The 127,624-nt window shown below is 45.4% G+C and overlaps 4 protein-coding genes and 1 long non-coding RNA gene across 8 annotated transcripts; 2 read left to right on the top strand and 3 right to left on the bottom strand.

The window, feature by feature from the left end:
- The first annotated feature begins 2,979 nt into the window (after positions 1-2,979).
- Positions 2,980-5,551, top strand: LOC141949566 (uncharacterized). Its single transcript, XR_012630807.1, has 3 exons — positions 2,980-3,117; positions 3,945-4,010; positions 4,758-5,551. It is a non-coding gene; the product is annotated as an uncharacterized LOC141949566 (long non-coding RNA).
- A 2,154-nt stretch (positions 5,552-7,705) lies between these two features.
- On the top strand, positions 7,706-59,411 carry MGAT4B (alpha-1,3-mannosyl-glycoprotein 4-beta-N-acetylglucosaminyltransferase B). Its single transcript, XM_074883327.1, has 15 exons — positions 7,706-7,944; positions 43,016-43,195; positions 43,888-44,028; positions 44,862-44,995; positions 47,819-47,865; positions 49,984-50,097; positions 50,534-50,609; positions 50,987-51,101; positions 51,833-51,963; positions 54,938-55,045; positions 55,991-56,184; positions 56,565-56,643; positions 57,086-57,173; positions 58,167-58,279; positions 58,389-59,411. The coding sequence occupies exons 1-15, from the start codon at positions 7,848-7,850 to the stop codon at positions 58,410-58,412; spliced, it is 1,641 nt and encodes a 546-aa protein (XP_074739428.1). The 5' UTR covers positions 7,706-7,847; the 3' UTR covers positions 58,413-59,411.
- Positions 59,412-59,480: 69 nt separating this feature from the next.
- Positions 59,481-68,785, bottom strand: LOC141949565 (leukotriene C4 synthase-like). 2 transcript variants are annotated; one of them, XM_074883329.1, is made up of 5 exons: positions 68,004-68,785; positions 63,624-63,723; positions 61,713-61,783; positions 60,899-60,980; positions 59,481-60,641 (listed from the first exon to the last, which is right to left on the bottom strand). In XM_074883329.1, the coding sequence occupies exons 1-5, from the start codon at positions 68,281-68,283 to the stop codon at positions 60,494-60,496; spliced, it is 681 nt and encodes a 226-aa protein (XP_074739430.1). In that variant the 5' UTR covers positions 68,284-68,785; the 3' UTR covers positions 59,481-60,493. The 2 variants fall into 2 exon arrangements, with proteins under 2 accessions (XP_074739430.1, XP_074739429.1); XM_074883328.1 differs by lacking the exon at positions 59,481-60,641 and having other exon boundaries at positions 60,861-61,783.
- Positions 68,786-71,165: 2,380 nt separating this feature from the next.
- MAML1 (mastermind like transcriptional coactivator 1) lies at positions 71,166-96,774 on the bottom strand. 2 transcript variants are annotated; one of them, XM_074883350.1, is made up of 5 exons: positions 96,233-96,774; positions 85,148-86,557; positions 81,573-81,842; positions 77,707-77,821; positions 71,166-75,598 (listed from the first exon to the last, which is right to left on the bottom strand). In XM_074883350.1, the coding sequence occupies exons 1-5, from the start codon at positions 96,599-96,601 to the stop codon at positions 74,607-74,609; spliced, it is 3,156 nt and encodes a 1,051-aa protein (XP_074739451.1). In that variant the 5' UTR covers positions 96,602-96,774; the 3' UTR covers positions 71,166-74,606. The 2 variants fall into 2 exon arrangements, with proteins under 2 accessions (XP_074739451.1, XP_074739450.1); XM_074883349.1 differs by having other exon boundaries at positions 85,148-86,560.
- A 2,327-nt stretch (positions 96,775-99,101) lies between these two features.
- CANX (calnexin) lies at positions 99,102-118,654 on the bottom strand. 2 transcript variants are annotated; one of them, XM_074884205.1, is made up of 15 exons: positions 118,580-118,654; positions 110,312-110,500; positions 109,767-109,840; positions 109,186-109,244; positions 108,701-108,842; positions 107,320-107,401; positions 105,685-105,877; positions 104,599-104,788; positions 103,745-103,858; positions 103,094-103,250; positions 102,555-102,770; positions 102,028-102,147; positions 101,783-101,918; positions 101,543-101,634; positions 99,102-100,930 (listed from the first exon to the last, which is right to left on the bottom strand). In XM_074884205.1, exons 2-15 carry the CDS (start codon positions 110,495-110,497, stop codon positions 100,877-100,879), a joined length of 1,815 nt encoding a protein of 604 aa, XP_074740306.1. In that variant the 5' UTR covers positions 110,498-110,500; positions 118,580-118,654; the 3' UTR covers positions 99,102-100,876. The 2 variants fall into 2 exon arrangements, with proteins under 2 accessions (XP_074740306.1, XP_074740305.1); XM_074884204.1 differs by lacking the exon at positions 118,580-118,654 and adding an exon at positions 117,606-117,783.
- Between the last annotated feature and the right edge of the window lie 8,970 nt (positions 118,655-127,624).

Below are 127,624 nucleotides of genomic sequence, written 5' to 3' on the forward strand. Positions count from 1 at the left end.
GGGCAGCCCCCCGCTGAGCTGGGCCCATCGCCGCCTGGCAGTAGCCACCAGCATTAGCCGGGCACGTGCTAACACAGCCCTTGGCCACCCCGGTCCTGCTCGTCACCTCCTTCAGGGTGAGCACGGCCAACCCGGCCAGGTGACGGAGGTGGGGAGCCATGTCCCTGCCCCGCTCCCGCCAGCGTGGCAGTTCCCATCGGAGAGGTTTGTGCGCTCAGCATGACAGGAGTAAATAACTCCTCAGCTAATGCCCTTCCCTGAACCCAATGTTTCGGAAGGGGGGGCCTAAAAATAAAGATACTGGTATAAACACAACTGACATTGAGGAGGATGTTCTGGGGGCTTTCCAAGTTGGCTGCCAGCGGTATTTTTTTACAGATCTGATACAGTTGACAGGCCTCTTAATCTGGCCACAGGAGTGTCCAGCTGGCAGAACACGCTGTCTGTGCCATCCAAGTGTAATTAAATAAAGATGGATCAATGATTATTAGGTTCCTCGTTGGTGTTAATTTCCTCTCACCCAAGGGCCTGACCACGCTGACTCTTAGTGATGTATTTCTTGGTTTAAGATAATAAAAACTTAGGAGAAACTGTCATGATTTATCATCTTCTGCAATCAAGAGAAGGGTAAGTTTTAATTTCCATGATAAGGAGGTAGTTTATTTCTTGACCTGTATGTATGTTAAAACACTTGGCCTTCACTTGACATATGTGTGGCAATTTTGAAATCGTGACACTTTTCTGGAAAACAATATTTACAGTGGAAAGGGTTGCCATTTTTAACTTCAAAAAGTTTTCTAAGAATTTTGATTTCTAGGTATGACACAGCCAATATTCCACCGAGTGTTGAGTTAAAGTTTAAACATAAGCAGATTGAGGTTTAAACACAAATGATGCTGTGCAGGGAATGATTCACCAGCTTTTACAGCACGAGATATTGAAAGGTTTGGGCATGCACTCACCTGCTCTTTTGCCTCTGTGTGTATCCTTATTTCTGAAAATGTCAGTGAAAGTTGCTGGATTGACATCATTGAATTTATTTTTTTTCCATAAAATCAGAATTGGGACCAGCAGTAGCAGGGCATGCAGTACAGGACACTCTGCCAGTGTTGCACCCGCCTTGCCAAGCATCACCTCCAGCATGTCCATCTTGTGTCCTATTTCTGAGGACCCCAATGGCCACTTTTGATCTCATTTATAGAGCCAAAGACTTGTATTTTTTGGAATCAACCCCAGCACATTCATTCCTTGGGCAGCGAGTTGCTGCCATCCCAAGCAGGACCGATTCCTTATTGCCCTCTCCATCACTGCCTGGGTGTTTGAGGCACAGGGGGTTGTTCTCAAGTTGCTGTCTCTTTTCAAGCCATTTGTGTCTCCAGATTAATTAATGCATTTATAATTATCAGGCGATGCACCAAATTAAAACCAGAAATCTAAGTCTTCCTCTGTGTGAACTTTAATCCAGTTGGCAAATATGGAAGGGGCTAAAAGCCAGAGGGAATTTCCCTTCTCCTGGTGGGGCATGCTGAGTCACGCGCAGATTTCTGGTCGTGACATCATGCCCTTTTACAAAACATAAGGAAAACAAGGCTTTCACCAGCCTGCTCTTAGCTTAGCTCACCGATCACGGGACAGGGGTGACTCAGTGAGTTGTCCCCACCTCCTCCTCCTCCTCCTCCTCCTCCTCCTCCTCCTCCTCCTCCTCCTCGAGGTCGGGGATTTCCTTCCAGCGAGCCCTTCTCCAGCGCAGACCTTGGACCTCGCTCTCACAGCATTTCCTATTGCCCCCAGCCCTGGGTTGTGCCTCCGGGCGGTTTCTCAGCCCCCTGGAGAGGCCGTGTGAGAAGCTGTGCTGTATTCCCACATATATTAACTTCAGATGTTTTTCCCTCTGTTTGCTGGAGGATCTGGGTTTTGGTGTTCTCAGCGTGCAGCACTGGCTGCGTGGATGTTTTCTTATAGTTGTTCAGGAATCCCATAGCATCACAGAAACCCCTGACCAAAAAGTGGTTTGTCAGCCCTAACTGCTGAGCACCCAGCTTCACAGATGGATGTAGCAAAGGGGATGGGAAAAAAAGCTGTTCGAGTTTAAAATTTCAAAGTTACAGAGGAAAGGCTCAAAAAGGAGCAATTAACATCTCTGCAGCACTCTGCTTTCTCTCTACACCCACTTTCTGCTGGGAAGTGTTTAAAAATATTTAGTGAGATTCTTGCTCTGAGGGCACCATCACCAGAAATACTCATTATGTCCAAACTTTTCATGTTCACAGTGAAGTCCGGGTGGGATGAAGGGGAGGAGGGTGTCTCCAGTCTTTTCCTTGCCTGCAAACCACAACAGAGGCTGGTAATGATTTTCCAGAGGGAATTCTTCCCCAAATCATCCCTCCAGCCTGAGGCTCCCATCACTGCCCCAGCACTCCCAGTGAAGGGGAGGAAGGTTTGGCCCCCGTGCACCCCCCCGGCTCTGGCAGGGTGGTCTGCGGTGATGGAGGGACGGTGCAGAGCCGCAGCGGGCGGGTTCTCACCGGGCTGGACCAGGTGCCACCGTCCACACGCCACCGCAGTGCCACACGCTCCTTCCAGAGGCTTCTGGAGAGATGCAGGATCCTCCGGACACGTCAGGTCAGACGCTGGTGACTCAGCCAGGTCCTGTGACAGCTTCCTTCCTCCGCCAGCCCAGTGAAAACACTGCTCGCCGCCTCCGAAGCAGAAACCCTCCTTCTTCAGCAGGGCAGGCAGAAAGTCGAGCGTTTGGGTTTTTTTGCTGTCTCATTTTTGGTGTTGAGTTCTCCTGAGGGTTATCTCTGCCACGTCAGGTGTTTACACAGGCTCAGCACCATTGCCCATTGGTGTGACATGAAACTTTTAAGGGCAGAAAACTCAGGGACAGTGTTTTCATTGAGACAGAGGAGCAGATAGGGAAAATGGGTGGAGAGCAGGCACAAAGTACAGGCACACTACGGGTGTCTGTGTGTCTTGCAAATAGGTATTTTGTGTTCCCAAGGCGAGAAGAAACTTTTTGCAAGGTAAACAACTTGCTCAGGGGTGTGTTGCTCTGAGAACCTGACTTGTAGCTTTTGCCCTGAGTTAAAGCAGCAACGTGTCAACACATCGAAGGTAAGCACCCTGTTGGGATCTTCATCTCTGGTGGCTAAGGAGAATTTGCAAACATTTGTACTGCAGTGAAACAAGCCCTGGTGATGTTTGAACACAGCAACCTGAAAACACAGAGTAAATGAAGTTACTTTGTTTTATGAGAAAAGCAGCAAGTGCTCTTTGCTTAAAGCAGCCTGGGAAGGACGGAGCCTGACCTGCTCACAGATGGGCCAAACTCCAGAGCCAAACTCTTTTAGAGAGCTAGATAAAATCAGCTATAAATCTGGATTACATTTTATATCTAGACCTAATAAATGTTTTCTCTAATTTTTGTAATGGCCTCAGGACCTGTGGATTGCTGTCGGAGTGCTTTCCGTGAAGGCCCTCATTTCTGCAGCATGCTCGGTATTGCCAACATCAACTGTTCAAAGATCATGAGATGACCTTAAAAAAAAAATCTCTGTTTATTTGCTGCTGGGGTTTTGAGTCTCTGCAGTTCATATTTTAAACTTTGCTCTGCAAAAGGACCAAGGCTCAAAACCTGCTTGTTAAAAACAGAGCAAAAGCCAAAACTGGGATAAGAGGGAGGGACTACAAGAATAAAAGGGAACTTTGTAGGTCTGATATAAAAATCACAAGTGCTGGCAGTTTTGCTTACTCCCTCATTTTTTCCAAGAGAGCCCAAGGTTTTTGTCATGCGAGGGTGGTATAAAGCTTATTCATTTCCTCAGACTGTTATGAAGACAAAGTATAACAGCAGAAATTAGATTAAGCTTTATCCTTGGGAAAGAGTCTAATTAATTGTCTTAGAGAAATTATTAATGTTACTTTGTTCTCTTCTGCTGCAGACACACCACATATCCTGAGCAGTAGGAGCGTTTTGCACATCTGAAAATAAACAGCCAGTATCTAAGGTACTAAAACGTGTCATGTTATTTCTCTAAACTCTTTAACGGCAGTAGGATTTCACACGCCTTTCCCACAAGCAGCTCTTACTTGTCTGCCACCTCTGGAGGACTTTTGCCATTAATTCCTGTGAACCCTCTGTTGGCTCCCGGGTTTAACACATAGGTTTAAGGTGAGAAAGCACGCAGGCTGGGTGGGACAGAGCTTCTGGGGCTTGTTTTCTTTGGTCTAGTGGTGAAAATGCTATTGCTGGTGTGGCTGAAGCTTCATCTGCAGCCGGGGAGCGAGTTACGGGTGGGTGTGCTGGGTTGGGGGTCTGAGCCTGGGGACGTGGCTGCTCTCCATGGAGCCGATCAAGCACCCAAGGTGGGACCCAGGACATGCTGCTGACTGCAGGTGACAGTCATTTGGGCAGTGCCTTGCAAAATCCAGGCGAGGAAGCACAGCTTCATCCTCCCTCGTTTTTTTTCAGTATTCCCGAGAGTGATGTTCAGTGCATTTCCTTACTCAGGGATGTGCCCGGTGTGAGCAACGCTCTTCGCTGGTGCCCTGGCAGCAAAGGCATAAACTTCTGGTGCTGTCCAAAGGGCTCCCTCTGCCGATTTCCTTCCTGGATTTTCTAATCACTGGGAGAGGCCATTTCAAGATTTGAAAAATGTGGTTTATTTTATAAACTAGAGAAGAGACTAAGGACACAGGTAGGCAAGACCATCTCCTGCAGAAATGGGCCATCTGTGCTTTTCCTCATATACCAGGATGGCTCCCAACGAGGCACATGTATCCCCAGAGCACCTCGAGGCAGCCCCTGCACCTGGGTGCTGAGCTCCCTTCACCCCTCACCATTCCAGAAGGAAACAGAGCGGAGGCCCAAGGACCCGTTTGCTGGATTTCCCCGTTTCAGAAGGATTCCCGTGCCGGCTGGAGCGCTGCCGGGAGGAGACATGCCCGCGGAGCCCAGCTGGCTCCCAGCGCATCGCTGCCTGCTTCCCCGGGCCGGCTGTGAGGCTGCGGCCGAGCATCGCCAAGCGCCTGCGTCGCCGCTCCTGCCTCTGGCACGGGGCACGCTTCGCTTTACAGCACTCTCTAATTGATCCAAACATTTCAAAGAACAGACTTGGATCGCTGGAAGCCAGTCCTACAATATTTACACGTCTGAGAAATATTTACTCACTAAAAGAGCTCCGGGGAATGGAAGATGACAACTTTAGCTGGAGGAATTATGTACCCACGTACGGGGCACACGAGCTGCCGCCTCCTGTTTGACCTCACCAACACCCGCAGAAGCAAGTTCAGGCGATGGAGGCGTGTAAACTCAGCGTTCCAAACCCGGCCTCGCTGCGCAGCTCCTCCCGGTCTATAATGAAATAAAGCTGGACCCATTAACAGAAGAAAACACGAGCAAAATAATTTTTAAATGTGATTTCTTCTGTCCTTCGTCCAGGCAAACAGCTTGAGGCCGTAACCCCTGAATGCCAGGCCCTGTGGAAGAGCGATGACGTCCCTCCAGGCGGCAGCTTCCATTTGTGATTTTCATCTGGCATTGATTTTCTCCCAATAAACATTAGATGCTGTTTCCTTAACCAAGATGAAACGCTTCTGCGGAAATGGCAGCGAATACGCACGGCACAGCTACGGGGGCTGCTGGCCCCGACCTCGTCCTGCCCACCCCCCCAAGCTGTGCACAGCCCTGTCTGCGGGGCCACGGGGACACCCCTGTCCATAGGGGCTGAGCACACACCCGCCTCCATAGGCACCCCCGGGGGCTGACAGTCATTTCCATACACCTGGTGCACAGAGATGCAAACGCGTGGGTCCCTGCGCACACCCCGTGCGAGGGTCCCTGCACACCCCCCCGTGCCGAGGTGCGAGCTCCCCGTGCATATATACAGGTGTGTGCGCTCACACCCACCCAGACGTATGGACCCGGGCACACACACACGCACAGAGACGTATGGACACACACAGGCACAGACACACACACACAGACTTCTTCACACACACACACACACACACACACACACACACACACACACGCTTATTTACACACACACACACGCACAGAGACGTACAGACCCAGACTCCCCCCACACACATATGGACCCAGACACACCCCCACATACACATACACACACACAGAGACATATGGACGCACACACACACAAACATATGGACCCAGACACACATGTGGACCCAGGTGTGCACACACATGTGCATACACAGACATATGGACCCAGACACACACACAGAGACATATAGACACACAGAGAGACATATAGATCCCCCCCCCACACACACAGACAGACATATGGACACACACACAGAGACATATAGATCACACACACACACAGACAGACAGACATATGGACACACACACACACACAAGCATACGGATCCAGACACACACACATGTGGACCCAGGGGTGCAACACACATACATACACAGACATATGGACCCAGACACACAGACACAAACAGACAGAATATGGGGACACACACACACACATACAGACCCAGACACACACATATAAGGACCCAGGTGTGCACACACACACACATACACAGACATATGGACCCCCCCCCACACACACAACCAGACAGACATATGGACACACACACACACACAAACATATGGATACACACACACACACACATGGACCCAGCATGTGTGTGCACACACATGTGCATAGACCCACGCAGCCACCCTTAGAGATACATGTATGTGTGGGGACATACGTGTGTGCTCAAGTATGAACATATACATCTGTAGGAACAAGGCAAGTATAGGGGTGTGTACATTTAGATGTGTAACCCATGAGCGTGCACCTGTGCGCATGTGTCCACATGTGCACACACATGAAGATGTGTGTACACACACACTCACATACACACACATACTCACACACACAGTCACATGCATACACATTCACATACACACACACACAGACGTGATGTCCACACACTCACATGCTCACACACACACTCACACACTCTCACACACTCACACACTCACACTCACACTCACACACACACTCACACTCACACTCACATTCACACACATTCACATACACACACACACAGACGTGATGTCCACACACTCACATGCTCACACACACACTCACACACTCTCACACACTCACTCACACTCACACTCTCATTCACACACTCTCACACACACACACACACTCACACACTCTCACACACTCACTCACACTCACACTCTCATTCACACACTCACACACACACACTCACACACTCTCACACTCATTCACACACACATTCACACACACACACACACTCACACTCTCACACTCTCATTCACACACACTCTCACACACAGACTCACGCTCACATTCACACACACACTCTTACACTCACACACTCTCACTCTCACACTCTCACACTCTCACACTCTCATTCACACACACATTCACACACACACACACTCACAACTGTCATTCACACACACGCACACTCACACTCACACACACACTCACACACACACCCACACTCTCACTCACACTCACACTCACACCCCCCGCCCCTGTCTCTCCCCCCCGCCCGCGGCGGCCCCGCACTCCCCCGCACGGGGGCGCCCTCCGCCTGCTGCCGCCCCGCCCCTCGGCCCCGCCTATTGGCCCCGCCCCCTGTCCCGCCCCCTTGTCCCGCCCCCCGGCCCCGCCCGGCCCCGCCCCGCCCGCCCGGCCCGGCGCGGCCCGGCGCGGGCGCTGCGTGCGGGCGTTCCGCCCCGCTCCGCTCCGCTCCGCGCTCGCCGGGGCCCCCGGGGCCGCCGAGGCCGCGCCGCGCCCCGCCCGGGACATGCGGCCGCCCCCGCCGGCGAGGAGGCGATGAGGCTCCGCAGCGGCACGGCGCTCACGCTGCTGCTCGGCTGCCTGTGCGCGCTGCTCTCGCTCTCCTGGTACGGCGCCTTCGGCGGGCACAAAGGTAAGGGGGCTCGGCCGGGGCAGCGGGGGGCCCCGCCGCCGGCGTGGAGGCGGGGGACGGCGGGGGGTGTGCTCGGAGCGCCGGGCCCGGCTGGACCCCGGGGGTCCGGAAGGATGCGGAGCCGGGGCGGGGGGGGATCCTGCAGCACCTGGGGGGTCCTGACGGGCAGGATCCTGCTGGAGCCTCCGGGGTCCGGGCCCGGCGGGGTCCTGTGCGCCTCTGGCCCCGCGGCCCCCCCCCCGCGGGACCGTGACCCATGGGACCCCCGGGCGGACGTGTCCGTGCCCAGCAGGGCGGGAGATGGCGGGGCCGGGGGTCCCTGCCCATCCCCGGGGTGCGCTGCGGCCTGGGGCACCCCCAGAGGTCGGGGGGCTGCGGGGTGACGGGCGGGCTGCCGTGCTGGTCGGTCAGCGCTTCGGCGATGCCCCGCTTTGCACCCCCGCCGTTATGGCGAACACCGGCGTGGGCGATGGGAACCCCACGGGTCGAATCCTCGTGGAGAGGTGGGGATGCCAGCAAGTGGGGGACCTTCGGATGCTGGGGGGGGGGATGTCTCTGGGCAAACTGGAGGCGAGGGGAGATCTGAGCAGCCCTGCCCTCGCCACACCACACACGGCTCTTGCGGCTCGATGCTGAGTCCCGTAACTTAAGCGCACGTGGGACGGGTGCGAGGGCTGCCGGCCCCAGCGCTCGCCCGTCGGTGCTGGCTTTGCACCGAGTAGGTGGCTGCGGAGCTGGGGTGCAGGGCCCCGTCCCGTCGAGGCTGCGGGGGAATCCTGCGCAGGTATCGCAGAGGTGCTTGCTGCTGGTTTTTCCTGACAACGTAATAGCTGCTTTTCCCTGTCTTGTCGCTCACTGAAGCAGTGAACTGGATTTATCCTGTCCTGGAGGACAATTCTGGTAGTTGCTTCTGAATTGTGTGTCTGTCTCGTATATGGGTGTACAACCCCTCACGCCCGTGCTAGTCACTCAGCTCTTCCAGTTCCTGCAATTTTAGAGGTCATTAAAGGTGGGTGGTCTGGCCGTCCAGCCCTTGACTCTCTCTTCCCACTCACCGTATAAGCATCTCTCCCCGCTACAGGTGAGAAGCATAAGATGTGACTTGATGGCTTTGCAATCCCCCTGCACACCACGCACAATCGCAAGATGCAGCTCGTGCGTGGTGCAAGGCCAGGGTCAGGGTTGAGGCAGCACTGGGGGACCATTTTTTGGCCCCGATGGGCAGGATGACACGAGCTCGTGTAGGTGCCCACCCAGCCCAGCCCCTTCCCTGGAAGCAGGGCAGGAGTGCCTGGGATGTGCCATCTTCTGGCAGCTGTGGCTGCTTGGGCTCCTCTGCCTCGTTCATCAGCTGAAGGGCTCTCCTGTCGTGCTGCTAACGTGGTTTAAATCCCACCAGGGCTGCCTCCCCGCAGAGGTTTGGGTGATGGGTGTTTGTAACGCAGGGGTACTGCCGGTGGATCAGTTAGCTTCTGCTGGTGGGATTTTTAGCTGAACAAAATGTTTGCACAACCAGGTGTTGTATGTGCTTTCAGCCAGAAATGCTAGACCGTGGTAAGTTGTGGAGGGGCAGAGGAGCGCTCTGACAGCTGCTTTCTTGTGGTTACCGCTGAGCAGTTGCTTTACTTGCAGCTCCCTCCCATAAATGAAGTGAAACCAGCGTGTGGTGCTGCACGGGCTGCGAGCAGTCACTCCTGGTTTCTGAGGCAGGGTGGCCAACCCCACTAGGTAGTCTGGGCTCTCTGAACTGTGTTGTTCTTTGACTCACTTTTATTTTTTTAACAAGTAGCTTTTCCCCGTTGCTCATTCAAGTGCCAAGATAACAACCTTGGGTACCTCTGTCCCTGTCCTTCTTGGTAGGACCCTCCCTGGGATACACATTTTCCTCTGACAGCAACAGATTGTCGCTTGCAAACAGCAATCACCACAACAGGTCACAAATAACGTGGGTCAGGCTGTGTCAGCACAGCAGGTTTCCGGCTATTATGGTCATTTACGTATCAGGCTGTTACTCGGTGCAGAGCTGGAGAAGACCTTGAGAGGTCACTCAGTCCATCTCCTGCCCCTCCGCAGGATCAGTGATAACCAGCCCCTTCCTGGCAGATGTTTATCATATTCATTCTTAAAAACCTCCGATGACGGTGGTGCCTAAGCTCCCCGGACAATCTGTTTGACATTTAGCAGCCCTGCCATTAGATTTTTCTTCTGATTGGAACAGAAATGTCTTTTCCTTCAGTTTGGTTTTGTGATTGCTCTTCTTTTCCCTTTTATTGAGCACAGGCAGAAAATTTCCTTCCTTCTTTCTTTGCAGGAGCCTGTTAGATATTTGGAAGTTGCTAACGTGTCTCCCCTTAGTCCCTGCTAATATAGATTAAACCACGCTGGTTTCTTTGATCATTTTTTGCTTATGTATTCTTGGTCTGCAGTTGCTCTTGTTACTCTTTTCTGGACCATCATCCATTGCGAAGAGTGATGCTTAACCTGTGATACAGGACTGAAGTCGCTGCCTTATTTTTGCTCAGAAGAATACAGGATTACCTCAGGTCTTTTACATACAATGATCCTGTTTATACATCCCAGTGTGTTTGCTTTTTACTTTTGCCACAGATGACTTGTATTTAATTTTTTTTATCCCATTGACCCTTCAGCCACTCTTCTCCAGAACTATTCCTGCTTTTCATTCCTCATCTTGTATTTGCCTGGCTAATTATTCTTACCAAATTACATTACCTCACGCTTGTCCTTGCTGAACTGCATCCTTTTTTTTTCAGACTGCTTCTTCTAAAGTGTCAGGATTGTTTTGAATTCTGATCTTGTCCTCCTGCCTGCTTGCAGTCCTGCTCAGCTTGGTGTAGCCTTCAGAGGCAATCAGCATGTTTTCTCTGCCATCGGCCGAGCTGTGGATGAAAACACCACACGATATCAGATCTGGGATGGGTTCTGCTGGAACCTGCTTCGGTAAGGTCCTCCCAGTCTGTGCTCAGAGACCAATGACCAGTTCACCGGTGGTCTCCTCAGCTGTGGTGACCCAGTCCAGCCCTTGCGTCCCTAGCTGTGTTACAGGGTTGTTCCGTGAGACACTGTCAGACATGTCTCTGAAATCTTTGTTTCTCCTCCCTTTCCTACAAGCCCTGGCACCCTGTTGCAGAAAGAAATATGACAGATTTGATGTGCTTAGTTCTTGATAAACAGAGGTTAGCTCTCGCTCAAGTTCACCTTGTGTTCTAAGCACTTTGACTGAAGTTAAGGTGATTATTCTATAATTTCCTGCATCCTCCTTATCCCCATCCCCTTATTTTTCAAAGTCAGGCTTCACATTTGCCAGTCCATCAGCCATCCTCTGTGAGTGGCTGGACACAATTCCCAGTGATCCTGAGCTGCTCATGTTGTTGCGTTCTCAGGAAGGCTGGCAAGGTATCTGCATTGCCTTCGATGAGGAATAAAATTGTATTAAAAGACATGTAAAGCATCGCAGAGCCTGCTTGTCTTCCCACTCTGTGTTGGGAGGACAAAACAATTAGTCGAAAGAAAATAAACCAGGTCAAAACAGCTCTAGAGCTGCTTTTCTGTGACTGATGCAGGGTTTGTTTACCCACTAATGGTGCTTTGCAGTGCTGTGGTTATTAGTGAAGTTTTGACCTCATGGTCTGCAAAAAACAGATGCTGTCTCTTTCCAATTATAAACAAGGTTTGAAATAGTCTGCAGGAGTAGGAAGAGAAGGGCAGCCTCAAATAGCACAACCAGTCACCCAGGCGGCCAACGTCCAGCATCATGGAGTGGTTTGGAGGTGGACCATGTGCTGTGAATCATGGTGGTGGGTGTCTTGGCCAAATTTTAATGTTCTCTCTTTGCAGATTTTAGGTTTAAGTATGGTTAAACTTGCAAAAAACAACAGCTGCCTTGGAAGAAGCTCTTCTGTAACCTGTTGGCATCAGGTGGACTGCAGGGTTTAACTGTGGAGGGTGACCTGCAGTCAGAGGCTCGAGCCTTTGGGAAGGCACAGGCTGGCTTGGGCATTAGTGTGCCCGACTGGGGGATTACAGGGGGTGTTTTACTGAGGACTCAGTAAAACTAAGAAGCTTTCATGATTTTAGATAAGTCACAGGTGCAGATGGGACAAAGGTGAACAAATTTAACCTACCTGCAGTTAAATTGTTGTGAATTTTTTTCTTTCAATGATGAAAACTTCAGTTCTCATCCATAATGTTTGTTCTTACCTTGACTGACCAACCAGCCACGTACTGTCTTTCCAGCTCTTCTCTTTGTCCCTTGCAGCTTATTCCAGAGCCATAAATGCTGCAGTTCTTAAGTGTTTGTTGTTTTGGTTGTTTTTTTTTTTTTTTTAATTGAATAGGAAATTCTAAACATTGTGTGAACCTTTTAGGAGACTCCGACGTGCTGCCCCTTGGAAATGCTGTGTTTTGAGGTTGGGATTGCACCTCCAGGGTATGGCTGCATAGCTCAGGGTGGACTCTCTACCCATGCTGCCTGTGCAGGCTTCCCCCAGCAGGTTTTTTCCCCTTCAAATTTTAATAATTTATAGTTACCCAGTACCAGCCAGCTCCGGGTTTCCATTGTAAAACCACAACTGCAGGCACCTCCGATCCTGTAGATTTGCCTGCAAAGTGGGGTTGCTCTTTGAATAGATGCTTCACACCCCTAAGATGAGTGTTGATTGTGCGGTGTTTTGGATGCTGTGGGAACTGTTCCTCCCACGGGCGTTTTGAAAACCCTTCAGAACAGGTGTGCACAGCTCCTTGAAGGACTCGCCACTCGCATCCCGGGTGGGTGTCTTGGTGCAGGTCTGAGCACGGGGTCTCTCTCTTGACTTTGACATGGGGAGCGGGATGCTGGGGTGTGGGTGGTTGCAGGGCACTGCCTGCAGCATGGATGTTGCTCCAGTGCCTGTTGCAACGGGGCAGGCTCAGGCAGCGTGTCCGTAAAGAAATATTGCTTGTTCTGTGCCGCACATGGCGGGATGCTCTGCTCGCTCGGGGTGTCCTTTGTGGGAAGCAGACTTTGTCCCGGAGGGCTGTTCCTCTGAGCATGTTTACAAAGTCTTCTTATATAATGCATAAAAGCCGTGAACGCTAATCCGCTCTAGAAGCGGCAGAGTCAAAGCTTGCGATGCTGCTAAATACAAGCTGTATCTTGAGGCATGCGGGGTTTCCCACTGCTTTTTCATTTCTGTTACCTGCACCAGCTTGACTTCAGGTTTTTGTAGTTTCTTTGAGGTCTTGGGCACAGGCTGCAGCCGGATGAGTGTGAGTGAAAGCTCTGGTCTGAGCTGGGCTTATTTCACTGCAACCCTTGGAAGCATTTACCAGGAGGAGAGATGCCAGCAGCAGACCCAGCGTGTGCTTCTGATGGCTGAGGAGGTGCAGGCAGGGACCTGGTTGAGGAACCCTCGTGTCTAGCAGTCTATCATTACATGGCATGGTGAATAAAAAGATGTGCGGGAGCATTTCTGAGAGCCTTTACTTGGCCTGTGTGGTGCTCAGCAAATGTTGTGTGGAATTGGTGGCTGGAATGCAGCTGCATTTGTAAAGTTGTCCTGCATATGATTTGACCAAATTCATCCCAAGTGCGAGGGACACCATACAATCTGTTGATACACATTTACCAAAATAAATCTTTCGTTGTCTGGAGTCACCTGTATTTCTGTTTTTATTTCTTTGCTGGTTTTGTTAGGTCTTTAGGCTGGGCTCTTGACTTATACTGCATGTAGACTTGTCCATGTCCCATTGCTGCTCCAGTGATAAGAGTTGCAGGTGTTTGATGGAATTGAAGTTACTGGAAGTAGAGACTTGGTTTCAGGTCCCTGCCATGCCATATCCCACCCAGTCTTGGGAAAGTCAGTCGGCTGGTTCCATGCCTCAGTTCCCATCTGCTCTCTGGGGATGGTGATACCTCTTGTCACGGGTTTGGAGGACACAGTCACGCTTCTGTGACAGCAGGGTCTGTGTCAGTGCGTAGGAGAGGAACAGGCAGAGGAGGTTAACATGCACAAACCCAAATACATCAAGTACTTCTCTTGGTTTACTTCTACTTGGTTTTTAATTTGTGATTCCCTTTGATTCCCTTTGATTCATCCAAAACAAATCATTGATTTGTGCTTATATCCTGAATGTTCATTGATTATTCACTTAGTGTTTAATGTAAAACACATCTGTAGCTGGCTAGTTTAAGTGAAGCTGCCAGTCATCTCCAGAAAGCTTTGAAGCTTGCTAAGTGGTGGAGAAATTGCTTTAGTGATAGATTGGGCAAGGCTGCTAGCAGGCTACTGCAGGTAGCCTTGGCTTATCTGCAGTTCTCCCTGTTCACGAAACCCAAACCAGTTCCAAAAGTACCAATTTCTCAGTTCATGCTATAAAGAAACACAAATACCTATCCTGGGGTGCCTGGCTCGGCACGGGCATCCACAGCCACCCGGCTCTTTGCAGGAAACCTTTGCAGAGGTGGGGCTGAGCCACCTGCCTAAAAGTATTTGGAGACAAAGCTTTTGTGTTTCACATGAAGATTTTCCATATCATTATCGTGCCAATTCCAGTGTTGATGTTTTGTTTTTCACGAGACAAAGCCCAAGAGATCAGCTGGGCTTGGTGGGTGAAGAGGGCTGCTGTGGCGGCAGAAGTCACTGGTCAAATTAAAGGATTATGGAAACTATTAAAATAAACAAAGGGCTTCAGCAGGGGCTGGCAGGTTAATGCTGTTGGGAGGAGAGGCTTTTCGGGGAGTGCTGATCAAGCATCTGCTTAACAGCTTCCTGATTCAGGGAGAGGATTGTTGTCTTTGATGGAGGGAAATGCATTTTTTCTGCCTTTTTTATTTGAACTGAAGTGGGGGGGCTTTTTATTCAGCGATGCCCTTGGGTTTGTTTTTGAGCTCACATCAGGCTTCTCTTGCAAAGCAAGAAAATCTGGGAGGGGCAGATTTCTGGTTTAAATCATCTCTTTCAGTGTTAATTGTGGCACTGGCTGCTGCTTCTTCTGTTTCTGTCCCGGTGTCAAGTCACATTCGAGTCTCCAGGATCCGTGCATTAGCATGGACGTGTCTCTGATGCACAGAGACAGCTCTGTAACTCCATCGTCACTCCTGCCTCCCCTGCCTTGGAGTGACTCCCCTAATATTTAAATATTCCTGCTGTCTTGTGCTACGTACAGATAAATATTTACCAAAGGGTTAATCTGTATTTTGAAGTGACTAGACACAAGTTTGTGCAAGATGTTTTCGTTTCTGCTTGTATTAAAGTGGACAGCAGTAGTATTAAAATGTAAATAGGCTTTAAAGAAGATTATGTGCAAAAATTAATCTCTACCTGTCTTTTATTTTCATTATGAGTTTTGTTGAGTTGCAGTGTCCCTTTACTTGTAAAAATATCATTGTCACACTGGTGGTTTAGGACTTGTTGTTAGTGGGGTGAATGCTGAACTGGGGGAAAAGCACGGCGTTGGCTTGTGTCAGTGCTGCTACCTGGTCCGCACCTATTCCTCAGTGAGTTTTTAGACCATCCTGATCACATTTTCAAGACTGTTTTAGAGCACATAGGTTTTTCTTCTTTCCCCTTGATGGCAAGAACGTTCTGGAAATAAGGTTTAACCTGGAGACCCTTTTTTGTCACTCAGTGCATGTACATGGGCTGCAATAAATCCTCTATGTATTGTCACTGCTCCAAGGAATTTCATGGCTTAGATAGGAGGCCTGTGCTACCAAAAAAGTTGTGTAGCCTTCAAAAGCCCTTGTAAATAATCAAAGAAACACTTCCAATACTGAGATATGAGCTACTTAAGATACGTGTAATAGCACTGCATGTTTGTATAGCCTGTTCTATTGAAAACATGGTAGCAGCACTAACCCTGCCAGTACGAACAAATTCACACAGAAGAAGCTGGAGAAGTTTTCTGAGTGAGGACTAAATTGCTGTATTCCGCCTCAAAAGATGGACAGTTAGGGGAGCGGGACTGCTGTGTGGTGTCTCCGTTGTGGATGTGAAGAACAAGAACAATATTTGACCGCATGGGTTGCCTGGTGGATGGATGGACCTGGACGGTGTTGGACTCTCTCAGACTCAACCACTGCCATAGACAAGTACCTGTCAAATGAATTATTCAGTTAATGCTGGCAAAAGCAGTATGGCAGTCTCCCCTCCCTCCTCGCTGTCCCCAGACTGTGATCTTTTGCTTTTGTTTGATCTTGCCTTTCGTGTTTTAACTATTCTTTTTTTGTGCCATGTCTCATTGTGCTCTCTCCAGAGCTGGCTTTGATATCTTTTCTCTTTGTCTTCCATTTCCCTCAGTTTCCTCCCTTCCTTTGATGTTGCAGAAAATGACCAGGATGGACATCTTCCCACACCTCTCTCCCTCTCTTAATCTTGTCCAGTTCAAGTTACCCACCAGTTGAGAAACTTTACCAGATGCTTACCTAATAATGGGGCTTCGTTAACTCCAAGCAATGAGTTTGGGTAGAAGCTGGTAAAGGTTGAGCTGCCCGGGGAGGAGGTGGTACCGGTCCTTGCACCGCGTGTCAGGGGTTGATGAACCACGTGCTGGGTCCCAGCAGTGATGGCGAGGCAGGACGCAGACCCCGGGACAAACCCGCCCAGTTCCAGAGCGGGGACGTGCCGTGGGGACGCTTGCACGGGCATCGCACGTGGGCGACTGGCGCTGCTCATCCCCCGCCTCGCGGATGGAGCTTAAACTAAATTAAAGGCAAAGCAAGAATCGTGTTTAAAAGCAGATTAATTTGCTGACTTCGAGGAGCGAGAGGTATTTAGAAAAAAAATTGGAAATGCAAATTCCAGCTGAGCACAAACTTTGTCACTCGGTGGGTGAAATTCTCTGCTGTGTTGTGCCAGTGAATCTGCATGAAACATGTATTTTGTCTGAGCTAAGGAGCTGACCTGGGTGGGGGAGGAAAGTACCCAGAATGGTGGATGAGCATAATTAGGGCATGGATTGTGGGTTGGCTCTGTATAGATCAGTTTGTGTTTCGTTAATGTCTGGTTCCACCCTGTCTGTCTGTTTTATTAGATTAATTTATTACTTTCTGAAAGTGCCTCTCCAGTGAGCTAAAATATCTATTTACTGGAAGTATTTGGTTACCATGAAAAAGTGTATTTGGCTTGTTTAGCAAATATTAACTACTTTCTTCTGTTTCCTTTGTGATTTATTTGTCTACTTATCTTGGGTATTGATTGCTGAAGCCCTTAGTAATTATTTGTTGATTTTGGAAATAGTGATTTTAAAGACTTGGATTACTTTTGTAATATTAATCATTACCTTGGATGGGACCTCTCCGATGGCTCCAGTTGCAATGTGAACATTTACTGTCTGAAACTATGCCGCTGTCTTAAAATAACAAAATCGTTACTGGCATTTTGTTCCTGAAACTAAGCAGATATTTGCAGACACACAAACCTGGCTGTCACAATTAGCTCACAAATTTGCTGTGGCTGTTGGTGGGAGGAGTGGCCGGATTCTGGAGTCAAATAGAAAGATAATTTTATATACTTTCTGCTGTTTCACTCTTTCCAAATTAATTTCATGCCCTATTGGTCTCAACTCCGGTGCAGGGTTGGAGGGGAAGTGGGCTCCCCTCTCCAGTGGCGGCACAGCAGCAATGCAGCTTTGCTTTGTGGGAGAGAAGCAATGCTCTGAGAGGGTCTTACACTTCCAAGTAAGTGTGCTGCTGTACAGCGGCACATCTTGCTTTGGGGGAAGGTGAGAAATTGGAAAGTCTCTGCTGGGAGCTGAGTAATTGGCACCTGCTATTATTGTGTCCCTCCTCCCCCTTTTAATAACTTGTTTATAAAGATAACTCTCCTACAGATCTCATTACACAGCAGTAAAGCATGCTTTTTTTAAAAATACACTCATTCCTATTCCTGTCAGGTCTGAATACCTACCTCCTTATGTTTCTGAAAGGAGGAGAGAGAGTTTTTGTGTCGTCCAGGCATCTCTACTTGCTGCTGGGCAGACTCGCAGATGCCCATGGGGAGACGAGCTGTGTCCTCACCATACCTGGAAGGAGATGTAATTCTTTCATTAATACAAAACCTGGCAAGTGGTTAGAGCGGCTGGGAGGGGAATTTTGTCTTCTTGTTGTTTTAGGCCTTGAAGCAAGGGATTGTGTTGGCTGTTTGACTGATGTTGGCTTTATCTCCATCGGAGCTTGCATAGTGACATATATTACTAGAGAGCACGAAACACGACATTTAGCATACGCCCCTGGGATCTCTAGCGCCGTGAATCCCACTTCTTTCTCTTGCATCAAACGATTTGTTTAATTGCTTTTAACAGTTTCATCCTTGTTCTTTTGTTAGTGGAGCATGGCGCAGAAGGAAGCTGGGAGCATTTCTGGATCCTGTCCTGGGTAATTTGATGACTAAGTCTCGTTGAGCTTCATCTCTGTGCAGGTGCAGTGGTGCATCTCCTGCAGGGGATGCGGTGGGAAGAGCATCTCCTCCTCCTCCTCCCAAATACACACGTGGGGAGGAAGAGGAGGAGAGGGCAAAATCATGTCCGTGACAATTGTTCTCTGATTCTTTTCATCACCTTTATAGAATGAAAATCGTAAAAGGAGCCTCAGAAAAGAGGGCATTGCAGCAAGCCCTGACAGGGATGTAATCTCTTTTCTTCGTACCAAGGTATAAAGATAATTCCAGTCGGGATTGAAACAGCGGATGGCAAATAATTCTTGAACAATCCGCTTATGGTGTTCCAGGATGCGAATGAAAACCGCTAATGGGATAAAGAAGGATCTAGATAATTATCTCGGCTGCATTAAATCCTGTCCTTTCAGGAGTGTACTCTTGTGTGGACACTAATTTCATGCGTATGAAATGCTGAAGCTGACTAGACATTTTCAGAAGTTAGCTGATTCCAAAATAGCCATCATTGCTGGGTGTTCATCTATCTTTTATCTACCTGGTTGGTCCTAATAAATCTAATTTCTGGTCTCTGCTATCCTGTTTCCTTTTTTTCCTCCTCCCTGCAGCAGGTTAAAGCTGCGACACACATTCTCTCCAGGGCGGATTTGAAACCTCCTTCATCCTTTTCTTTTTTCATTTGGTCTGCTGTTTTGGGAGACTTCCTGGGGTTTTTTTCCGTTTTACAGCTGGCAATGCTGTTGTTTTAAGTCTGACGGAAGCGCTGTTTGCAGTATTAAGGTATGCAAGATATTTTTTAATTTGATCCATTTTTTTCCCTCAGCAAGAGCTCTGCCTTGCAGTGCGGAGGACGGCACTGTGCTCCAAAACAAACCCAGTTGTACAGTCAGTTAATGAGGCTCTTGTTGTAGGCTCTTTGCTGCCTTTGTGTTTGAACCTAATGGATGCCCTGTGGATGAAGTGGAGGATGGCAGGAAGAGAAAGGAACAGTTTTGTATTGACAGCAACCGTGACATTTGGATGGGGTCGGATCAGTTAACAGCATTCAGAGATCTGTGTTACGGGATCTCTGTTCTCTATAACCCCGTGGTCAGAGGAAATCTGCTGTTTGGAGGTATGGGCAACAGAAATGCACTTCTAAGAAGCGGCTGGTTCTTCGTTATCCCCCATCAGCTGCAGGCAGCTGCGTTTGCCAGCTGTCAGAGAGTCGTTTCTCTCCAGCCTCACGCTAAGCCAACTGAGGCATGCCTGAACTGGCTGCTGCATCCTTCGGTGAGCCAGGCTGTGCATCAGACAATGGGAGCCAGGTCTGGGGACTTCAGCTGAGACGGCTGCCCCTGAGCCATCCTCCAGCTGGGAGAGGTGGATGGGCAGTCAGCGTCATCCCTTTACACACTGGAGGACAGATGATGTACATGGCTGTCTTGCTGGGGAAAGATTCCATCGTGCACCACATGGAGAGTGCCCAAATGTAGTTTCTTAGTGGTAGACCCTCTTGAATCAACAAGGTTCCCATCTTTTCTTGCTGGCATGGCAGTGTAGTTAAGGTTCAGATGTGTTTTGGAAGTACAGAAGGGCTTCCTTGCTTTTAATGAGAAGTCAGACAAGAAATGCTGTCCTGTCCAAGGTGGACTTGCGTTTCCAATCTCCTTCATGTGGCACAGAGAGGTTACAAAGGCTGATCTTGTGCTGAAATCCAAGGAGTTGGTATGTCTGTTTTTGCTGTGGACTAGAAATTGCTCTTGACACCAGGTTCGCCGTTCACGCCAACATGAGCTGTCACTTGCCTGTCCCAACTAGAGGATGACCTCAGAGGCATATGAAGCACAGCCTTCCTATACCAGGCTTGGATTTGGGACAGGTAGCCTGCAGGAGGGTCTGATATGCAATTAGGCACATCCAGAGAAGGCACTTGCCTAGTAGTGTAAAGAGGGTATGTGGGATCCTTGCTGACTCTGGAAGGCTCTTTTAAGAAATGAATTACATTTAAGAAATGTGGTCACCTTTCGTCTTGGTGACATGCTTCTTGAACAGCAGCTCTTAAACTGAATTGCTCACGTAGAAGAGTCAGTATCAAGGTTTCTTTGCCTCCTGCTCACAGTTACTAGCCCTGTGGCTCAAGGAGCATAGCTGAACTTTAACAGTGGTGCCTGGTGCAGGCTTTTGCCCTAAAACTGCTGACATTCTGCAAGAGGAGTCTGGTGAGATCTGGCAGTTGACCCCTAAAACTCAATCGATTGCTGTGTAAGGCAAGATATCCATTTTATCTCTGAGAACACCAGTCCTCCTACATGCTCTTGACTTCCACAGAGATCTTAATGGGGATTTTTACTTGGTTCTTGATATCACTGCATGCCCTTTGAATGAACTGCTTGCTAAGAAATCTCATTACTTGCTCCTCATTAAAGGTGTCTGGTTAGCTGAGTTGCTAGTTGAAGTCTCCTTTCCTCAACACTGTGCTGTGATGAAGTGGTACCTGGAGCTGTTGTGCCAAGTGTTACCTCCATAGAGCACAATAAACTACCTCCTGCTTGGGTGACTTGTACCCAGAGAGAAACTGTGTTTTTTTCTGGATGTCTGCAGAGCTCTCTGTGTGTGCATCGTTCAAGTTGCTCATCCATTGTTTCAGAGTGCTGGTCAATTATTCTTAAAGCCTGCAAACCAAAGGTGGCCATTTCTGCAGCTACCCCTGATGGTGACCCCATGGTGCTCAGAAGCCCCAGCTGAGAGCAGGATCCTCTGGTGTGCCCTGAATGTGCCGGGTGCACGGCGAAGCCTTCCACATAGCTTCAACATGAAAGGCTGGGCCAGGAGAAGTGGGTCTGTGTAGGTGACAGATGGTAGAATTGGCCATTTAAAATCCACATCTACTCATCAGCATCATTTAGCCACCAGCATTGCTGCAGTGCCGGGGACAAGCATGGGGGTTGTTTGCATCAGCTTATGGATTCGGCAGAGAGGAGGAAGATGTTGGCCAGAAAATGCTCATAGGTGGGTAAAATTTGGGTTGCCAAACATTGCAGAAAAAGTCAAGAACTTATTTTGTCTGGTGGTGTGTGGCGTAAGGCATAGGTGAGAAGGTGTGGATTTATTTGTGTGCGCACTCATGTTTAGTTTGGCTTCTAGGAGAAGTCCTTATCTCTTCTCCTGCTGCTAGCTTCCTCTCAGTTGCCCTCTTTCCCTCTGCTCTGCCTACGTTTCTTGCTGTGATTTCAATTATTTATAGTATTTCTTTTCCGCTTACACTACTCGGCTGCATGTGCGCTATTTCAGCAGCTGTCGCTTCCCAAGCCCATTCTGCTGATAGGTGAAGAGGCAATCCCTGTGCATACAACTCGTTAAGAGCATTTCAGGGCTCTTCAGTATGAGCATCTATGCGAATGTAAAATTGCAATTGGATCTTCTGTTATGGAAGGTTTTGATTGCGGCTGGTGGAATAATGATCTGCTTATTAATGTAGAGAAACAGGAGGAAGCTGCTGAGGGTAACAAGGGGAGAGGAGGAAAAGTTTTGCAGAGGAGCATGCCCCCTTTTTTTGGTGACACTTAACCAGTCTAAAACAAGAGGCATATTCTCCTCTCGGTTACATCAGTGTGCATTCGGAAGAACCTCGTTAGAATAATTTAATTTCTTTTCGACACAGGCTGGTGTCACAGAGAGGGCAGTCCTGGGTGAAGCGCAGGCTTACTGCGCTGGTCTGAATTTGGAGCCGAGGCTGGGACAGGCAAGTTTAGCTGTTCAATTTAGTACTCCCTCATTTTTACCTCTGCAGTATTAAGCTTGGAGAATAAGCAGAAAATGTTTAAATCCCTTTCTTCATTGCTGCCATGTTCAAACTGAATTAACTCTCATCCAAAGGAAGCCTGTGCTATAGGAAACATCTGCCGTGGTCCAAATTGTGTTTGAGGTCAGAATTAAAATGTATGTAACTGTTCAGTGGTGAGCAGTGAATATACAAATCCTGCTCTTTGCCAACAGTTGTTTTGTGAGACATGATTTGTACGCTTCCCTTGTACCTGTGTGGTTACACGAATGTGTTATTGGAATATGAACCAGCACAACGTGTCTCAGGAAATAATGATTATAAGGTGAAGCGGCTTGCTAGAATGTCAAATAATTTCTTATTTCAAGCTTACTTTTATTTATTTGCCTTCTACAAACTATGTTACTGGAGTGTACTAGTAATTGATATGAGGATGTAATTGTGTTCACAATGTGCAATGGTTGCTCTGTGAAATATTTGTTCTCCTCTTGGCTCCTTCATCGAATGAGTTGATATAAGCTGTCAGGGAAAGTATGAACAATTTTTAGAGCTGTTCTAGATTCCGTCCTTACAGATTTTTTGATTGTGTAACCAAAAAGAGCTTTTGAAAAGATAGAATAAGTCTCAAGTATAGTCTGGCCAGGGAGAGGCTGGTGCTTTGCTGTATTTGATGAGTTTTCAGTCTGCTGAATTAAGAAAAACTAAAGCTCCCATTTTATGGAGTATTATCTGAGGACTGGGAGTCTTGGGGTGTATTTGAGTGCCTAGGCTTCCTTCTGGCTTCTTCTGGGTAAAGACTGTTCAAGTTTGAAAAAAGTTGTTCAAGTTCTTTAAATTGTGTCCTGACTTTCAGCGGGAATTGCAGAGATAATTACAAAAACTGAGGAGTGACTGACAAAAATGAGTAAGGCAGAAGTTTGAGCAGGAGTCGGTGGTGTGTGCTAATGCCATATTTCTGGTGCACAGTGGCAAATGTTGGTACCATATGTATTTCAGAGGTTAGTTACATGATAGCACCAAATTCCCGATGGGTTAATGAACGTTTTGGTTCAGACTGACAGCTCCTGAGGCCCCAGAGCAGCAGGGTGAGGGTGGTGGCACCAGGCTCCTAGTCACGGAATTGGACTGATGAAAAGAAAAGCCCTCTACAAAGTTGGCTGGGTACCATTCAGCCCATTTCACGGGTGGGAAATCCCTTTGAAACCTCCCTCTGACTGTCCCTCCTGCAGCCCCTCAAACATAGAAGCCATGTCTGCAGAAGGATGGGTTTGCATTTCTGTTGCTGACATGTTTGCTAGCAGAGGAATGGCGTTTATTGGGTCGCTCCAGGACGTCTATGCTTGTACTGGGCTGGAAAGTCTGCGGGGCTCAGGGCAGGGACCTCGAGTGCTGCGGTAGCTGCTGCGAGGACAGCTGGAGAAAACATCCACGCTGCAGCATCTCACCCTGCTCAGCTCTATGTTCTATAGCAAGACGCCAGTGCTAGACAAAATACATGTGTGAGGAGGAGATGGTGCCAAAGCAGCTCCAGGAAAGCAGCAGTTGGCCATTAATTTGCTCAGAGGTTGGGCGGGTGGATTGGTTCTGCTGCTGTGGAAACCCAGGCGGATGAAGGGGCAGGAGGACAGGGGTGGTAGGTCACACCAGAGTCTGCTGTCGGCGCAGAAGAAAGAGGGAGATTTTTATGTTTTGTGGCGCCTGTTTTCCTACTTTGGAAAAAGCTTCCTTTTTATGTGCCTGTGTAAATGCTTTATAGCCTGAGTACTGAGACTTTGAGTAGTTCCTTGAAAATTGATGGTGAATTTTGACCACGTACAGCTGGTGTCTTCAAGTTCATGAGGATTCTGCTCTGTTTGTGATGTGGGGTTTTTTTTGCATTTAAATGACTGATTTTATATAACTTCTGAGTAATGACAGACTTACCATCATTTTCTCCTCCCCCCACCCCCCCACCTTTTTTCTGTTTAAGCTTGGTTTTTCTAAGGGATTGAAGCTATGTCCTCCTTCCCAACAGGTTTCAAACTACTAGTCCCACTTTAGCCCAGCTGGGCTATGGTATGGAAATCCCACAGGTGATCTAAGATCCTCCAGGTTCTTTTGAAGGTAGTCAGAAGGGCAGAAGAGAGAAGGTCTGTTGGTGGCTCTGCTGGAGGATAGTATGAATTCCTCCGTCAGGCGTGGATGAATCCCTACAGAAAGCATTATTTTCGTAAAGACCCAACCACAAGAAATGCTTTAATCAAAACTTTTGATTGAGTACAGGACCCCCAGATGTTGGGTTCTCCCCTGGGGTGGGGTGCGCTGGGGTGGCCATGGCCAACACCGTTCTCTGTGGCTGGTCAGCAGCTCAGCCGATCCAGCATAAAGTCCTGCCAAGTGCTGAAAATAAACAAGACCAAGTTGTGTTTTTTTTTTTTTTCCTTCTTACACCTCTAGCAAGGGTTAGAAGTAACCACAGAAAGAAAATAATCTTTTTTTTTTTTTTTTTCTGGTAATGGGACCATCCATTTCGGTATTCCTACCTATGGCCAATGCCTCATTCTCTAATTTTTGTTGTTCTGACTGCTTTGTTTTTTCTTCATTGCAATCAAGATAATGCAGTACAATATTGCACTGAGAATTTCAGCTATTCAATTACCTTTCAGAAGTTGGCTTAATTGGCTCTTTAAGTGATAGCTCTCTATTGTGTGCAATCAGCACGACTCAAGGAGGGAGCAGGAAGAGGATAAGGACTTTGTTTCTAATCAATAAATAAAGGTCTTTGAAATAATACTGCTTGCAATTTGTATCACCGGTTAAATTACGCCGAAGATGATAGTCTGCGTGTTCCTTGTGGAGCACAGCTATAACAGAGTAATAAGGCTTTACTATCAGCAAGCATGCAGACTATTTTACTCGGTGTTTCCAACAAATCCAATATTCTCTCCCCTTGGATTTTTTCCCCCCAAGTATTAGAGGAAAACCAAAACAAAACTGCTGCAGTCTGGCACAGATGGTTTGGGAAAGCCTAATATGTAACGACTAATCATTTGGTTTGCACCTCATGAAGTATGCAAATGAATGTGATACCTGATGATAAATAATTCAAAATGGAGACGCAAGGCAAGGGGAGATTATAGATGGAATAAATATAGGGTAAAGAAACTTTAAAAAGATAAGCAATCCCAAAAGCCTAAGCTCTTCTTCCAAGCTACGATCCATAGATACGGCTGCTCCTTGGTGCAGGTTTGCCTCCAGTGCTTGAATCCAAGGGACTTTTGGCGAGCAGGATTTCTAGAGTTTGCGGTCAGGGTTTGGTCAAAGCTACAAATCTCAGGATCTGCTGCCCTTGCGCAGCTCTCTTGCACCTCAGGTCATCACTGAGCTTCTTCCTGCCTTGGTTTAGGCATCAGGAAAGCTTTGCCAAGCACACCAGGTTTCTTTTAGGTTCCCCCTCAGTGGGATAAAAGTGATTGGCTGCTTCATACTTTTTTTTTAAAGCTAAAGTTACTAATCGTAAAAAGATGCTTCTTCCTTTGCTCCCTGCCCCATCCTGGTAAGAGGTGGATGATCAGTGCGATGCCCTGGCTCTTCCCCCCCGTTTTTGCTGTGGGAGGGAAGACAGTGGTGATCCAGATTTATAATCCTGCTCCGAAGGTCAGCTTTAAGACCATTCCACTTGTCAGCTTTTAGGAGTTTTCACAAAACTGTGGAGGTAAATTGAGCTTGCGCTTTTATCAGCTAGAAGTGGTGATGCTACGGTGTCCTGGTGCAGCTCAGCATTAAGCATGCCCTTAAATTGCCAGCAATCTTCTCCTGGCAGCCGCTGGCTGGTGTCAGGCGCCTTCGTGCCCAGACGCCCCGACAAGGCTGTGTTTGTTAGCGGCGGGTTGGTACGGTCTTCTCTCGGGGGAGAAGTGGAACTGAATGGTCATTTTGTGATGACAGTAATTGCAGCATCCATGTAGTTTCACCGTCCAAGTGTTTTACTGATGATCCCAAGTGCTGGGTTGCTTCCATATTGACTTTGCAGAGCACCACGGTGCTGGGTGTGTAGCATCTATTTATAAGATGCAGTAACTGCTGATTTGCTAGTAATTTTGTCTGTATTGGGTTAAGCAATATAGGGGAAGAAGGGCACAAGAAACAACTTTTTTTGTGTAGATTTACTGTGTGGCTTATTTTGGTCCTAGGAGGAGCTGTTATAATAAAGTCAGATATATTTTCACATCTGCCTATGAAGAATGTAGGATTTATCTTTCAAATGAAATTTGCTTTGCACTGCCAGCAGGTTTTTTTGAGTAGCTATTTTTATGAAATATAACCTGAGAATTTGTATTGGCTTAACACTTAAAATGTAGCCAGAGGAAGATGGAATATTCATCTTTATTGTATTTGTTTCTCCTGTAATGAGACATTACTGTCTGTCGTAAAGGAAGCGTTCCCCAAGCCCAGGGAGCATGCCTAGTTATTTTCTGCTTGCTCCATTAGCTCATGTGCAGACCTCTTGATTTTTTTATGTGCATGTGCTTTTCTACTTGTTTAATCCTGCCAACTGCTCTTCTGGTTGGAAATCCATTTCTATAATGCTGGGTATTACACAAATTTGTGGATGCTCTCAATGCAGATAACGTGGGGGTGAGACTGGTTTGCACAATCAGGCTGTGCCAACTTTCTGCTTTCCATCAGCCACACAGAGAGCTTTACATTGCAGCTCACTGAGGGCATAAAATGCATGCAGTAAAGAAAAATAAAGTTTAAGGAACAACTGGAGGGCTGTAAACATCGCTTCGATTTTGATTTACAAAGTCCAAGCACAGCACAAATTGTATGGCTCACTGTGCCCTGTGGAAATCTCTCTTTGTATTCCTTTTTTGAAAAATTTCCATAACTAGTAATCATGGGATCGTAGCAGAGAGCTCTTCTGTAAATAGCTTTTTGGTCACCACTGCTGTTTACTATTACTCTATACAGCATGGTAACTGAAGCTCCTCATTCATGGGAATATTCGTAATGAATCGCAGCACGGAGGCAGGCGGTGGAGCTTTGCAGCCCTGGATTTTGGGGGTTTGCTGTGTGCATGGTGCTTTGGGGACCAGAGCTGGGGTGAGTGAGAAGCATCTTCTCTCTTGGAGTGCTGCGTGTGATTTGCAGTGTTTGTGTAGCTGTTTCCAGCAGAACTGAGCACATCCCTGCCTGTTGTACTGTTCTGGTTGTTTTAATCTGTTGAATTTATCCATGGCACTTTGCCTGGTGGAGAGCAGTGGGAATGTTGTCAGCAGTGGCAGAGAAGAATGCCAGGCTGCTTTTTTTTTAATTATTTGTAGTGAAGCCATACGAAGTCCATCCAGTGCCTCATGGCAAGGGTTTAAGTAGCTCTCAAGCATGCTTTGTTTAAGCAATGGAGCAGGCAACCTGCTCAACGTTTATATACTTGTGTTAACTTCTGACTTAACTATTCAGTTTTATTAAAAATAAAAGGAACAAAGTCATTCTGGCATACTTTGATATCTACAGCATTTGGAAGCTCTTCAGCTTCTCTTCTCTTTCCTGATTTCTTCCCAAGAATAGTTGCAACACTTCTCTTTTTTAGGACTTTGCCCTAATAATTACATCTGTGAAGATCCGCCGGGGTGGGTTATCCCACAGGCAGGATTATGTCCTTAAATGGAAAATAAGCTGCTGCAACAGCCAAAGTTTGGGAAAAAATATTATTGTGGGAAAACGAACTTGCTGGATGTATTATTCCATGTTGTAGAGCTGCATGGTCAGGAAATGCTTGTTAGTGTGGAGAGGAAATGCTTGGGTCTTCTAAATGCTTGTTGCATTCTCTTTATGTTGTTAAAATAGGAAAACATACTTCTAGTAAAATACCAGCTAACACACCCTCTGTAAAATGAACAGGAGGCGTGAGAAAACATTTGAGGGAGATGGGGAGGCCAGTCTTGTTTTATGAACTCTTTAATTTATTTGCTGGCTCATGCTTCCTCCCTTTCCCCCGCAAGTCGGTGGTGGTGCAGGTCCTCTCCAGGCTGCCCAGCTGATTCCCTGGCCCTGCTGCTTCTTGGCCAACGATTTGGGCTAAATAATCCAATTAAGCTTTGCAGCTTATATAACTCTCTTGGCTTGAGGCAGCAGCCGGACTGACAGGGATACAAAACACATCTGGAAATAGTGTACTAAGCATACTACTGCGGCCAGAGCCAAAACGATTTGGACAAATTTACTCATACGCACAAGATGTCCTTTGAGCAGCAAGACGTGTGCGTGCACTCTCCTCGCTGAAGAAGTCGAAGTTAGAAAATGCTCCTATCCATAAACTGTTGCCCTGGCTGGGACTTCACTGGCTTCTCCTCTCCCTTTGCTTCTGGAGGATCATCTGGCTCTTACTCTTCAGCTCCGGAGGATCAGCCAGTCCCCGTAGTACGCTGATCATAAATACGGCGTATGTTTATGTATTTCGAAGATGGGAAGGACCTCCAGCATCATTTTAGGCTGACTTCTTATCTGATACCCATCACAGGAGTTGCTTTTTATTTAAACTGAAATATAACTTTGGGTATAACTGGATCATAGCTCCAAAGAACCAATGGAGGTTTCTTTCTGAGAATTCATTATAACCTTGGTAATTTATGCTAACAGTTAATCACACTTACTATTAAAACGTGGGCATTTTACATCAGCTTGAGGGTTGGGGAGAAAGAAGAACTCAGCGATTCTGTATTTCAAGTAGCGTGCCCAGCACAAGCGTAGAAAAAAACCAGTGCACGTTTTAGCCCTCTCAGATGTCTGTTCTCCTGTTGATATCCATTACTCTCAGTAGGGAAGTTATGGGCATTAGCAGCAGAATGAATTTCCTTTCATGTGCAGTGATATGCTCTTATAGCTTCATTTTATAGTCTACTGTCTGATGTTAAAGTAAAAAATTTATTTGTCTTTGCAGGTGTGAGAGGCTGGTTTAGCACTTGCGTCCTGCCCGTTCCTGGGTGCTTGCACGGCTGCCTGCCTGACACCTTCCAAATCTGTGCTGGGGAAGGGGTGTAGAAATGCCATCCCCTGAAATCTGATATGCCACACACACACAGAGCTGCCAGGCTTGTCCTTGGGAAAACGTATACAGGGAATTAGCTACAGTCAGCGTGCACTGGCTGGGCTGCAAATGAGCAGTGCCAGAGCTGCAGGGGTGCCAGAGGTGGTTTGGCAGAGGGTGCGTTTTGATCCCAAGAGGGGACGTCGCTGGGGCACAGCAATACTGAAGCAGCACTCTGTGGCATCCTGACCCCACTTTGGCTTTTGAAGTGGATGGTGCCCAAGGATATGCACCCGGGCAAAGCCCACAGTGCTGGAGAGGTGGTGCAGCTCTGCTTGGGGCAGCTTTGGCCTGCACCAATGTAGGGCTAATAAATGCTCGCCCCACACTGACAGCATCCAGGATCTCTTTAGTATCTTTGCACTGGCAGGGGGCTGCCTCTGGTTTGTTACAGAAAACTTAAGATAGTTCTTCCAATGTACTGTTTTAAAAGACTGTCAGAATGGCCTTGCTCTCACCATGCTTTGGACATGGCCATGGGAGTCTTCTAGGAGTATCTTCGTAGTCATAAATACCTACATACAAAGTTATGATCTTACAGTTTATACACTTCATTTTTTTTCCATGGTCATAAAACTAAGTAATGAGTTCCCCAAAATGAGCTGTGTATTTTGAACCTCCCAGCCCATGACAGCGTTGGAGCTCACCCATCTGCATGGCTCTTCTTCAGACACGGGTTTGCTGGATATGATGACACAGCTCTGCCTCCACTTCTTCCACATTGCTACTATGTCTGACAGGCTGACTACCCTCTTTTGATGTTTTATCCCTAAAGAAGAAGAAAATTGGATTAGATTTTTCGCAGCAACACACAGCGGTGATCCCGGGTAACAAAGCTGATCTATGTACGGGAAGCTCTGGGAAGCTCGGTACGAGGGTAAGTTATTAACAGGAGACTCACCCAGGGTGATTTGCTATATGGACATCTCATATAAAGGCACTCCAAAGGATGAACAGATCGCTAGACATTTCTTCATGTGCTCAAATGACAGCTTTTAGTACTCGAAGAGGTGCTGAGCAGCCTGGGTGGCCGGTGAGAGACCACTTCCAAAGTGATGTTTGGATGCATCGGAGTACCTAAAGCACCCGAGTACAGAAATGGGCTCCCCAGGCACTGCAGTCCAGCAGTAAACCTCTTTGTACAGAGGGAACAGGGGCTTGAATTGAGCTTTAAATACTTGTGCTGTGAGTTTTAAGGGCAGTTTCCACTGGATTGGGTCACACTGCTTGTTTTCCCCATGCTGTGCTGAGCCTCGCTCCCCTGCAGTGGGATTTTCCCTGGGTTTTGACCTCCTGGCACCCCTGGGACAGCCGGACTGCATGGAGGGAGGTCAGGCCCTGCACTCTGTCACTCCCACTGGTGTAGTTTGCAGTGATTTTGTGCAGTTTAACTCCTTCAGCACGAGCTGTGGCTTTGCTCAGCTGTGCTTGGGGTTTGGCTTGTGCAAAAGCCCTCTCCCTCCTGTGCCTTTGTCGAGCAGCCGTGGCCCCTCCGGAGCTCTGTGCTCTCCCTTGTCTTCCCCTCACGCCTTCCCAAGTTTAAAAATGTTTGAGCATCTCAGCAAATCCTCCTGACCCAGTATAAAACTGACTGATTGATTGATTTCACCCCAAGGAGCGGATGGGGACGGCGGGGCGCTGCTGGGGGAGCCGTGGCTGGGTGCTGCACCGCTTTGCTCTCTGGACAGCCCAGTTCAACATTGTCCTGCACATGCCCCTGTGCTGATGCTTTCTGGGCTGCATAAGACACAGCTGTTTAGTCGTGGAAAACTCCCTCCATAGGCTCTAACACTGTTTGCTGGGTGCAGCTCATGGGTTCCCACGGGAGATGGAGGTTCTTCTTTCAGCAGACAGCCCGTCCATCTTGCATTCTTGCAGCACCTAAACACATCAAATTGAATCCCTTTGGGTGGAAAGTCTGGAAAACTGAGCCACAGCAGCCCACGTAGCAATTAGCGTTACCTTATATATGCCACTGGTAAAGGTAACGGTGTGTGAAATACTGAAAACCCAAATGCATTTAAATAGACACGTTGGAAGGAAATGAGAAGTGTGAACTGTGCGTCTCCGCTTACAGGGAGCATGAGGTGTCCTCTGCCAGGGCTAAACAGCACTTTAGGAATAGTCGTGAAATTAAGCATAGATACCATGGTCTTGTGGTCCCAGGCTGCATACCTATTTTTGGAGGTGGTAAGCAGCATACTGTAAGGCTCAGTGCATTGCCTTTAAGCCATTAGGTAAACCTGACATTGCAAGAAAGCAAAACCTCGAGGGATGTTGTTTCACAAACCGTTTAAACTGCTCTTCATTTGGGCTGTTGTCCGGAAGGGCATCCTAGTTCCCATGTGCTTCCTTTGCACAGCTTGGTCAGTGGGATGATCTGGTTGAAAATTAAACCTGCAATGAGGATGCTTAATTTTCCAGCTGGATCAGCCCATGGATGCAGTGGACCATGGGGCTGCACGGGTGTTGGTGCCGTCTGAAGAGGCACAGCACAGGGAGCACCCTGCTCATTTCGGCTTGAGATCGCCAAAAGCCACTCGTGACACCCTCCCCGGAGCTCAGCACGGGGGAGTGGGAGCTGCCAGTAACATTTAGGAGCAGCAGCTTGTTGAGAAGCTTTCGGGCATCATTTAATAAGCAACCAAAGGTCTTAGCAGTAGGACACCCATGTAGTCAGCATCTCCTCCTCCCCCAGCTGTTTATTTTCTACCCTTGAAATGTCCTGCAACCCCCACCTTGTGCTGTGCCATCGCCAGCATCTGTGTTGCCTCGCAGCAGAGCCGATCTGCTGGAATAATGTTGTTGCTGCTGCTGGCATGGGGCTGGCAGGCAGCTCTGCAGCTGAACTGTTGCGGGATGTAGAACCAAGGCCTCCTAGCTCTGGGTTAGTCCCTGCATTTTTGAATAGGGAAAAGTTAAATTACTGCAGGTTGCTGTTGCTGGCGAGTTGGGAACTCCATCTTGTTTGTACTTCCAGTGATGTGTTTTCTGCAAAGGGAAGAAATAAGGGGTTTTTTTGCACTCTAAAACAGGCTGGTGTGGTTTTATGGGGAGGGGGTGTCAGCATTATTTGATAACCCTTTCTCATGTTTTCTTGGCTGCTGAATGAGAAAAGGGAGAAGTGGGTCTTCCGACTCTCTTAGCAGTATGTTTGTCTTCCCAGGAATTATCTTAGTATATAAAATGAAACAAGAGCCTCAGATAGCATCAACACTTATAGTTGGTCTAAGTGTGCTATTTAATGGCAATGTCTTGTTTTTTCTCTGGAGAGAAGAAAATGTACCCCATTAAGTGCTCATGTTACAAGCCTGCACCCTGGGGGATAAATATTTCAAATACTAATGCTGAGTAATTTTTAAAAGGTTTGGTATGCATTTTATTTTAAGCATTCTGCAAATTATTTAAGACTACTAAACCAAAATGCAATTCAGATCAGCTCATCCCATAATCAGTATGTGGTGATTTAAAAATCTGCTTCTACCCACCAGCACAGTCGTGCATCCGATCGGGCACTGGTACAATAGGGAAATTGTAATCTGTTTGCTGCTGCGGATCTGTAGGTAGACAAGATGTACGATTTACATAGACAGGGGAGTGAAGGGAACACTCTAAATATCCTTTCACTCTAATAGAGTCGCATGCATTGCAAATGAGTTACTCTTTTGGAAAAAGAAGTCAAACCTGACTTGCATTGAAGTTCTCAGCTATTAACATCAGCGGAGCCAGGGACGCCAGCCAGAACTTCTGTGATTTCCTTGATATCCCTCTGACTTAGTACATCACTCTAACTTTTCCATATGTGTTCTCTGATTTATAACACGGCAATACTTTATTTTACTGTTGTAAAATACTTTCATACACTTAGCTGTGCCAAAAGCTTCATATGTTATTGATTAAACAAATTCCCTCTGTTCCAGGATTTTGACTGTTCAGAGTCTGGTTGTAACTTAAGTGGAATGATGAGTGCGATGGTCGATCGTACAAGGAGGTGCGGAAATACAATGTCCTGGCACTTATTGCTGCTAATCAATAAACTATCCTTCAATTTGCAAAGTGGAACTGCTTTTTTCACCCGCCCCTGCCGCATCTCTCCCGAGAGGGGTTGAGCTCCTCCATCAGCTGCAAAGTGCCACTGGTTCGTGGTCATTTGTGGGGGGGATGATGATGATGTTGGACTTTAGTAATGTTGGGAGGAGGATTAACAAGCATTTGATTTCGACTCCTTCACAGGCAATTAGTGACAGCTGCTGCTAGAGAAAGGGCGTGATGATTAACACAGTGACCTTTGCAAAGATCGGCTTCCCTCCTTGGAGGGATTCCTTTCCGATGGACTTGCGAGCCATTAGCGCTAGGCACAGAGTGGGATGCATGGGTGCTTTGGGGTTTGGTGGAATGAGGTCTGTTTCACTATTAACATAATTAGGCTGTAATAAAAAGGGGGTTCCTGTTAGATTGTGAGGTATTTGCTCTGCTTCAGGATTTTCTGATTCTTTAAAGCTCAGAGTTGGGCCTTGCCAGCACCCACAGGAACGTGGTCCTGCACGCCTCAGACATCAGCTGTTTCTTTGGGGTTGTTTTGCTTCATGAGATTTTATTCACTAGCTTTGGTACTCGGTGTGAGAACAAGGCGAAAGGGAAAGAAATCCAGTCTGGATCTTTGCAAGTGGTGAGAGCCAAGCAAATCTGATTTGGGTTTCTACTGCATGTGATGGTTTGCAATCCAGCATGAAGCTGATGGCCACAAGTGACAAGTAAAACAACCCGTGGCACAGCCAGCGCCGAGACTGATATGCCTGGACCTCGATAACACGCAGACAAGGGTGCTGCAGGTTCCTGCAAGTGCATTTTCAATACAGGAGAGCAACGTGCTTTCCACTGTGAGTCTGTTCCCACTGCCCTGAGGTGCATCCGAAAGCATTTTCCCTGCCTGTGCCGTGGAAGGACAGTGCATTAGGCAAATGCATCTTCTTTTAAACCATGCCCAGGTTTGCTTGGTCAGGACTGACCATGTGTGCAAGCTCCCAGCCTTTCCCGTTCCCCTTTCTCCCCCTTTCTTTCCACCCCTCACCCAGGTTTGCCTGTGTGATGTCCTCACTAAAAATCCCGTAGAGCTGCAATTATTTCGAGGTTTAATGACCCATGATTTCTGTAATGCTTTATTTTGTTCACTTTCAGCATGTTTTTATTCCCCAATCAAATAAAGAGTATTAAAAAACCCACCAAGAACAAAGTCTTCGCTTTCCATTTGAGAGAAAAATGCTTCGAAAGCTGTATTCATGCTACACAGGTAAATAATTAGATTGCTAATGAATTAGCTTCGCTTTGAAGACAAAAGCTGCAGTGTTCCTAATTAAGTTGTGAGGAGAGACACTGAAATTTGGGGTCTTTCTCCCAAGAAACAGGAGAAAAGGGGACTGCCAACCCAGATGAGGCTAGGGACCACTGGCAGGGCAGTGATTTACCCACCTTGGTCTCAGCCTCATCTCGTAGTGCCTCTGCACCTTCCAGCTCTTCGATGTTGTTTGAATTCCTCTTTTCAGTGTTTTTCCATGGCAGTGAATTCAGAGAAATAATATACTTTGTCTGTGCAACACATTTCCTTTTATCAGTTTCAAATTAATATTTGATTTGAATGGTTACTTACTCCTGTATTTTGAGACAAGGCAAACGGAAGTCTGTGATATATTTTCATTATATCACTCTATTTTATATGCTTTTCATCATGAACCCTATTATTATGCCCATCCTAAAATGAATAATCTCTTTTTTTTTTTTTTCCTTTCCTCATAGGGCAGGGGTTTTTTTTCAGGCCTTTGATCATTCTTATCACCCTCTTCTAAAGCCCATTTTAAGTCTGTAATAATACTTTTCAGATGAGGTGAAAACTATTCTGGGATTAGGCAGCATCATTTTAATAATGTTATAATCTTCATACTATTATTCCCCATCCCGTTTGCTAAACAGACTAACATCTTGTTTGCCTCCCTCTCCATCCCCCAGGTTTTTTTTTCCTGGATTGCTGCTGCTTGCAGAGCAGCATCAAGACACCCCGATGCTCTGGTCTCCTTCCTAGTTAACATTGTTAATTGAGAACCATGTGAAAAATACCTTGATTCCCCTCCGATTAATTTGCATCTATCAGCTTTGTTGCTAATTTGCCATTCTGTTGCCTTTTCTCCTGGTTCTCTGTATCACTGGTCATTTGCTTCTTTTCTGGCTTTGACAAACTTATCTCTGTGTCAGCTCTGTATTTGGCTACTTCACAAATTCATCTCCTTCTCCAGATCCTCACTAAATCTATTAGATGGGGGTTTAATACCAATCCGTATGGCTTCCTCTTGATAGTTAACCTTTTGCTATGATGAAAATTCACTGTTTAATTCTGTCTTCTTTCTCTTTAGATCAATGACAGTATTTGCCCTCTTCCCTTCTCCTCCTTAGCTGTTTTGCAGCAAAATGAATTGCCATCTGATTTCTCCATCTCATTAAATCGCTTGGAGTTGATAAAACTCCAGGAAAAATCAGGACTAGTTCCTTTTGTTGAAGCTGATGGTGCTTTATACCTACCAGGGATTTCCCCACCCACCAGTGCTTTTGTTTGCAGCACAGTAAAACCCAGGGGATTCTCAGTGATCTTGGAGCTCTTTGTATCGTTCCTCGTGATTCACCCATGGAGCTGGGCTGCAGAAAGAGATCTCAAACCTGCTCTGCAGGTATCTGAGAGTGGTCTGACAGCTTCTGCTGCCTCCTCTGCCCTGATCCAAGGCATTTTTGGTATAGGTGATGGGCATCACGGTTTGTTTTCCTAATTTCTGAGTTTTTACATCCTTGCTTTGGAGCCTGCATCCCTCCTGCAGCTCCCTGGGGAGCTTTTTGGGTCTGGGTGCAGGCACCCCTGCGACTTGCTCACTTCTTGGAAGGGGAATTACAATGTTCAAGATCTGTGTTGTGGTTCACCACCCCCTTAATGGGAAATCCACTCAATCCCTGAAAATTTACTACTTGGGACTTTAAAAGCAAAAAAAAAAAAAAGCTTATTTTTGGAAGGATCTGTGTGAATGATGTCTGAACTGGATCTCAAATGCAAACAGTTGCTCCGACTTTGGAATAATAAGACGCAGGGGTATGTATTTTCCTCTCTCCCTCTGAGGACGTATGTGCTGAGACAATATTAAATTCCAGCGAGGAGATGTGAAACAGGAATATGATCAAAACCTACTGCTGCAAAAAGAAGAAATGGTGATTTAAGGGTGCCCATGTTCCCTGGGTAGAGATGGTCAGGGGAGAGATGCATTGCATTTCTATCTCATTACGTGGAGCTGTCGAAGGTTGAAATGCTGTTAAATATACCACAGGCTCTTATTAAATGGCTATATTAAAAAACACACACACACCAGATTGCAGCCAGTAGAAGTACTTTCTTTACTTGAGGATCATTTTTTCAGACAGGCTGACTTTTAATAAGCCTCTTGTGCCAGCTGATGTGTTAGCTCAGCATGATGGTGGTGTAGTGGGATGCTCAAACCCACCAGCTGACCCGGGGCCAGCGCGAGAGCCGCCGGCGCTGGGCTGAGCGACTGGGTGGGCGCTGGCTGCCGTCACCCACCGGGGCAGACGGTGCCTTTTACTGGGTATGGAGGTGGGTTACTAGCTTTTGTAACATGCCATAGACCCCGATGCTGCAGAATGGTGCTGTGTCCCCTCAGGATGCAGCTTGAGCACAGGCTCTAAGTTGAGGCTTAGCGATGGCACCGAGATGTGCGTTGGGGTGGTGGTGGCTTCGAAATACATTATTCAGCCCTGATTCAGGATAGCACATGCTGTAGGTAGTGACTGAACTGAAGCAAAATGTAGATAAAGGGCAGTGTAGAATTTAAGGAACTAAACCATAGCTGCTATTTTTGATGGCTGCTTTGGCTGCCTGTGGCTGTAATGGTGACTCTGGGGGTTGTCCTATCAGTGCCAGCACCATCATAACACAGCCCCTTTGCTTTTAGGTGGGAAACCCACGTGCTGCCCCCTTCCTTCCCTGTTCCCTGCCCTGCCTCCACACCTACAGCTCTTTTCCCAATAATAATGAGCTTTCCAGTGATAGTAAAGACTCTACTTTCCATGTTACTTTCTCTCTTGGTGCTAACCACAAATTACAACATAATATAATAAAGAAACTTGAGAAGTTTCTTTAAATAAAACCTTTTTTTCTTTAAAAAAAGTTTAAAGAAACTTATAATGAAGAAACTCAAAGTGTATTTTTTATAAGCAGAGTCTAGAAAATATCTGTTTTGATTCAGTATCCGTGGGTTTGGGACGCAGTGGAGCTGTAAATGTCACATAATGTTTACTGAATAAAGCATCTGTGTTTGCTGGTGATGGCACTGCTGAAATGCTCTTTCTTTCTGTGGGGATGAATCAGCCCCCAGCAGGGTCATTGCAACCGCTGGAGCCTTTTGGGAGGTCCACCCTGCCAGATAACAAATGCTGCCTGAAATCTGGCCTTGACTCTGTTTGATTTGTTGCTCGGCATGTCTTGGTGCTCAGTTCCTTAAGGCAAACCAAGGTCTCCCTGGCTTCATATATCCTAAGCTGCCAAAATAGTTATGATTTTAAAAGATAAGTCTAACACTGGGAACAATGGTCTGCTGGCTCATGGAAAAGGAGATGATGTATCTCACCTCTTGCTCATCTTACAGGAGCTTAGTTAGTGTTTCTTTAGATTTGAAGGAAAAGACCTGCTGAATCTTCATCCTGGCAAGGGCAGTGACTTTTGAGGGGTATTTTGGATGCTGAACTATCCTCTCTTTTCTTTCTGCTACTTAAGACAGTACTTTTACTGTCACAACTTACCTGTAGCTCCACATACCCCAGCAGAGTCACTTCCCTGTTAGTTTTTGGGGGGTGCTTTGGGGTTTTGTTTATCGTGAGTCTCTAAAGCTGGTCTCTTCCTTCTACAGCCAAGTAAGCAAAGGGCAGTATTTTGCTTGTAATGGTATAAAATGTTTATTGTAGAGTTACTGCCGATTCCTGTGTACCTGTGTGTAGTGCCTAACATCTGTGTGCTACACTAGCCATCAGATTTCCAAGTAAAGCAGAACTAACCTTTTTTGCATCTCAGGAGCTGAATTTAATTCACTGATATGGCATGGTAACTCCTTACATCCATTTTAATGGTCTGGTGAAATTCTGTTAGCAAAATACTTAATGAATGTTGCGATTCAATCAGGGCAATCTAGAGTGTAATGTGTGGAGTGGTGCCAGCGTTATATAAATCATTAGACATCAAAACATTAAAAAAAAAAATCCTTGGTCATCATCTAACTCCAAGAGCTCCTGTAAATGGCTGGGGACAAAGCCAGGCGTGGGCAGTGCAGGCGCCTGGCTGGGATGGGGACGGTGGCGAGCTGGGGTGGGATGGCTCGCCAGCCTGGCTCCCCGTGCTTCACTGGTTGCATTTTTGGATAACATAGATGCTGTAGCGTGGGGAGGGGGTTGTTTGTGTGCTCAGGAGTCCCCCCAGGCCCTTGCAAATCCTGGAGGGAGAACGGTTATTTATTAAAGGGATGCTTTAAATAAAACAAAGGAGAATAGTCATCACAGAGAAATTTTCTATAGGCAGTTTAGTGTTCTGGTCCAACTCCATTTGTGTGGTGAACTGGGGACTGCACTTTTTTTCAGCTCTTTTGGCACTGGAAACTCTTGCAGCAGATGGGTCAAAAGGTGCAGTTGTGCTCTTGAAGCCAAGATTTTATAAAGATAAATGGTTTAGAGGTTTGGGGTTTTTTTTTTTTTAGTTTTTAAACAAAGTCTCTTGAAAGTCTTCCTAATGAGAAGCAAATCCAGCTAGCAAAGACTTTGCATTCGCTTTTGAAAAGATTGAATTGGAGGGAAATCTCTGGCTTTGGCCATGGGTCCACTCTGCTGGGAGAGGTTATCTGCGGAGAACAAAACCAAAAGTAATTGGTCCTGAAATACGGACATGTTTAAAATGCACCACAGGCTCCCTGGGAGGTTGGATTGTGATTTGAAAGACTGATGCAGAATAGAGAATTACAACATTCCTGACTGTATATGTAGAGATATATATATATGGATGACTGTGTGAGATTTCAGAGTGGGGGTTGTATTGGTACTGGTCTGATTTTGCGCCCATCTGCTGGTTTAGGATCAGATTAGGTATTTTGCTTTCACTCAAAAACTGAAAATGGATAAACAGTGGACACAGATGTCCCAGCCCTCACCTCTGCTAGCAAGCATGGTTTGCACTTAATAGTCACTTAAATAAGAATGAAGCCACAGAATTCTCCATCACAGAGAAATACTTTTTATTAAACGGATGCTGTCTTGGGTGGAGGAAGGCCTTTGGGAAGGCTGCAAGAGATGAACTGGGCAGACCCCACATGAGGCTCGTGGGGAGCAGCCTGTGAGCCCCACCAGCGAGTGCCCGTCCTCTGTGCACCACTGCATCCCAGCTGCCGGGAGGGGAGCCCGGTCAAGCCGTCCCTGCCTGCTGCTTCACCACCAGTTTGTGTCGTTACTCACCCAGCCCAGTGCAGGGATCTCAGCTGGAGGCCCCAGCTAAAAAAACAAAGCTGGGCAGCTGCAGCCGGACACAGCCAGGGCGAGAGAAGGGAGCAGAGAGGGGAGTTGTCGGTCGGTGAACAATGCTCAGCCAGATGCTTCCTACAGCCATTGTCCCTCCGCCGCAGGCTGCTCCCCTCTCCAGGGATGCACCCCCAGATCTGCTCCGGTGAGCGCCGGGGTGGACAGATGGCGGCCGGTGCACAGCTGTGCCCAGCGCTGCCTTCTCGGGGCTGCAGAGAGCCGGCGTGTGCGAGGCTGCTCCATGCACGCTTGGAGCCTTACAGCCAGCTGGTTTCCAAAGACGACTTGGGAAGGACGGTGGAGTGCAAAGATGAGGCAAGGCAAGGTGTGAAACGTGCTATTTGCAGGGCACTGGGTATGCACAATGTGTGCTGCGAATACTGCAAGTCCCCGTTCAAGCGGGTTTTTGGTCTCCCAGGTCTGTCCTGCAGACTGTCATCTAACACTGACTTTCTTTCTTTATTAAACCAGTGTATTTTAAGCCTGAAGCAATGTGTTATCTCTCAAGAAAAAGTAAGCTGAGGTTTTTTTAATATAGCTAGGAGTTTTTGTCCTGCAGTGCTTGAGTCTGGGGATATTTTAAGAGCTCTGCTGTCTTGTGCTGGGAGGAAAGACAATAAATATGTAGATAGGGAGTGCTGCTGCTTTGAAAGGTAAGTAAAGGATCTGTGCTGAACTGACACTAGCTGAAAAATTTGTTCAGCCTAATTAGCAGCAATTCACTTCTGTGTCCAACCTTGCTTTTAGAGAGGGGAGCCATTTCCCCCCCCGCCTTATCTCCTGCTGCCCTTCATGGCTTTCCAGAGCCCTCCCTGGCTGAGCAGCTGAGGGTTTTTGTGAGGATGGCAGATCTGCATCCATGTGTCATTGCAGACCGACGAGTGCAAAATGGCATTACTGGAAATTCATGGGAAACTGTACGCCCATCTTGGGCTTTGTCTCAGACTGTTCAAGCTGTCACCAGAACTGGTCACGATCGATCAGCTTTTAAATTTCATGAAATTTTAATTAAAGAATGGAAAGCCTACGAAGACATCATAGGACAAGAGCCATGGAAACAAATACAATTTCACTTCCAACCATTAGCCAGAAAAGCAGCAAATGGTTGACTGCACATCACCATTGCAGTCTAATGAAAAGTACAGCTCTTGGCTTTGGCGGGCGGGTCATTAGTGACTGAATAATCAGTGACATTTCCCTTCTAAATCTGACACAAATGAAGTGCAGTGCTCTGGAAAAAGCCATTAAGTGCAAAGCCTTGCCTTTACTCTGCTCCAGGTATTGCAGAACAAGATCTAATGGCAGCCTTTAGCTGTGATTTGGCTTTGTTAGCCTTCATGGGATAGTAACCTCCTGGTATGCCGAGAGCCAAATGCTTCCAGCCTTGCACAAGCACAGTTCCTGCCATCATGTCATGCAAAACCAGAAAGTGAGACTTGTTCCTTGCTGGTATTCACAGATTCAGCTCATAAAATGTACAGGTAGGAAAACTTATAATCTAGAGTACTGGGAAGCTGGAAGGTTTATTCTTGTGTCTGAGAGGTACCGGCAGGTAGAGGTCTAGCTCATGGTGGTGTCAGTTTAAAGCCTGACATCCTCCTGTGAATTCCCATGGCAGCTCCCAAAGCTGGGTGTTAACCTGTTTTTCTGCTAGTTTTAAAATGTTTTCTCGATGGGAGTGGAAAGCAAGCGGCACTGCACAGGAAAAAGGAAGGACTGGTCTTGTTTATGTCTATCCCTCAACTTTCTCTGAATAACGTGTTGTCAGATGGATGGAGTAATCAAATGGGTGTAACTTCCTCTGCTCCCTCCACATGTGCCAGTGGCTTTGAAAATAGTGCTGAAAGGTTAATAGGAGCCAGACTGCCTTGGGGAGGTCCCTCGTGTTGAAGCAGTGAGTCTTTAAGAATGTTTTCTTGGGAGAAGAGACCCCATGGGGAAAACTTTTCCTCAGCAAAATCAGTCCTGGGAGCTGGACTGGGAAGCACTGTTGTCTTGGAAACTCTGTGCTTTGGAGCTGGGTATGTCTGATCTTCAAAATTCCTTTTTCTTTATGGACCCTAAAATAGAAGTTGTCGAGGCAGTCAGTGCATCTATGTTAGGAAGTTCCAGTTCAGTATTTTTGGTCACTGACTCTCCTGGTCGTGTTTGGGCTAAGGGTCTACTATTCAGTGGATAAATCTGGTTTGGGTGTAGTCCTGTGAGTTATAGCCTTAACTGAAAACACATGAGTGATCACAGATAAAAGTGTATTTTTAATGAGTAGTTTCATTAATAATGCGATAAAAAACAGCCTGGGAAAGTTCGTTAATGGCTAACCAATTCCACTCCCAGCTATTGTATAGTTAGTTCTGACTGAAGGCTCTCAATAGTTTTATTGCTTAAAAAGGGCATGGTGATGTTATTTCAAAATAAAAAGCTTTATTACCTTATCAAAAGTTTCTTTTTTATATATTGCATTTCTAATGCATCCTTAAGGTGTGTATCCAAACACTTGCATTTATATAAGCATCCACGCAGCTATTTGCATGTGATATTCTTTATCCTGTCGTCTTTTGGAGAGGTTAGATTCCCCAAATCCCTTTTGGCCGTTAGAATTTGGGAGACTCTTCCAGGAGAAGGCCTTGGAGATGCTGTCTGGGGTTTCTCCGAAATTACCCACTTGAACACCCTTTGACATGTGCTCTTAAAACTCTTTCCTTTGTGTGCCACAAGGAAACAAAGCAAGGAGCAAGGCGATTCAAAATGTTGATATTCCTTGGGTTTGTCATGGCTTTAACAGGCCATCAGCACCAGAGCTTTCTGTTCTTTTTCACTTGACTCCGGTTCCCTGCTGCTCACTCCGGTGATCACCATCACACACCTAAACTTCTGGAGCTAGAGGGAGATGCGGAATATTGCTTGTAAAATTAATGCCAGCAGCTGACTCTCCTTTTCCAAGTCTATAGTGAAGAAGATCTGCCATGCAACTTATTTTTTGCTGTGTGCTTTGGTCACAGAGAACCAGGTCATATTTCTGCATGACCTGGAAACCCAAATTAAAGAGAAAAATGGGAGTAGCTTTTTTATTGTAGTTCTGCAACTTAAGCTCCAGCCCTCTCACCGATGGGTGCGGGCTGGACCACAGCTCCCTAAATCCATGTTTTAAGGATTGTGGAGGTAAGAGAGGTATGCATGATGGGCATTGCTTTTGCGACTTGAAACCCTTCATTGCGCAGAGGAGAAAGCTTCTTTCTCTTCCATCTGCAGGTGACGTTGTGGACATCTACCAGCGGGAGTTTCTTGCCCTCCGGGACCGACTGCACGCAGCCGAGCAGGAGAGCCTGAAGCGCTCGAAGGAGCTCAACCTGGTCCTGGAGGAGATCAAGAGAGCGATCTCGGAGAAGCAGGCCCTGCGGGATATAAACCGGACCTGGAGCAGCTTATCTGGTGAATAAACAGAGAAGTTGAGGATCTCGGGCTGTTTTGAAGCAGTTGCTAATGAGGAGGTAGAGAGGTGTGCGTGTGTGTGCGTGTGTGCAGGGCTGCGGACAGGACGTGCTCTTCTCTCCCCCGGCGCAAGCAAATTGTAGAGTTCAGAGGGACTTGGGAACTCTTAAACTCCTGTTTAATTAGAGGTGCATCTGCATCATTAAACATTGAGATTTGCCTCTGCCGAGGCTATTTGCCAATTTGCTTGCTTACAAGTTTGGGTTTTTTTCTTGCAAGTCGTACATGCCTTTTCCTATGGCTATATTGAATCCATATGGAAAATGGGTATCTGAAGAGAGGGGGGAGGAAGGAGTTAGGCTGGCTGAGCACCCCCTGCCAATTTATTTGTTCTTTTTTTTTTTTTTAAGTTTCTCAGTTGAAGAAAATTGGATCTCTGCAAAAAGATCCGATTTGACCTTCATTTGATCTTCATTCTCCCTGCTCCTTCCCAAATATTTTGGGACTTCTTTAAGGCCCTCATGGCTCCTGCTGAACTTTAATTGGGTTTGTCGTAGCATGTTAAAGGTTGGCCTGATTTTTTATAACCCAGCAGTAGTCTCGGGTGGCCAGGCTGCTCTAAAAAGGCTTTTCGCCTTGCAGTCTCTTCGTATCTACCATGCCTTCCAATTGATTCCCTTTTCCTTTTTAAGACGAAACCAAGTTAAAACTCTGGAATATCACCAACAAGAATGTGCTGCACCTTCCCACCATCTTCCATCATTTGCCACATTTGCTGTCAAAGGAGAACAGTCTGCAGCCAGCCGTGCATGTGGGACAGGGGCGCACTGGAGGTAAATGGGAATTAGTGCTGCTTCTGGTGCTCTTCCTCACCTTGGTGCCTGTCCCTCCCCTTTCCTCCGGGCCTGGCTGTGGTATGCATATGAACAGGACTGGAGGAACGGCTGCATGCCTCATGCAAGCTTCCTTGGTGTTGTGACACGTGGGGTGGGTAAGCCATGTCACGTCTGCAAGTCTATGGGGGACTGCTGTCTGTGCTCTTGACTGGCACTAAAATGTTCTTGATGCTTCTGCCAGATGTTTTTTGCTGCTTTCCATCTCCAGAGTGCTCTAGACTTTGCCTGGAAGGTGGTCAGATGAAAGCAGGGCACTTCATGGAGACTCTAACCCATCTTAGGAGACAAATCTCATCTGGAATAAGACTTTGGTTACTAGACGATTCCCCCCCTGCTCCCAAATCCCAACCCAAAGCCAAAGACCTGACCTGACCCTCCTAAACTGAGATGTTTTAGGCCATTGGAAGGGTTTGGAGAACAATTGTGGTCTTGAAGTTGCTGTTCACAGGCTGAAAAGGCCCTTAGGAGAAGGAGAGGGTTTGGGTGTTTCCTTAGACATCAGTCTTTCAGGGAGAAAAGAAAGAGCCTATCTGACTGCCATGGGTGCCCTGCCAGCCTAGTGCACTGGGGTGCTGCTGGTTGGTACTGGGCTGGGGGACAGGAGTATGGGAACCCTATGTAGCCCAGGAACCCGCCAACCAGCTGATCACTTCTGGTTTTTAATGATGGAGTGTGGCACCGAGCAGGTGAACCATGAGGTGGTCGTGGGAGTGAAGTGACTTGTCCCAGCACACCCCCCCTCTCTAAAATCTCTCCGTGGCCCTGGGCAGTGTCCGTCGTGATGGGAATCCCCAGCGTGAAGCGGGAGGTGCATTCCTACCTCACCGACACCCTCAACTCCCTCATCTCAGAGCTTACTCAGCAGGAGAAGGAGGACTCCGTCATCGTCGTCCTCATCGCTGAGGTAAGACAGAGCTTTGCCTGTTTACACCATTCCCCTGGCCCCCATCCCATCCCGCTCTCTGCCAAAGTTGGTGCCACAGGACAGCTGTTCATCTGGAGGCCAACTCTGCCGCTTGCTAGGGCAGATAAGCCCAGCCTTGGGCTGCTGTCCAACCAGGATCATCACAGAATCATAGAATCATTGAGGTTGGAAAAGACCTTTAAGATCATCGGGTCTGACTGTAAACCTAACACTGCCAAGTCCACCACTAAACCATGTCCCTAACTCTTTTAAATAACTCCAGGGGTGGTGACTCAACCACTTCCTTGGGCAGCCTGTTCCAGTGCTTTATAATCCTTTCAGTGAAGAAATTTTGTCTAATACCCACTCTAAACTTCCCCTGGCACAACTTGAGGCTGATTGCTCTCATCCTGTCACTTGTTACTTGGGACCGACCCCCACCTCATTAGGTGCGTCCTGCTCAAAATGAAACACCAGTTGGGCCAGAGAGAGTCAGGATGTGAGCAGGCAAACGTGCAGCACATGCAGTTGCCTTTCTGATGTAAATTGTGATGGCTCTTGTAGGGTGCTTGAGTGGTTATTCCCAAAATGTGCTGGAGCAGCCCCGTGGCCATGTCTAGGGGAACTCTGAGACCTGCTCCTGAAGCAGTTTTGTTTCTCCACATACCTGTAAGACAGCACTAACCCCCTCTCAAAACCCAGGAGCCCGCTGATTTGGGACTGAGACTGATATGCCTCTTCCTCCTGGTGTCTGGAGCCCAGAATCAGTTGTAGAATCGAAGGGCTAAAAAAACCTTGATACATTAATCCTCAGGAGCTGCTTTATCTATGGGTTTAGATAGTTATTTTTCTCCATGGCTTTCCCCTCAGGATTATTTTCTTGAGCCTGAAGTGCATTTGTCTTAATTTCCAGAAATCCAGTGAGAAAGATAAACCTCAGTAGCATGTTACTGGGAGCAGAACAAAGATAAATGTCTGGGTTTAATGCCTGTTTACCCATTGACATTTGGAGTAGCCTTCAGGACTGTGGCTGGTGTTTTGTACAAGGAGAAGGTGGGCACAGATGGGTGCAGCTGAAAGTGCCCGGGATGAGGTTTGGTCCTGGCTGTCATTTCCCTTTGAGCCAGGACAGGTTTGATGGCTGTTTTCACAGCGGGTGAGTTAAAGCATGAGAGGTTTTAAGCAACTTGACCAAAAACACCTCCTGTTTTGGACTGCAGTAATATCTCTTTTAGCTGACTTGAAAATAGGGTGCACGCTGTGATGGCAGCTTCCTGACTTTCCATGTGTACCATTGACGAAGGAAGTGAACAACAAATAAATTAATTCTGATACCGTGAAGTGCAGGAGCACACTGCCATATCCCAGTAACAGCAATGGTAGCTGTTGCAGATCGCTGCTGTCACTGTCCTCTCTTGCCAAGCTTGCTCTTGTAGCTACACAACATCCTCCTTCCGTGCAAGTGTCAGCCACCGCTGTGCCTGCTCTGCCTCTTCCCAAGGAGTTTCTGGATGTACTGCCCGTGGCGTTGCTTGTTAGGGCTCCTCAGGCACAGGATAAAGCAAAAATAGTGGAGAGGGTGGTATGAACCTGGAGCTGGGTAATCCGGAGACTCAGGACAACAGTGGAGCAACTGAATGTCCTTTTTGGGATGGGGACTTCTCGTTTCTGAGTGCCACCACTAACCACCACAGTGGCTGGGCTGCCTGGGAATGCCAAGGGCCCCTTGGCTGGTGGAGGGGAGCCCCGGGGCAAGCTGGCCAGCTCCGCTGTCACCAACCTGACATTTTGGTGGCAGCCGGGCGCTTGGAGAGGAGCTGCATGTTTGCTCCCAAAGCCAAGAGCATCTTTCCTGCCTTTGTTTTTTCCGCTGCTGTTTTCTTGGCAGCGTCAGGGTAAGAAATCGGTCCAGCACCGGGAGCCTGAGCCCTGTTTGGGAAAGGGACCTTTTTCCTGTTGAGAAAACCCTGCCTTGTCACCGTTCCAGCATGGGAGCACTGTCCTCAACTTGTGACACACATTCCCGGCATCTCACTTCTCACCTCTGCCTGGCGCTGAGCACAGCGACAGCCAGTCCCGGCTTCTGCGATTCTGTGTCTGCAGATCCACCGGGGACACGCGGTTCCATGATCTGTACAACCACCCAAAACAATGTTACCACCAGGAAACAGGCACAGTTTTTACTCCTGGTTCCCCTGCCCTTTGTTCTTGGATTCTGTTTTCCCGGTCACTGTGCAGATGCCTTCTGTTCAGTGCCTGTCCCTGTGTTTGCACTTATCTTGCCTGCAGATAGCGGCGTGCAGCACTGCTGACCTTTGCCTCCCAACTGTTACGGGTAGCCAGGTTCATTGTGGGAACAAACTATTTTTTTAGGAAGAAAAGCATTGAAATGAACCTGAAATGAAAAATACATGCTTATAAATAGACCCCTCTTTTTCACAAAAGGGGTGGAGATCCTTTTCTGCCAAGAGTATTCACTTGGATGAAAGCCAACGTGTTTAGAGAAAAAAAATAAATAGCCCAGAAGTTAACACTTTATGCAAATGCTTGGCGCTGGCAGGGACAAAAGTGCCAGGGGAGCAGGTGGGGAAGACGTGCAGGGTCTTGAGTCCTTTGGGGTGGAGTTTGGTGTGTGATGCCTTTGGTTAACGCTGACCACAAAAGAGGGTCCAGGAGTCTGTCAGAATGGGGAGAGCGGTTAAACTGGATAAAAGGAGACATGAAGGAGACAGTACCCCTGGAGTGTGTTCAAGGTGATTTCTGAGCCACAGGGAGCACAGGCTGAGGCTGAAGGATCTAACACTGTTTATCTTTTGTTTTCAGACAGATCCGCAGTACACAGCTGGAGTGGCAGAAAATATCAAAAACTTGTAAGCACTTCCAAATGACTACGGTGGTATGGTCTGTGCCTGTAGTGAGGCCAGCAAATGGCTTCATTAAGGAGAAAATACACACTTCTCTGCTTCCCTTTTGGGTTTTTTTTTTTGTTGTTTGTTTTTCAGTTCTTAAACTCTGGGCTGTCTTTGCTATTGCCGCTTCCACTTTCTGCTTGTTCTAAAATGCATCCCATATGTAGCTTCCAGTAGGCTCCTTTGTGCTCGCAGTATTTAACACACACAGTCAGGCCATTTCATTTTGCTCTTTCTGTCCTGTGGTGTTGTGAGAAGATGGATTATTTAGATTTCCAGTGATCCTGGCAATTGTTTCTGTGTCTAGTGCAGCCCTCTACCTGCTCTGCAGAGTCAGAGCAACTGGACAGCGTGGTAATCACACCCAAATGCTCCTGCCTTATTTGGCTTTAAAATCCGTGATCCATTTTTCTTCCTGCTCCAGCCTGTTTGTTTTTCCCTTGTTCTAGGCGCTAGTTACATTTGTCTCTCATGCTAGCCGCTATTTATGTCCAGGAGTCTTAGTGGCTTTTGCAGCTTCATCTGTGGCTGTTTAAGCAGAAGCCGGTGATGGATTATTAACCATGAGCCAGTCCAGGCGTTAACAGCATCAGAGCTCGGAGGCAAAAAAAAAGGTGGTGAGAGAAGAGGCTGTGACTCCCATCCAGCTCCTGCGATTGCACGTTTCCAGAGGACCGCAGTCGCCATAAGAAGGAGATGTGAAAGGGCAGCACATCCTCCCGGCGCCCCACGTCCCGGAGCCAATGATGGGAGAGGGGCTGGGACGTGTGCGGGGAGGGTTGTGTTCCCGGGCACTTGCAGAAGAGCTCGAACAGAGCCCTCCATCTTGCTGTGCAGGAGCTGGCAGAGTTCCCCTCCTTCTGCCTGCTGGCAGGAGGACGCACTTATCGGGGGATAATGGACTGATTGTCCGATGGGTCCTGATGAAATTACTGGGCGCTGCTGCAGAGAGTGCCTCTGCGTAGAAGGCTTGAAACTTTAATTGACTTAATGATTTGATTTCTCACTGTCCCCCTCTCCAGTGCCTCCTGCCCTTCCCTGATTCACTGAAATTATTTTTCTTCCAAATTGAATTGAGGTGGTGTGGGGCCAGGGCAGGCAGAGCTCATATCGCAGGAGCGAGAAAGCCGTCACTGCTTCAGTACAGGTTTTGTCAGCTCAGTGAGAAGCTTCTGTTTCACTGCTGCCTGAGGAGGGGAAGATTTGAAAATGTTAGCTGAAAATCTTGCAAGTCTCAAGGAGGGAATAAGGAAGGGAAAAATAAGTGAGAAGTTTTTGGCAATTTCGTGGCTTTGTCTCCCTCTGCCCCATCTCCAGTCCTCCAGGCTCTGCACAAACAAAGGAAATCAGCCTTGCACCGAATGTTCTCAAAAAGGCAGTATAAAAATAACTGGTTTTCCCGCTTATCTCTCACAGTTACAGTAATCTCTGGGTATTGCTTGCAAGGCTGTTGTAGGTACCTATTTTTCATATGGGTGACCTTTTTTTCTGTTTGAGTTTGACTCTTTAAAGGGTTCTTAACCACATTATAGGGAAAATAGATGCTGATTTTATCAGTGTAAGGGAACTAGGTAGAATTCCTGCTGGCTGACCTAACTACAGCACAGCAGTGTTTTAAGTAACTTATCAGAAATGCATAACATAATCTCCGCAAAATGGCTTTTAATTACTGATGCATTTGGAAAATCTCTAAATGCCAGTAATGCCACCAAGTCCTTTCTTTGGTGCGCCAGTCTGCTGGTCCATTTAATCCTGTAGAGAGTACGTGGTGCTCACGGCTGGTCTTTCAAGCTGACCTCTGTGTGTGTGCGGGAAGGAGGAGGGGTGCTGGGGGAGAGCATCTGAACGTGGGGCTATTAGAGACTGTGGGAGGGAAAGAGCAGCTTTAAAACTCCGTGGCAGTCCCTGCTGATATCCTTTGATGAGGCCTGGAAGTGCACTAGCTGCTGGGGAAGTTTTATCTTAGAGGCTGTATCTTTTTTGTTTGGTTCTGTGGCTCAGTGTTTACCCAGTAATTTGGTCTATGAAATGGTATGTCAGACATGGAGGTATTTGTTTACTGCTGCTTTTCTCCCTCAGATTCCCAAAGGAAATACACTCAGGTCTCCTGGAGGTAATTTCCCCGTCTCCACATTTCTATCCTGATTTCTCCCACCTGCGGGAATCCTTTGGGGACCCCAAGGAAAGAGTCAGGTAAGAATCAATGAGCTTAAAAACAAGCAAGCCCTGATTTAAGGAATTGCAGCATCTCCCCAGCTGACTCCAGCAGGGAAAGCTCTTCTGCAGGGCCAGGTATGGCCCTTAAACTTGCTTTATCCAAGATCTGGAAGGATGTGGCAGTGGGGGTATGAACTGGCACCAGCTTTGCAGGGCTTGCCTTGTGCTGCGGTGTTTCCATCACCAAGCGAGGGGGTCATTTTAACCCAAATCATGTTCATTTTGGAAGTCCCTAAGTTTTCCAGTAACTCTTAGCTGACCAGTTTGAGACCAAAAGGGAGAGGCCATATGCCATCCCCCTTTTCCAAGAGCTGCGTCACCTTCCCGGCTTAAACCCAGCCTTGGCTGGATCCCCTGAGCAGCCTGGTATCCCAGGAGAGAGCAGCGCTCCCATTGTGTTTGTCTTTTGCAGGTGGAGGACAAAGCAGAACCTCGACTACTGCTTTTTAATGATGTATGCCCAGTCCAAAGGCATATATTATGTGCAGGTGGGTTTGGTGCTGGGGGTGGAGGGCAGGTGGGTGCACCTGTGAGTTCACTGTGGCTCATACCCAGCTGAGAGAGGGCAAAGAGCATGTCCAGTTGTGTGATGCAGCAGAGTGGGAGTGGGTTTTGACCAGATAGGTTCAAAAGGTAGCTTTCTAAGATGCTTTAGACTTGGAGACCTCCCTCCTAGGAAGGGCAGGAATCCTTGTTTCATTTACCTGTTAGATTGGGTGAGAAAAATCTGTTTGGAGCATCTTCCAAAATAAAGTAGGTCTGTGCCAAGGCTTTTCTCTGGTCTACAGCATGATTGCTCTGCACCAAGAGGCTCTTACTGGAACCTGGATGGGTCATTGTCACTGAGTGTCCTTTCCTCTTGCAGCTGGAGGATGATATTGTGGCCAAACCAAACTATCTCAGCACGATGAAGAACTTTGCGTTGCAGCAGCCCTCTGAGGAATGGATGATCCTGGAGTTTTCTCAGCTGGGGTTTATTGGTAACATTCTCCTCTGCTCACCCCAGTCCCATCAAGTGGTTCTTGCAAGCACTTACGCTCTTGGCCCAATGAGTTGTCCCCACGAGATGGTAAAATACTTGGACTTGATCCCTCCCTATTTTTGCAATGACCCTTATGTTTGCACAAGGGAGAAAGATCCTCACAGCTGGTACTGCTGATACTCACTTTTATTAAAAATAAACCTGGTCAGTGGCCCAGCTGACAGCCAAACAGCTTAGACATGACCAGTAGCTGTTAGGCTGGATGGGATCTGGAGTTGCCTAAGAGTGTGCAAAAGGAAGTTTACATCAGCACAGAACTATTTTGGGAACGGCAGTACATGGTTGCAGTAGCAGCTTGATCTGTTATTTTGGATACTGGTTTGACTAGCTTAAAACTTGTAGTTTTCTGGGCAGGAAATGGTCTGTCCTGCAGCTGGCTGAATGTTTTTCATCCTTATTTCTCCCAACTGAATGGAAGAGTTTTAGACCTTTTGATACTGTTGTGACCTGTGAGACACTAATGCTTTCTAATTCTGTGATGAATATTAAATCCGGAACTATATTAGCAATGCCAGCAGTACATAAAACAGAGCTGCATGTTATTTCCTTTACGTAGAGAGATGGACACATCCAGCCTCCACAGCCCAGTCTCCCAAGTTTTCTCTTCCCAGCTCTGATTCTTGACTGTTTCATACTGTAGCTGCTTTCTCTTCTCTCTTTGTGCTGTAGGAAAAATGTTCAAGTCTCTGGATCTGAGCTTGATCGTGGAGTTCATCCTGATGTTCTATAAGGACAAACCCATTGATTGGCTGCTGGATCACATCCTTTGGGTGAAAGTCTGCAACCCTGAGAAAGATGCAGTACGTAAACAACTTCTGTTGTAGGGAAACCGTCTGTTGTGTGGGGGCAAATTATGCTTGGTCTGTCTCCAGAGGATCTTTTCTGTGAGCTCTGGTGCTAAGTGACTTTGCACTGAACCATGCCATCCCTGTGGAGTGTGCCACGGGGTGTCCTTGTGGATTGTGTAAGCAAAGACCTGGGAGTTCTGGCTTTTGTACTCTGCAGCTGCAAAAAAGGCATTATTTCTGCATCTAAGCACTAACAGGGTATTCCTCCTCCAGTCCTCGAGGAGAGTAGCCGTTCCCTATTCTTCTGTGTTGTTTTTCATTCCGGTGTGCTTCTCTCCCTGAAGCCGTTCCCGGCTCGCTGACTATAACCCCAGAATAACCCTTTGGCTCTGGACTCGTGTGCCGTACCCGCCCGGAGCACACATGCAGGCTGCCCAGAGAGCTCACCCCAGATGACCCAAGAGCAAGCCCGCCGCGCACAGTGTGCCAAAATGAATCCAGAGCACGCGGAGCTCTTGTCGGGGTTTCTAGGAGGGCGCAGAGAGGTGCAGTAGGCTCCGTTTTCATGCTGCCATCTCGTTTGCGGAGCTGTGCCGGCACGAATCCTTGCAGACGGCAGCACAGAAGCCCCTGTGCCTTGCGGAGGTTGTGTTTGAACTCCCGTTGGCAGCAGCAGCGAGGGGCTTGAGCGAGTGGGAAGGGCAGAGGAGGAGTGTGTGTGACAGCAAATGCAAGATGAGGTCACCGCCAGATACTCTTCTATCTCCTCTCTGAACATATTGTATTTACTCATACGCTCGTTCGCCCTCCTCCCCTGGCAGAGAATGAGCAGCGGAGTCCCCGTGCAGAGCTTGAAGCCAGTCACTCAGGACAGACCTCATGGCCACAACTACTTTGTGGTGGCAAATGCCAGAGCAGGTGGTCATGCTGGGGATAAATACTTTATTTATGTGTTGGGGGGACAGGACATCCTCAGGACTCTGCAGAATTGGGGCAAGGATGTGGTTTAATTTGGGCAGATCCCTGGCAGAGGCCGTGACATCGGCTCCAGTCCCCCACGAGCAGCAGGACCAGACTCAGTTGATGTCCGTCGCGTCCTCCTGGCAGTTCAAACCATGCGCTCAGGTGTGGCAGAGCAGTCCCCAGGCCTGCCCAGCAGCCCCCAGCGTCCTCACAGCCATGGGCGAAGCCAGGGAGGCAGAATGCTGGGATGGAGCTGGGAATGCTGCTGCTGTCTGTGTCGTCCCCCTCCCGTCCCCGTCCCCCCCTGCCCAGTCTTCAGCTCGAACGTTGATTAAATGCGGTTCCTGCTGCGCAGGATCATCTTCTCTTTAGCTCATCTTTGCTCATCTTCTCCTACCTGGCAGAGCCAAGGTTTTCCCAGGGGAACCTGCAAACCTCTTAAATGTGTTGCCTTTTTAAAAATTAACCTACTTTCCGTGTGGATTTCTGGCTCCTTTCCCCCACTGTTTGCATGATTAACTCTGCACACCGCCCTTTCAAACATGACTTTCCCTTGTAAATCCCACTGTGCAGAATCAAATTGGTAGCAGGGAGGATTTGTCTTTCTGATTGAAAGTTTGTTTGACCTGAGCTTTTGGTAAGTGCTTTGCCTGCTCTGGATATATTCTGCTCTTTCTTTTTTAACTAATTTTAGATTTACCTGGGGTAGAGCTATGTGAAAGGATGACCTTCTTACCACCAACTGAGCCATTGCCCCTCCTGGCTTGAGTGAGACAACTCTGCTTTCAGCAAATGCTTCTTTAGCAGAAGGGGAAAAGGGGAGAAAGAGAAATCAGGAGATGCTGTAGCTCCCTCCATTCCTCTTCTTCCTCCCCTCCCCATCCAGAGTGAGATCAGACTGGATGGGGTTGCGTCTAGGGTTGCTGGCAATGAGTTGGGTCTCTCCCATTAGCATGGTTAGTTTTAATTTTCTAATGTAACATGAGCTGGATTAGGGGATTATCTCCTCTGCAGCTCGCAGGGGTCATGCCTGGAATTTCTCAGCTCCCAGCACGGTGGCCCGTGCAGGCAGCCCATCGTGGGGGCTCGGTGTGGCTGACTTTCCCCGCTGCGCCCTCCCTGGTGCCAGGCAGCCGGTGACGCAGCGCCCGGCAGCGGGATTTCTGCTGGGGCTTCTCTTGGGTGGGAGGCTGCAAGAGCAGATGGTGGTAGGGATGTGCATGCATTTCTTTTCTTGGAAAAAGCAAAAGTCAGAAAACAAATACCCTCTCCTTCCATTTTTTAACCCTGTATTTTTGTCCTGCTCCCTCAAACTGAAAGAAATTACCTACTTTTAAAATGCGAGTTCTCGTCTCCATGCTCTCAGTGTTTTTCTCTTTTGTCCTTTATTCCTTCTCCATCATCTCTCTCCTGCCACCCCATTGAAAATCACTGCCAGGGTCAGAGTTGCATCCCCAAGTTTATTTACATGTTGGGATGGGCATGAAACGGCCAAACAGCTTTCACACTGGCGTGCGCCATACAAACTGAAAACTCTGCCCATCTGAAAAGAGCCCGCACTTGCTGCCTGTTCACTTAGGCTCTGAACAGTCCCAGTAAGTCCCAGGACTTACTGTATCTTCAGACATCAGTGATCCCAAGCTCTGAGTTGTAGGAAAAAGGCTTTCCCAATAAGCCAGGGACAAAAGAAACTAAATTCTCTGTCTGTCCCTACCTGACAGCACAGAGGAGATTTGCTCAGTGTTTGCTAAGCTATGCTTGGCATGGAGAAATTTGGCACTTGAACCTGGGCACTCTGGCTGCCCAGCAGAGAGTAAGTGAACGGCCGAGAGTCACCGTCAGGTTCCTCCAGATTGTGGTTAAAAGCCCTCTTGCCAAATTAAAGCCAAAATAACACAGAAAGGCATAGAGGTGGAGGGGTGGGGATGTTTATCACTCCTCATGCCCTTGTCCGTTCCTCTTGCAGGTCGCAGTCGACCGCAGAGGTTTAACCATGGGACTCTGCGGGATTGTCTCGTTTCAGAAACACTGCGACAGGCAGAAGGCAAACCTGAGGATCCGCTTCAAGCCCTCACTCTTCCAGCATGTGGGAACCCACTCCTCCTTGGCTGGGAAGATACAGAAGCTGAAGGTGGGTACTAGCTGCCTGTCCAAGCCACAGATGACCTTTCTGCCAGGCCTGGCCTGCAGGCCCCCCAGAATTGGCTGCTTTTGGGTGGGGACATCAGTGACAGCAACTGGTGGGACAGGGGCATCTGGGTTTTTGCACAGTGGTTGCGTTTTATTCTGAATTACAGTCTGCTCACATAGGTCCTACTTCTCAGAATGGCAGTGACATGTACCAAGAGTCACTGCAAGCTTTTAAGCCTTGGTACTGGTCCTAGCCACCCATCCTGAGTGTTGAACCATGGTCTGGGCAAAGTGATTTCGAAGCATATATTGAAAAACCCTGGAGAGATGACTCCTGGGTTGATCTGACTTCCTTCCCACCCGCTCCTCCTTCCTGGGATTTGCTCATTGGCAAACTAGAGCTATGTAAGAGCTTGCATTGTTTGTGTGTGTTTAAACATCAACAAAATGAAGCTTCCCAAAGCTCTCTGTGCAGGACCCATATAGACACATCCCTGGGCAGTGCTCAGTCCTGTCTCTGTCCGATCCGCAGGTAAATGGAAGGTGTAATTCAGTTTGTATCACAGTGCAATGCCTGTCAGGCCGTGTAATCCAGTCATTTTATGGTATCGTCAGCCTCGCAGCCACCTTCTCCTGAGGTGTAAGGACTGTTTGCAGGCACATGTGTTTAGGGATGCTTGGACAAGGAGAGGCTCTTTGGTGCTGGATCAGAGTGCAGAGCAGTGGTGCTTCTCTGTGCTGCTTCTCCTGAAGTTGTGTCCTCCTGGGATCCAGCCACACACTGCCCTGTCTGGTGCCTTCCCCAGATTACTTCCAATCCTCATCCTTCTGTGCCATGCAAATCGAGAGCTTTTAATTTGCAGTGCCTTGTTGCTGGGACCCCTGTTCCTCACGATCGAGAGCAGCTCATGACCCTTTTCTGCCCTTTTGCTTTGCACCCACCAAGGACAAGGATTTTGGCAAGCAGGCCCTGCGGAAAGAGCACGTCAACCCTCCTGCGGAGGTGAGCACCAGCCTGAAAACCTACCAGCACTTCACCTTGGAGAAAGCTTACCTGCGGGAGGACTTCTTCTGGGCCTTCACTCCCACTGCTGGGGACTTCATCAGATTCAGATTCTTCAAACCACTCCGCATCGAAAGGCCAGTGCTTGGTGGGGGATGGCAGGGGGAGATGTGGGGACACCTTGAAGCATGCAGAAACACTTCCCTTTTGCTCTTCTGGCTCATGTTGAATTTCTTGCCCATCTCCTGCTTGGCTGCCTAGGAGGAGGGAGCAGTGCTCTTCCAGGGGGAGGATAACTTGACCCTTTTTTGGTGGGGCCACATTTGCCAGAGCCCTTTGCTTTCTTGTGCTTGTGAGTGATCCGATTTAGCTGATCTGGCACAGGTGGTCTTCCAACCCATGTGCCTTTTAAGAAGGTGCCTGTTAGGTTGAGCTGTTTGATGGTTCAGCTAGGGTGAAAGCCATCATGTCCCCCCTCGCTCAGTGTGGGTTTCCATGGCTTTGGTCTCTGTCACAGGTTCTTCTTCCGCAGCGGGAACATCGAGCACCCAGAAGACAAACTCTTCAATACGACTGTGGAGGTTTTGCCGTTTGACGTAAGTGTTCTATTGAGAATTGAGACGGGGGTGGAGTGGGAAGCAAAAGAGAGGTTCGAGAGAAGGGAACTACTTAAAGCCATCAGGAAAATCTTTACAAGACTCGAGTGCCTTTGAGAGGTGCTGGCTGGGAGCCAGGGGGTCACGCCTGGTGTGGTACCACCTCGGGAGTGGGGATGCTGCACTGAGCAGTCACTGTGGGAGCTGTTCCTGCCTGCACAGGGGATGCTCACATGGGTGGGATGGCTGCAGAGGTGAGAATGAAGCCAGGATGGTGCAGTGGAAGCAGCAGCATGAGGGCAACAAATGTCCTTGTTCTGGGGCGTGAGGCTCGGGGTGCCAGGCAGGGGTGTGAGGGCAGCTCTGGGGTTTCTGCTGTTGCTTGAGGCTTTTGGAGCTCCTGCCACTGGCCTTGCACAAAGCTCCTCTCTCCTTCCCGCAGAGCCTGCAGTCAGATAAGGAAGCCTTGCAGGAGGGAAGAGGCTCAGTTGTCAAATACCGCAGGACACCGGATGGCTACATCCAGATAGGTACAGCAGGGTGTGGGGTGGTAAACTGCCCGCTGGGTTTGATAACACAGCCCATATCCTCACCTTCCAGTGAATCAAGACCCATAGTGCTGTTTGCTTGGCAAAGAGTAATTTCTGCTTGCCGGGAGCCAGGTTGGAACAGGATTTAATTGTCACTGTCTCCTCTCCTCCCTTGCCCTCTCTCCCCTCTTAGACTAGGTGTTGTCTTCAGGTAGTTTTCAGTCCTGCATTTTTGCCTGTCTCTGCTGAGAGCTGGGACCAAATTGTTCAGATTATCCATTTGCTGAACCTGGTGTAAAAAACCTCCACCGCAGGCAATTTCGCCCTCTCCCTACCAAGCCTGTCTTGGTACTCACACCACTTGCAGCTGGACTTTGTCTCCCTGCCACCTGAGCTTGTTTTAGTGCTTGTTCTGCCTTAGGACAAGAACAAGTGATTGTAGCCTACAGGGACCCACAGGTGCATGGTAAAGCCCTGGTGTCCCTGCTAAGACTTCTTTTTTTTTTTTCAAATAGACAAAAGAAAAATTCGCTGGCATGTGTAGCTGTTTGCCATTTTAGCATTCCTCTGCATGCTGTCTGGTCTCTCCCAGTTGCATTTTTCAAAACAAACAAAAAAAAAATCATACACAAAAATGGGCCATAGCAACAGGCTGAGACCTTGCTAGCATTATGGATGTAAGATGCCTCCATGGCGTGGATCCTGAACCGACATTTGTCTCTTACAGGACAGTGCTGCCATCAGGCCACTCTCCCCCCCGCCCCGCTTCGCACAGCAGTGATGTGTAGCCAAATACTCCCCATTTTGTTTCATTTAGCTGAGTTTTTTGTTCCCCTGAGTGTAGCATTTTGCACTGTATTGATGTCCACACTGCTGGTTTTCAGCCCATCTTGTGTCGGGGAGCTGTGGGCAGGGGGCTGCTGTGGTCCCCTCGGAGGGGGGGCTGGATGCCAGGAGACCGTCCCCATGTCACCCGCCTGTTCTCCCCACCAGGCTCCTTCTCCAAGGGCGTTGCAGAGGGTGAGGTGGACCCGTCCTTCGGGCCGCTGGAGGCCATCAGGCTGTCCATCCAGACTGACTCCCCGGTGTGGATCATCCTGAGCGAGGTAAGCTGGGCTTTGTCCGCAGAGGGACAGCCCTGCCCAGCCCTCGGCCCAGAGCACTCCCCGTTGCCTCCCCCAGCTTCTCTCTGATCCCCGCCCTCTCTTCTTTCAGATTTTTATCAAAAAAGCGGAGTGAAACAGGCATGAGGAAGGGTGGACACATGTGTGGATCCCCCGTCCTGCTCCCTCCTGTCCCGCTCCCTCCTCCCCACGGCGCCTCGCCCGGGACAAGGACAGCACAGGCCCGGCTGCCGGGAGGCGGCACATGCCGACAGGCCTTGGCAAACCGGCTGCCAGGCTGGCACCACCATCCCCAGCCGGTGCTGCAGGGCCAGGACATCGTCTGTTCCAGAAGAAGAGCGAAAAGCAAAAAAACAAATATCCCGTGCAGAGGGCTGGCTTTGCTCCCTCGGCCCTCGTGGGTGCAGGCTGCCCTGCGTGCCGCTCAGGCCACACTGACACAGGGGACAGTCTGGGGACGGGATGAGCTTTAGCAAGCGTGGGGACGAAAAGCACCTTCAGCCCAGTTCAGGGCAATCTCTGGCTGTGTTTGGGGACAGAGGTGGGGTTTGGTCACGCTGAGTCCTGCTGGCTGACCCCACAGGTGTGCTGAGATGGAGATGGCCAGGGACCGAGGTCTGCCTTGCCTTCGCCCAGGCAACAGTCCTGGCCACAGCTGAGGATTAAGTGAGGGCGAAGACTGACCCTCCTTCAGCAGAGGAGGAACAAATCCGAAGGGGTTGGAGCTATGAGTATGGCAGGGAAAACAAAAAAATAAAAATATGCCACACTGTGCCTGCCAGCATTGAACACAGCCCCTTAACTCACGGTGAAGTCTCCAGTGTCTTCATGCCTTGAGATTGAGTGCAGAAACCATCTTTTTAAATAACTATTTCAGTTATTGATCGGTGTGAATTTTTTGGGAGGGGGAAAAAAAAAAAAAAGCAGAAGTAGCCCAGTTCAAAAATAGTAGGGATTAGTGTAAATCCCAATGTCTCTTCAGCTATACACTGGAATGCATTATACTACTTTAATGTGCTGTATTTTTTATTATTGGATACATTTGATTTTTCAAGTACATCTCTATATATAAATATATAAAATAATGTGCACTGTAATAAAAGCTAAATTTAAACCTTTGGTGCGGCAGTGAGAGTCACTCGCAGCAGGGAGGCACTTGCTCTGGCTCTGCCCACCAGCTCCCCTCCCCAGGACTGGTGGGTGTCTGTGGGGGCCTGTACCCAAAATTGAGTCGTTCCTCAGCACTCGCCAATACCCAGTACTCGCAAAGCATTGCTTAGAGCAGCCCAGTGGGACACTGGTTATTTTTTGCCCCAGTGCCACAGGAACTTCACCAGTTATTAAAAAAAGAAAGGGTAGTCAGGTCTTTCCAGGCAGGGAGCAAGGCAGACACTTGGACATCTGTACCCCTGAGGGTGCAATTGTGGAACAGTTGTCTTTCCTGCAAAATATGTTGCCTTTTTTTTTATACCCATGTACAATTTAGCAAGGAGCTGCCTGCTTTTGTTACCTGCAAACCCCAAGTTTGCAGTGGAGGTTGAAATCCAGACAGAGGGCAAAGTCCTACTGGTGGGTGGGTGATAACTGAAGTGAGGGCCAAGTCAAGATCATTCAAGCCAATGCCAAACAGACATTAGCATTTGGATTAAAGTCAGGCTTTTTTCCCCAAATTTGGATATGGTTTTAGACAAGTTTACCCATCCTTTCAAGTTAATTTTAATTGCAGCAGCATTTCCCATGCAGTGCAGTCCCCTAACCCTTGGCTGTTCTCACACCCAGTCCCCAAGCTCCTTTGACAATCACAGGTGACTTCTACTGAGAAAAGAAATTTATTTTTTGTATATCCAGGGTGTGATCCTTCAACACAAATCATTACAGCAGTAAGGAGGAGTGACAACAGCGTACAGGTCAATCCGTGCTCTGCAAGGCAGAGCCAAAGGTGTTACAGGTCTTAGAGCAGGCACTGCTACAGAAGCTGACAGTGACGCCCATCAGCAGGGGCAGAGGCTGGGCAGCATTTGCTTTCTAGAAGAGAAATTACCTCTGGAGAGTGGAGCTTCACGAGCAGAGGAGTGCCAGCATCTGCCTCCCTTCAGAGGTAAGCACAGAACTGGGGAGATACTTGGTCTCTGACCACACCATGCGACTCCCTCCCCTCGGGGTGAACAGTGGGTTTTGGGGGACCTGCAGCCCCTCTCACCAGGCGCCGAGCAGCTGGAGGGGCTGTGCCAGCGCTGCCATCCACGCAGAGGAGTGGGGCAGCAGAAAGTGTGCCAGGAGCCCGGCCACCGCCAGCCCCAGCAGCAGCCAGAGCAGCCGGGCACTGGCGTACAGCGGCCCCAACCTGCGCGGGGAGAAAACACTTATCAGACACCGCCAGCCGACCCGGGGCACGAAGCATGCTGGCGGGGCTTGGTGTCCCCCAACCCCCTTCGAGACTGAGCCAGGGACGAGGTGGCATGGCCATGAGCACGTGGGGGCAGGAGGGGAGGAGGGGGAGGTGATGGAAATCTGCCTCAGTCGCACCCGTAGGAAGCTGCATCCTACACCCAGCCTCCCTGGGTTGGTTTGGGGAGCCCGCGGCCCCAGCCAGGTACTAACCGTCCCTGCGTAGCCACGGTGTATCCCTGGAAGTACTTGAAGCGGGTGTAGAGGTACAGCAGCCCACACGCCGCAGCCATGCCTGCAGGGGAGAGGGGAGACGAGTCCTGATGGCGCCAGTGGTCCCCGGCCGCTGCCGGAGCTGCAGCCCTGCTCCGTCACTCATGTCCCCGCTTCCCACTGCAGATGGGGCACGGCCACAAGAACTGAACGCAGAGGGACTCAGCTTTAAAACGCTGTGGGAGTTTAAATGGATTTTCTTCCTTCCCTTTTTGTGAGGGATGAACTTCTCTGCCCCCCCAAGTTGCCCTGGGACTTGGGTTTGCAGTGCTCCCTTCCACGGTCCTTCCTTGCGTCTTCCCTGTGGTGGCAGCCAAATCCCCTAAACCTGCTTGGCACAGGGTGGATGGTGGATGACTAATTGTTTGGGTTATGGTTTCTCGTTCTGACGTGGCGGTTTGGGTATCGTGTTGCAGCTCTGCTTCAGCTCGCGGCTGCCCTGGTACCTCGTGCCAGCCAGACCTTACCCAAGAGAAGCAGCGCGGGGGAAGAGCCGGGCTCCGGCAAAGGAGAGAGGGCTGCCAATGCCACCAAACCTCTCCTCTGGGCAGGAGACCGGCTCGGCTGCTACCAGCAGCTTCATGCACTCTGGAGTTGGGGCGCTCCTCAGTCCATCCCCCCAAAGGGGAACTTTGCTTTCCCCAAGTCGGACCCTCACAGGTACAGAGAGGACATGCCTGAGTTGCAATGGGATTTAAATTGGGTTTTTTTTGGTTTGTGCACATGGTTTGGGGTTCCCTCCCATCCTCCTTACCTTGATGGAAGAAGATTCCAGCAACCCAGAGGAGCGAGATGAAGATCGGGAAGTACTCTGAGCAATTTGCCCTGGTGAGAACCAGAGATGAGAATTAAAACCGCATCCTCATACATCAGAGTTAACTGAAACCAGCGAGGCGAGATGGAAATGCACGTTGGAGCAAACTGAAAGGGCCTGTAAAAGACATTGCTGTACTGGGGAGAAAAGGCCTTTTTTGTGACCAAGGACACCCATTATCTGTATTTTAGAGAAGAAAAGCACCCAAACAATGCACAGCGTTCACCTTCCCCACATTCACATGGACCCTGCAATGATGAGCCCTGGCTGAGATGGAGATTTGTCTTTGCTGGACCCTCAGGAGGCTCCGTCCTCAGCCCCACAGACACCTAGTGCAGCTACAGCTTAAAAGCTGCATGGGGAGAGGTTCCTTGTTATTATTTAAGAAGCTTTCTCTTCCCCTTGGGTGAGCACAGCCCAAATTTGGATGTCACACAAGTCATGCTCCAAGAAGGAGCCTCCTCCCAGATCAAATTCAGCAGAAGGTGATCAGATCAGCAGCCAGGTTTTCCTCCTTCCTTTTAGTGACAAAAATACAGATTTTCTGCAAGAAGAGACAGCCTCAATAGCACAGCAGGAGCTCTGCTATTAAAGACAATGGTTTTGTTTCTCAATTTCTCCTACATTTTACCTTTCCCTAGGCAGTTTAATCTTAAATTTGGCCAAAAATTTACCAAGCCTCAGGGAATGGAGCCAGATTGGGAGCTGGAAAAAGTCTGAAGAACCTTATGCTGCAAATGCAGGTTGAGTCTCAGTGAGGGGAGGCTGCCAGGTTTCCACAAGTAATAAATCAATACGTTTTCCCCCCCTTTTTTTTTAAACATATCAAACCAAATTATTCATTTGTATCCTCTTCCACAGGGAAAAGAACAAATGAGGGAAAAAAACCACAAGGAAGAAATACCTTCTCAAACCCAAGTTCACTGAGGTCACTTTCTTCACCCAATATAGCGGAGGGCTTCCCGGCATGTCACAGCCCACAGCACGACTCGGTTAACACACAGCCCAGTATTTAATTAAAAGCCACATCAGCAGCTTCCCAGCTAGTGAAGGCTGATGCCTCCCATGTGGGCTGGCCTTTCACTGCATTGCAAAAGGACCGAAGTGGGTGTTTTTGTCACTCCACAAATGTTTCCTGCACACTGGCAAGGAAACGCAGCTGCTTTGTTCAGGGTTTAGTGCCATGCTCGAACTACCCTTCAAACCAGCTCTGGCCAATGCCTTTCTACTGCTTATGAAACAGAATGACTGAGATGAAAGACAGGATCTGGTGCTTGCTGGAAGCCGAAGGGATCTGTGGACATTTCCAGTTTAGCTCCAGCATTGCTCTCTCCATAGGAACAGAGCAAAAAGAAACAGCCCTCAGCATAGGCCTGCAAGTGACGACTTTGATAGTACAACAGTTGAAAAAAAGGAAAAAAATTAAAACGTCCTTGTACCTGGTTCTGCCAGCAAGGCCCTTTCCTTCCATTCAGTGGCAAAAATTTACAAGCAAATATTGCTATTAATATAGCTTTAGCTACTCTCACAATTTGGAGCCAACTTTAATATTAAAGTTAATTATTATAATGCATCAACACTCAGCATCTCTTTCATACGTCCACTAATTTTTAATTTGGCTGCCTTTCACAATGCCAGAAGGAGGATTATTGTGGATGGACAGAAACACTCCAGCCAGACCAAAGTGCTCCAAATCAAAACTTGGACCTCTGCACGCAGAGCAATAAAAAATCTAGATCAGTAGCAATAAGTCAAAAGGTGAGTTGAGGGTGACTTCAGTCTTCCCTGGTAGTGACACTTGACTCAAGTTATATCTAGAGGGAGTCACCACAAAAAAAGCCAAAATCTTACTGAGCTCTGAAGATCCGCTCAAACTCGGGGTGACCTGTTGTGTTGGGAGGGGAGATCTTGTACTTCCGCCGGGCGTAGATCACCTGCAGCGCAAAATAGGCTAAAAAACAGAACAACACAGGAATGGGAACAGTCCGGCAGTGTTTTATTTAACCAAGCTTTATCTAGCTTGGAATCAAACAAGTGGTTAGAGGAAAAGAGCTGATACTGTCTAGGTTCATAGTCCAGGCTGTCACGGAAGACCTGGAATAAATGTGCCATTTATTTCACGCTTGTGCTTTAAATTCAGATTTGGTTATGCTGGCAGAGCGCCTGTGCCGCAGAACTGACGTGCTGGCTGGCGTTTTGCAGAGTCTCACATGCCGCAGCAGAGCCCTGGGTGCTGCTCCCCAGCAGATGAAGCACGCCCCGGTCCTGCAGGAAGGCCAGCAACGCACACTGAAACATCACCGAGCCCACACCCAATCACAAAATTATTTTTCTTCTTAAATCCTGCACTCTGTATTTAGAGTATTAGTCCACTCTCAGCCAGTCTGATGGGAATGATGTATAACACTTTCTGCTACACCTAGCGGGGGCAAAGCTTTTATACAAGGATGGCTCCACGTCACAAAGCAGCATCCAAATTGTGCAGCACTGGCATATGATTAAGTCCATTGGAGATGCTCATAATCATGGCAAGAGAAGGAAATGGGGAAGGGGGTGGTTATTTCTTCTATTTCATCCCTGCAGGGTAGCTTCAAGGCTCAAGCAGCTCGAGGAGCAGACATGCTGCCAATGATAATCAGCCTGTGCCATGTTCAGGCTGAGGTACAGCTCGGTGTCTGCTACATCGCTCCTTTGTACATTTGTAAGGGACATGGAAAGTCACTTGAAAATGATGAAAACCTGTTAACATGAAGATTTGGACTGTTTCACTATTTGATGAAAGTTCTTACTCCCATGGGTGACTGCTAATGTTTCAAGTGTTTATATTTAGGTGCACTGCTACACTGCTGCTTTTATTGAAAATGAGAATTTTTATATAGGAGAAAACTACATTATAAAAACAATGACTTGGGTGGCTGTGGCAGCATGCTGCTAAGTGAGTCACTTAGATCAGCAAGGTCCTAATGTAGCAACATTTCCAGAGCACTGAGCAGAGACAAGGAGCCAGGCTGCAAGGACTGCCTTGTGGACTGTCTTATTTTAACAAAGAAGATAAAAGCAGAACAGCAGGATAGAGAAGGGAAAGTAGGGACAGATGTTGCAAGATTAAAGACAAGACAGATCCATGTGTGCCTGCAGAAGAGCATTAGAACATATGTAGAAGAAAAGGGAAATGGAAATGTAAATAATCTGATGCTACGTGACCTGTGTATTACACAGGATATATTTCATTTAAATACACGTAGACATTAATTTTAGAAAACATCTGTGTGTTCTAGCATCTTCCACAGTGCGTGCAGTGACCCAGCCCTAAACAAGAGGTGCTGGGAGAGAAAGGTGGAGAGGAACAAGTTTGCTTTTTTCCCCCGATTCATGTGTAGCACGTTGACGTGGTGAAGGGTGAGGATGTCACCCTGCCCCTGAGAGCTGGCAGGATGCAACACAGCACCCCCTCCGTGAAACCAGCCCGCTAGGTCTGCAGCGACACTCAACTGGCAATTCAGAGGTGGCTGGCAGAGCTCTGGGAAAAAGATGATGAAACCATAACCCATTCTGTTACCTCCTCTTCACATCAGATAAGCACCTCTCTCCTACACAACTATTTAATGCTCTCAGGGTCTCCTCCCAGCCACCTCTCAAGAAATGGGCTGCGCTAAAGTTACTGCATCGTGCACAGCTCTGGCTTGTGGCATAAGCCTGACTATGCTGGGCAACTGTCTTCATCCTGCTTTGTGCCATCGGCACCCTGCCTAACATAGCGCGGTAAGAATAATTTCAGACCCAATCTCTCCATCAACTCTATGCTTAACATCTTGCTTGCATACAGGGGCAAATATTCAGAGAAGTCCTACAATGGATCCTATGCACTTAGGGATGGATAATATATGAAACAACCACCCAAGAGGAGTAAGAGCCTTTTGGAGGATGGCTAGCTTGCTCCAAACTGGTGTATGGGTGAGGCATTAATGCTGCAGAATCACCCTCCAAAAGCACTTCCCAGAATGTGGTGTGGAAAAAAACCACACTGCACAAGCCTTCTCAGCGTGGGCTTTTAGTGAAAAGAGCTCAATCTACTCTGCAGAACCTTTCAAACTATTTTTTTGTGATTCAAGTCTCGAGGTTAAACACCTGTGTGGATGTGTACATGGCTCATAGGGGCTGAGCTCTCCCAGTACTTTGCTCCTCAGTGAAAGTATCAGTCAGACCATCATTCTATTTGATTATGTCCACAAACTTGTCAAACTGTATTATAGCTGGTATCTGCCACATTTGAGTGAACGTGGCAAACAAGCTCTGTGGGGACTGACAGGCAGTGACATTGTATAACCTTTATTTCCTTTGAAGCCATTAATAAAAACAGAGGTGGGGGGAACCTGTGGTAGCATTGTTCTGCTCTCTGGTACAGCATCCAACACGGGGCAGGGGCACGTATCTACAGAGCACTAAGCTCAGAGCTTTGCTAAACTGAGCATAACTAAATTAAAATGGGGAAAGTTACTTGAAAGAATGCAGAAACTGTGGGCTTCCAGAAAATTAATGAAAAAATAAAAATCAACCAACACTATACTAAGGTCACCCATTGAATTACATCTCCTACATCAGGATGTGATGGAAAAATATTTGTACATATAGTGAACATCTGTGGTTCGGTGTTCTGCCTTCTCAGAACGAATCTCAGATCTGTAACTCACCTACAGAACGTCCTTTCAAAATATGCAAGAAAAGCTATTGCACAGCTCTGAATGAAGCTAGCATTAGCACATGTATTTCATACTATTAGAGAGAAAAGAAACACATAGTATTTTGTAATTGCTCCTTGGCATCCCATGCAGACACTGTAAAAGGAGGCTACTTTATCCGATTTAACATAGATAAGAGGGTGCCAACGCTTGCTGTTTATCTGCTGGCTTCACACCTACGTATGGTTTGCATAGCATGAAAGTAAAATACCTAAGACTGCAACCTTTAAAAAAAAATACTTGAAGTTCTCATAAAACAAATATATTTGAGACAAAACTGCTAGGGATTTGCTACTGAGGGTCTCCCAAAATGGGCTTAGCAACGTTTCCATAACTCAATTTCAAGTTTTCTTCTTGTCTCATCTTTGCGCACTAAACACTCCCTCCATCTCCACTCAGTTTAATAACAAAAAAATCTGTAAGACAAAAGTATCTGCCATTTGTAGCTGCAGATATTTCTCTGTAAAATATTTGAGGGGAAATTACTGATAAATCGGAAATCTTGAACTCTATTCCTCAAGTAGCATATTTGTGTTTTAAATAATGCTTATGTTAAGAGATTCATCATCAGATGGCTAAAAATTCATCTGGCTGCTCAGAGATTCACATCCATTTGTAAGCAGAGGTGCAATAGCTCTCTGGTAAATTAATTCAGTAATTAAAAAAAACCCCACAAACATACCTTCCTTCATCAAAATGTGAAGATTTTAGTCAAATGGGGGCTCCGTCCCCACCTCAGGCAGGGGGAGTGTCCCCTTCTGTGACCCTCCTGAAGCCCGAGGGGGACGGGCCTTTGCCCAAAGGACCCACAGTTGAACACAAGAGGTAGACAGAACTTGGCAACGCTACTGCCTCTTTCTACAGGGTCTAAACCAAACGCATCTATTTAAATTATGAGAAGTCACTGAGTTTCTTTGAAGATGTCTGTGTCTATTTCTGACCAGAAGGGCTTGCATTAGTTTCCAAATTACTGTGTGCTGTCAACTCATCACCTGCTCCGTGCAGCTAAGCTCTATGCACACATGATACCAGTCACAGAGGAGAAATACAGGCGTACATGATGCTCTTCTCTGTATACGTATGATGTATGTTTGTGCACCGAACTCTTCATCAGCCTATTTATTAACCTGCCTTTATTCTGGTTACCTCCAGCCACTCTGTTACAAATTGCCTGCTAAAATTCAATAGCAGAAAATATTTTACTTTAAAAACATTCTATTGTTGAAAATGTTTTCAGTTCAAAAGTAAAACTTGAATTTCATTTCCTTCTAGGATGCTGGCTTTGAGCTTTGCGAATCATTTTTATCCCTATTAAATAATGAACCTCCTCAGGCATGACACTGCCACTGTGAATGGCCAAACATCATTTTACAACGTTGGAAAACAGCAGCTCTCATTCCATGGAGACTCCAAGCAAAATACAGGAACCAAGTTCCACGAAGTTTAATATAATTAGCTTAACAGTACCTCGCATTATATAAAGGATATTTACCTTGCTCCAGGACTCCCAAAACTGTGACAGTGGCCAGCAGGTCTATCTGATTTCTCATGTTGCTGACTGTGGACCAAACCCTTAGCCCTGTGCGATGAGTACTGCTGCTCGCCAGCACTCTCTCCCACAACAGAACCTTCTGCTGCTCTGCAGCAACGTGTTTCCTCCACCACACCTTAACTCTCTCCATGCCACACGATTTTCCAAAGCAGCCAGCCATCAGAAAACATCTGTGCCAGACAAGTGCCTTTTGCTGAACATCACAGCAAAAATTGTGCATGCGCAAACTGTGGAGTTCTTGCAATTATGTTTACAGATTTTTGTACCATGACTGAATTATATATTACCAGCAATTGAAAGATGATGGGATTTTTTCCAGCCTTTTAATTGCTAGTTTTAATTAGCTCTAAACCATCTAAATTGTGTGCGAGGTTGTAAAATTAACAAGCATTTACAAATTAATGACTTAACCTTCTGCTCTTATTCCAAGTAGTGGAGTTGACCACATGAAAGATTGACTAGACTTCAGCTGGAATAACTTAATTCTGTTACTGGATTCTGAATTTTTAAAAAGAGCATTCAGATATTTTATCTTATTAATTAATACTGTAAGTTTACCAAATAAGAGTACAGTTCTTTTCTAGCACTCAGTCACTTTCTGTAGTTTTTGGATGTTTTAAAAAAAATTCTGCAGTACAAACCTTCTTCTGGCTAACATACAAAATAAAAGTTCTCAGTTTGGAATAGAATGCAGCAGAGTATGTAGAAACACGCAGAACCCTCAGAAATGTTAAACTGACATCCGAATTATAATTGTAAAATGTAAAATTTGAAAAACAGCAATATTTTAGCCCTGAATAACTTTTCTCCCCACTCCACAAAAGCAAAATATACATCAGTTCAAAAAGTTATCCTGTGTTTTGGAGAAACTTTATATGGATAAGACTGCTCTGACTTTAAAGTTTTTAAAACCAAAAAAGCAGAAAAAAGGTATCATTCATTATCAGCTAAGGTTTTCCCTTAATTTTGGTGAAAAGAGGGGACAGGATCTGGTTGAGCCATTGCATTTCTCTCTGTATAGTCATACACACAAAACCTCAGTACAGAATTTGTGCACAATACCAACAAGAAGTGACCAGACCTACAGTTTCTCCTGAGTGGGATGCAGCAAGTTTGTTCTTCTGGTTTGGCTCTTCATCTCCTCAGAACCCCACCATGACAGCTTATCAAGTTGAAAAATGAATTAATTCAAATATACAATTGTATGCTTTTTAAAAAAAAATACCCATGCATGTAGAATAGCAAACCTGCTCCCTTTCTCTGCAAAACACTCATATGATGTGACTTTAGACTCTCCAAGCTACTAGCAGACCCAGACTGAAATAGAAATAAAACCATTAACCTTAACAGAATCTGCTGGTGTCCCAAGATTTCATCTGGGGTGTCTAAAATAAAAGTCAGAGGGGAAATGTCACCAGGACTCTACTTCTGCTTACCACATTTCAACAATTTAGACTTTAGAAAACGCTTCCATTACAAATTTACATTAGGAAAAACACTAACATCAAGCGAAAAAAAAAAAATCAGTTTCTGAGCAGAGGTTGGTCACAAGCTGCCACTGACTCCTTAAAATCTTTGGAAAAACATGTACCTGCATGTCACTTCAATGGGGGATAGTTTGGGAAATTTTCAGTTTACTCAACATTGAATACAATGCAGCACTTCTAATGGGACAATAAAGCACTAATTAATAATTTCAGAGTTCCCCACAGGCTAGAGACAGCTCATCCTGGTATCGTTACTTATTATTACATTTGGTTCTTTATAAGCTTCTGAAGTTACAGGTCTCCCCCCTGCCCCAAACACAACTCAAAAATTGTCCAGTAGGAATATGCTCAGGTAAGTCAGGATGCACTTTGTGAGGAAATCTGAAGGCTCTGAGCTGGGGCCTTAAACACAATAGCTATATAAGACACCAACTTCAATGCTTGGAGAATGATCCTCCTATGCTTGAAGCTGATTAAAATTCTTATTACATAGGGGATGCTTGAAATTACAGTAACATGTAAAATGAATACAGCCTTAGCATGAAATGCATGCGTCACACTTTGCAAATTCTTTATCACTCCTGCTAGATCTGTGGTTGGAGAGATTCAAGATGTTAGCTTAGAACTTAAGACTAGATATCATCTGTTAAAAGGCATGTCTGACAAACAGGAAATACTACATAAGTAACTGAATTCTTGGTTCTGCTGCAAGTGGTATGTGGTATGATTCACTAAGAGAACTCCTTTGAAATGTTCAATTCAGAGTAATTCGTCAAGTAATAACTTGTTAATAAGAACACATTAACATCCAATCGTGCACCACTACAGCTTGGCTCCTCTGGGCACTGGTGGAGCCACAGAGCCTCGTGTTACTTCTCGTCTAACCAACATACAGCCAAGTGTCCTTCTTAAGGGGCTCAACAATCCAGCAGGGTCCGAAAGACCTATTTTGCCATTATTTTTCACAGCCTCTTCAACCCACCAGCTCCATGCAGTAGCTTAGGGACCTTACCAGCTTTAAGCCAAAGTCTTCACACAACTTGCTGCCAGTATTTTGTTCCTTGTTCAGAAACATTAACTCATGCTTGCAGTACATGTTCCTCATTTCTCAGTTTGGGTTTGGTTTTTTTGGTGTACGCCATCTGCCTACAGCAAACAAACATAATCTTTGTCTTTTTACAAGTCTCAGGGAAATCAGTTTGAATCTCTAAGGCCTGTTATTTTGAGGGAATCTGAGCATATTTTTGGAACTCGACAATTTTGCACATGTGAGGTCTCGGTAGTTATTAACATCTTTTTCACTAGTAACAACCACCTCTGCAGTCATATTTCCTAGCTTAAGGCCTACAACTGCATAAAAAAAAAAAAGTCCAGAAGCAGTGGGTGTAGCATAAAGCCTTGTTTTCAAAACAAAGTTTTCTAAGGCCTTTATCCAGTTCTGGGCTGTTTAAATGGACTTTCTGAAACCGTAAGAATTGGTATGACACGGCAGAAGAATTTGAGCCTTAGTAACAGGCTGACCAAAATTGTGTGTTGGGATGAAGGGCACCATCTCACTAGGAACAACAATGCTGAACTCTGCTCAGCTCACACAAATGTATAAAGTCACACCATGTATGTTTAATACACTAGCAAAATATTTATTTTATAATGATAAAACAGAAGTGAAGGATTTCTTTTTGGTGTGCACCAGTAATTGTAGTAAAAGAATAAGGGGATTAATGGACTCTTTATACATTTCAATGACAAAAATTCATAAAGGTTAGCATCAAATTCAACTGTTCTCCATTTACAAGCATAAAACTTACCATAATACCCCCCAAACACATATATAAAGAATTATAGTTTTAAAATCTATAAAAAGTAAAAAATATACAGTCAGAAGATCTAACTCTTATTCAAATCTTTAATATAAAATTGTAAACATTTATTTACACAAAGGAAATGTGTATAACAAAATTTTGAGCACCCTTTTCAATTGAATCGTGGTTTTTGGAAGGCAGTGGATGTTGCACAGTGACACTCTCACCTTTCCTACCCAACCAAAACCGCAGTTTATAAATAAAGCCATGGGCGGCTGGCTGGGTACAGTTCAGGGGAGATAGAATTTTATTGCTCTGAAGCTGCAGCAAATGGAAAGCCCAAGTGCATATATAGACAGCTACATGTTAGAGGGCATCAGGCAAAGCCCAGCCCTACCCATGCACCTATGTACATCTAAACCGTATTTTCATTTCCATTGAACTGTTTCAACTGTGTTACAGTGATACCGTATTTCCAACAGTCTGCTCGTATTACGTGGACAGGGACCAAAACCAGAAGCGAGGGCTGTTTTCTCTATCAGGTTAAATGCTGTTTGGATCCTGTTCACACGTCAAGACCGATGGGCATTTTAAGCCAGTTTGCCTAGGATCACACTTAATTTTACTTCAACAGTACCATGAAAAGGCCCTGTCATCAAATCTAGATACCTTCCTGAACAAACCCTCTGGCCAAGCAGGGCAATATCCACCTTAGCTTCCAGAAACAGTGGAGGAAAGAGTACATCTGCATTTTCCTGGACATTTAGCTGGATTGCTTTTTTGGTAGTAATAATGCAAACAGCAGATGTTCTTTTCCTCCAATTAAGAAATCACAACTGGATGGATTGTATTTTGACTTATTCAGAACAAACTCTGTGTGCAAAATCTACTGGAAAATGTAGCAGATTTCACCACAACCTAAACAGGGAAGAAAGAAAAGCTGAATCCTGCTACCCTGTTATTTCTCTCAAGTGTTTGTAAGGGGGAGAAAAAAACTAGTGACATTGAAGGATGTCACTTGAAATTATGAGGTCCCAAGCACCCCCAACAGGAAGGGAAGGCACACTGGTGCAAAGTTAACCCTTAAAAATAAAAATACAGCAAACACTCCTTCCCCTGCCATTGCTAGTTTATATCTATACTCTTCTAATGACACTCACCTTGGACCAATTTTTGGTTTAACTTAACAGTAAACCAAACTCACTAGCTCTTTTCTTAGATTGCCAGTATAAGAAAAGTTAGCATCAGTTATTTGCATCTCAACTACTTATTCTAGAAAATATCAGAAGTGTCAACAACCAAAGTCACTAACACCTTCATCTTCCCATCCAAAGACAATCTTTATGTTATCTTTTCAAAAGCTCTATGAGGGATTAAGCCTGCTTCAGTGAAGTTTTATCCACTATTCAACGGTGGGATCCACTGATCAATGCACATCTTCCAGCAACAGTTCAACATGATACAATATCAAATCTGTTCAACAGAGCGTAATTCATCGACACTAGGTAAGTGTGCTGGACAAACCATGTTCTGTGCATATTTGGAAAGGGTTAAAGTATTAGTGTTAAAAAGCAGTTTTTAAAAGTGCAAATTGTCTCATAAAGGAGCTGCAGATACAGTAAAATATTTTCCTTCTTTGAAATCAATGTTATCCTTCACTTCCCCCTTCACCCACTCTGGAAAAAACCCTCTCTCACACACCTCTGCAGTGCAGAAAACTCCTGAAGAAGCCAGTCTGTGTTGAAGGAAATTGTTTCTAAATCACAATGCTGGGTCTGATTCGAAAGCTTGCAGGAGTTTTCCAAAAAAGTGGATTTAAAAGGGAAGAGGTATTTGTGCATTTAAAACAAAAGCTTACAACTTTATTTTCATTTTAAAATAAAGGTTAAGGCAAGGTGGTTTGTTGGTGGAAAGGGGATTTTTTTGGTAGAAAGTCAGGACTTTGGAACACTGGCTGTTCCCATTGTGTTTTTTGTCCTTTCTGGGACTGACCCCAACATATGGATAAGAGGTCACCTTGGGCTGAGCTGAAGAACCAGCATCTGCTTCAAGGGGTATTAAAGAAGTAAATCCACCAGTCTATAGAAAGATTATCAAACTCATAACCCAGTACTTAAAAAAAAAACACCAAACACAACGTATTTAAAGGGGGAGACTTCCATATTGGAGCAACCCTGATACAAGCACTCTCCCAGGCTGCCTGTGCTATTATTGCTGATAAGGACTTTCCACCTCTCAGCCAAATTATTTTTTCCTCATTTTTATCCTGAAGTGACAAAGTCTTGTGCTCATTGTGTCACTGCTGACTTTGGGGAATGAACTGATCTCAAAAGTTAGTTTTACTTTTTACAACAAAGAAAACTAGATGAGCTGTCATGAAGCAAAGCCTTCATTTAAATACTACTACCTTTGGAAATAAGTTATGAAGAAACAGGTGCAAAGTAAATGGCTTTACAATTCATGTTAAACCTACTATAGTTTAAAAGTTCTCCCATAAGAAATTCCCCCTTTAAACACAGCAAGGTATAAGCCAAGAACTGTGCCTCTCTACAACAGAGTGCAAACTGCAGCTTAAAAGACTACAATCTATTAAGACAACTACCTAGACTAACTGGCCAGGTTTTAATACTTTCTTTCATCTATTACCAGCATCTAGAAATATTTACTGTGAAATATCACTTGCTTATTGAGAGTACAGGCACATGCTTCAGCGATGGGGAAAAGAAACAATTCAAAATATTTTGCAAGCGTACTCAGGTGCATACAGCCTCTTCTCAAATAAGGAGTCAGAAGTTTGGTGGACAGTACTATAATAGCATGTCAAGCTATGAACAAATAATGATTGCAAGTAATAGCTGCAGGAGACTAAGCCCTAAACACAATTTGTGCAACTATTTGCTTTCTTTCTGCGCTATTTCTGTGGAATTCTGTTTTATTTTTAAATAATTAAAAAATTTAATTTTAGAACACTGCAAGTGAGATTTCCAAAAGGCTGGCTAGGACACGCACAGTATTTTTTGACCTGTTCAAGTGTGCGACTCCTTAGAGACACCAAGACAAAGCGCACTACTCCTGCAGACCTGCTTGGTGCGCCGTTACCATGTATCAACACTCATTGAGAAGCAGCTCCAGTCCCTTTCCCAACCATTAACCTCTAATGCCTGCAAGTCTCCTCAATGCCACAGGTTTTTTTGGTCCAAGTGTTGTTTATATTTCATGAAATAATTAAAAAAGTAACCCCCCCCACCCCCATTTTAATGAGTTCCTAACAACTCATCCAAATCATTCATCCACTCCTCTGAAGTCCTGTTTTTCAGCAAAGAGTCTATCAGATCTGTGTCACCAGTTAAGTTCTGAAGTCCATTATTGCCCGACTGGCCGCTGTAGGCAAAAGGCAGCTCCTGACTGGTTGTCCTCACAGGGTACCCTTGACTACAGTGCAGATTACCTCTGTTGGGCATTTGCTGATTTGGATTCTGGTTGAAAGCATTCAGATCTGGAACAGTCTGGCTCATGCCAGGCAAGACTTGCTGTGAGGGTACCTGCTGTTGCGTAGGTGGGTTTGTCCGCTGCTGCGCACCTAAAGATGACGACAACATCTGCCCAGAGACGGCAGCGTTCATAGAGGTCATCGGTCTGCTGGTGCTTAGGCTTACCTGAGGCATTCCTTGGGCAAACTGTTGGTTGGCCATCTTTAGATGAGTCTGCTGCATGTGGAAAGAGGAACTGGCAGTAAATGGTCCTAAGCCACTGTTTGATTGTGTCTGGCTGTTAATGTTAGGGATACCTTGGTGTTGCCAAGACGGATTTTGAGCCCCCATAGCAGCTGGTACTCTTGCCATCTGTGGCTTAGATAAGGTTGGATTCAGTGCACCTTTATTGTGCTGCTGAGAAATACTTGAGTTTGCTAAGGTATTCTGCCCATACCCAGCAGGAACAGCAGCACCCTGGCCCAAGCTGCCTTGTCTCTGCATCGGTGGCTGTCCATTGGCACTTTGAGTTGCGTGCTGGGGAACCATCTGTGTCATACCAGACGCCAAGTTGTATAATCCCCCTCGCTGAATGTTTTGCATATTGGTATACTGAGTCACCCCCCGATCCTGCTGACTGGAGCCCGACTGGAGTGGAGGAACAGAACTGTGTCCAGGTCCCATCTGAATCATGTTCTGGGTCTGAGGAAACATCCGTGGACTACTGGAGCTGGACTGTCCTAAATTACTGACCCCAGGCATGGCTGAAGATGACCCTGAAATACAAAGAAATATTTTGTACATTAAATACCTCGGTTCAACCAGAGCCAAGCTAGGCTTGTAGACACTATAATACAGAACAGAGGTGCAGCTGCATTTGTATAAACCAGCCTATGCAACCAACACACAGCAGCACTTTAATTAAAGGGCGTCAATTGTTGCTCCAGTTAACACCTCCACCTTGATCTCAAACACAGATATGCCAATGTCCTAAAAAATCTGAATACCACTTCTAAGAGTTCAGCATCATCAATTTAAAAAAAATTAAGACTTTAAAGGCAGAACTGATATTTCTTTGTGAACAAAGGTATACACACACACTTTGAAGTGCATGCACAATTTGCTAGGCTGTTAAAAAAATACCACTTACAGCACACACATATTGTCAGTTATTCCGTGCATACGCTGTATATTTCTTATTGTACAACTGTAGGGCTTCCAGTCCTGTGTCTTCCCAATTCCAGAAATTTCTTTTATTTATATAACTTTCAGAAATTTTTGGTCAAGTATTTTTTGGATATATTCATTATGTTAATTTCCAATGCTGATAACCAAGCAAGATGATCTGCAAAAATAAGTCTTCTCAGCAAACAGGAGAGTCCTCTGTTCTTGTAAATTCTGAGTAAAAAAGTTGCTAGCTGTAGAACAAACAGCCCCCCACTTAAAGCAAAAAAAAAAAAAAAATAGAAAAGCACTGAAGTGTAATGCATATAATCCCCTCCTGACTTCTTACAGTCGACCAAGGGAAACCTACCTACACTAGTAATTTCTCTACTTTCAAATCAAAAAGCTGCCAATTTTTTCCATATTTTAAGATAGCTGAGAAATATTGGCTCTTCATTAGTATTAATTCAACTTTTATTCAAATATAATTTTATTCAAATATATTCAAATATAATTCAAATTATATTGACTTAATTATCAACAAAGCACACCATAAAAACACCAGTGTTACAGGGGAGTGGATGGGGGGAACACTACAGTGAAAAGGTAGTACACACACCAGGATTTAAGATGCAATAAAGTTACAATCATCATAACAAGAACAAAAATAGTTTTAATAACACTGATGTTCATTATAGCAAAACATACTCTAACAGGTGTATTACTGTGTTTCTGTAGAAACATGGCAGGAGAAAAGAATGTTTCAATGCAATATTTGAAGGATGCTACTGACAACTGTTAAAACACAGTCCTTTTGTATTGGTATCAAGTTTTTTCAGCTAAGTAACAAAAGCCAGTCATAGCTCTACTAGACACTGCCTAGTCACGAACATCCGCACTCTGACAGTATCACATTTCTACTTGTATCTTTTCCCTTCAGAATTTATTTCTATGGGAACACAGAGTAAGGAAACAAAACGAAGGCAATAAACCTAGAGTACAAAAAAGTGCTTATGAAAAAAGACAGGGGTCATCTTGATGCCCTGTTAAGTAAGGATTTTTCAGGTAACTGTTCTCTAGTTCTTCCACATTCATGAAGCTATTCCAGCTTAACCGTAACAACATATTTTATTTATCAGCGTTAACAGACTGAAAACACACCAAGCTGCTTCTCCTACAAAAAAAAAAATGAGATAGGACACTAACACATAATGAAGAGAATTCAAATTGCATTCCCTTCTAAAGGTAGCAGGGATAAGAATATTAGAGAATTTTAAACTCATCCTAGTAGATGAGAGAAATAATACATCGCTTATTTTTCTTTAATGAGGGCCTGTGATAGATACAAGCAGCAGTGATGTTAGGCTTCAGAAAAGCAGCCCTGAATCCTAATACATGAAAATTAAGGAGAATTTACAACCTGTAAAGGAAAGTGGTAGTATAAAAAGGCCTTTACAAAAATGACAGTACTTAAGAATTAAGAATTTCCAAAGCAATATTAAGAATTAGAAGCTTAAGCTGTCCCAGATATCTGGGACAGGGGAAGCTGTTAATTTGCAACTGAATCGGAATATAGGTCTAAAAGTTTTAAGGCACACTGACGTGAGAAGATGTTGTAATAAATTAATTAAAAGCTACCCAATCCAGGAAATTTGAAGACACCTTGGTTTTTACTCCTGGTATTTTTTCTGACATTATTTCAATTGCCATGTTTACTTACCTGTGAACTGTCCAACCTGTTGCTGGTACGGATTCTGCGGTTGATCCTGGTACTGGGGAGGTGGTCGAGTCAGATGCCGCTGCAGCTGCTGCTCTTGCTGCTGCCGCTGTTTCTCCTAAGAAAGGTCCAATGCAAGACGATTAGAAAACAAGTCAAGCTTTTTCCAAGGGTGACTATCTTGGATAAAAACAAGCCTTCTGCATACTTTTATGCAGAGCTGGTAATTAAAGGGGCTTCTGCAGCCTTAAAAGTCACTTCAGACCTTTGTTCTCAAGGTTCAAACAGAGTCAGTTTAATCTGATGAGTGACCACGACTTAGAACTCAGAGACAAGAGGACCCAGCATGCATTACAGGAGTTATTGCAATGCATGTCTGAAGCCTTTAAAACACAAAAACCTGAGATGTTTGTCTTTTTATCAGTAACATAACCATAACAGGTACAAAAAGAGCAAAACCAAGTATGTATAAAAAAATTCATATACTCTTTAGCTCTTTAACCCCAGATCAATTTGGTTTAGACCTCTCTTTAGAAATTAAAGTACAAGTCAAATATCAACATTACACAGAAAGGTAAAAACTGAACACGTACATATTTTCTAGCTCTTGTTTTCAAATATGAAAGAAGATACACAAATCCTACCATCCTAGAAGATTATGGAAAACTGCAGAACAGTTTATAACAGAAGCTACGCAAGTTTTGTAATCATTGTTCGAAACCATTTTCTTAACAATGCACGAAATCAATTGAAACAAACTCTATTAATGATTCAAAATAACCTTGTCTCTCCTACTTTACTTTAAAAACATTTGAAAAATAAACAAGCAAATTTTCTATTAGAAACTTTTTGGGAAAATTAAATTTAAATCCTTGAGGGGAACGTCAAGAGCCTATGTACATGCATTAATAGTATACTCAGAGATCTTGACAACATGAACAGCCAACAGGCTGCTTTTACAATATATCAGGCAAAGTACTTCTGGCTCTGCTTCCACAGGTTTCTTCAAACAGACTAAAATTCTGAGATAATGAAGCAGTGATACAATGCACAACTACCTACTTACCTGAAAAGTTACACAGAGCACAGAAGGGGACAGAAATTCCCTTCCAAGAGTACTGGGGTGAGGACACAAGCAATAAACCTTTGCAGAAGAGACTGGTGCAAGGTAACAAATAGGCAGCCACACATTACGACCATCTTTTGGAAATGTCTACAACTAAGAAGCTGTTGAGACATGCAGAGGAATGAAGAGGGCAGGCTGCTTGACAGAAAGGACCTGCTGCTTGCAGGACCAGTCAAACCTGAAAGAGGCTGACCACAGAAGCCAAGAAGAGATGCCACAGTTCTGAGAGAAACCAAGAGCTGCAGAACCTCGCTCAGAAAAAAAAAACCCCAAACATTTAAAGGAAAAAAAAAAAGGATGCACAATATCAAATGCGAAGACAGTTTTAGGGTGGTAGGGAATGGCATGAAGCTACCGGAAAACTATAATTCTCCTGCAAAATAGAGATCAACTGATTCAGAAATCTTTTAGTAAAACTACATGCAGTATCACATGTATCCAAAGAAATCAGTATCACATTAGAATGCTAACAAGAGCTAGCTTGACTGGGCAGCACAAGGCCAAGAAACATGGCAAATGCAGTATCTAAGTCTGTTCAGCTCTAAAGCAAAGCTGCTCCTCACTTGGGATCAGAGTCCCAGTATCACTATACAAAGATGCAAGTTGTAGAAGTTAGTCGTAGTTACCATAACTAGGACAGAAATAAAATATTTTCAAAATATTTATATTTACTATAGCAACATGTGCTGACTAAGCAGAAGCAAATAGGTAGGGGAAAGGAGGACTGTGTTTGAGATACACTACTTATCACCCTGTTAATGTACCACCCCAGCATTCAGCAGCTACGGAAAACTACTGGGCCACAGCTCTGAGAGCTCCATCAGAGTTCTAACAATCCCCATTCACCAGTGGTGCAAAAGTACAAGCAGGATGCCAACACCCCATATTGCCTTTCTCCCCACTTTCTTTCAAAGAGTACCTGTTTGTGAACATTTTGGGAGAGTAATGATCAGTAATTTTTGACACTTGGTATTAACATACAAGTCATCAAAAATGGAATGATTTACTAAAAAGTATTATTTTTTTGTATAAGTTTATAGATCACAGAACTCATACAGAAAATACGGTTTTATTGATGATTTGGGCATTCTTTGTCCTTCAGTCTTTGACAGTATATTTCCACCATGATATTCCCTTAGCCCAAATTGTGTTTTTACCCAAATATCAAAAAATGTATCTTCAACAACATTCATACAATTTTCTTTAAAACACTGCCAACCAGATTCTTATGTTTTATCTACACTGGGTCAAGAACTGAAGGGGCTTTTCTGTCACCTCAATTTTAATAGAAATCTCCAAGTGATCAAAAAGTCATTCGCTAAGACTTGGCACAGCCACAGCTCCACAATAGTGCAGATCCTACTACGCACTTCCCCTCAAAATGGACTTTCAATATTTTCAGTTCAGAGGAGACTGTATCATTTCCTTCTTTCTTAAATAAAGCTTCTGATGAACAGTTGCTGCAATAAAAGGGGGGTATATATGTCCCTCACAATGATTACCTGACCTTTTCTCACCACCTCTATTTTCCAAACTATTATTACAGTGAAAATCCTATCTAGCAGGATAATAACTCCCAGCTTTAAAGTTGAGAACATTGAGATTCATCAGCTTCTAACAGTGCTGAAAACTAAGGAAATCACACATTCCCAACTGTTAGTTGAAGGACTCCAGAACATTTCCATATTTTTTTTTAACATTCTTTTAAATTTCAGGGATAGATGCAGTTCACAATTTTTTTGCATTAAACCACTGGCTCTTTTTTTTTTCCCCATTATCCCCAAAGACAACAGTTTCTGTGCCTATTCCCTCCTCCCATTATCTTCAAAGACAAAACTTTTCAGCAGTACAGTTCATTACACTTTTTCCAGAAGATCTGAATACCAGATTCTCCCTGGGTCTCAAGCCTTCTTTGAAAATTCACCTTGCCCTTCTTCCATACCAGATATTCCTAATTTCTCTGTATGTACAGTGCCAGTGCCTGGAACACACCTACATGGACTTTTAAACATGCAGAAAAATACCAATGACAGGAATAAGGCCCTTTGGGCTGATTCCCAACTGAAAGACTTGGAAAAGGTTTAAAGCTTAGAAAGGTTCACACAAGGAGCCTGTTTCCCAGAGAGAGGCTAAAGCAGCTTTCTGCAGTCTGATGGACAGCAGTTAAACTCTTTTGGCAGGCTAAGATGGATGTAGATGTCTAGTTATTTTCCCCAAATAAAAAAAAAAAGTGAAAGATGTTTTAAAATTTGAAACATGAACTGCTATGGATCTCACAGGGAAGAAAGGCTGAAAGCACAATGAGCTTACAGAGTACCTTGCTCATTGCTTCCACTTTTAAAGCTCTACAGAACACGTCAATGGTATCCCAACCTTTTATTTTTGCTCTGATTCCATTTGCCTGCCTTCTTTCACAAAGAATTACACCATTGTTGGTATGATACATTCTCTCCATGTAGGTATTGTCTTGTATTTTCACACTACACAATTCTACCTATTTTATTCTTTTCATTCACCACAGTGCCTTGTAACAACAGAGAAAATAAGTCTCAGTAATCAAGTGTTATGTGTTTGGGTTACTTTTGTAGAAACATAAAAAAGCAATTATACTTGTGATACCAAAGCACCTTGCAGTTTACATCCCTCTTTTGTACTGCGATAACTGTTCAACAAAATCTCACATTCTGTTCCATTCATCAAAGCAAATCAGTGCAAAGAAGAAAGGACTGCTGGCCCCTCTCACCTGCTCAGCCAGAAGATGTTGCTGTCTCTGCTCCATTAGGAATTGCTGCTTCTGTTGCTCCATGAGCAAGTGCTTTTGTTGCTGCTCTCTCTGCTTCTGCTGGTCCATCAGCATTTGGTGTTGCTTCATCACTGCTGCTTGCTGCTGATTGCTGAGATAAGGTGGGTTGCTGTGGTTACCTGCCATGGAGACGTTGGGAGCCTGGGCACCCACGCCAGGGCCCGGGACAGAAACGGGAACACGAGGAACGTTAGGAGAAGGGTTTTGATCCTGCAGAATATAGAAAAAGTGGCATGAGTTACAGAAAGAGGTTAGCCCTCCAAAATTTAGAAATGCTATGTGGTTACACAGATGAGGAAAGGCTCTTTCATGGTGATAACCACAATTTGTATTATTTTTATCATTTTTCAGGATAAGGAAGATATAAATGAAGTCTGCACAGGGAGGTGAATCATAACATGTCTCAGAAAAACAGAAATTGTCAGTTATTGCTTCTCTGTACATTTACACTATTTAATAAAAATTAGATCAGTTCCTTATATTCTGCCATCTTTACGCAATCGCTTCTTCACTTGTGAAGCTTCTAATGAAAAAGACAAAGTGTGATTACAGTTTCTAGTTCAGCTAATTGAAGACAGCCAAAAATATAAAGTGCCAGACACAGAAGTCTGGAGTTAAGGTCAGAAACTCCACAACATTGAGAGGCTTTAACTTCAGTCTCAAAGTACTTCCCAAAGCCCAGCCCAAACAAGTGACTTCTGCTCAGCCAGAGAAATGGTGCCAGTTACAAACAGCACTTCAAACACACCAGCTTCAGTGTACTTTGGTAGCAGCTTGTCTAATACTACATTTTAAATTTTCATTATACAAAACATTTATTTAAATCCTGCCTCTTCTGTCAACATTTAATTCAGCAAGTGCCTCTCCTCCTAAAGTTTTTTTTATTATCAAGAGTATTTACATTTTGCAGGTGAAGGGGAAGAGGGCTATCACTGATCAAAATGAGTCTTAACATATTTTTCCAGCAATCCAACCATCACTATATTCCACAAAGAAAACTACTCCTATAGAAAAGACTGTTATTATTAATTTTTCGTGTCCGCTTTTTTTAGAGATTGGAACTTGGGATAGGCAACAAAAACATAGAATAATTATCATTCAAGATCTGATACTGTCCTCTTCGTACCAACAAATCCATTTGAAATTTGACAACTTGAATCATTTTTAAGCACAGTTCAGCCTCATCTCTAATTACACAAACAAATATTACTTTCAAGTTGAGAATTCAGCTGATGGGTTCGGCTGGATCACACTCTCTGCAGTTTCATAAGAAATCATGAGCCAAATATAGTTAATGCTGTGCTAAGTTGTTCTATATGCAAGCTTTTGAGAAATTCTCCAGAAGCCTTCATTAGTATTTCTGTTAATTCATTGCAAGTGTGGCAGTGTAGATGCAAGGTCACCCTCATGTTTTCCAGTGAGGGGGGAGATGTGACATACACAATCATCTCTACCCTTCCCCTTCTTTCACTAAAATGTCATTAGATTGTTACTTCTGCTAGCTTTTAAAGAGATTAATACTTTCTGTGCCTTATAAAGCACACATTGATCTCAGATTTTTATTTGTGTATCACTGTGGTCTTTATTACAGACTAATCAGATCTTTTTCATGGGTTTTTTGTTTTGTTTTGTTGAGGGAACACATGACTAGAGTTAGATCTCCAACAGCTTTTCCTAGAGAAGCTTTAATCCTTATAACAAAGACCTTTATTCTCAACAAGCCCTCTAGTATGTGCGTTGCAGGCACGCGTTAGAGAATCCCAACAAGTCTATACCTCCATCTGCTACATAAATTTTCACCTGCAGCATAACTGTAGTATCAGTTATACGTAAGGCAAAGAAGCACTACTTGGAATTTTCCTTTACAGAAAAACCTGAAGCATAATTGCTTTACGCAGACAAATATTACTATTACTCATTCTTAAACATATATTTCTCTCATATCCCGTGTTTCCCCAATCATAAAATGGTTTGGGCTGGAAGGGACCTTAAATATTTCCCCCTGCCCCCATGGGCAGGGACACCTTCCACTAGCCCAGGTTGCTCAAAGCCCCATCCAACCTGGCCTTGAACACTTCCAGGGAGGGGGCAGCCACAGCTTCTCTGGGCGACCTGTTCCAGGGCCTCATCACTCTCACAGCAAAGAATTTCTTCCTTATATCTAACCTTAATCTACCTTCCTTCAGTTTAAAACCACTAACCCTTGTCCTATCCCTACACCTCCTGATAAAGAGTCCCTCCCCACCTTTCCTGTAGCCCCTTTAAGTACTGGAAGGCTGCTCTAAGGTCTCCCCGGAGCCTTCTCTTCTCCAGCTGAACCCCCCCCAACTCTCTCAGCCTGTCCTCACAGGGGAGGTGCTCCAGCCCCCGATCATCTTCATGGCCTCCTCTGGACCCGCTCGAGCAGGTCCGTGTCCTTCTGATGTTGGTGTCCCCAGAGCTGGACACAGCACTGCGGGGGGGGGGGGGGGGGGGGGGGGGGGGAGTCTCACAAGAGCAGAGCAGAGGGGGAGAATCCCCTCCCTCAACCTGCTGGCCACACTGGTCTTGATGCAGCCCAGGACACAGCTGGCTTTCTGGGCTGTGAGTGCACATTGCTGGCTCACAGTTAGTTTTCCATCCACTAATACTCCCAAATCCTTCTCCACAGGGCTGCTCTCAATCCACTAACTGCCCACCTTGGGATTGGCCCCGTTGAACTTCATGAGGTTCACACAGTCCCTACCTCTCCAGCCTGTCCAGGTCCCTCTGGATGACAACCCTTCCCTCCAGCGTGTCGACCGCACCACACAGCTTGGTGTCGACAAACTTGCTGAGGGCGCCTCAATCCCACCATCCATGTCACTGAGAAAGATGTTGAACAGTGCTGGCCGCAACATCAACCCCTGAGGAACGCCACTCATCACTGCTCTTTGATGTCACGCGGGACAGTGTCAAAAGCTTTGCACAAGTCCAGGTGGAGACTTAACCAGTAACAAATTCTCAGATTTGAAAAGCCCCAAGGAACACCCAAGAATCAGGAATGCAGCCCCCACTTCCAGCTCTCTTCAAAATAGAAGCAACCGAAGGCATGGCTTTTTATAGTAAGCCAACTCTGACACAAGTAGAGACTAAAAAGAAGGTAAAGAAATCAAAGCTTCTTTGAGAACACTGTTTAACACTACAGTTTTGTGTGAGTTATTTTAGGCAAAAGTTTACAAAGCATCTATTTATCTCTGTAAGTAGAAGCTTCTATGAAGCGTGACATAATTTGTTGCCCACAAAGTATATTAAGCTGGAAATCACACATCACCACATGACCTAGAACAGAGTATTAAAAACTCCCCAGTGGAAAACAAGAGTTCTTGATTGTTGTCTCAGCTTATTGCATATTATCATTTTTTTCCTTAGAATCATGCGGCAACTGTTTTGAAACAATACCAAGTAACCTGTACTCTAGCCTCACCTATCCAACACCATCTTGCAAAACCTTAAATCTGCTACTAAACAAAAGTAACAAAACCCAGAATATTCACCTGACTGTGCGGTAGTCGGTAGGCAATGTTTCCAGACTTGGGTTTCAACAGGATCATCCCATTCTGGTCATCGCCCACGTGAGACAGAGGTGGCTGCTGGCGCTGTTGTATGTATGCCAACATGGGAGTCTTGTTCTGACCCGGCACTGTTACCCCCTGTTCACATTCTGCTTTGTAATGTGAAAGAGGTTTGGTGTTCCCATAGTCTAGCATAGAGCCTTGACTATTCACAGGGTTCTGATTCAAGCTGTTTTGCTGATGGCCCAAAATGTTCACATGATAATTGCCTCCAGCTCTCGGTGAGCTTTTATTTCCCATATTAGGCATCATGAGTTTCTGATTGTTGAAGTCTGGCTGGTAAACCGATGGGCTGGTGGGATTTTCCATGGTATATGGGACAGCCAGTGGACTATGAGAAGGCCCAGACTGTTGCCACGTAGACATCTGATTTGTTTGGTGGACTTGTGAAGCTTGCTGCTGGTTCTGCAACATCTGGTCTCTCTTCTGCTTGGCAGCAATCTGCTGAAGTTGATGAGCAGAAGACATTTCTTTGGCACTTCCTGCGCCCTTCCCAGATAACAGCACATTGGGGAGAGGCCTCTGGACGTTCTGAGAGTGGTTTGATGCCTGCATCATGGGCTGATTAGGATTTTCAGACATTGACTGACTGGAAGGCTGAAACATAGCCTGAGAACTACCAACCGCTGGAGAAGCGGCACTTACAGGTACAGAAGCAGCACCAATAAATGCTGAACCTGATGAAGCGGATCTCACCTGGGGAGATCCCATCTGCTCCTGTTCAAAGGGTGCTGGGGAAAACTCAGTCTTTATGTTAATATCTTGTGGCAATGGAGTCTGTGCAGCTGAATTTGAAGAATCTGCATCTTTTTTCTCTTCAAAGTCTTCATTAAAGAGATCCTTCATGTCTTCATCGGGCACTGATCTATTAAGCTCCTCGATAAGTTCCTTCCATTCCTGCTCATTAAGATTAAGATCAGGCATCAAGTTATTCTGAGATATAGAACCCCCTGCTCCAGCAATCATACATGGAAGATCATCTACAGGCTCCTGCTTCAGCTCTTTGTTCAAACTCAGAGGAAATGAGTCATCAGCATCACCACCTCCATTCATCTGCAGGCTGGAATCTGGAAGACACTTCTTGGTGATGCCATCTAGCCCCATTGGATGTTTTCCGTTAAGTTGTAAGGTATCTCCGCTGCCAGATTTCTTGTCAAGATGATGGAGTGGAGACACTGGAGGCATTCCATTGGAAGAACCACTCACTCCACCAAGACCATCATCACGACGCAGTTTCTTGGACACAGAAAATACATCACCGTAGCCATTCTGCTGGTCTCCATTCTGAGGGGAAGCAGCACTATCAAGCTTTCTTTTCACAGTCTCATGGAGCTGCTGAAAAAAAGGAAGGTTTTAGTTATTTAGTTTTATGTTTCATAGATTAGGATTTTTATTTATTACCATAACATTGTCTAGCTTTGAATAAAACATTTTAGAGAAAAAAGGTTAAAAAAAAGGTTATGTCTTTGCTTTGATAAGATTTGTTTTACAAGTCATCCCATGAGATAACTTCCTTACTATCATCACTTAGGGTAAACTTTCAAAAATATGTACTATATCAAACAGAGCCCCCTCCTTCAAACAAAACCAAAAGCTGCCATATACTTTGACAACAACAAAAAGTTGAGAAATGGTCATGAACTGGAATATATAATGATTTTTTCCTATTCAAAATTTAAAAATATTGAAGAAGGTGAAGATTCAAATTTTAGATGAGAATAAACACCTGTATTTTATCTGGCCCATGTATACACGGTATAATTGTTCTGTAAGACTGCTTTATGAAGCAGTCTCACATTTAAATATTTAGAGAAAAAGAGAACCATTTCTCTTGTGATTATAATTTTTGGAGAAGAACTACGTATATAAGTTTTGTACACAATCACATTTCTGGCACTAAAGCAAAACCAGTTTATCGCTAAGTTTCATGCCTATGCAAAATGCAACTCAGAGTTCAGCCAATTCTATTCCAGCCAGAGTAAGTTTATTCCTTTCCTCCTTCTTCCTAGAGTATTTGCCAGCTGCTCCTCTGCATTATGACCACCAGAGCCCCAACCAGCTCAACAGTTGGCTTCTCATAGCCAGTGAACACACATATTCTTTTTCTTGTAGTGCCACCTAGAAGCAACCAGAGGGTACAGCAAGTTTTACAACCAGACTTCGAGAGCCTTTGTTCAACTTCTCTTTCCTGGCAGCATTCTTTCAAAGATAAAGTTCTTTCCATTCACCTCAAAAACATCTGAAAACAGAATTCATGCACACATCAAAGCTGACTATAAACTTTTCCTTCCCTCGGGTGCATTCTGTAAAAAAAAGTTGTGCTTTGCTTGTGCTGGAACTCTACACCAACGCAGACAAACCTGTAGGGCAGACCCTGCTCGAACAGAGCAGTGCACTTAAAGAGCGAAAGCTCCCATCAGCTCCCCTGACCTGTACATCTCAGCAGGACACACGAGGAGAATCCCCACGAAGAGCCACCCGTCTGAAGCGTGGTTCACTGAACAACAGTTCTCTCAGATGGCAGAGAAGCAGCTCATTAAACCAACCTCAAGACAAGTACGCTTATTTTAGTATTACTTGCAGTCTCCACAACGCAGTCCACTCACCCTTGGGGAAAACTGTCTCATCCAAGAACAAACAGGGGAAACCTCAAGATCTCAGCACTCAAGCAAGAGGTTCTATGTAGAGCCAGCATAAATTATCAGAAGAATTTTACAGCACATGCCTGGGCAACAGCATTCTTTGATTTAAGGACAGAAGGACTGGTTCACAGTTAATTGTTGTAATTTTATTTTTTTTTAAACTGTCTACAGTTAGCTGATCTTTGGGAAAAACACTATTTCTTTAATGCTTGCATAGGTAGCAGCAAAATCTTATTTTTATCTGAGGGATAGACTGCAGCTTCCCTGGTGACTATGACTTTCTAGACAGTTCATGGAAATAGCAGCAGAGTAGCAAGATCAGCAGAAGACCTGGTGGGATGAGGTGAGGTGTACATTTGGAGAGGAGGCTGGAACTTGAATTCTCTTAATTTGAACATCAGCTCTACAGCTTGGAGTAGCAGATCTGGAGTGAATTTTTCAAATACCAACTTGAAAGAATAATGGAAATATACTTTTTGGTAAAAAGTCAACAACAGAAAGCAAGGAAGCCTCAGCTCAATCACAACATTTGGCTTTCAGCAAGTTTCCCATTGTTTACTTACTACTCCAACTGGGAAAACTGAAGCTCAAGGTGCATGAGTAACTTGCCCAAGGTCATACAATGAGTCAATCACTCGAAGTTTGGGAATGGATCCTCCTGAATTCTAAATCATTAGGGAAAAAACACACTCCCTGAAAACTGACATACAAGTAACAACTTAGTTTTGTACACTGAACATGCTCTTCTCATAGTTGAAGCAAAGTTACCTATTAAAATACAATATATGCCCATTGGGGTCACTGCTGTAACTGTAATTCATACAGACAACTCAAGGCAACTAGGGTTTTGGTAGCATTATAGCTATAATTGCCCACAGCTCTTCACAGGCTGCAAAACCCACCTCGGCTGCTGGACAAATATTCCAGAAGTTAATCTGTCCTACAATCTTTGCTACTGTACTACACCATTTGCAATATATGCAGCTAACTAGTCTAAAATTAAATTATCCATGCTTATAAACTACACTTACTGTAGTCTAGAAAAAAATACAGACCCCTAATATTCATCACAGGCTCTTTCTGCCAATAAAAACACATAGGAGCTTTCGTATCTATCTGGGTTTTAAGAGTCTTAATGCTCAGGTATCTGATTCTTGGTGACATCTTGACTTTAGTTGCTCTAGAAAAAGTCATCCTTACACCTAGAACTACAGTCCTTTGTCAAAAATGAAGATTAAAGAAAAAAATAACTTTAAGAAATTCACTAAGAATGTAAAATTTGGGAGTGACTGCTTCCAGCCTTGCTTCACATCAGCTAAAGCTAAGATTATTTGAAAGACACCCTACCTGTACATGACAGCCAATAGACACATAGGGAAGAAGAAAATCTGCTTATCTTCCATCTGTATCAGAAAAGATTGAGCCCAGTTCGTAACTGGGACACCTAACTTCTGAGTTTTAGAAGCTATTCACCAACTGCACTTGCATCCTAGTTCACTTTTCACATTAAAAAGCTCCCTTGGATATTGTGGTAGTAAGTCTACACTGAGATTTATGCTACTGTAGTTAGCTATCTACAATACAGCCAGCTAACCAGCTTAAAACCACCTAGTAACAGTGTTCCATTTTCTACCTCCTTTCCTCTCTCAAAAAAAGACAGCACTGTAAAAATTTGTGGGAGACAAAAGTTACAGGTTCCTTCTCCTCTACCATTAGAAATATATTCTGATACCTTCTATTTACTCATGTTTAATTTTGAGTAACAGAACCTGAAATTCTCACACCAAATACATTCGTATAACTAGTCTGCAAATACCACTGCTGTCTCAGCTCTTGATTTCCTAACAGAAAAAGAAATAGTAAATTCGGTTCTTCCCCAACTTGTGTCTACTGAAATAACTGGGGGGGGGGTGGGGGTGGGGGGGTGGGTAACAAGGAGCATGTGAGATACAAGTCAGACTGCAAGCTATCTACATATCAAGCTGCTCCAACAGAGTTCTCAAGGCAAGAAAAACCTGTTCTCTTCTGCCAAAACTATAAAAAAAAAAAAAGAAAAACTGACAAAGTAAGGCATAGCTTGCTTCTCACTAAGAAAATCCTTTAGCTCTAATTTTACTGTCCACTGACATTCTGTAAGCACAGTGGCCCTCTGATATGCTGTCCATGGTTTTCTTTGCAGAATCAACTTCATTTGTAACACAAAAGCCAATCCTTTCCATCATCACAAGATCAAATACAGAAATGTATTCCCATTTTCTCAGCCTACCCAACTTCCCAACAAAGATGAACCTCTAAAATCTCTGCTATTTAGCTTTGCCTAAAAGTATTACCCCAAAAGCATTTATTCGAAGTATTTAAACCAATATAGGAACAGTGCAAAGAAAGGGATGTAAACAGCCCCCATCCCTTTGGCCCATGACAGGACAGTTTCTCAAAGAGCCTCTGAAGGGCCATAGACTGCACCTCCTCCACATCACATCATCAGAGCTGCATTTTATTCACGTGAGCAAAACAGACGGTCCTCAACATGGTAATAAGCACTCTGACTTGGCAGGAGCACACACGCAAGTCAGGCCATAGCTGTGGATTCCTCACGCGAGGAACACAAACTGATAAAACCCAGGTGTCATCCATCACAACAGAAGGGGTGTCCAACACAAGCAGCCTCTGACCATGTAATTCACAGTACATACACGCTGTACTTGACTAACACACAGGACCACAATGCCGGGGATGGATGCGTGCCCAGCCAAATGACAAGGCTTCCATCAGAAAATGGATGGCACACAAATAATTTTGATAAGCTATATTCAATCTCTGTCTTAAACCCACCAGCTTTACCACAGTGATGCTCAGCCATATTGCGGTCTTACTGCAGGAGCAAGTTGGCAGACTTAATAAAAGCTGTTCACAAACTACCATGGAAGTCCAACAAGAAGAAACTGGAAAAGCTTTAAAACTTCCTCTACAGCTTTTCTGTTAGCACTGGCAGAGGTCAAAACTTCAGAGTCCAGTGCAGTGCTCTGTTACTGCCTTGGTGGGAAAGGGGCATGAATCACTGATCAACACAGTGGCACAAAGTTGTTCCGGGTTTTTTGATGTGGGTTTTTTTTTTTTTACGAGAAAAAGATTTTTCCATGAATCAAAACATCAGTGTGAAACACTCAATACATGAAACTAGTTTTAGATAATAATCTGAAACCAATGACAATTCAACGCGTTAGAATTTAACAAGCATGAAAGTTTAGCTCACATTGTTCACCTGAAAGCAAGAAATCCTTCATAATGCAGAATTTTTACACTGAGGACAGTCAACTAAACTACTTTTGCAAAAATCCAGTAATTTGTTATACTTTGCATCCAGTAACAGGACAGTAAATTTTTTTTTATATATATAAAAAAATAGAAATTTCATGCAAGCTTCATTTTTTCTGAAAAAATACCTAGTGAACATGGCAGAAATAAAACTTTTTTAAAAAACATTTTTTACACTGTGCCTTTTAGGCTCCGTATAATGTTCTCATTTAGGTTTTTTAAGCATCTGTTGCAGAGAGTAAAATACTCTTACAGGATTCGATCAAACCTTAATTTTTTGTGTTTTATTTGGAATAAGTTTACTATTTCAGTCTCAGGTTTAAGTTATGTCTACAAGTATATGCATGAAATGCCAGCGAGACAAGTATGATGCTGGTCATTTTCAAAGAAGAAATCCTATATTACTCTAGAAGCACAATAAAAATGTAGTTCCAGTATGTCTCCTAGCTAGATACCAGCATTCTCACCTAGAAAGGGAAGCCGTAATAGAATGCATTCGTTTTTCTGCCATGGAAGCAGTAGTACTGCAGCACAGATAAGCTTCCATGAACCAGAGCTGACAGTAGGTCCTCTGTAAACACAGATTGTCCTCTCCTGCCTGGCCGAGGACAGGAGCAACAAAGACAACAACCTCTTAAGTTGGAACAACAATGCAAGTATCAGGAATTGTAGTGTATGAATTTTGGACAGAAAACATAACATTTTGACTACATGACATGCTAAGAACTCCCCATTTATTGTGCATCTATCCACAGCTTCCAAAGTTACACTCCCCCTGCAAGGAAAGCATTTTATTACCCAATGTGTTCCTGCATTCCATTGTGTTGTCAGAACCAAACTGCGGGACTAATTTTAATTTTGACTTTTACTTTAATTCCAAAAGACTTTTGTATTTGGGTGGCTGCCTGCTGGAGTGAAGAAGGGCTGTGGATATGCACATCTATAAATATCCCAAGCCTGCATTAGTCACAAGGGGCAGCTTCTGCTACAGGAATTGTTCTGCTGAATCAAAAAAACTGCTGTGCCTTCAGCTGCAATGCTGGATCCTCCACCTCACTTGAACTTAAACAGCAGCAGCAGATCAGTCACTCCCAGACCCTTACAATTTAGGAAGCATCGCTGCATATCTAACTAATCTAGTAAGGGAAATGTTTCAAACATACAACAATACCTCACACAGAATTAAAAGGAGACAAAGAAAAACCTGTCTGAGTTGTTGGGCAACAAACTATCAGACTTGTCAGCAAAAACAAACAACAGTGGCAAGACTACAGTGCACTATAGTTATGTATAAATACATGGAAATAATTTGCTATTTTTGTGGTAAAACATAATTTCACAATTTAACACCCCTATACCACAGCTTAAACAAAAATGAGGTCTTCTGAATTGTTAGTGTACCAGCCTGAGCTTCATTAGTGGAATGTTATTAATGCTTGTCAGTACAATCCAGGCAATCTATTCCCTTTAATTTATTACTTTAAGTCTTTTCAAACAAGAAACATAGCATTGCTCTCCTTATATTTAAATTTCTTTTTAAACTTTTTATGTGGTGCCTTTACTTAAACTAGAACTTACCTATTATTAATGTAAAAACTTCTATCGCTCCCAAATAAATGCTGGTCTGCTCTTCAGCTTTAACACAAAGCATTCCCAAGACAGGCTGCTGACTAGACCTTCTCTGCCCATTCCAGAAATACTGTTTGTGGTTTTGTGGTAGTCCCAGACAAAGCAAGCCATCTACACAACAACTGCTCTCAGGTGGGGAAAAAAAACAGTAAGAAACAGGGAGCAGGTCTCCTTCCAAGAGACCACATCATAAAACAAGGAGTGGAGATGAAAATCCAGATTTTGCCATTCTCCTCATTCACATGCCAATGAAACACCTTCTGTTCAGCTCAGCAATACAGTATGTTATAGTCTATCAGAGCAATACAGGAAGCCAACCCTTCTACTGCAGAGAGTTTAAACAGCATTATTAGAATGAACTTGCTCAAATCAGAACCTAGCAAAGAGGAAAAAATGATCTAGGGGACAAGTCCTGTCGCTTCCCAACTTCCTGTTTCTCAAAAATAAGATTAACACAGCAGACTACATTATCTTGAATACAAACTCGAAGCATCTTCTACTTTGAACAGAGTCTTAATTAATAATATCTTAACAGAAATGTGAAGTAAATTTCAACATTTGACTTTCCCATTAAATAACTGTCTCAAAATTTTTAAAAAATAGGAAACTAGTAAGTTTTTAATCTTTTTCCTCAAATGAAGGACAGGCCTACATGGTGCACAAATCATCCAAGGTATTTCTGTATCAATATTGTATTCTCTCGGTCTCTGTGGCTCAAATTTTAGAGCTGCTTAGTAAGAAAACAAAGGAAGAATCTACCCCTTAATTCTCTTTGTAAGCAAGATCCATCCAACTTCAGTCTCTAAAACAGAGAAAAGACTAATGGAAGAGAAAATACCTGATTTCGACTACATGAAAAAAATCATACAAGACATTAAGAAGGAAGCAGCAGCGCTATCTTGTTCCCCATGACTATTCTGAATTTGCAGAAGATGCTCTGAAGTACAGCACCTGGGAGTGCACACGCACTGTGCGCTGTTCACACTTGTGGCAGTGCAGCTCACCTCCTTCTACTACAAGCCCTCTGATGCTAGACCACAAACCCTTTACCTTTACATGAGTTGCTTTCTTTTTCAAGGATCAAAATTAACACTTCATTAACTTCCAACACAAAGTACCAGTTTTCAAGAGAAGATTCATATGCAGCTTCATGGAAACCTCTGGATTGTAACAGCAGTGATAGCTGATATAATGCATGTTTCACTAATCTAGCAGCATTCTTTTGGAAGGAATGCGTCCAGGGTATTTTAAAGCAAGATAATTTTGGTGTTCATCCAAACTTTATTGAATATTGTAAACCAAACCCACGTCCTTCCTGTACAAAGCACATGCTTGGTCTTGATAACAGCTACATGAGTGCTAGAGGTAAAATACCAACCTACAGAGGTACCTTTTATGCCAAAGGAATTAAGTTAGCAGCAGAGGGTTTTTGTTGTTGTTTTTCAAAACTTGAATTACTAAGCAAAGCAACTTTATACCCTAGTAACGAGGTGATGAATCAGCAGCTGCAATTAAGCTTACAGTCATGTATCCTAGGAAGGAAACAGCAGGCCAGCACGAGGAAGAGTCATTCATACACTAAAACCCTCTTCTGTTGTGTAAATTGGCCACTGGCAGCAGCTTCCTGTACAAGAAGGGCTTCCCCAGATGTGCAGTGTATTTCAGAACCTCACTGCTGTTGAGAGTCCTCATTATAATGGATGCTGATTAGATCAAATCCACATCCAAAGCAATTTAGAAGAAACACCACCAATGAATTAAAGACGATCGATATGAAGACACATAGTGGCAACAGGATTTGACATGCTAAAGAGCTCTGTGTGTAACAAAAATAGGCATTATTAATGGATACAGCCCCATATGCAAAAAGCCTTAAAGCCCAGACAGGAAATAAATTGAAATCCCACCAAGTCTTTAGATAATGAAATATGAGTTTGAGTCATTTTTGTTCTGACACAAGTTTACATTCAAGACCAGTCTACTAAAACAACAGCTACCCGGAAAGTTTTACTGAATCGCTGTCAGGAATGCACAAGGTCTCCTCTCTTCCTCAAAGACTCTTTAACAACCATCTGAAGTGCTCTAACTGTGTCACAAGTATTTTAGTCTTCAGAAGAGTCAGTATGTCCTAGATTCTCACATGTATATTAGCACGAATAGAAACAATTCAGCTGAATAACACTGTCAGTTTATGATTTACATTTTCAGTATTTACAATAAACACTACAAATGCATGCTGCCTAGTGCTAGTTACATTAAAGCTGACATTGCTGTGCCTATGTTTCACTATTTCACATTATGTCCAGTCATACTCAAGTATACAATCAGCTCTATCATGACTCTGCTTTAAAAACTGTAACTGAATGAGGTCCAGGACAGCAGAGGATCACATCCTCCTTTGCTTCTAACCTGATCAAACATACACACCATCTTAAAAATATGATTTAATCTATATGTTAACCTGGAAATGTCTCAGCTTAATCCAAGTATTCCCTTTTAAAGACACTCAAGAGCAGTACTGTACCATTTTCATGCAGGCCACCATTTAGAAATACCTGGTTTTAAGAACGACAGGAAACCTTTAAGAGGTTATCCTACTAACCTACGTTACTGACGCATTAGTACACAGCAGTATATTTGAAGTGCTTCGAATAAGTTAAGCAATAGCTATCTTGATATACAAACAGGGCTGTATGAATATATCCTGACAACCAGAAATGCTAGAGAAGCCAGAGAAACATTAAGATTTTGAGCTAATCCAGTTTTTAATGGGTGGAGTGGGATTCCCATAGTGTTCACACCCACTAGAGCGAGTGGCAAACAAGCAGCTGCCTTTCCACTGAAATTCTTTCCAATACCAGATTTAATAGACACATTATTTGTCTTAAAAATCCCCCCTCAGTAACATGCACGTCCTTACCAAGTGACTCCACTATCCCCTGACAGCCTAAAGACATAAGCAAGCAAACAAACAAAAAATCCAACCCCTCTGCAGTTTTAATGCTTCTCTGACAGTTTCTGCGGGAAGATTTTAGGTGAACTAGCCAGACACACGATCCACAAAACGCTACTCTGAATGACTGCAACCATCACAGGCAGCCACCCCCTATTCCTACCTCAACAGGCAGCAATTCGTATGTACTCTTCCAGCGCGCCAAGGTAACGAGAGAGAAAATAAAACAGCCCTTATCAGCTGCAAAGTTTTAACAGAGCAGACACGAGCGCTCGGCAAAGCGGCACCAACCTCAGCCCTCCCACCACAAGCCATCACACCAACCGTGAGAGCGTTTTCCTTCCCCCATCCGGTGCCAGCTCCAGAGGAGAGGTCACGGTGCCAGCCGGGCACAACCACGCCGACCGCCGGCTCCCTCCACCGCCCCGACCGCCCCAGACCCCGACCAGGAACGGGCCGGCCCCTTACCGCGATCAACGTGCTGCTGCGGCCGTGCTGCTCGCCGCTCGCCGCCTCGGCGTCCAGGCCGTTGGCTCCAGTCCTGTCGGCACTTCCCGCGACGGCGGCGGCCGGCGGAGGGGGCGCGGGCGGCGGCGGCGCCGGGGGAGGCTGCCGGTGCTTGCCGGCCCGCTTGGCCTTGGCCTGCAGGCAGCGCTGGTGCAGGGCGAAGGTTTGCTGGCGCTCCAGCTCCAGGCGCTCCGGGGACACGGCCTGGTAGCGGGACTCGCAGGCGCTGTGGTGCCGCCGGCAGAGCTCGATGCGCCGGCGGAGCCGCTCCATCACCGCGCTGTGCCGCGGCACCACGAACTCCGCCATGGGGCAGGGGGGCAGCACCATGGACCGGAGAGCGAGGGGGGCGGCCGCCGCTGTTCACCGGCTCCTCACACCGGCCCCCGCCATGGCGGGGGCTTCCCCCCCTCGGGCCTTCCCCGGCCTCCGCCGCTCCTCCCCCTCCCGCGGGCCTTACCTGGGCTCCCCGCTGAGCTCGTCCCTCCGCCCCGGTTCCTCCCCCCGGCCCGGCCCGGCGCCCGCTCCGCTCCCCCCCCCCCCCGCCCCACTTCCTCCTTCTCCCCCGAGACCGGTGCTGCTTCGCTCCCACCGCCTCTCCCTCAGCCCTGCCCGGCGGCCGCTGCCCACCCCGCCCCGGGGCCCGGCCGGAGCCCGCTCCGCTCCCCCGCGGCGCGGCGCGGCCCGGCGGCCGTCGCTCTCAGGCACGGGCCAGCCCGAACCCCTGACTCCCCATTGTTATCCGCGCCGCCGCCATCTTGAAATTGTTTTTCCCCTCAAGAGCCGAGTTGAGAATAAATAGGCGGAGCTTCCTGGGTGGCGGGCTACGTCACGGCGCGTAGCGCGTCACGAGCCGTGAGGGACATCCCTCCGAGCCAATAGGAAGGCGCGGAAGCGCGCACGGAGCAGCAGGGGCGTGGGCGGGCAGGGCGGCTCTCTGGAGGCGGCCTTCGGCGCGTTTAAAAGGCACGGGCAGGGAGGGGGCGGGGCCGCGGAGGCGCAGCCATTCAGGGGCGCCGGAAGGCGGAGTCAGAGGTGATTGACAGGAAGGGGTGGGCAGCAGCGGGAGTCAGGGCAGAGCCCGCCCCGGGCCGCCTTCACCTGCCGGCGGCAGCGGCCTCTCAGCGCCCCCGGCGGGCTCGGCCCTCGGCCCAGGGCTCCCAGGCAGAGCCAGCCTCTGCAACCCGAGCTCGGCTCTACAGAACCTCTTCTTTTGGGTCAAACCGTGAGCTTACCTAGCAGCTGGCTGTGGAGAAGTGGGCAAAAAGAGAGTCCTGTAGCAAAGAGGAGCGCTGGTCACCTCTTTGGGTCCTAGTCAGACCTGGTCCCTGCACTTCGAGTCAACCAGAAGGGATGAAGACAAAGAAAGCCAAACACATTTGAATTTCTTTATTGATTAGTTTTTACATTTTTTTTTCCAAGTTGCATCTACAGGTACCCTTTTGAAATGGACAGGTCTTTTCTGCAAACGAGATCACAGTCCTTGTTCAGCAACACTAAAGAAAAAAACAAAACCCCCTTTTTGAAAGCATGAGGCAAGAGTGGTATTAACAGGGGAACAGTTGGGGATGAAGGAAATGGTCACAAGCCCCACATATATAACCATGGCCTAAGTGGAGCACTGCTTTTGAGGAAGGAGTAAGGAAAGAGTGAGACACAACCACAGAGATGTACGTCTACTGGCAGTTAGCACTTGCCAGAATTCCTCTTCAGGCCCAGGAGACAATCTTAAAAACAAGATATTCACAATGCATTTTATAGGTCACAGCCTCAAGCTGTGATAACTCACTCTTAGCCAGAGCCAGAAAGGCTTAAGCACATCCGACAACGCTTCTGGAAGAGGTTAGTTGGTTAGCTGCATCTTTATCAACCCCCTTTACTGAGCACCAGCTCCAGGAGAAAAACTGTTCTCAGCATTTTATTGCTTTGTGTTTCAGAGTGTCTGCACCTGCTCCCCTAAGGTTTTGTTTTGATTTACGATCTCAGTCTAACCTCCCCACCCACATCTTCAGACACAGCACATTACATAGAGCATCCTTTTCAGAAGCTGCCACTCTTGGGTGCACAGACACAAAAGGCTCAAATACAAATACTTGAAGGTGTAACAGTTCCAAACCTAGTTCACTGGTTACAACCAGTTACAGCTTCAGCACTTCAAAAACACAGCTACGCTTCAGAAGTAATCAAGATAAGCAGATAGCTAATTTTTTTTCCTCCAAGGATTTAAAAATAAAGAGTGATTCTGAGGTAAACTGAAAGCAGGATAAAAAGTAACTTTGGAGTTGTCTATCCATTTTGGAAAGTCTTCATTTATTGTAGTGATTATTTAAGAAGCATACACTATGGTATCAAAAAAAGCCGTAACATGCAGACAGGAGACCTCTTCAGATTTAGCAGAAGCAAATGTAGATTTACAGTTAGCTTTAATATAATACTATTTAAAAGCTGAAAGCAGATCTTAAGTTCACTTTTGATGCTTTGAAAGAACATGTATGCACATGAATTGTTCAGGAATTTAAGGCAATTTGCATATTAAGATAAAAAACACATTAGATTAATAGATTTTTATGTTGTGCTCAAAATGTTAGCTGAATTGAAACCATTTACATATACTTCATCTCAAAGGACTTAGTCATAAATAGCAGCTGCTCCTTGATAAAAATACAGTCCTGAGAACAAGCTAGTAGCAATGCTTAAGCTATGACATCTTCCATGTCAGAGTATAAGCTATTTTCGCAGTAAGGAGCAGTATTTACCAGGTGTTCAACAGGCAAAGGCATTCTAAACATGCAATAGCTCCCAACAGAAGTCTGAAATTACTTCCAGTATCTTGCTTACAATAGTTTATTTGCACACTGCAGAAAGATCAAGAAATCCTGCTATGCATTTGTGATCACTAGTATTTCAAACACAACAACCAAGGGATACAACATAAGGACAGGCAGCAAAAGGTGTTTTACAAAAAACCCTCAAAAACAAGCGTCTTTTAGTAATTGGTTAGATTGCTTGCAAGGTCATTGGAACACTCTTCCCTCCCCAACCCCTGGGAATTATTCCCCACACTACACCTATCCTATAACCAAACAACACTGGAGTGTTTAAATTCAGTGCAAGAGTAATTTCAGAACATTTAATTTCACTCTAAACAAAGGCAAAAGTTTATCTATATAGACATCCAAACGCCAACATATTTGGTACAGTGTAATGAAGTTACATAGATTTCACCCTCAGAGGTATGCTCTTGTAGTGATCACCTGCATTCCACAAAAAAAGAAAAAGAGTGTTTGAAACAGTATAATATGGTAGACTCAACGCTTTAAAAAAAATTTATTCAGCTGGAATTGGAACTCCCTAACATTCACAATATAATTTAGGATGCATTTGTTACATGAAGAGCAGATAAAAGACTTAAACAGTTTCACATACCAGTTAAGATATTCCACATGCTCCTTCCCCACCTACAATACTGACATCTTGATTGGTTGGTTTTTGTTTTGTTTTGTTTTTTTCCTTAACAAATACTCAGTTCAACTTGTCTACCTGACTACCTCCCCCATTTCTACAGGAGTAGACATACAGTGATAACAGTGAGAGGATATGGGACACTGTCCTATCCAGTGTTTGGACCCTGGAAAGGAGTAGGCCTAGCTACAAAAACAGTTTGACGATGAGCTGAACATGAAGCGCTTCAGCAACTGAGGCAAAGCTGCACTCAGAAAAAGCTGTGTAGTCACAGAGAGGGGAAAGCATTAGTGGCTGAACAGAGGGGAAAGGGGGACGTAGTCCAACCACCCCCCCATCCCATTAGCTTTACAAAAAGACTTCGGTAACTAACAAAAACCTTATCTGCAAGGTCTGCAGGATTAAATGCCACATTAAGATGACCCACTCCAAATCCTAGATCATTTGTCAACACTTAACAGGGCTTTAGCCATGCACAGTATGCATATTCTACAGACTAACCCCCTTCCTTCCACCCCTTCTTCCTCCTTCCCCTCCCCCCAGAAGAATGAAGTTGATTGATTAGAGAGTTTCACTACTGGTTTCCCCAAACATCCCCCCCCCATTTTTCTTTCCTTTTGAGGGCAGAGGGGTTGTCAAATACATTGACAACTTTTCTTTAAACAATTATCAAATTTTAAGGGATATAAAGACATTGGTGCATTTAGGAATTTACATATTTGTAAAAAAAACTAGTTATAAAACTGCATTTTTATCAACTAGCACTTTCAAGATTCATTGTTATTTTTCACTAATTAATATATTAAATTAAGCCAAGGTTTGAGACCAGAAAAGTTCTACCAATCTACTTAAACAGAAAAGAATATTTAAAACCAAAAATGAAAAGGTTAGTTATGTTACATTCCAAAATCCACAGCCCATTATATTAAATGCATTCTTTCTACAGGAATGATGTTCTTTAAAACAGATGATTGCAAATATTTTACTGCTAGACACTCCGTTACATTGGATAGTGTGACTGGAACCTGTGGATGGTGAAATCTTGAGGTTTGTCCAAGTTTCAATGTAAGGTGTCCAAGGTCCTCTCCCAGAACCATATTTGAAAAAAAAAAATCCCAGATCAAGTTCTTATGACTTTTTTTTTCAATCTTTCCTTGGCTTTCTGTTTCTGGGTGATCTATTCACAGTTTCCTCCTCCTGCAAGAAAGTAATTTGTGTAAACATGAAGGAAATAAAAATCGAAGAATACCATTAAAAAACACTTTGAGCAAACCTACAAAGAATAATCTACTTTCACTTCTACATTAGGATTTAATTTTTGCAAGGACCTACTGCTGTTACTACTCTTCCTTTCTATACATGGCAAATGCACAAATCCTCTTCACAGTGGATGTGCACTATTTGCTGAGAGTACTCAACAGCTTCTACTGTTGTGAGAATCTCTTTAACTTCAAGCAACACTCCACTCAAAAATTTTTAAGTCAGCCATTACGTCAGTGTGGAGCACTTAAGAGGTCACATCCTGACTGCATACAAAGCTGAATAAGCCTGTTGCCTCAAGAAGATGCATTCCACACAATCCCACTCCTCTCACAATGCAGGGTCCATGGCAGTGCCTTTAGCAGGGTGCCCAGCTCTGCTGTTGGGCCCAGCAATTCCTATTCCACAGGGTGATCAAGTTTTCCAAAGTTCTGACCCTGGGAAGGAGTATCACATGGGCCAGGTTAACTTAATACACTAGTAAGGCTTGTTCTACGTGACTTACAGAAAAAATGCACAAGACTTCTCTCAATGATTATGCACTCTTACCTCTGATGCAGGTTTCCTGTCATCATCTTCCTCCTCTTCCTCCTCCTCTTGACTAGCACTTCCTATATCAGCATCACTTTTCTGCTTCTCTTCTAAGGGAAAATAAAAAAAAATAATCTCATTCTCATTTCTGACTTACGTTCAGTTCACCACAGGCTTTACCCCATGTCTGCCAATCCTGCTGTTTTAGTCTATTGGAGACAAAACTTAAACTGTTTAAAGATTATCTAGGTTACCTACCTAGCTTTTCCTCATTTGCTTCCTCCTCCTCCTCCTCTTCCTTGTCCACTTTGTCTTTTTCTTCCTCTTTCTCCTCATCCATCACATCAGGCTGAGGAGCATCAGTCTTTTTGTATTCTGCAGCACTTGGCTGTTTCTAAAAAAAAAAAAGTGTCAAAACCAGGCAATTATTTCTGACATTAAGGCACATTTTGCTGAATCTCTTTTTAAACATTACACTACTTATTACCAGAGGAAATGCATACCTTCCCAGAACAGCAGAAAAGGACAACCAGGAACACTGGCAAAGCCACAGTGAGGATGTAGACTACCCAAAGCCAGGGACGCTCTTCAGCAGCTGCCATCATCTGGCCCACAACACCAGGCTATAAGACAAAAAGAGCTGTCAAATTTCATCCCATACAGCAAGTTGTAGCAGTTAAGCATAAGCTACAGAATTCTCAAATAGGTTTTTTGCAACTTTATATTTCATACCTCAGAAAACTTAACTCAGACAAGTACTTTTTTCCCCATAGTTTACAAATTAAGAATCAGGCTGAAGTTAACAGTCCAATTGTCAGAGCACAAAGCTCACAGAAGACTAGTGAGTACTCGTTGCTACTTATAGCAACCATTACCATATTATAATCAGGAACTGAGTTTCCAGTCTGGTTTAGCATAACCTCTAGCCTTGGTACATATAGGTATATATTGATAAAGACTGTGGGAGAGAACAGCAGCGATGCTCCTACCGTTCCAGTCAGAAGCACACAATTAAACCTTTATTTCTCACCTCTGCAGCACCATCAGCTGCCTTTTTCAGCCCCCATCCATCACTGGCCCAATCATCAGCCACAGCTCTTTCTGTACAGATGATGAAGTTGTCAAAAAAGATGTCAGAAGTCATTGACCATAGCTCAAGTCCCACAGCACTGAAAGGAGTCATCTTGAACGGTTCAAAGTCTTCAAAGAAATCTGGGTTTGGGATCTTCCTAGGCTTCCATATACCCTAAGGAAAAACAAAAAGACATTCAACCTCACCTGCTATAATACAATTTTTAGTTTTTAGTCCATTTTGAACAGAGAGAAAGACCAATCCATTGCACTTAATTACAATGTCTATGGGTGCAACTCGTCAGGTTTTAGGAATCAATTTTAATTTGTGCTAAAAAGAAGTGAAGCCAAGAAAGCACTTTGAATTTATCTACTTGAAACACAGTACAATCATGACAGTATTTGTATTCTTAATTACAGCTGCTCAATCTAAATCATTCTGCTTTTTGTGAGAGAAATGCTGCATTGGTCAGTGGCTTAAGCAATGAAAACACCAACCTGATAGTTCACGTTATCAATCATAGGAGGCTTCCATTTGCCTTTGTAGTTTGGATTGTCAATCATTGGTCGCTGCCAGGTACCACAGCCAGGGGCTGTCTCACATTTAGGATTTGCAATCTGAGGTGCCTCCCACTCTCCATCCATATCCTCATCCCTAAAAAGGGAAATTCAGTTTTGAAGTCTGCCCCTTGCCACTATACAGAGTAAGATTTAAACAGTGTCTGATTTCTGGAAAAATTAAAATTCCACCCATAAAATGGAAATACTGAAACTTTGTATAGCATAGGTCTGTAGATAAAGACACCACAGAAGGAATGAGGATTTCAAGTAGCAGCTTGGAAGCACAGAAGCTCAACAAAAAACAGTCCCTGAGCACAGCCTCCCCCACTGCCCCTTCCAAGTATGGTACAACTACAAGATGAGCATCCCTGCCCTGCTCAGCTTACAATCACAGAAGAGTTGAAAAGCGCACACAGAACTCAAGAGGACAAGACCCTTCAGACCAACTCTGCCTTCTACTTTTGAAGCAAGATAGCCTGAATCAATGAATTCGTCAGTCAGTGACAATGAACTAGCCATTCTTAAACTTGTAAAAGCCAGTACCAAAGCCATGAAATATTTGCTGTTTGCAACAGGCAGTAAACATACCAATCTTCAGGCTTCTCAGCATCAGGGTCTGCTACATATTCTGGCTCATGATCCAGCCAGCCCTCTGGTTTCACAGCATTTTCATCTGCGATCTTTGCAGGAGCATCCTCATCCCTTGAGAACAGAATATTAACACATAAAATACATAAAAAGTTCTTAACCCCAAGGCATGATTCTACAGACTCTGAACAAGTCCAGTGATCCAGACAACCAGCCAGGTTCACTTCTGATAGGGTAAGTCTAACACCATGATTTCAGAACAGAATTGCCTTACAATCTGTTACCTACACACGTGCCTCATGGCACAGTCATGGCGCCAACTGTAAGGTAATACTACTTATTTTATAAAACCAACCTAGAAAGGGCATATTACAGCAAATCCTGTATCTTGGTGGTTGCTGCAAGCACTCACTTGAACTTGAAATTGAGTCCATGGCTGACAAAGCATAGGTTCAAAGACAGAAACCCAGTATCACTTTCTGATTTAGGATGCCAGATTTCAGTCACTTGTAAGCTATGCATTATACAAACAACTACAAACATCTTAGTTATACCTTCTGCAGCTCATCTTTTGATCTCATCAAGGATGAAAGCATCTGCTAGCATAGCTGTTTCAGTAAAACCTTTATCTGTGGCCAGCACAGTAACAGGAGCACTAAACAGTAATTCCCAGAGGACATGGATCCTGTCTGCCTTTGTCTACCGAACTGCTGCTCAGATGCCTAAACTGATTGTGGTTTGATTACAAGAGTGAGACTCAAAACCTTCTATAAAGCCATCTGAGAGAGACTTTTTGATCAGGACCAAGTTACCAGGCTAAGGCCTCCCTCAATTCCACCCCTCCAACAACTTACCAGTCATCTGGTTTAACAGCATCTGGGTCTGGGATTTTTGGTCTCTCATCCCAGTCCTCAGGCTTCTGGTCATTTGGGTCCTCAATCTCTCGGGGTGGATTCACAGGAGGAGACATATCATTTAGCAAATTCCCACTGTTGACAACTGTTTGATCAACCAGTATTTCAAAACTATTATCAGGATTCAAGACTGTAAGGAAAAGAGTTGATGTAGCCATTACCTATATGATTGAAAACATGCATCAAAAAGCATCCCGCATCCCCACTGTACAACTAAAACTTCAGCAATCCAAGCTACCACCTACTCAGCACTTAAAGAATTAAGAACCTTTCTCCTTATGCCAAAATTTAACTAGTGATGATGTACACATCTCACCTTGTGACAAGACTCATTGCAGGAGTCCTACTTTAAATATGCTAAAAGCACAAAGAAGCTTCTGGCATGATTTACCAGTTACCACACCAAGTTGACTTTGGCACAGAAAGTATTGCTTTAGCAGTAAGAATGTATGTATTTACATTCTATTCAAGCATAAGACTCCCTACTACTGACTCTCAGGATTTTAATCTCACTCCCTTACCCATTGCTGCCTCTGTATTAGGAAAAGCTAGAGAGACCCTCCTGAATACTCCCCCGAAGGATTTTAGTCATAGCTAATACACCAGACCACACACTGTACTTCAAGAACCACTGAGCCTGTCTGGCACGATGAAAGCAGCAAGAAAAAACACTATCCCTCTAGATCTAAAGCCTAGTATACCCCAAATTACTGCGGGGCAGCAGTCAGGCAGTTTACAAAGATATACTTAGCCTATCAAGTTACTCATGACTGCTCTGAAATTCAGTTCTCCTTTAACTATTAAGTTCAAGGTCTCATGACCTTTCTTACATGAATCAAGACTTCTCGCAAGCAAGAAATAAGCTGTTGTATAAGATCAGGTTTTGCATTCAGAACTTTCAAGTGGTTTTCAGTTGTATGGTGTGTTGACACAAATACTCAGCTGTTCATCTGGCTCATTTTAGGAGCTTTTGATTCAGGAACCTTAGTAGTAGTTATTAGCATGCATAGTTAACAGTCACCGTACCCAGAGTATAAAGATGGGTCTTCTTATCAGTAAAGTACGTCTTCAGGTCCGCGTCTGGACGCTTTGCATGCTTCTCCTCATATTTTCCAGTCTTTGGGTTTTTGTGCCGGAAGATGAAGTGCAATTTATAGTCCTCTCCACATTTGTCAGGGCCAAACATGATTGTATATGGAGTTTTGTCATGGAACTGATCCTTTAAAAACAATGCAAAAACTTCATTCCATTATTTTGAATTACAACTTAAGTCACTGGCTGGCATAAGAACTCCCAATTCATTAGAAATTATTCTGCAACTTGGATATCAAGTCCGTGAAATACCCACACTAAAGCTTGTATGAGGAATACAAGCCTCTAGAAAAACACCAGAACTATCCCAGCTACTTGGTTTTGCACCTTCAGTCTCTACTTTCCAGATGGAAAACAACAGCTATTCAAGTGTTATCAAAAAGATAAGTGTGAGTGACAACCACAATGTTTAAGTATATTGGTACATTACAATAAAGGATTTTAAAAGCTATCAGTATAGAAGTATCAGTTACTGGTAATAATGACTAGCTAATTCAGTGAGTTTCTTTCACACAAAGTGATAAGCAGCATTAAAAGTGAGGCCAAGTTGTATTTAGTTTACACACTTATAAACTGGTGTACTGTCTCAATCCGAGAGCTAACTGGATATAATAATCTCACCATCGAACACTGCAAGCAAGTCTATTTGTTCTTGCTAACGTTATCTTAACAGTCAATGCACATATGAAACTGGTGAGACAGTCAAGCAGTCTTTTGGGTGTCCTGGATTGTTTGGGTTTTTTTTTTTTTTAGTATTTTGAAATCTGTATTAATAATACAACTCCAACGGGACTGCAGAAGGAAAGGAGAAGGATGGGTAAAAAGTCATAAAATGTACTTTCTATAGAGTCTAGGAAGCTGGGTAAAGAAAACCCATAGGGTACAAAAGCCTATGCAAGGTGAATCAGCAGTCAGGCTTTGTCTGAATAGGCTAAACCACTTTAGGTAGGTAAATGAGAGGAAAGTGATTCTTAATCCTTAGGAGTTGTAGCATTGTCTCTTCCCTTGACCACACTCCTCAGACAATGCATTCAAGGGTCATTTCTGAAAAAAATGGTTCTATATAGCTCGTGCATGCAGCTGAACATCTAAGGTTGTATCCAGTCCAACCTCTCAAGACTTTTTTTTAAATATACCCAGTAACTCACAAGTGGGTTCACATGTCAAGTTATTTGCATTAGTCTGTTTTAGAAGATGAAACATGGAATCTTCCTTCTGTGCAACAGCTTCCTGAAAGGGTTTCTCCTCATACAGTGGCTACTCTCATAAGACACCTTCTCTATGGTCCTAGAACCTAGGGAAATCTGAATTATTGCAGACTTTAGCAAAGGTCTGGAACTGCTCAGCTACTAGGGAACTCCAGAGTTCTCACTCAAGAGGCCAAAAGATTTCAGTATTTATTCTCTCCATCTAACAACAGTGGGAGACTGCTGAGTGCAAAGTACTTTGGTGATCAGGCCCTAAATATGTCCTACTGCCTTTACTGAAGAAGTTTCTTCAGGAAGAATCAAAATTTTAAAAAACACCCTTTTTTTCACAGCTAATACTCAAAGTGGCTGCATTACTCACCAGGTTCAATTCAGGGGTTTTTGAAAGCAATTTCACATAGGCCCCACCACACTCTATTCCATTTTGGAAGTTTACTTCATACCTAATTTTAGTTTTGGACAGAGAAGGGGAGAACATGTTACACATGAGGAAAAATCACTTCCGTAATACACAATTACAATTTTCAAATACAAATTAACAGTAAGACTGTTTTGTTGTTGTATGCTTTAAATCACATGCCCAGTGAATATTTAAAATACACACTACACTCCAAGGATTAAACAAATATTCATAAGGGTCTGAGAAACAAGAAAAATTGAGGATTTAGAAGATTATCTGACAGAAAAGATTAAAGGAATTGAGCGCTGGTCTAGAAGGTTATGATCTAGAAGCAGAGAGAAGGAAGAAAAAAAAACCTTTCCAGTATGTAAGACACTGCAACAGAGATTAAGGCAAGCCAATCATTTTTCCCACAGCTACTACGGCATACAGACAACTCAATTTGCAAGACTATCAAAGCAACAACAATTGAATCCTAGAAAAAGCCCCTTTAGGGTTATAAGCATACAACAGTATATTTAGGGATGCCAAGGAGTCTGAAAAAGGCAAAACATCTCTGTCAGGAATAGGCTAAGTATGCTTGATCCTCTCAATGCCAGCAGCTGGAGTGGATGACCACTAGGATTTATTTTTAGCCTTGTATTTTGAGCCAAAACTAAACAGTCACACAAAGTAAAGTGGCCAGTTCATTATCTTGTGCAAATATGAATTGGCTTACTCTTTGTTTAACACCGATAAAGTAGGTAATAATCCGCAATTCAACTGTTCTCACTGAAGGATTGTTTTTTTTCTCCTGACTTGCTACTAACATGCAAGTAGATTCTTCTACATCAGTCATGGCCAAACAGAGCTAGGCAAGCTCTTTATCTTCCATGACAGGTGAACTAAGACAAAGGAAGGAGGAAATGAGTGAATCTCTACCACACTGTCCACTCCACCTTGGAAACAGGGGACAGTTTATTGCGTAAGGAACTGCACTGACCTACATACAGACCAGCTTTTGTCCAAAAGGATAAGGACTTTCACAATTAGCAGTAGAAAAGTCAGTTGCCTGACCTCATTACTACAATTAAACCAAGTGAATTGAAGTCCCAAGACAGGTTACCAAGTCTAGTTTTCATAGATTTCTTTCTTTTTAAACATTCAGAGGGACCCATGCTGTTCCTAACTTCCCACTTTGAAAATCTGGATTGCTATTTTGCTCTTAAACAGCATAATAATAGGTTACAGCATCTTGTGTCATCTAGACCCCCAGTCAACAAAAGCTCAGTTACAGAATTAACCTCAGCCTGCTATCATGTCATCCCTGAAATAACAGAACACTAAGTTATGCTTTACTTACTGTATAATAAGGGGTTTAGTATCAAATACAAAAGGCTTTGAAAGTTTGGATGAAATTGCATGATGCTTGGCTCGAGTTACCAATACAAGCCCTTTGTCTCCTGGAAGCTTAGTGTCCTTCATGTCTTGGACTTCCCATTTACCTGCAGAAAAATTAACCAAATGTTATCAAAACTTGTTCAAGACAATCTTTGTTTAGCCCAATTTTGAACAAGATAGTCAGCAATCTGCAATAACACCCTACAGGGTACCTTATCAAGTTATTAGCATAACAACTTCACAAAATTATTTTAAAATCTCCAAGAGGATATTTTGTCTAAATCAGGACTACGCTTTATATTGTTAGCCAGGTATATAAACACCCCTCCCATTCTCTTCAGTGAATATAATTTTAACTGGAAAACAGAAAACAGACTTGCACCTCTTCTTCAGTTATGACAAAAGACATGAGAAACTTCTATCATCCAAAACCTGGGTTGGACTCACCATCGTATTTGGCAATCTCATCATCCGTATCATCTTTTTTAGCTCTGGAAAGGATCCATCTAGGAGACAGACATTCAATGGTTGGAAAACCATACTTTTTTTTTCCCCCAAGATGACAGCCTTGTAATTTCTGCCATTACAAGACGACAGCCCTTGCTGTCCTGAGTACACCCCAGTGTCTTGATCCTCTGAGGAGTTCTTTCCCCAAGTCTGCAAAGCCTTCTGCATTTGCCACTTCCCACCCCACCCCCAAAGCAGGATCATGGCTTCAGTGTCTCACTCTTGTAAAAAAGTAGAAGTAGTACCTCACCATCCTCACGTTACTGGAGTAAAAGGTCAGATGAGGACTAAAACATTATACGTGTATGGCTCACCTCCCCCTTGTTACTGGAACTTGAGGAAATACTAGTTTAGCTCAGCACTTTAACAGCCAGCCTCATATAGTCATACTGCTGTAATCCTCACCATCCATGCCCTTTGATTCAATTTTGAATAACACAGGCTCTAGAGAGGGTTTCACTACCTTTCACAAAAATTTTTAGTTCTTTGCTATACTGAATCATCCTTCAGATTATACTCACCCATCCAGAGTTCCTTTATCAAAGGACTCCGCAAAATACACCTCACCAGTTGGGACTGGGGGCCTGTAGGTAACCTATTGGAGAAGAGAGGCATTTATGCACCTTTCAAATCACATTCTCTACTCTAAAGAAATACAGGCATATACAGCTCACATTCCTCCTCTACACTTGAGTAGAGCTTACCTGGAACACCCTTGCAGCATAGATACAGAAGTTAAGTAAATATTGCTGCTTGTGCCAAGCCACTGTGCTCTTGTCTGCCACTAAAACTGAAGTATCTATCTAGTTGGAAGCATTAGCATTAACTCCTGATAGTCACATCACAGATTTCAAGGGTGGATCTAAGTCTCCAGGAAGAACGGGGGGGGGGACATGAGAATAGGAACAAAGCAGCTAAGTTTAATTACAAGCCCTACTCCCAGATAACATCTTTAATAACACCACAACATATTAAATGTTAGCAAAGTAAAGACAATTCTGATCAGACTCACAGTAACCACAACACAAGCAGTAATTCAATTTTTAAAAAAAGTCTCATGCCAAACCTTTGGAGCTGGAGGAACAGTGCTCGTTTCAGGCTTAGACTCTTCCACCTCCTCAGTGCCATCATCCAAGTCATCCTCAATATCAACTACATCATCACCATCATTGTCATCATCCATATCATGTGCCTGGACAGCAAGAGTCCCGAGAGCGAGCAGGGTCACATACAGTAGCCATTTCAGCTCCATGATCTGAGTAAATAAGGGAAAGAGGTCAAGCCAGCACTGCATGCAGGGCGAAGCATTGCTTCTTGGAACAAAACCAGGCATCTAAGACAACAGGTGAAGCGCCTAGTCATACCACTGAAAAAAGCACAAACTTCTCTTTTCAGCTGTTACTTACTGCATCTGGCTGGTTGAGACAGCTCTAAAAGCCAGAGAGGAACACAACATAATAAAGCTGAAGTAATACAAAACAGACGTCAACTGAGTGGAGGCCCACGCGTGCAAGTTCTGCAGATCATGATGCAAAACGTCGTAATTTTGCTCTTACACTGCCACAGTCCACAGGCAGAACAGCAGACACATGTACACAGCACCACAACCTACGTACCTGCAAAAGCCTAAACGGGAAAACCTATTTCCTGCTTACAAAGGACCTTAAATGCATCATGCAGAAACTGAAACTTCCATTCAGTTCAGGAATTGAAATACAATTAGCTAGCTCTTTCAAGCAGAGAGTAACCTATGGAGTAATCAATCCTCTATCTCCTGTTCAATATTTTTTTTGTCCTTTCAACTGTGGAACATTGGCATTTTCATTCATCAGTCCTCTTCACCAGGTTTTATTTTGGAATTACTGCCAACAGTCCAATACTACTAGCAGATGTCTATAAGCAGCTGAGGCTACTGAGGCAGACCCAACAGAAAATTTCTTACTATTTAACAGACAGTTGGTTTAATTTCCCTCTTTCAATCTCTAATTTAACAGGATGACCAAAGACTATCTGTTAACAGAGGCTTTACAGAATTAAAATATCACACTACAACCAACTTCTAAGGTGCCCAGCACATTGTCACACCTAAAAGATGTCAGACCTCAGCAAGCCATAGCTCAAAAGATCTTGTAAGTAAAATGGATTTCAATTTGACTTTCTTGCTAGAAAAACAAGATCACTGCACCTTTAGGTTGATACAGAAGGCAACACTCCTAGCATGCTGCTCAGTTTTATCTGCCCAAAAAAACCCCCACAAGAACAGCCTGTGCCTTGCTCACCTTTTCTCCTTTGAATCACATCCCAAATTTTTCTTCCAAAACCCAAGTTATAACTGAGACTAATACTTTTTGAAAGCAAGTATAAAGCCAAACATCCATTCCTTCCCCCCTTATGCTCCTGCCTCAGGCCAGAGCCCTGTAGACTTAGAAACATAACTCAAGCAGAGTTAATAGTGCCTGTAGTGGCATAAGATCAGGCTAGAAATCAAACTTTCAACTTTCCAAAGCATGTTTCGGCAACTAAAAGAATTTACAGTCTTAAAGGCTTATCAGCAGCATCCAATACTCCAAAACTACGTTGCATACCACATCTACCGTTCTTGGATTATTCTTTAACTTACTTCTAATGACAGAGGGGATGTTTTATAACGACAACAAAACTGTATTTTAAAGACTTGTGCTGAGGTCACGTCCAGTTTGTCACTACAGCAACATGCAATTGCAGCCAGTTTTCTAACAATAGTGATGGCCTTGAGGATTATGGTCTAAATGCACACTCACAACCCTCCCCCTCACAGTTCAGGCAACTGCACCGAAACACCTCTGAGCCAAAAGGACACCGTTCACATCATGAACAGCTGACAAAAACTTTCAAGTGTTGTTACCAATGGCAAAGCTTGTTTGCTTAATGCACAGTGTACAGCCAAAATTGAAAACAATTACAGACCTCATAGCAGCTCGTAGCTCTTCCTACTAACGTGGGAACCACAATACAAAACCAAGGAATGGAAACTGTCAAGCAAACATCGGTACCCTTGGAAGTTCAAGTTCCTCTTGCACAGATGGCATGTTCTCTAAATAAACTCATGCCCACCAGCATAAAAACAGTACAGAAAGCAAGAGCCTGAAACTTCATTTGAAAAAGTGATCTTTAGAGCTCTGGATGTGTCCTGTGTGACTGAAGCAACTACACATGAGATGGCACAAGGACACCTTTCCAAGGGAAGGGTTGTATTTTGTCTTGCCTTAACAGGGCCTCACCAAACATATTTTTAACAGAGCTAAATTCAGGAAGATTCTACCCTAAGTTTTATAACTGCTTTCAAATTATATTATGCAGATAGAATGACCACTTCAGGATTTGGAAAGCAATATGAGGAAATTAATCTTAAAAATACAGCAAGGTTAAAAAAAAGCCAATCCTCTCCTCCTGAGAGGAAGGAGTTTCTGCACACCTCCTCCCAAGCCTGTGCAAAGGATATTAATGACTTAGCACACAAGTAATCCCTTAAATAATCTCACCACTAGCCAACCAGCAATAAAGTTTTGGCAAAAGAATTCAATCATCCCCCCTAACTTTCACATCAGTACTGACTCCATATGTAATAATTACCTACTTCACAATCCCACCCCAACTACAACCCTTCAGAAATATTTATCAACAGCAAATGGACTTTGGTAAATGCTAGCATGTAAGTGGCAAAGCCACACAGACTCATATTGCAGTTGCTCCAAAAATTCTTCTGTCAAAGTATCCCAGTGAAGCCATACAATTCTAGCAGTGATCCATACAGCAGGGACAGAAGCTGTGCCACTCTGCACATCTGTGCTCCCCATACAGCCACAGCTATCTGTGGAGGTCTACATTTATCAGTTAATGCTCTGTCTGAATTTGAGGCCTCATTGAACCTCATTTCAAAGTAGAAGTACTATCTGTTCAAGTTCCCAAGCAAGCTTATTTTTTACTCCCAAAAAAAAGAAAGCTAAAAGCATGAAGAGAAGCTAATCCAGTTTCATGTCCTTGTCTCTTTATAATCATTGGCAAGCAGTATTCACAAGTTTATATCCCTACAGAAAGCTGTTTAGGACACCTCCTACGTATTAAATCAGTCCCAAATTCAACATAAGCTACCATTCACACACCTTGAGTACATGCTGGTAGCATCTCCTGCAGCTGCCAGTTGTCATGCCAAGCTCCTTATTCTGTTAATCTGTAACAATATGCAAACTAACTAAATTATAAAAGACACAATGTTCTCAGTAGAGCAATTTAAGTGAAGCGCACATTTTTGATATTTAAAAAGCTACTTCTAGGCATAATGGATGTACTGCTACAGGAGAAAATTTCAACTTCACACAGTCCTTAGGGACACAACATAAACATGATTATGTCCTAGTAAATTAGGTTATTCCTAAATAGAAGACAGAAGGGGAGAGCAGGGGGAGAGAGAAGAAACTCAGGTTTTATACAGAACAGGCATAAACCAATTTTTCAGTGGAGCTTTAAGTTGCTGGCAACTACAGGTGTTCAATTAGTCACCTAAAATGTAGCCTAACCTTCAGACACATAGCCACCTACTCTATTATGATCAGATTTCTCCCTTGAAGAGGTGTCCAATTTCCAAGCAATTATCATCATTAGCCATTTTTGACTCTGCCTGCACTTCCTTTCTTTACGTTTAACTGTGTAATACTTCTGAAGGTTAGTGTATTTCTGATCATGCAACTGCCAAAAGCCTTTAACAAAGGAACCCTTTCATAATGGGCGAGAGCTTCTGACGTCTCCATTCTACTTCACTGCAACCCTCGTTTTCACCATAACAACGTTTCAAGTCAGAGATGACTAAAACTTCATCTACTTTTTTTTTTTAATAAGGTCTTTAGACACTTATAGACACTGGCACACCACCTGGATCAAAGGGAAGACTACTGCAGGATAATGCCAAAGTACTAACTAGGAAAAGAGTTCGAGACTGCCAGGGCTAACAAATCACTTGCTCTCTGTCTGCGCGTCCATCCACAGACAGCTTCTACATTAGAAAATGTATAGCTGACATTTAAGCACTGTTCACCTGATTGTCAAAAGGCTGAAGCATTTCCCCCTGGAACTTACAGGAGCTACAGCAGAGCACTGAAAACTCCTGGAACAGCTGTGCTACACAGACTAAACCAAACAGTAAACAGTAAAGACTAAACCAAATTGGAGCGAGATTCAGAGACAGGATCAGCTTCTTGCCATAGAAGTGGCACTCTTAAAATTAAGGCTAAGTGATTGCTACCTTTGGATTTCAAGGCCTTCAAGGAAGTCATGTAGCTTCAGAGATTTATTATTCAGAATTCTCCTTTCACTGGGCATAAAGGGGAAAGTTATTATTAATTATTGGCATGACACTGGAAACACTTGACCCAATAAGCAGACAGTTGTCACCATCTTCTAACATACACACCCTGGGGAAGGACAGACAGTCAAAGGGCCCACATTGAGGATGTCCTTTGCTATCATACTTCCAGAACATACTATTTAGAAAGTAACTTCCCTGTCAGACCAGAGCCTGCAAAACCAGTTTAATCATCTCCTTGGTTACTAATCTATTTGAGTGGTTCATCAAGCCAGTTCTTAACACTGCATATTTCAGAATGTATAACTACATTTGAATTGCTACTGGCTATCTAGTTTAAGAATTTTTTTAAGAATTAAGTCAGATGAAATGGGTCTTATTAAAAATAAGTCACTTACTGTGAACTACACCTCAGCAATTTAACTGGAAGAGCATCAGTGGTTTCCATTTCAGCAGCATCTGAAGTGACAGCTGAATGACTTTAGGAAGAGCAAAATTTACTAGCAAAGTCCTGTGCTCCAAATACTGGATTTCAGTATGGTATTTACAGTGGAAGCACACCAGTAAAAACAAGCACAATGCATCCTCATGCAATGCAAGAATTATGGAAAAAAAAATTTAAAGACACAAAAGTAAAGAATTCATCACAACACAAAAAAAATACAAAGATACAAAACCAGAAAGGCTGAGACACAGATACCCATTTTCCCTAAGATTTTTTTTTGTTTGTTTCTGAACAAAGGGTCGACTACCCTACCTGGTAGTCCACTAGTTTCTAAAAGTCGTAACTACTGAAGAGCAGAGGAAATCTCTTCTACATCTCACAGTCCCTCCACCTTCCACATCCTGGCTCCTCTGCGGTGCCAGGGTAACTGTTTACACAGCCTCATGATGAACTAGCAGCTGGTTTAAGATGGCTCCAAGTCCTTCTGCAGTGTTATTTTAACTCTGAATCAATACCCCAGTCCAATCCAGCATGCAAAGGCAAAAAGAGTTGTAGCAGGACAAGTGAAAGTACTGGGAGATAAAGTAGTCAACGTTAAAGGAAATAAAGCTGTTGGCAGCAGAGTCAGCTGAATGTATCAAGTGCAGTTCTGTCACCTGCGCTTGTCTAAGACAGACTTGTCTTTAGGCAGACTTGGGAGATCAACACTCTATGGCAAAGCTGAACAACTGTGTGGCCAAACACTGTAATTTCAGCAACCAGTACATCACCTCACCACCCCTCTAAGAGGGATATAATAAAATCATGTTCATATATATGCAGCAAGTCACATAATGCAGACAACACTTTCTCTGCTTAAATGCTTAGCTTTGCTGCTAGACAACTTCCAGCATTGTGAAGATTCTGCCTTTAACACTGTAACTCAATGAACAGCAGACAAGGCTAAGCTAAGACCACCTTGTTTACAACAGGCCACAGGCAGCTCTGTGTGGGGGTGGTTTGCTGCTGCTTCCCCCTTCCTCTTTTTTTTTTTTTTTTTTTTTTTAAAGGAGAGGGTGGCTAGGATATACTGCTACATAAGATTTAAGACAAGTCTCCTGGAAAGAATTAGCCAAACAGCCCCACAGGAAAAGCCGCCTTCTGTTTGGGTTGTAAGGAGCACAAACCAGGCAAGAGATTAGGTGTGAAAGGCAACAGCAACAAAGCTTGTTTTTAATAAGCATTTCAAATATGCCAGTTTCTAAAAATAATGTACAACAGTGCAGATACAGTAAAGCAGAAAACACTGTGTACTGTTTGTCAGCAAAGAGATCATTCCCGCAGAACTGGAAGTCCTTGGAGGGCAAAGACAGAACTACAAGGCCTTTGGACCATAAAACAGATGAGCTGCTAGGGGAAATTACATTAGGTGGGGGGAGATCTGGAGGTGCCCCAAGATCTTTTAGGCCATCATGCCTAGAATTCAAGTTTGCCCTGCTACAGAATTGATTCCAGCAAGAACAGGCTGCCACCATGATCACTACTAGAAATGTAGGAAAATGAAAGGCCAGGAAAGGAAGTAAAAGGCAGGGCTAAGTACAAGTCACAGTGTATTCTCAGTAAATTCATTTACTTAGGGGGAAGTGTCACAGCACATCAAATGAGAGGACAATCTAACAGAAGCTGCAAGCTTTCTGACTGTCTTGCATTAGGCTTCCCTTCATAGGAGAGCAGTTGATACCAGAAAGCAGTTTCCATCTTACACACAGCTTGTGATGTTGTCCGAATTGTACAATTATTCCTTTCATAATATTTTTTTTAAAACTAGAAATACTGAGACTTAATAAAGACAAGATTTAACTCAAAGCTTTTCCTAGTTTTGTGAAGTGTTTTGGATAAGCCCCTGTAATATGGGCAAATCAACAGTAAGGTGGTTTTGGAAGTCATTTAAAGTGCATCAGAGTGCACATACTTCAACTTGTATTTAACCAGTATTTTATCTGTATTATCTCATACATTATTGTAGTTCCACTGTCTCCTTGCTATATTTTAGCAACAACCCAAACCACAGTGAGTAAAATGTCCCGTGAAACCTGTGTGCCAGCTATGCTTACTTGACAACGTTAAGTAAACATACTGAATTTAGAACTACATTACACTCCTAGAGACTAGTTTTCAGACATCTAACATACTCTAAATAAGTTCCAGAAAGAGTCTTCAAAGATGCTCAGCAGAAATGCTGCAGCATTAATTACACTAATAAAGTCTGGACCTTTACCATTAATACTACTACTATTAATACATGTCTGCTTTTCTTCACAACCAAATCTCCTGCAGTGGCTCTTTCTACAGCCGAGAAAGTTCTTAACCACAAAGATACATGTGAAAGTTCGCTCTTCAGAATCAGTACAGACAAGAAAGCAGTAGGCTATGCATGCTTTAATTCAAAGGTGTGGGGCTTTGTGTTTTAAAAGCACACAAATACTCAGCCAAAAATAAGAACTGAGATGTCATTTATACATTATTTTGAAGACACCCAACATAAATTATATTTGGGTGGTAAAAATCAAAGAATGTAAGTCCCCAAAATTCTCAGACCTGGCTGCTGCAGAGTCTCCTCATCCGTACTTCACCTTTGGCCTCCCTCGCTGTTCGATTACCACATCTTCCCCACCTGTTGGGCCTCCAGTTCTTGTGCCTTGAACTCCCCCTTTTCCAGAGACTTCTACTTCCCCTCGCACAGCCCCAACCAGGCCACATGCTGTGCTCCGCACCCACCTCCTCTTCTAGCTCTGCAGGGCTTCCTATCCATGGTGAGCATTTTTAGGTAGCTCAAGACTATTTATTTCCATGCGTTAGCAGCCGACATTAGAACAAGAAGCCACATCAAACCCAAACCACACGCCAACCCACATCCACCCGCGACCCCCACCTGCCTCCCTCCTCCTCAGCAACCGCTCCCCATCCCATCCTATGGGGGGAGGGGGGGGGGCAAACAAGCGCCCCACCAGCCCCGCTCCAACCGCGGCCCTGCCACACGCCGCTCCCCAGCCCAGAGGTCCCGGAACTTACCAGAAGACCCGCCGATCCCCGCCAGGCCTCTCAGAGGCCTACGGGAGCCGAGCGGGCACCGGCGGCGCCTGCAGCAGCTCCATACCCCGCCCCCCCCCCGCCACATGGCCTCCCCAGGCACGGCCGCCCCTCTCGCCCCGGCTCCCGTGAGCCCCCACCTCCCCCTACCCCGGGGGACCCCCCTTCCCCACCCCACGGTGCGCGCACGGCCCACCCCCCCCGCCGCCCACCACACCCAAGGCCCGGCAGCATCCCGCCGGGCCCTGCCCACCACTCGCCCCCCGGCAGGCCCAGCTCCCCCGAGCTGCCCCCACCGCCTCACCCCGCCAATCCCCCGGCATGCCTCGCGGCGGGCCCGCTCCCCGCTCCCCCACCCCGATGGTTGCGGAGCTGCCCTGGCCATAACGGTTTGGGGGGGGGGGGGGGGGAGGACCGACACACTGCACTCACCCCCCCACAGCCCCGCGCGGCCCCGGCCGCCGCCCCCAGCCTCCCCTCACCTCCGTCACGTGTCCGCGCGCCCAGCGCCGCCGCCGCCGCCCGCCTATCTACCGCGCGCCAGCCCCGCCCCCGGCCCACCTGGCTTCGCCTCTCCCATTGGCGGAGAGCGCGCCCGCCCGCCCGCCCTGCCGCCAGCCCGGCGCTTTAATTGGTTAGCGCCGCCGCCGCTCAACGGCCCGCCCGCCTCAAAACACGCCCCAACGGCGCTGCCCTTCGTGGAGCGCTGTTATTGGTTGGCGGGGTTGCAGGAAGTGCTGGGTGATTGGCTGGTGGGGGGAGGCCGTTGAAATGTGGGAGGGGCCTCAGCGGGTCTCTGTCCAGGGGCGCTGCGGTGGCTGTCAGGGCGCTGCGGGAGGGGGCTGAGGCAGCGCCCGGCCGCCTCACGGCCTCCCCCCGCTGCGGGGACGGTGGCGCCCCAAGCGGCCCGGTCGCGGGGAAGGGCTGCGGAGGGCTCTTGGCTCGCTGCTGCCGCCGCCGCAGGCCCTGAGGCGGGACCCCAGCGGTTGGGGCTGCTTCACCCCGCGCAGCGGCGGAGGAGCGCTGGGTCCGTCTGTGCAGCTGCAGATGCCGGGGAGGGGCGGGGTGTGGAGGCTGCTGCCTGTCCCAGTGCCTGAGCACCGTGATATTAAACAGCAAAGTCACCTTTACGCCTGTCTTCTCATTCCTTAGCTCCTCAGAAAGGGTTTTCAAGTTTTTCTGCCTATTCAGAAAATTCTATATTTCTATTATTTTTTGCTCAATTACAAGCTGAGAGCTTAAGAAAACCATAAAAAGTGACACGGTCCAGTGTGTTTAGCAGTGCTACTCAGGCTGCCTCTTGTTTAAAGGCCTTGTGTAGTATCAGAAGCTTTAAGCCATGTTATATTTCCAAAATTAACATAATGTATTTCTGGAGAGGTGAAATACTGTGTAAATGCTCAACGCTTCCACATCTGAACAAGTACAGAAGCACAGGGAAATGCAGAAATAACCGTCCCTGCTGTACTGACTGGGGAGGAGAGGCTGAAGTTGATAACTGGTTTGTGTGAGACCACCACTATCAGAGCAAGATTAAACTTCAGGACTCCCCGTCTCCTGCTGCATACGTACAGCAGCGTGGGACAGCAGTGAACAAGGGCCCGCGATGAGGAAAGCAGATTCCTGTTACCCTATCAGTAATACGACTTTTAAGTTGTATCTGAGCTGCTCCAGCTGAGAACAGTTACATGGAAAGCTGTATCTGAACTGCCCAGTTTAAAGCCAGCTCCTGTGTGGTCTGTGGGCTGCAGCCTGTTCCAGCAGATAGGAGGTATTCTGTAGGAATACCAAACTCAGTATTGCTAGGAGGGGCGGGAAGAAGGAAGAAAGAAAATGAGGTTTTTTGTAAACATAAATCTGTTTTGAGTTGATGCAATGAGTCAGCAACATAAGTCTCCCCACAGAGAAAATTCCACAGCATTAGGACAATGCAAGCAGGGCCCCGGCGTTCAGAAATAAGGCTCAGCATAAATGAAATCAGCAAATCCCTGTTTACACTGAAGTTTGGAATCAAACGCTCACATTTTTCCAGAAAGCCACCAAGCTCGCTCCTAAACTTCCCTGTTGACTGAGCTACACACAGAGACTGAACAGAAGATGTGGACAGACAGGCAGGGAAAGAGCCAGAAACAGGCAGCACAGGAGATACCAAGCGCTTTAAATAAGAAACTAAAAACACCACGGAGGAATACTTTAAAGGGTAACAAAGCAGTATAATTTAGCAGGCTCCCTCTTCAATCTAGGCAAAATCTGTTTTTCCACCAACTACCTTTCAAGCCCCTCTTTGGAAACAGATTATTAACTCCAACATAACTCACAGGACAGCACAACACTACTGCTGTGATCACACAAGCACCAGGAAGTCAAATATATACACAAATGCCTGTCACACATGCTTCCCCTTTCTCTCCCACCCTTTCCCAAAAAAGAAGACATTCATTCCTTTTACAACCTGCTGAATCATGGCACAGGCAGGCAGCCCTGGAGCCTGCTCCTGCCTGTGCTGCTTTGTCATCAAGGGGAACAGAACAGCGTAAGTTTAAAAAGAAAATAGTAGCTGCTAAAAGCATATCCTATGCTGTGATTTTCGAGATGTTTGAACTTAGATAAAAGGAATACAAAATCAACACAAGAGAGATAATCCAGAAAGGAAAAAAAGAAAAAAAAAAAAAAAAAGAGGGATAAAGGGAACAGAAGAAACATGCACAGAGATTTAAAAGCTTTGGCAGCCAAGAAGATGGTATTTTTAGACCAGACTATGGAGTGCCAGGGCAGGGGCAATGAAAGAAAGAGTGATGGCAGATACCACACAGCAAACGTGACATTGTCAAGGAAAACCATTTAGGTGTGTTCAGGCTTTGCTGCAGGTTTGCCTCCTTCCACTGATAAACATTTGGGGAGTGTGCTGTTCTCTGATTTGGCAGTAAACTTGGAAAGGCAGAAAATGGGCAGTATGGCGAGGCTGGCAGAGCCTGAACACACCGAACTCAGAGGTGAGAGGCAATCCTCAGTTTATAAGTGAACCACAGCTTTGAGTAATTGTATTTTTGGGAACTTTTCTTGCCCTGACTGTTACCAGACAAAGAAACCTCCCGCACTTTCAGCCAGTACTTTCCATTCTCAATTCCCTCTAACCTCGATCTCTGAAGAATTTCTCCTTCCTTAAATCCTGCAGGGCATTGCCACATGGCTAGTGCTCTCCTTGCATTTCAAGCATTAGCAGTAGATCTTTTCAGACTCATTCTCCTCTGGAAAACTGGCAGAAGTGAGTGGAAAATCAAGCAGGTCAGAGTGGCGGGACATCAGTGACACCATACTGACAGATAGCAGGCAGTCAAGGCAGATGACCAGCGGGAGAACGCTGACTTTTGCTCTTTCAAACTTTGAACTGCAGGAGGGAAGACAAGCTCACATCTCTGTACGGGGCAATGTCCATGTGCCCTGGAACGCTTTTCATGGAAAACACATTTCTTTACAATGACATCTCTGGAGAGCAAGCCTGAGAAAAGGATGGGAAAAGATACACTGACATTGTCAAAATGGGGGGGGGGGAAGTAAGTGTCTAAAGGAAGTAATAAAGTTGTGCTGTTTTCAAAGCTAATAAATGTGAAGGTAAGAAGTGCTATTTTCTACTCTGCTCTCATGAGACCCCCCCCGCAGTGCTGTGTCCAGCTCTGGGGACACCAATATCAGAAGGACACGGACCTGCTCAAGCGGGTCCAGAGGAGGCCATGAAGATGATCAGGGGCTGGATCACCTCCCCTGTGAGGACAGGCTGAGAGAGTTGGGAGGGTTCAGCTGGAGAAGAGAAGGCTCCGGGGAGACCTTAGAGCAGCCTTCCAGTACTTAAAGGGGCTACAGGAAAGGTGGGGAGGGACTCTTTATCAGGGGGTGTAGGGATAGGATGAGGGGTAATGGTTTTAAACTGAAAGAGGGCAGATTGAGATTAGATATAAAGAAGAAATTCTTTCCTCTGAGGGTGGTGAGGCATGGGAACAGATTGCCCAGAGAGGTTGTGGCTGCCCCCTCCCTGGAAGGGCTCAAGGCCACGTTGGACGGGGCTTTGAGCAACCTGGGCTAGTGGAAGGTGTCCCTGCCCATGGGGGCAGGGGGTCTGGAACTAGACAGTCTTTAAGGTCCCTTTCAACCTAAACCATTCTATGATTCTATGATTGTAAATTAATTGTAATAAGAGAAGGCAGATAAGTAGAAAAAGGAAAAAGCAACAGAGAACCAGAACACTACCAGGATGGATGGGATCAGATGGGGAGACACAGTACTGAGGTGGAAGGTGATAAACCATCCACCTGATACCATTTGCACAAGCTAGGAAGTGCCCTTGGGAGCAGGAACTTTACAGAAAACTTCTGGGACCCAGAAGCTCAGAGTGACCCAAGACAAGACAATAGGTGCAAGTTTGGTCTGGACATAAGCTAAGGAAATCCTGATGGTTTCTGTGGGTTGTACACACCTTAGGCATTGCACCAGTTTGCTGGACACGGTTTCGTTCCCATTGTGCCCCTTTCCACCAGTTCTTTCACAGACCTTCAAATGTCTCCAGAATTGTGTCCTCCCTGAGGGTCTCACACTTGAGGCATTTTTATCTGAGCAGGACTACAACGCATACAACAGGAGTTGGACATCAGATGCCTTCTGGTATGTTGAGGCTTGTGTACACTTTGGATGCAAACACAGAATCCCCCAACCAGCTACAGCCTGCCAGCAGTAGCCACAGGCTACGACCACCTTAGTGGCCTGAGTGCATCAACAATGCCCAAAACTTTATGCAAAGCACAAAATGTTCATTCCACACAGCTTGCTGAGAGCCAGGGCACAGAGAAGGGCTGTGAGTGTTATTAGCAACGAGGCCAAAAGAAAGAACGCCGTGCTGAAACAGAAAGTCTTTCCGCTTTAGCTCACACATTTCAGATCAGCCGGGGCCGATAGTGACTGACAATATCTGCTCTGCCCCAGCTGCTCATGGCTCTGTGCTAACTCCTCTGTGACCCGTGTCCATACAGCAACACACAACCCCCCTGTGAGTCAGAACCGCCTTGCCTGTGGCCAGCCAGGGAGGCTGTCTGCCTCAGGGCTTATTATTCATTTGTTTGTTGGGAAACAGTTGTTTCGCCAAGGAAGTTTTTGTTTGTTTGTTTTGAAGAACAAAAAACTTTTTCAGTTCTCAGTGGTCAAGTTGTCAAATGTCTTAAGTTTTGATGGACTGATTGGGTGCAATTAATGGCAACTGAAATTCCATTAAAATGTAGGGGGGAAATGAAAGAGGTAAATGGGTTTTTATTTAGGGGAGAGAGGGGCAGGACAACGTCCAGACTGACTCTATGAAGGAATGAAGGAAAGCAGGAAATCTCTTCTTCTCCCATGCCAACATGTGATTGCTCCAGGGCACGGTGAGGTCCCGTGGCCAGGATTGCCCAGGAGCCCCCCACCCGCACCCCACTCACCCCTTGGCTTCAGGGGACACAAACACCTCCAGCCCTGCATAGAAGCCAGGCCTCTGGGGCCAAATGCAACCCTGGGGTAACTGAGCTGGCTTCAGCACAGTGCTCCCCCTCGGCAGCTGCGTGCCTTCCTCACTGCGTCCTCTTCTGAAAAAACAGGCAAAAATCATGGTAAAGCAGCTGCATTCCTGACATGCCATGTAAACAGCACAAGGCCACCTCGCACCCCTGGCCTGTCCTAATCCCAATTTGCTGAAGTCAATAAACAGGGAATTAGCAGCACTTAACTCAGTGACCTCTCTAGACACACCACTCTGCTGCTCGCAACCATCAACTCCTGGAGCTGAACAGGCTGGATTGCAGGAGACAAATATTTAAGTCATTTTTGCAGGTCTTTGTCTGTGTCTGACCAAAAATCCCTCATCACTCTCTTCTTTTAAGGAAGACAGAAACCCAGATGTGGTTTGTACTCCGCATGCTGGCTTTTGAGCCTTGTATCTTTACACTTCTGTGCTGTTTTCGCTTAAATCTCGCATGTGGTTTCACACTGACCCTGTTTCTCTTTATATTACCAGCATGCCACCCTCCATGTGGCTTCCTCCTTCGTGCTCGTGTGGCTGCGCCGTGGCTGGAGTCAGGTAACTGTCCTGGCTGAAAGCAAATCAGCTAAAAGACACATGGTTTGATCTCAGCTGGATTAGCAGGTTTGGCCTTTTTAGGAGCAGCACAGAGGTAGGTGTGCTTGAACAACTTGTGAAATTGAATCTCTAACACCCAATGTAACTGCTGATGAAGGTAGGTTTGTGCTGAAACACTCCATTCAGAATGGCTGAGGTGGGACATACATCCTATTCAGTTGCCCTTGCTATGGAGCATCATCTTCTGGTGGATGGCCCAGGTGGAAAACTCAGTTTGGCAACCTCTTAAATTACCATCAAGAGCTCTGTAAGTCAGTAAAGCTGACTTCTGACACACAACCCTCCCAGGCAAAAACTCTGCCTAGAAACAGCTCCCTCCCTGCCATGTGTGTGATGCGAGGAAGAGCACATGCCCACAGGGAGGGTCACAGCACAGCTGCACTGTGACCATGGTGGCGGCAACTGGCCAACAATTTCATGGGCCCTCACCGTATCCCTAATAACCACTCGGTCATACACTGGAGCTGCAGGGCAGAGTGACTTTGCACATTTAGGTTCCCCTCCAAAAACAACAGCAGGGCTGGAGAATCCCTGCTGGGGGGGGGGGGGGGGGGGGATTCCATGCCTGTGCTCACCCCAGGAAGGTTTCAGCAGATGGAGGGTCAAGGTAGGTCTGTGTATGCTGAGGATTTATGTCCATTTTTCAGTTAGAATGTAATTTTGTCATTAATCAGGTGAAAATGGAAATCACTTAAGAGCCATTTCCTGATGCCAACTTCTAACTAAGCTCACAAACCCACCAGAGTCCCTACAGAAGTTGTGATCACCAGCAGCTCCGGTCCTTGCACCTCCCCTTGGCCTGGCCAGTGGTGGGCCAGCTGCCTTGCCAGGACGGGCTTCAAATCCCTGAACCGCAGTGGTGTCTGTGTTTCCTTCCCCTACTTGGGGTGTTCTCTGACCTAACCGTGCCTGGCGGGAGGGTGACCTGTGCAGCCACAGAGATGTTCTGTCCCAAGGAGCAGCTAAAGCACCGCCAACGCCTTTGCTGTCCCCTGGCTGCTTCTGCATCCTGGCCCCTGGAGACCATCCCCACCTTCCCATTCTGATGGTTTTGTTTTCCTGTCTTGCACAGCTCTTATTCAGAAAAAAGGCTGAGGCACATTTATTTTCCAAAGAAAATGATAACGAGACTGCCTTTGTAAGCTGCAATCTCCTGTGCTTTCCTAAGGACAGCAAAGGGGGCTGAACCAGAGGCACAGCGGAGGGAGAGGCTCCTTCTGCTGTTTCTCCCAGGGGAAGGTCCTGCTAAACACTCACTGTTCACATCTGCAGCTCCCCACTGCCTTCTGGTGGCAAAAATGCATTACAATCTCCCTCCCCTCCGGGCTTCTCCTCCCAAGCCAGTGCCAAACACTTGTGCCGGGCGTGTGGTTTGGGGCCCCACCTCGCACCCTTCCTGGTGTCGCCTGGTTTTCCCCTCCCTGCAGAGTCGCTCAGAAATTCTTTCTCTTTTCCACAGAAAAAGGCTCCATTCTGTGCCAGAAAGGAAGGTGGGGAATAAGCAAATAAATGTTTCTAAGGGTCATATTCTGCCTCCAGGGTTGAGACATGTCTCCAATGTTTCTCTGCCTCACCGGGGCTCTCAGCTCCTGGCAGCCGTTTGCCAACATCCCCAAAAAGTGCAGGCACCTCTGAGCCTCTCTCTTGCTCTGGTTGCCCAGCGTTAGGTGGTTGGGAATGGTGAACTGATTTCCATCCCTGGTTGCTGGGAGCAAAGTAGCCAGGAGTGAAGGGTTTATAGGATTTGCGGCTGCTTGTATTTGTGATAGTCATCTCCTAGGAAAGGATTAGCCGCTGGGTCCGGAGGTGGTCCCGTGCTTGCCCAGCCTCTGAAGTCCAGCAGGAACAAAGGGTGTGCTAAGGACTTTGTCACCGCCGGAGCGACTGGCTGCCAAGCTGTGCTGTAACAGGGACAGCAGCGAAGCCGGCACAGATGCGGCAGCAGGATGAAGAGGAGGGGGACCACAGCCAGCCCCTACTTCCAGCCCCTGCTTCCAGCCCATTGCATGGAGTTGTGTGCAGTGAAGGCGACCTCAACAGGTCTAACCTTGTGGTCTGCCAGGGTTTTCTGTGGGAATACGCTGCATTTTCTTGCATTGCTGTGGCTGACAAAACCAAAATAACGTTACAGTGCTGTATGCATTCCCGCCCTCATTTGAATTGTTACGGGGGAAATTTATTTTAATTTGCTTGTTCTTGTCAGTCTGAACTCTTGCCTGAAAGCATCTGACAAAGGGCAAAAGGTGTGCACTATGGAGAGGTACTGGAGGTTTCTTTCATGAGAATATCTCTGTTTATATTGTACCTGAGCCATCTGCTCCCAGGAGCTCCCTGAAGTGTAGGGTGAACCTGAGACACAGCCATGTTGTCCATATTGTCTTTGTAGACATCTGAAAACCCCCTGGATGGGAAGCCAAGACTGTCCACATCACCAGCAAGTGCCCAGCAGAGCTCTGCAGCCCTCCCTGGCATCAGCCCGAGGGCTCTGCTTTGCAGCTGCTTGTGCATGACAGAGTGGAGATGAAGGACCTGATGACTGTGTTTTTCCTTGTATTAAAACCAGACATTTCTGCCATCCTGACTCAGACCCAGGCAATACTAGAACCTGTCCTCTAGGCTTACCAACCCTGTTTGGGTCTTGCTGCCACTGTTGTTTGATGAGGGAATGAAAGGAAATGATGCTTAGTGTTATTTCAGAAACTAAAGAACCTTTTTAAAAGCAGATCTAGGGAAGAGCATGTCAACCAAAGAAGCTGTGAGAATCTGAAATCCACTGGGTTTTCTTCCTGTTCAGAGTAAGGAGAGTGATAGGCGTGGTTCTAAGGGCATGATGTTCTTGCTGTTCTTTACTGTCCTGAGCTTAGATTCACCTGTTTTCAGTGAAGCCATCTGAAAAGCTGGAAATTGTTAAAAAACATGGCTGTTCTAATAACGTTTCCAGGGAAAACGGTGAGTCACGAATTGCAAAGCAGCACTGTGGCTGTGTGCAAGTGCAACAAGCGGTGCAGTATTCCCTGTAGAGTTAGAAGATGCAGAAGCTTTCTGATGTAGGAACCCAAGAGAGTGTGGATGTGGGGATTTATTTCAGAACTGGCTGGCTATTAAAAAATCAAACAGATGTTGAGGGATGAGAGGCTTCCTTTGATATATGGGCTGATAGGAAAATGCAGGTAGTCTGTCAGCCACAGAAAATGTCTGCTTGGCATGAGAGTGAAAGGAATGGTTAAGGTTACACAAGTGAAACATGACAAGCTTTGCTCTCATTTTCAAGTCAAATAGCGTAGAGTTAGATCTTATCACTCAAGACTTGAATTAATCATGGGGCAAGTATTATCACTGAAAGAAACAGATCAAATTATAAAGGCAAGCT

The sequence above is a fragment of the Strix uralensis genome, chromosome 14, assembly GCF_047716275.1.
Source record: "Strix uralensis isolate ZFMK-TIS-50842 chromosome 14, bStrUra1, whole genome shotgun sequence".
NCBI lineage: Eukaryota > Metazoa > Chordata > Aves > Strigiformes > Strigidae > Strix > Strix uralensis.

Excerpts from the sequence above, each read along its gene's own strand:
- MGAT4B (XM_074883327.1), top strand. The coding sequence starts at position 7,848 with ATGAGGCTCCGCAGCGGCACGGCGCTCACGCTGCTGCTCGGCTGCCTG. Across the intron at positions 44,996-47,818 it reads TCGTCGTCCTCATCGCTGAG|ACAGATCCGCAGTACACAGC; the intron begins GTAAGACAGAGC and ends TTTTGTTTTCAG. Across the intron at positions 47,866-49,983 it reads GCAGAAAATATCAAAAACTT|ATTCCCAAAGGAAATACACT; the intron begins GTAAGCACTTCC and ends TTTCTCCCTCAG.
- CANX (XM_074884204.1), bottom strand. The coding sequence starts at position 117,767 with ATGTGGCCTGGTTGGGGCTGTGCGAGGGGAAGTAGAAGTCTCTGGAAA. Across the intron at positions 108,843-109,185 it reads TGAGATTGCCAAATACGATG|GTAAATGGGAAGTCCAAGAC; the intron begins GTGAGTCCAACC and ends ATTTTTCTGCAG. Across the intron at positions 104,789-105,684 it reads GACCCATCTTTATACTCTGG|TCTTGAATCCTGATAATAGT; the intron begins GTACGGTGACTG and ends TTTTCCTTACAG.
- MAML1 (XM_074883349.1), bottom strand. The coding sequence starts at position 96,601 with ATGGTGCTGCCCCCCTGCCCCATGGCGGAGTTCGTGGTGCCGCGGCAC. Across the intron at positions 86,561-96,232 it reads GCAGCAGCACGTTGATCGCG|CAGCTCCATGAGACTGTGAA; the intron begins GTAAGGGGCCGG and ends CCTTTTTTTCAG. Across the intron at positions 75,599-77,706 it reads ACAGGTTGGACAGTTCACAG|GGTCATCTTCAGCCATGCCT; the intron begins GTAAGTAAACAT and ends TTTGTATTTCAG.
- LOC141949565 (XM_074883328.1), bottom strand. The coding sequence starts at position 68,283 with ATGCACAATTTTTGCTGTGATGTTCAGCAAAAGGCACTTGTCTGGCAC. Across the intron at positions 63,724-68,003 it reads TTTGGGAGTCCTGGAGCAAG|CCTATTTTGCGCTGCAGGTG; the intron begins GTAAATATCCTT and ends TCTGTTTTTTAG. Across the intron at positions 61,784-63,623 it reads GAGCGGATCTTCAGAGCTCA|GGCAAATTGCTCAGAGTACT; the intron begins GTAAGATTTTGG and ends GGTTCTCACCAG.